General features: G+C 44.8%; 1 protein-coding gene across 3 annotated transcripts; it reads left to right on the top strand.

The window, feature by feature from the left end:
* Positions 1-47,684: 47,684 nt before the first annotated feature.
* INTS6 (integrator complex subunit 6) lies at positions 47,685-139,058 on the top strand. 3 transcript variants are annotated; one of them, XM_040340329.1, is made up of 18 exons: positions 47,710-48,140; positions 48,253-48,330; positions 63,122-63,271; positions 86,182-86,271; positions 88,144-88,327; positions 92,949-93,077; positions 94,938-95,092; positions 95,722-95,874; positions 104,182-104,314; positions 112,722-112,816; positions 112,928-113,038; positions 115,497-115,712; positions 115,800-115,926; positions 117,216-117,358; positions 117,491-117,719; positions 126,949-127,305; positions 129,825-129,918; positions 138,325-139,058. In XM_040340329.1, exons 1-18 carry the CDS (start codon positions 48,030-48,032, stop codon positions 138,416-138,418), a joined length of 2,649 nt encoding a protein of 882 aa, XP_040196263.1. In that variant the 5' UTR covers positions 47,710-48,029; the 3' UTR covers positions 138,419-139,058. The 3 variants fall into 3 exon arrangements, with proteins under 3 accessions (XP_040196265.1, XP_040196263.1, XP_040196264.1); XM_040340330.1 differs by lacking the exon at positions 63,122-63,271; XM_040340331.1 differs by lacking the exons at positions 88,144-88,327; positions 92,949-93,077; positions 94,938-95,092; ... (9 more) ...; positions 129,825-129,918; positions 138,325-139,058 and adding an exon at positions 83,871-83,969 and having other exon boundaries at positions 47,685-48,140; positions 86,182-86,266.
* Positions 139,059-144,179: the final 5,121 nt, after the last annotated feature.

The raw sequence follows: 144,179 nt of genomic DNA, 5'->3' as shown, positions 1-144,179 counted from the left end.
GTACCACATCACCAGACAACAAGGGTGGGTACTGCTCAAGTGTTTAAGAGGATTAGATCTATCCCCTCTAACGACTGAGATGTATTGTAGTTACGACTGCTGGGTCCACCAGAATGGACCCCCAACGTGTTGAATGTAGACCAGGTCATAGTTTACATATTACCTCTGGAGGAACTATTTTGGAGTTCCGTCAATAGATGGGCAACCAGTTTGGAAGAGCTGTCTCAGCCCTCATCTGATGGATTTGTCCTATCCATCTTAGCTTTGACTAACTTTATCCACACAACTGAGATTGTCTTCGTTGGACAGCGAGATTGTCCTTTTCCAATGCCGTTAGGCCTGATGAGTCTATAGTTTTTCTCCTAGAAGAAGGGCTAATTTTATGTCTCTCTTCAACCTTGAATCTCTTTTTAATGTTTGTGGAACTCCAAACACTTTAGTTTGGATCTGCCAGAAGGATGATGATGATGTTCTAACTCAGGTTGCAAAGATACCAACCTTTGTGTAGTGTTGAGGAAGAGACTAGAGACATTTTGCCTGATCATTTCAGCAACAAGGTCATTTATGGTTTGACACTTGGATGTTTGAGATTCTTCTAGACCTACTCTACATACTGTATTTGCCAAAAGGAATACTTATTCCATGTTACTGGGCATATTTAGGATGTCTTGTCCCTCTAAATGGAGAGTGAGATAATGTGTCTCACACTATTTGGAAGACCCCCTGGGGGAAAGAATAACCTGCCTAGGTCTCTCGGAATTGGTTGCTGAAATATGCAACCGTTACTGGATCCCAGAGAGTGAAGATACGAGTTTCAAGTTTCCTTTAATGCCGTCTCTAGGCTTGCTTGTATACAATTCATTCCTTACATTAAGGAACAGAGAATTCCATCCTTTAAATTCTGTAGGTTCTTCTCGTAGCTAATGTACTTGAAGTCTGGTGTAGGCGCTCTGACCTCCATTGGATTTCAAAAACTAATGGTGAGACCTCCACTTCTTGGTCTCCTGTATCTAGATATAACTTGTATGAATTTGGAAGATACCGTTGGCCACGCTGTATGAGGTGTTGAATCTCAGGAAGGAGAATAGGAAGTTCTCGGATCTGAGACTGTACCCATGGGTATCATTGCCTGCAAGCCACAGGGCAATTATTGTTATCACCACCGAACGGCTGCGAATCCGGATAAGGATCCTGAAGACTATTAGGTTTGTTGAATATATACGTATTGGCTAATCTGCCGACCCGGTTGGCTGTCCTTAGTTTCTCTACTTCCACCTCTGGGAAGCCACCCAGGTTACTGTCAGACCAATATCTTGATAGCCTTACTCGTTGCCGATCCCTTGACCGGCTTTTGTTTGAGACTGTCCCTTGTCATCCAACGGCTTTTGTATCTTACGCCATCTGGCCGTAAGTTCTAGAAAACCCTAACCTAACATGCTGGGAGATACCTCTGACAGAAGTTGACTAGTCTTGCATTCCTTCTTGACAGCGAAGATAGGCCTTTCCCATTTTGCTGAGTCTTTTCAGCATAGTTGAGGCTCCCTTTGTTGCGTTTCGGGAAGACTTCAGTCTGCGACCGCAATAACTCTGGCTTTTGGACACCTTGTCCTTCATTGGCATGAATACCCGACGAGTAACAACTTTTGATGACTGGTATGCTGAATAGCTGATACGCTGAAAAATTAGTTAGCTTAGCTACCTCCCCAAGATGGGACTTTTCTCCTCTGTGGAGTCACTGTTTCTAGTGCGGGAAGTAAGTCTTTCTTTACTACAAAACCAGTTAATACCGTTGTCAACCTTGCTTGGGCCCCCTCGGACCACATGGGTTATTACATGCTACTTTATCGCTCTTGCGACTGTGGGATGCAACCAATGGGAAAGAGCCGTTTGTTCAAATGAGATACTTATACTGTTGCTCTCTGAGTGTAACTCTTTTTGTATTTTTTTTTTTTTTCCCCAGAGATTCAGAATTACCTCCCAGTAGGTGATTATTGTGATGAGACTAGTTGGTCTCTCGATGGTGGCTCCTCCCGACTTGATTAGAGTCTGTACTGGGACTTTTCCCAGAACCTGGATGCCATTGCGCCATTCTGTTGTCCAAACAAGACATACCAGAAGTACTTGTGCCCGCAAGTCGGCCCTTACTTGACCCAATATCCCAGGAAATGCCTGGAGATTGTGGAAAGGTCACTGTCTGCAAGTTTAACTTGTAGTGAAGCTACTTGCTGAAACATGGGTATTTCGAAGTGTGTATACATTATACACACACACCCTTGTGAACGACCACAACATACAAAGTATACAAGGCAAATACCGACCTATCATCACACACCTAGGTTGGACTTGATGGACTTGTGTCTATCCTCCACCTTACCCACTATGCAACCATGCAACTTGCTAGGTCTAAAGACCATCTACAGTTTTAGCCTAGGTTTCCAGCATTGCGACATAAAATTGTGCGATTTTACTGTGATTTCTATGCGTCTTGAATCATTTAGCACATAGCAAAGACCTTTGTTCCTTCTAGACAAATCGGAGCCATTGAGTTAAAACCACTTTATGTGATTGACCCCATGCTGGGATGTGCAATGAAGATAGCCCCACCCTTTTAACCCTGGGAAAATTCACTTTAATCTGCTGCCCGGATATAGTCACCAGGATTTGCATGAAAGGGGGCTGACTTATGTAGTAAAGGCCTCCAATCCTGATCCTAGCTAGGCCAACCAATGGGACGTCAGCATAGAGAGATATACTCCACAGCAGAGGTGAAGGCAGCTCTCACTTTATGGAAGCATGACCTGAAGGATGGGTCTTAAAGGTTAACTATGGTATAGGTATTTTATACTTACATGTAGCAACTGCACATGCTTGTACTCTAATGTTTTAGAGGAATATGCTCTATATTCCTCCATGTAAATGTTTGTATTTTAAACCTACGGTTTCCTGCTTGTTTGGGACTATAGATAGGTTCTGTGTGTTAGATTAGACTTTGTATAAGCTCTAATAAAAGGTTTATTATATTGAAGCTTTCACTTCTGGTCAAAATAACTTTTATTTAACACTTATCATATCTTTATGATATTAAATCTTAAAATATAGATTTATTGTCAACACCATCCATGGCGTCATGATAAATGAGCAATCCCTAGAGACCAGATGCCCTCACCCCATATCTTCCTGGATCCTGCTGGGGTGAGGTCTCCCCCATATAGGCATTCATGTCTGCCTGTACAGTGGGGAGCTTCGTCACAGGAGAGGCTTGAACCTGTGTGGCTTGGCCAGAAATGTCCGGCAAGGTGAGGGAAAAGAAAAATTCCTGCTTTCTAGCAGTAGCATAACCGCCTGTAGCAGTGAGGAAAAAAAAGGAGAATACTGCAGGAAGGGAGGAGACCTACTTTTATAGTATAACCGGTCCTGATTGGGCAGGGAGGCAGAGCCCTTCCCATACGTATATGCTGTCATGCTGTGTCAGGAAAATAATTAACATTATACAGGCATACCCCACTTTAAGTACACTCACTTTACATACACTCGCGAGTAAGGACATACCCACAAGTGTATGTAAAGTGCCTTACAAGTACTGTACAGACATTTTTCAGCCGCAATAGAAGGAGCTGAAGCTCAGTGAGCATATCCAGCCCTGTTCCAGTGTGCCCCTGACACCCCCACTACAGCCCCTGAGACCTTAACTACAGCTCCGAACACCCCCACTACGCCCCCTGACCCCCCACTACACCCTATAAGTCAAAAAAGGTATTGTTTCACTTTAAGTACATTTTCGTTTTACATACATGCTCTGGTCCCATTGTGTACTTAAAAGTGGGGTATGCCTGTATTTATTATTAAACTTACTGTCAGGTCACCTGTGGCCAGGTGACAAGTGCACCCTGTAGGGGTCAGGGATGCACCGCAGGGAAGTGAACCCTATAGCCGACTACTGCTGGCAGGGAGGAAGCGTGACCCAAGATCACCCAGGGCGCGGAGTCTAAGACCCAGTTTTGTATTCACCAGAGCCCTTGGTGGTAGGGATGGTCTTGGCCGCAACTGGGTCCAGGTCGCGTTCCCGGGATTCCTCAGGTCACACTCCGCAGGGAGAAGGGGGAAGCAGCCAGCAGAACAAACAGTGGTGATGGACAGGCTGAGGTCAGGGCAACAGGCAGACAAGGATAACCGTGGAACATGCAAATAGTCAGGGGCACAGGCAGACAGGGAAGTCGGGGACAAGCCAAAACGGTACACGGAAGATGATCGTAGCACTCTGCAACCAGGAACTAGCAATACACTGCAGACAGGAACTGAGCATTGGAACACTGTTGAACAGCACTGCAGACCTGTAGAGCAAAGGTTAATATAGGCTTCCTGGGATGGACTAGGGTGGAGCCATACAGGAAGAGGAAGTGATAAGAAGGGAAACCAGAACAGGATCTGCCTCTAATGAAGACATGGAGATCAGGTAGGCAAACAGACATGATGCATATTCATGACACTTACTGAAATATGTTGTGTGTAAATTACCTGTAATATTAAATTCCAATTATTTTGTCACACCAGTCCAGTTAAAAATGTAAACATCAGCCTTTTTTGTAATGCAACGTCTTTCAATTTAATCCCATGTGTGTGTGTCCCCCCTATGCCCACAGTCCCCGCTTATCATCTGTTTCATCAAGACTGCGCTGATTCTCTCAAATGCTGCTTGGACCCGCTTGCTCGTTTTTTTGGCCACCCTTGAAGAACCCCCTGTTTATCTGTGTGTTTTCAAGGTAAAATGTGCAAAAATAAGAAATTGTTATTTGCTTACTGTAATTTTCCTTCTCTTATCTCCATGGCAGCATACATACAGGGGTGTTAAGTCATCTTGAGTGGTGGTCTCAAAACTGCAGCCCGGGGGCCGAATGAGGTTCTTTGCTTGCCTTTATCTAGCCCCTGGGGGTAATATTCCTCCCATTGATATAATACACTATTCTGCCAACTGACACCAACATGGGGCAGCATTTCTCCCACTGACACCAATAATGGCACACTATTCCTCCCTATGATACCAATGATGGAACACTATTCCTCACCCTAATGCCAAATGTGACAATATGTACTCCCACTGACGACAGGAAAATTTTCACTCCAGCTGGCCACAATCCAGCCTGCCTAAAGTCTATAGTACAATAAGCTGGCCCTTTGTTTAGAAAATTTGTAGACCCTTGGTTTTGAGGATCCACATAACTGTGAGTTGAGGAAGTTTCCCTCCCTTTTGCCTGGAAGATCTTGTGACATTTTTTTTTCTTTCAATACATTTTTATTGAAAAGTTTTAAGGAATACAGATAGAAGTATAATATAGGTGTGGTATTATGAATGAGAATTTTGAACAAAGTAGTTTATATTTTGTATAACGTGAAATTTAATAAGAGTTTAATAAAAAAAGAAGTATAATATTGGTGACTTGCAAGTCAGTAGCAGTCGTACATCAATAGAGAAATTATAGCAAATAAAAAGTTTAGCATGTCAAAGAACACATTAATCATGCCATAACAGAGGAACAATGTAGATAAAAGGAAATGTAATCTGTGCGCCTACCTATATACTAGAGAAATAGGCACTGACAGATTAGATGCTTATATATTGAGTTCACTATACAAGAAACAAAGCAATGCATAGGTAGAACTTGTGACATTTTTTTCAAGGCACAATCTACTTCCAGAAACTGGTCCAAGGCAGCACTGTTCAACAAGAAGGCAAAGAGGACCCAGTCTTGACTGACTGTTATGTTCATGGTGGGAGGCCGAAGTGATGATTGGGGTTCCCTTGTGGCTCTGGTCCAAACAACCCTGCATATGGTGACAGGGCGTGCAAGGCACAAAGTAGCATGGGTGCCAGGGATCCAGTCTGTTCATAGTTGCCTGTGGAGATGGTCAGTAGGGACTGTATCCAGGCAGCAGACATACATTTCTGAGGGACCCAGAGGAGCATCTGCAGGTGGCAACCAGTACATCTGTGGTATGATTATGCAGGACAAGACCCATAAGGCAAGTCTGGAAGACAGCAGTGTCTAGGTCAAAGTCAAGCAGAGGTCATGCACAGGTGAGTGAGTAGAAAATAAATATTGTCTGGAGCGGAGCCTAGGTCATACATGGTTCGAATCTCAGCCGGTTCAGCAGAGACTGGCTGAGATTCGAACCATCTACGGGCAGGATGATTGTACCTAAGTCCATTGATCAACTTGGATACAACCAGCATGTTGGATTTTCAGCATGTGATTATTGCCAGCAGCTATAGCCACTAGAAATAATCATTGTGTAATCCCCGGTACCTCCTTTCCCCTGCTTGGAGAACACAATAGCGCCGTCGAGGGATTCCCTCATCAACACTGACTGTGTTGATGGGGAAATCAAGTGATTTTCCTATTATTTTCACATTATCTATGGCCTGCCTAACAGTACAGCTGGAAGCAAGAGGAAGTTCAGAAACCAGGGTCATACACAGTAGATCAAACAGAAGCAAGGTCTTTAAATTAGCCAAGGTCATGATCAGGAGTTAGTAAGAGAGAAGTCCGTGAAAAGCGGAGTCAGTAACAGGTGATCAGAGTAACATAGGATCAGGATTCACAGGAACAAAGATCACGGATTAGTGGAAGATCATCCACCAAATATCAGTCACTATTTCCTTCCTTAAATAGGGTGTTTGGTGCCAGTTCTGGAATCAGAGGTGTTCAACCGCACACCATTGGCTTACGCATATTGCAGTGCAAATGTGTGTGCCCATGTAGGTTACTGGCAGAAGTTCCCCATTTGTATATGAGCACCTCTGTTTTGTTTAGCATCCTGACATTGACATAAAATTGGGAAATGACTATAGATGTGCTTTAAAGTAACCAATGGAGTACGGCTCCATCACAGAACCTGACAACCAAGCAAATTTCTGACTCTTCTGGTGGAAGAGAAGGCACTTAGGAAGAATTTTTTTTTAGGTTAAATATATTTTTATTGTTATTAACATTTTGTAAGAAAAAGAAAAACATAGGAAAATAAAGATAACTCTACGTCACAAATATGGGGCTCCATATGTATCCATAATGACAAATCAATAATCGTATTGTAAAAAAGCATTCTGATGTGTAGAGGAAGCCCCGAAGTTCCCGTAAAAAACAGGTAAGCTTATAATACAAGTGACTTGAGACAAACCAAAATGCTCACAGGGTTTAGAAATGACAATGGGGAGCGCAGGACTCGAGTCCTGTGGGAACGCGTGGGAATGGCGTCCCTGCACTTTTTTCACAGCAGGAACGCCATTCCCTTTGCAGGACTAGAGCAGCCTCGAGCCGAGCCTTCACTAAGCGGCGATGCCCAGCATTGCCGCATAGTGAAGGACTCGACTCGAGTCACTGTCAGAGGCAGGCGAACTGAGCCGAGCAGACACGGAGCTCCGCCTCCAGGCTCCGACCTCGCCTGCCACCTGTGACCTGTCCTTCAGTACGCGGCCGGTTGCTTGTGACATCACGCAGAGTCACACAGCAACGCTAGCCAGCCAGTACCCTGAGGCCAGACAGCCAGCTATGACTAAGCACTAGTTTCAGTGTGAAACACGTCAGCAGTCGGGTTTTATTTTATGTTGCTGTGATTTGTAGTGCTGTCCTTTTTTTAATAAAGGCTAAAAAAAATTCAGAGTGCGGCTCTCCAGAGACAATCTTTGTTCCTGCCAGCCAACCAGCACCCTGAGACCAGCCAGCCAGGCCAGTACCCTGAGACCAGCCAGACCAGTACCCTGAGACCAGCCAGTCAGGCCAGTACCCCGAGACCAGCCAGCCAGGCCAGTACCCTGAGACCGACCAGCCAGTCAGCACCCTGAGACCAGCTAGGCCAGCACCCTGAAACCAGCCAGGCCAGCACTGAGACCAGCCAGGCCAGCGCACAGAGACCAGCCAGGCTAGTACCGTATACCCTGAGGCCAGCCAACCAGTACCCTGAGACCAGCCCGGCCAGCCCCCCCGAGACCAGCCAGGCCAGCACCCTGAGACCAGCCAGGCCAGCACCCTGAGACCAGCCAGCGCCCTGAGCCCAGCACAGCACTGATCGTTGAGTCAAGGATGAGCTAAGTCTTCAACTCAAGTTGAGCAAGTCTTCAGAACTGTAAGTAAATATATAAGGGGAGCTATTACTTGTTTGATGGGGGTAAGGGGGCTGGGTGGTGGGAGGGAGGGGTGGTGGTTGGAGAAGGGGGGAAGGGTGGATGGAGGGGATGAGACACAATGCCATTCATGAGTTAAACTGAAATACAAAATATTTTATCTTTGTGACACTAAAAAATTATTTGCATAATATATTGGAACAGGGTGTATTTGTGTTAGAAATTCCCTGCAAGGGAAAGATCATCACCCATTGTGATGATTATTCTGTTAGTTTGACAAGTTAACTTATTTTGTTTTTGTAAACTGGCACTTTACAATAAATGTTGCACTGTATTTTCTGTGAAATATATATGCATATGAGCGTATAATTTTTATTCTTTTTTGGTGGGGGAATGGATCTTGGGTGGGAGTTTTTTCCCCAGGACTTGACCCCTGGGGGAGTGGATATGTATGTACCCAATTAAGGAGAGAATTAGAAAAGGAAAAAAAGAGGGGAATAAACAGCAGTAAAGAGGGGAGAAAGAAAATGTGGAGACTGAACTTCCCTGGAGTAACTGCAATGTATCCTCATAGGAGAGGAATAACGGCATAATAAATACACAAAGAGAGGATGATAAAAAATACATGGGGGGAGAACGGGGTGTCCTAAACTGCAGAAGATATCTTGCGTAGTGTCCAAAAGGCAGGAAGACAATTTTCAGAGACATACGGTATGTCACAGATAATTGTAAAGCATACGTTCCAGAGGGTGACCAAACGAAAACTAAAAAATTCAAAAGCCTCCTGGGCCAAAAGTTACATTTAGTTATGAGGTGGAGAGAAGAGGAGTTGGATAATGGAAAAGGCCTAATTCATCCAAAAGGACACGTAAGGCACAAGGTATCAGTTTCTGCAGCCTCACTGCATGGGAATGGGAAAAGAAGCCTGGCAAGTTATTGCTATCGGAGGCAAAAAAATAAACAAGTGACCTGAAGGAATATTTCCAGAAGGAAAGTACAAATTGATGTTCAGGAAATTACTGGGCAAACAGCATGACATCATGTTCCCCTGAACTGGAATATACATGGTTCATGGAATATACATGATGTATTCAAGGTTCTTCTGTAATGCCGTAGGGGATGCCCTTTCTTGAGAAGGGTCTGACCTTGTGTCTCTCACCGTTGGTGAATTTTTATAATGCTGCTGTCCAGCTGTTACAGGACTGATTTTATTTCAAATGATGTACAAGCACTTTTAACCGCTTAACGACCGCCGCATGTACATATACGTCTGCAGAATGGCACGGACAGGCAGAACGACGTGCCCGCACGTCGCTGCCTAGACGTGGGTCGGGGGGTCCGATCGGGACCTCCCCCCCCCGGGACATACAGCGGTCGTTAATCATGTGGGAGCGATCCGGGGGCGGCTATTCGTTTCTAGCCACCCCCTCGCGATCGCTCACCGGAGCTGAAGAACGGGGAGAGCTGTATGTAAACACGGCTTCCCCGTGCTTCACTGTGGCGGCTGCATCGATCGTGTCATCCCTTTTATAGGGAGACTCGATCAATGACGTCAGTCCTACAGCCACACCCCCCTACAGTTGTAAACACATACTAGGTGTACCCTAACTCCTACAGCGCCCCCTGTGGTTAACTCCCAAACTGCAACTGTCATTTTCACAATAAACAATGCAATTTAAATGCATTTTTTTGCTGTGAAAATCACAATGGTCCCAAAAATGTGTCAAAATTGTCCGAAGTGTCCGCCATAATGTCGCAGTCACGAAAAAAAATCGCTGATCGCCGCCATTAGTAGTAAAAAAATTTTTTTTTATAAAAATGCAATAAAACTATCCCCTATTTTGTAAAGGCAATACATTTTGCGCAAACCAAACCGATAAACGCTTATTGCGATTTTTTTTTTTTACCAAAAATATGTAGAAGAATACGTATTGGCCTAAACTGAGGAAAAAAATTTTTTTTTATACATTTTTGGGGTATATTTATTATAGAAAAAGGTAAAAAATATTGCATTTTTTTCAAAATTGTCGCTCTATTTTTGTTTATAGCACAAAAAATAAAAACCGCAGAGGTGATCAAATACCACCAAAAGAAAGCTCTATTTGTGGGAAGAAAAGGACGCAAATTTAGTTTCGGTACAACATTGCATGACCGCGCAATTACTAGTTAAAGCAGCGCAGTGCCAAATTGTAAAAACATCTCTGGGCATTTAGCTGCATATTGGTCCGGGGCTTAAGTGGTTAGGGCAAGAAAAGCCACCTCATCTCTAGAACATTTATATAATCATCCTGAAGCTAAAATCATCCTGTGTAAAACATCTCTTCCTGAAAATGACTGTCCAACATCTGCTGCCGGCAGTTTAAAGTGGAACTCCAGGAAAAAAACTTTTTCGTGACTTGTTCTGTACACAAAGGTGTCTAGGTCCAGATTGCTGCTGTGTAAAGTAAAATCTTAATTGTATTTATGCCAGAAGGTACAGCCAGATCTATACTTCTGGCACTGTGGGTATGAAAGCAATGAGAGCTTCAGGTCAGTTCTACCTGCTCACAGGCTGTCTTGCTGCTGGTCAATTATTATTATTTTTACAACCGTAGCTCAGATGCTGTTCTCTCCAGTGTTAATTTTGTCGACTAAAATGACTAAAGTGGACTAAATGAATACTATTTTAGTCGACTAAAATATGACTAAAACTAAAACAATTGAGATGACTAAAATACAACTAAAACTAAAATTACATTTTAGTCAAAAGGCTAAAATGGGACTAAAACTAAAATGCCATTTTTGTCAAAAGACTTAGGGCTCTTTCACACGGGCGGACCGTATGTCCGCTTTTTCATCCATCCGTTTACGGTCCCTATGAGATTGCAGGTGTAATGTCGCGTACACACGATCATTTTTCGGCATGAAAAAAACGTTTTTCCAAAATGTCATTCAAAATGATCGTGTGTGGGCTTCACATCATTTTTCAGGTTCTGAAAAAAATAAAAATAAATCGAATATGACATTTGAGGAGATGGGGGAAATGGTGGCAATATTGAGGAGGGAGGATTATGATGCTAAACATGGCCCATACAAATACCCTAATAAGGTGAAGGCCCAAATAATGAACAAAGTGGTCAAAACTCTGTACCACAAATTAGGGGTGTGCAGATCCAAGGAACAGCTCCGCAAAAGATGGTCTGACATCAAATTGAGGGAGCCAGAGCAATACCAGAAGATTAAAAGAGTCATTAGAAAAAGTAAGTAATTTTCCTGGGTACTCAGATTAGTATTAATATCATGGTGCTGCATGTGCTTTTTCTTTCATGTAGTACAGTTCAAGATGTCAAGTTTCATGTTCATGGGCACAATAATTGGTCTTATGAATCGTTGTTCATTCGCTCACTAATAATTAAATATGATCTTTTTGTCTGATACAGTGTTTTGGAAATTTCATCATGCCTATTTAGACATGGACAAATGTAGTTAACACTGTATCAGACAAAAAGATCGTATTTTATTATTAGTGAGCGAATGAACGATGATTCATACGACCAATTATTGTGCCCGCGAACATGAAACGACATCTTGAACTATTTATGTGAGAAGATTTTTTTTTTTTTTTAGTGTAGATGTGTTCTTAACTATATTTAACTAATCAAACTGAATTCAATATACATTAAGAAGAGTATGCTCAGCAGTTGGTTACACATGTGGACTCAGTAGCATAAGTGTTGGCCACAAGAACAACCTATTTAGGGTGTCACACACAGGTGATCCAGTGGATACTTGGTGTGTTTCCATGTGGGAAACTTGACCAAAAATAGATAAATGTAGCAGCTTTGGTAATGGATACAATCATGTGTTCAGCTTAGAAGTATTGACAAAACAGACAATTGCACCACACTTACTAAAAGAATGATTCATATTCCTCTTTCAGGCCTCAAATCTTTTTGACTCAAGTATCCCTTTTGTTACAATCTCATAGGGCAGTGGTTCTCAACCGCTCTAGTGCCGTGACCCCTTGATAAAATTTCCCAAGTTGTGGGGACCCCTAACAGTAAAATTATTTTTGTAGCGTGGGTTTTCAGTACCCAAGGCAAGACAAGTAATTTAGCGCTCCCTGAATCCCTTCCACTCGTACCGTATTAAAACCCCTTATGGTACATTTGAGGACGTACCCCTCTTTCTCTTTGATCTTCCTTCTTTCCCTTCTCCCCATCCCTCTCTTTAGCTGTCTTTCGCTCCCTTTTTCTTTGTCCCCCCTCTTTTTCTCTCCCTTCCATGTATTCTCTATTTTTATAGGTGGGGTTAATAGGATCAGTGGCAGCACTGGCGGGGAGTTCTGATCAGTCAACTTAGGTGCTCTTGATCAAGATCATCTGCTGATTTGAGAACTGTAGTGGGGACTTTTAATGGCAACTATAATCACAGGTAGTGTTACTCGCTGTGTCTCCGGATTCACGGTGTCTCAGACTTTGTGGTGTCTGGTAGCAGTGACACCTATGTCGAAATCAGGAGACAGGGTCGCCTCCATCCTCTCCCACATTCCTCACATCAGCTGACCTCTAGTCTCTGCCCCCCAGCCATACCGTGAACTGAATGGGCAGATGCAAAGTGGCTGAGGCCCCATACACACCATAGAATCTATCCGCAGATAAATCCCATCAAATGGGTTTCTGCGGATAGATTCTATGGTGTGTACACTCCGTCGGATATTTATCTGCGGATAAATCTCCCCTGGGATGGATTTCCAGCAGATGGATATTTGCTGACATGCTCAACAAATCCATCTGCTGGAATCCATTCCAACGGATGGATCCGCTCGTCTGTACAGACTTACCGGATCCATCCGTCCAAAGGGATTCCCCGCACGCGTCGTAATGATTTGACGCATGCGTGGAATTCCTTATATGACAGCGTCGCGCCCGTCGCCGCGTCATAATAGCGGCGACGGCGCGACACGTCATCGGCAGAGGATTTCAGCGCGGATTTCAATGCGATGGTGTGTACACGCCATCGCATAGAAATCTTCTGAAATCCTCGAGAGGATTTATCCGCGGATACGGTCCGCTGGACCGTATCTGCGGATAAATCCTCTCGTGTGTATGGGGCCTCAGTGGGCGGCCACAGGCTCCAGGAACAGCCCAGGATTTGGTGACCCCTGGCAAATCATCATTTGACCCCCAGGTTGAGAACCATTGTCATAGGGCATCAAAGAGCTTCCAGACAGGAGCCTAGAAACCCCACACCTCCTACCCAAGACCCACCCCCGCGGGATGTGGCAGAAGAAGCGGAGGAAGAAGAAAGTTTCATCACAACAGGTCAGTGTCATACACCACAGCTTCAGGTAATAGATGTAGGCCTGCATATTTATAATACATGGTGTGTTTCCAAATTTCAGGAGCTTTTGTGGCTGGGGACCGCTTTGATTCACACAGCGCCCAGATGCTAATTGGCGAGGTGATGGCCTGTTCTGCTGACATGGGGGACATCAACACAAGTTTGTTGCAGATAAATGAAAAAACAAAAAAGGTGGAACAACGAATAAAATACGTTAATTGATGTTCTTGGGAGGGTTTAAAAAAAAAAAAAAAAGTTAATATTTTATACTTTTAATTTTGTTTGTTGGTAATGTTTTATTTGTATTTTAAAAAATAATGTATTTTTTTAGAATCTGAATTTTTAGTTTTACGTGCTAAAACGCATGAACAATGTCAAACGAAAAAAGTTACATTGTTTATGCGTTTTAACAAGAAAACCCAAAATTGTATATTCTAAAAAAAAAAAGTGCATTCAAAATCAATTTGTTTTTGGAATATTATCAAAATATATATATATATATATATATATATATATATATATATATATATATATATATATATATTACAAAAACAAAATAAAAATATATTTTTGGAATAAAAAAAATAAAGGAAAATTTATATGAAATACTTACCGTAATTTTCCTTTCCTGATGGACTCCATGGCAGCCTACGTGTGGGTTAACCCCGCCTCTCATACCTCATAGGACCCTACTCCCATAAAGCTTTGCTTCCTGGCCATGGACAGTGTTCCGTAATATAGCCTACTCCAGCAAAGGGAGGGAACTCCGGCTGCCATGGAGTCCATCAGGAAAGGAAAATTACGGTAAGTATTTCATATAAATTTTCCTTTTTCCTGACAGACTCCATGGCAGCCTACGTGTGGGAAATGACTAGCCAAACACACCCGGGTGGGCAATTGCTGGTTAAAGAAACAAAATTTTAATCGACATTGTCAACAGATAATATATTCAAACCAAAATTAACCGACGACAAGGAGGCCGGTTCTACGCAATAGTGCGTCATAAATGTATTTAAGGACGACCAAGAGGCCGCTTTGCAAATAACTTCAGGGGAAACATGTCGGGCAGCCGCCCATGATGTAGAGACGCTCCGCGTGGAATGAGCGGTTACCGCTTCAGGAGGAGCCAACCCTTTAGCCTTGTAAGCCCTTTGGATAGCTTGGACGATCCATGCGGCGATGGTTCTGGAGGAAGCACGCATGCCTTTGTTTTTTCCATGGAATGACACAAACAAATGATCAGATTTACGGAAGGACGCTGTGGCTTCCAGATATTGTTTAAGGATTTTGCCGACATCCAGAGGATGAACCATAGAACCCTCAGAAGAATGAAACGTGGGAAGTACAATTTCCTGGTTTTCATGAAAGATTTGACGTGACTTTAGGCTTGGAACCCAGCATTGGAATTAACACTACACGGTCCGGGAAAAAAGTGAGGAACGGTTCTTTGGAGCCTAGAGAGCCAATTTCGGAGACCCTTTTGGCAGATGTTATAGCCACAAGGAAGACAATCTTGAGGGAAAGATCTTTGATAGATTGATTAGTTGAATCTTGATCTCCTGAAAAAAAGTCCAAGACTAATGGGAGATCCCACTTGGAAAATCTTGGTTTTCTTAGAGGTCTTAACCTCATGGCTCCTTTGAAGAATTGACGGACAAGGGAATGTCTGGCCCACGAAATACCTGTGAAGGCAGAGATTGCTGATACTTGGACCCTCAAGGAGCTGACTGATAAGGGTAGGTCAAGCCCAGTTTGGAGGAAGCCCAAAATGTCTTGCACTCTGGGGACTTTGGCTGAACTGTTCATGGAGGAGGTGTAATCCGAGAACTTAGACCATATCCTCTGATAGACTTTGTTGGTGCTCACTTTCCTGGCATTTAGTAATGTAGAGATTGCTTGGCTTGGGCAACCTAGCGCTTCCAATCTTTCCCTCTCAAAAACCAGGCCATCAGGTGCAGATGTGATGGACAAGGGTGAGGGGTCGACCCCTGGAGCAAGAGATCTGGTCTGGATGGGAGCTGAACTGGATCCCGGAAGCTCAACTGAAACAACAGTGGAAACCATGGTCTGTTGGGCCAGTAAGGAATTATTGCGACCACTTCGACTTCCTCCCATCTGAGTCTCGACAGGAACCGGAGAATAACTGGAGTTGGGGGAAAAGCTTCAGGAGGAGCCAACCCTTTAGCCTTGTAAGCCCTTTGGATAGCTTGGACGATCCATGCGGCGATGGTTCTGGAGGAAGCACGCATGCCTTTGTTTTTTCCATGGAATGACACAAACAAATGATCAGATTTACGGAAGGACGCTGTGGCTTCCAGATATTGTTTAAGGATTTTGCCGACATCCAGAGGATGAACCATAGAACCCTCAGAAGAATGAAACGTGGGAAGTACAATTTCCTGGTTTTCATGAAAGATTGACGTGACTTTAGGCTTGGAACCCAGCATTGGAATTAACACTACACGGTCCGGGAAAAAAGTGAGGAACGGTTCTTTGGAGCCTAGAGAGCCAATTTCGGAGACCCTTTTGGCAGATGTTATAGCCACAAGGAAGACAATCTTGAGGGAAAGATCTTTGATAGATTGATTAGTTGAATCTTGATCTCCTGAAAAAAAGTCCAAGACTAATGGGAGATCCCACTTGGAAAATCTTGGTTTTCTTAGAGGTCTTAACCTCATGGCTCCTTTGAAGAATTGACGGACAAGGGAATGTCTGGCCCACGAAATACCTGTGAAGGCAGAGATTGCTGATACTTGGACCCTCAAGGAGCTGACTGATAAGGGTAGGTCAAGCCCAGTTTGGAGGAAGCCCAAAATGTCTTGCACTCTGGGGACTTTGGCTGAACTGTTCATGGAGGAGGTGTAATCCGAGAACTTAGACCATATCCTCTGATAGACTTTGTTGGTGCTCACTTTCCTGGCATTTAGTAATGTAGAGATTGCTTGGCTTGGGCAACCTAGCGCTTCCAATCTTTCCCTCTCAAAAACCAGGCCATCAGGTGCAGATGTGATGGACAAGGGTGAGGGGTCGACCCCTGGAGCAAGAGATCTGGTCTGGATGGGAGCTGAACTGGATCCCGGAAGCTCAACTGAAACAACAGTGGAAACCATGGTCTGTTGGGCCAGTAAGGAATTATTGCGACCACTTCGACTTCCTCCCATCTGAGTCTCGACAGGAACCGGAGAATAACTGGAGTTGGGGGAAAAGCTTCAGGAGGAGCCAACCCTTTAGCCTTGTAAGCCCTTTGGATAGCTTGGACGATCCATGCGGCGATGGTTCTGGAGGAAGCACGCATGCCTTTGTTTTTTCCATGGAATGACACAAACAAATGATCAGATTTACGGAAGGACGCTGTGGCTTCCAGATATTGTTTAAGGATTTTGCCGACATCCAGAGGATGAACCATAGAACCCTCAGAAGAATGAAACGTGGGAAGTACAATTTCCTGGTTTTCATGAAAGATTGACGTGACTTTAGGCTTGGAACCCAGCATTGGAATTAACACTACACGGTCCGGGAAAAAAGTGAGGAACGGTTCTTTGGAGCCTAGAGAGCCAATTTCGGAGACCCTTTTGGCAGATGTTATAGCCACAAGGAAGACAATCTTGAGGGAAAGATCTTTGATAGATTGATTAGTTGAATCTTGATCTCCTGAAAAAAAGTCCAAGACTAATGGGAGATCCCACTTGGAAAATCTTGGTTTTCTTAGAGGTCTTAACCTCATGGCTCCTTTGAAGAATTGACGGACAAGGGAATGTCTGGCCCACGAAATACCTGTGAAGGCAGAGATTGCTGATACTTGGACCCTCAAGGAGCTGACTGATAAGGGTAGGTCAAGCCCAGTTTGGAGGAAGCCCAAAATGTCTTGCACTCTGGGGACTTTGGCTGAACTGTTCATGGAGGAGGTGTAATCCGAGAACTTAGACCATATCCTCTGATAGACTTTGTTGGTGCTCACTTTCCTGGCATTTAGTAATGTAGAGATTGCTTGGCTTGGGCAACCTAGCGCTTCCAATCTTTCCCTCTCAAAAACCAGGCCATCAGGTGCAGATGTGATGGACAAGGGTGAGGGGTCGACCCCTGGAGCAAGAGATCTGGTCTGGATGGGAGCTGAACTGGATCCCGGAAGCTCAACTGAAACAACAGTGGAAACCATGGTCTGTTGGGCCAGTAAGGAATTATTGCGACCACTTCGACTTCCTCCCATCTGAGTCTCGACAGGAACCGGAGAATAACTGGAGTTGGGGGAAAAGCATAGGCTTTGTGGAACATCCATTGATCTGTTAGAGCATCCACCCCGAACGCTTGGGGACAGCGATTTCTTGTGTAAAATTTCTCCAGTTTGTAGTTGCACGGGGATGCAAATAGGTCCACTTCCGGTGTGAATCCTAGTGACAGGATCCAGACGAAAACCTCGCTGTGGAGAGACCACTCGTTGTTGTCGAGTGTCGTCCTCGATAGGAAATCTGCTTGAATATTCTGAGTTCCGGGGAGATAAACTGCTGTTAGATCTGTCAGATGTGTCTGAGCCCATGACATAATCGGCTCCACCTCCCTCAGAAGGGACAGACTGCGAGTGCCACCTTGTCTCTTTATGTAAGACACGGCTGTCGTATTGTCCATCCTCAGAAGGACTGACGACCCCTTTACCAGATGGGTGAAGGCTTGAAGGGCACAGAAGGCTGCACGGAGTTCCAGGATATTGGATACTACCTTTCGAGATGGGAAATCCCACTTCCCTTGGGCTACTTCTTTCAGGCAAAGGGCACCCCAGCCGTTGCTGCTGGCGTCGGATGTAACTGTGATCCAGGAGACAGGGGCTATTGAGAGACAATTGAGGAGATTTTTCCGCAGAAGCCACCAGAGGAGGCTGTCCCTCATTGACTGAGTTATCCGGATTAATTGGTCCTGGGGCCTCGGATCCCATTGTTGGAGAAAACCCCTCTGGAAAGGACGCATTCGCCATTGTGCCCATCTGACCATGGGAGTCGTGGACACCATGGTGCCTATAATTTTGAGACAGAGTGAAGCTTTGAGAAAAGGGGACTCCAATGCAAGACGAACTCTTTCCCGGATGACTGGGATTTTTTCTAAGGGTAGAGAAATTGTACTCTGGATCGTATCGAACTGGGCACCGAGGAAGACTAGAGACTGTGTGGGTTCTAGATGACTCTTTTCCCTGTTCAAAAGCCAGCCGAACTCGGTCAAAGTGAGAATAACTTGAGCCCGATGTATCAATAGCTGTTCCCTGTTCTGTGAAAGTAACAGCAGGTCGTCTAGATAGTGGTGTAGACGGATGCCTTTCATTCTGATTAAGGCCACGACAGCCAGTAAGAGCTTTGAAAACACTCGTTGTAAGCCCGAATGGGAGACACGTGAACTGTAGGTGAACACTGCCCACTGCAAACCGAAGGTATTTCTGAAATTCTGCCGCTATGGGCACGTGGAAGTAGGCATCTTTCAAGTCGATTGACACAAGCCAGTCGCCTGGCAGAATGGTCTGACGAATTGTGAGAAGTGACTCCATCTTGAATTTTTCCTTTTTTATAAAGGTGTTCAAATGCGTCAGGTCTATCACTGGCCTCCAAGAGCCGGACTTCTTCAAAACCATGAACAGAGGTGAGTACATTCCCTGAAATCTTTCTGCCGCTGGCACTTGTATAGCGGCGCCCTGGGACAAGAGAGTGTCTGTGTATGTTAGAAGTATATTTCTCTTTTCTTCTGAGTGAGGCAGAGTTGTGGGGACAAACTGAAGTATAGGAGGGTTGACAAAGGACCAGGTGTGACCTAGGGATACTGTCTTGACCGTCCAAAAGTCTTTTATTGAGGCTGCCCAAACGTGCCGGAATTGCAGAAGCCGAGCTCCAACCCGCTGCGTCTGAGCGATCCCAATATCAAAAGGACTTAGGGGTGTCACGGTTACCCGAAGTTGCCCCTTTTGTGGGTTTTTGACCTGAAGGTTGGTTTCTTCTCCAATTTTTCCTGAACTCTCTTCCCGGCTTGTATCGACGAGCCTCTCTAGCACGATCTTGGTCTTGCCTAGGAAAAAATTTCCTTTGGTTGAAGGGACGACGGTCCTGGGGAAGGAACCCCGATTTACCCCCTGTGGCACGGGAGATAGCGCTGTCAAGTTTGTTCCCGAACAGGGAAGACCCTTGAAAGGGAATACGGCACCATGCCTGTTTAGAGGCTGGGTCGGCTACCCAAGGACGGAGCCATAGGGCGCGTTTAGCTGTAACAGATGAGAGCATGACCCGCGCCACTAGGCGGATAATGTCAAGGGAGGCCTCAACCAGGAAGGCAGCAGCCATTCTTAGTTCGTGAACTGGTAGGTCTCTGACCAGAAGACCAGGCATGTTTGACAGAGTAGAATCTACTTCATCCGTCCAAGTCTCCATTGCCTTGGAGAGGGCTGCAAGGGCCAGTGCTGGTTTACACGCCATACCTGCTGTGATATATATGCGTTTTAAATCTGTATCAATTTTCCTATCCAGAGCATCCTTAAAAGAAACTGTGTCTTCCAAAGGAAGGGTAACATGTTTAACCAGTCTCATTAGAGCGGCGTCTACCAAGGGAGCAGACTCCAGGTGTTTCACTTCTTCTCGTTTAAACGGGTACATCTTTGATACTTTGGAGATTAAAGAATTTTTCCTTTCAGTGGTGGTCCACTCATCAGTAATCATTTCACTGAGTTCACCCAAAAGGGGAAAGCTAGGACGCTCCTTCTTGAGGTGTTTAAAATATTTTCTCTGTTTGTTAGGAGATTCCACCGGGTCTTCCCATTTTAAAGCGACTTTGACTGCCCTTACCAGATTTGGGACTAGAGAAAAGTCAAATCCTGTGGAATTGACAACACTCTCCACCTCACTAAAGGAGGACATACTTGAGGAACGATTGCGCTGAGATGGGCCCGGAACCTCAGAGTCATCCTGTAGAAGGACTGGAGCTGGGACTACAGGTGAGAGAATGTCACCAGTGGGATCAGGTTTATTCAGGGACTCCTGGACCACCTTCCTGACCAGAGCTTCAACTTGTTGGTCACTATCCACCCTTTCTCTTGCAGCACGAGAATAGCAGGGATCACAAAGAGATTTCCCTTCCGGGACCTGGGCCTTGCACCCCCAGCAAGATCTTCTTCCGGAATTGCTGGAATGACGGTGGGAATGGCGGTCAGAAGTGGATCTATATTTTTCCCCATGATGTTTGGAGGGTGACCTGCTCTTTGGTCGCTTAGAGCTTGACCTGGAATGATGGCGATGTGATCTAGTGATATCAATGTCTTCGTGGACTGAGGGCTGATGATCAGACCTAGAAGGGCTGATGGTGAAAAAAGAAATCAGGAAAAAAAACATGATAAAAAAACCCCAAACAGACAGGCAGAGGAAAGAAAATTTCCATCCTACCTGCGGCGTAAGGGTTGGCCACCGGGGGGCGGTGATACATCCATAGTGGTGAGGAATACACTGCAATAACCATTAAGATAACCATAAGAGTAAGGCATAGGCAATACAACAGCAGAGGAAACTGACAGTACACAGGACAGAGTGCCACAGGGCACCTTACCTTGTCCAGTCAAGACCTGTGCCTGGAAATCCAAGGAGCATCTAGGAGTTTCCCCAAAATCAGCTGTCACTGACAGCTTTTTAAAATTGCCGCCCTTGATGATGTCACCGCGCCCCACGCACACGCCACGCGCCTGCGCTGTGTGCGGCGTGACCCTGAATGCCATGTGCGCATGCGCGAACCGGCAAATAGGCGCTACTGTGCATGCGCGAGCCGGAGACTCGCGTGCGCGCGCACACAACCACAAGGAAGCTGAAGGAGGAAGGAGTGGAACGCAGCATGCGTTCCAGAAGCCATTAACCAAAACGGTAAGGCTAAACGGCGCAGACACACAAACACACATAAACAGCTGCCATGTGTAGCAAAAGAAAGACAATACATTACCAATCCATCCGGTCCAGCCTGGGATAGGGAGCAAAGATACATCACCTGGGCATCGTTTGTAGGGGAAAAGGGCCTCCTGCTAATAGCCAGGATGAATGACCAAAGTTGCTTGCCAGCCAATGGCTGGATAATAAGCTCCACCAGGAATCAATTTGTACCGCACACTCCACCCTGCTAATAGCTGGGACTTGTTGGACTTCAGTACACATACTCTCCCATAAATATCACCAGGACTGAACTTTAACATATAAATATATAGGTCCTAGGAGGAGGACAAAAAAGGAACACTGTCCATGGCCAGGAAGCAAAGCTTTATGGGAGTAGGGTCCTATGAGGTATGAGAGGCGGGGTTAACCCACACGTAGGCTGCCATGGAGTCTGTCAGGAAAATACATTTTCACAAAAAAAAAAAATATAAATATAAATGTATATATATATAAAAAAATAACAAAAAAAATTACACATTTAAAATGTGAAACAATAAAAAATGTTTTATACTAAATGTTGCCTAAAAGAACAAATAAATATTTGTGGTGTTTACATGGACAATGATGGGTATTTAGTAAAGGAAAATACACATGGCACTACAGTGGCACTAGGATACATGGCAACATGGCTAGAAAACGGTCGTCTAATCAGAATGAACCAAAAGAACGCACTGAAGAACAGCAAGGCCTCTGAAGAACGACCTGAAAAACAGTAACGAGCGGACAAGAACGCACTGCAAAAACAGATATGAACTGACTACAAGCACTGAAAGACAGATACGAACCCACAAGCACAAACTGAACAGCAGAAAACGATCTTTAAAGCACGAAGACTGAAAAGCGCGAACCGTCTCTCAACAAACTTTTACTAACACGTAGTAACACGAAATCAGCAAAAGCATGGAACTTCACCTTTATAGTACTGTCGTACGTGTTGTACGTCACCGCGCTTTGCTAGAGCATTTTTTTTTCACGATCCTGTGTAGGCAAGGCCGTTTTAATGATCTGGTTAAAAAAAAAACTTCGTTTTTTTTTCTAGAGCCTGAAAAACTTCGTTTTTTACAACCCGAAAAATGATCCTGTGTACGCGGCATCAGACTAAAACTAAGTCAAAATGTTCTGCCAAATTTAACACTGGTTCTCTCATTTTTACTGTAGGAAATCTGTAAATGAGTGGCTACGCTTTACTTTTTCCTGTAGATATTTAAACATGCATTTTTTTCATAGAGTGCAAGGAATTACGGGATTGGAGGAGTGGTGATCGCAAAGTTCATTTGTACCTCCTCCCATTCACAGAATGCCTTTAATCTTGTGAAAAGAATGTAGGACGTTTTATGAATGGAGGTGTACAACAAGTGACCCACTATGATTAGAGGTAAAAGGTGCAACTGTAAGATTCTGTGTCAGAAATTTCAGCCATTACAGTTGTGTCTAGGCTGAATGAGATTTAACTGTTATGATTCAAATAATAGTGTATTAGGATGCTGCTTTTGTATTTAAGCCAAGATAACTATAAATGATAAAAAATACCACCACCAAAATACGATTCAGCATGGCGCCCTAAGACGTCTTTTCATGAAAAAAGCGCCAGACGGAGCATCTTGCTAACACCATCAAGTTCCAGGAAGTGGAAATTATATGCTGGCCAAGTGTTTTTTTATTGGGGTTGCATCGATATCGGTATCAGTGCGGATACCAAGCATTTCGACGAGTAATGGAACTTGTGCGAATTCTCTGATACCTAAAACCGATACGATACAGGCTTGGTTCTTTCAGCTGTCTGCTGGATTCCCCCACTGAGAGCTGAAATGTGAAAAAATAAAAGCAGGCAATTATCGGTTGTTAAGAAGCGGGGCCACCGCATCCTTAACAACCGATGGCTCATTCAGCTGTCAGTGGGGTTCCCCTGTTGACAGCTGAAGTGTAAACGAGTTCAAGGCAATTGGAGCTTTAAAAAAAAAGCAGCTGGGCAATGTGCTGAAACAAAAAGGCAAATAGAAACATTGTTTCTTTTTGTATCTTTCTGTTTTTTCATCTACAGATCAAAGGAATGAACTTCCCTCTGCAGATAAAGTCAGTTTAAGCCTAGGTTCACACTGCTGCGAATTCAAAATCGCGGTAAAATGCGCGATTTTACCGCGATTTTGGCCGCAATTTAATGTAAATCGCGGCCCGAAATCGCAAAAAGTAGTACAGGAACTACTTTTTTAAATCGCAGATGCGGCGTCGCACTGATTAGGACAGTGCCATTGCCGACAATTGCCGCCGATTTGAGATGCGATTTGACATGTCAAATCGCATCTCAAATCGTTCCAAATCGTACCCAGTGTGAACCAGGGCTTAAGAAACCTGTCAAGTGATTGAATGTTCTTGTGTAACCTATAATAACTTTTTTTTGTTTGTAATTTTTTTTACACCTTTAACATATATTTACATGTTTCACATTGAAAAAAGAACAAAAGTAAAAAAATATATATATATGTATATATATATATATATATATATATAAATTTTCAATGCTTTGTACCATTGCTGACAGCTGAAGGGTAAACAAAACAGTTGCAGTAGGTATCAATAATTGGTATCGGCGAGTATTAAAAAAAAGTATCGGTGCATCCCTAGTTTTATCTATGTGAGTGCACTTTAAATACATAATAAACGTTTTTACTAAGCTGTTTTACAGGTACACTATGTGTAGGCTTTTTTTTTTTTTTTTGCCTTACATTAATTATTTGGTACAACATTGCACCCAACCTGGCTGGCGTCCCAGATCTATTGAGGAGTGGCCACACTGGAGACTTGAGGTCCAGAATTAACACCCAAGAAAGCGCTGCATGACTACCTGTAATAGTCATCGACATGTTTCGCCAATTTTGTTTACACAGTTTCTTCAGAAGTATACGCATCAATCTAAATAAAACAGTAAACAATTCATAAGGAATAGCATACTTATAATCAGGGCTGTGGAGTCGGTAGATAAATGTTCCGACTCCTCAGTTTTTTGTACTTCCGACTCCGACTCCCCGACTCCGATGTATTAATATGCGAATGTATTTTATACATTCCTTGAAGGAAAGAAAGGAAACATACATGTCATTACCACAGGACTACTGGCTGGGAAGCCAACAGTCTACTGTATTGAACAGTTTAAGAAAAAGCTATTCTAAGCTATTCTAGCAGAGAGAGGTAGTTGGGCAGAACTTGAAGCTGCTGCCTTCTCCTTTTTGTGTGCTGATCTGCTGCTGAAGATAGGGCAGTGGGAAGATCCAGGAAGGGGCATTTATTATAAAACATGATTTCCCTAGTAGAATCCTATAGTCATGTTTAAAGTTTAAGCTACCAATCAGTTTACAAGTTTTTATAGCCTTAGCTGAATGACAGCAGTTTTTCCAATGGTTTACAGCTTCAGTCTTGAACTATTGACCCTCCATTCCCTTCACTTATACAAGTGTCTCTAGTCCTGCAAAAAAACATATTTACTTAATCCCTTATTAGTGAGAGGCTAGGTTACCCATGGGCGCTGCGTTCCCTATAACAGCAGAACACAACACTATGGAAAGTATAAGTATTGCAGCTCCTAATTGTGCGGTGCGTGCCATATAGTGAAGCACATGAAAAGCATGCTTCTTCACGGTCACTTAACGTGTTCGTTTCGCGGTTACGTGAGGCACTGCATGCATTGGTCTTTATTCTTACAGTAGAGAAGTCATTAATTATAACTTTTTGTGAATTGGGACATTTAAACTTGCTTTTTTTTTTAATTCCAATCTAAATTTAGTAGGAGTTCGGAGTCGGTGCATTGTTTTCCGACTCCGACTCCTGGTACCCAAAATTTCCTCCGACTCCACAGCCCTGCTTATAATAATATATTATATTATCTGGTTGTCCAGACCATTGTTGTATGGGTGTCAACTACCAAAGATATTACAGACAATACACAATTTAACAGTTATGTAACAATAATTATAATGAATAATGACTATGAAGTTGCTAATATCGAGTTGGATGAACAATGCAGTAAAATGTTTTATTTGCCTTTTTTCATTTATGTATAAAATAATTAAATAATTTTGTATGTATTATGTTAAAAAGTTTGATCATGCATAAAAAGTATATTATTCCTTATGCGTATATTCCTGAAGAAAATTGGCGAAACATGTTGAGCGGAAGCATCAATTTTCACATGAAATGTGATATATGTGGTTGTTGAATCAATTAATTTTATCAGATGAATTTTAATGATGTAAAATAAATGTTTTTTTTTTTTTTTTTTAACATATTTGTGTCTACTTGCACCTTTAAAGTCCCCCATTTTAGTTGTAATTCTTTGTATTCAATACTGGGTTGTTGTGCTAAAAATAATTCCTTCTCCGTTTAGAACTGAATAGTAGTAAGGTTTAGGAGTGTGTCTTTGGGAATGTTTGACCATTATTCGAGAAGTGCATTTGTGAGGTCAGGCACTGATGTTGGATGAGAAGGCCTGGCTCACAGTCTCCAAAGGTGTTCTATCGGGTTGAGGTCAGGACAGTCAAGTTCCTCCACCCCAAACTTGCTCATCCATGTGTTTATGGACCTTGCTTTGTGCACTGGTGCGCAGTCATGTTGGAACAGAAAGGGGCCATCCCCAAACTGTGGTACGCGGACACCTTAAAGCGGGGGTTCCGCGGGAATGTGTTTTTTTTATATTGTTCTTGCGCTCTTACCTTAGGCAATCTGCTACACTCGTGTGCTAACCTTCTAGCCGCCAGCATCGTCTAGGTCCCGGAAAAGATATTTTATAAAAATGACAGATGGACGTTTCCATCTTCATTGTGGGCACTCTGAAGCCCACCAGGATAAACTTCCGGGATACGGCTGGGTTCTAGAGAATCCTCTCCTGGGCAGCGTCACGCTGTGATCCCAGAATTCATTGCAGCGATCGCAGCCGAAGCAACACGCCCACTCCCGTAGGACTCAAACCAGGAAGTGCCTGGTTCAGAAGGCTGAATATAAGGTATGGAAGCCGTTTTAATTTTTTTGGACAGCGAACTGTTAAAAGATACAGTCAGCCCTTTTGTTTAAGGCTGACTTGCAAATTAGGTTGAACCTCCACTTTAAGAGTTCCCCTCACAGGAACTAGGGGGCCAAGCCCAACCCCTGAAAAGCAACCCCACACCATAATCCCCATCCACCAAATGATTTGGACCAGTGCAGAAAGCAAGGTCCATAAAGACATGGATGAGTGAGTTTGGGGTAAAGGAACTTGACTTGCTATGACGGTCCCGAGCCAACAGACAGTCAATCGGAGCCCATGATACATAGCGGGGGGGGGGGGGGGAATATGTGGAAGCATTCGGGCAGCAGCCTAGGCGCCAGGATGCAATTTATTGTTGCCATGGTAACCTGGCACCTGGGATTTGTAGAGTCCTGTTGTAAAGTGTTATTGAATGAATGAAAAACTTATATAGCGCGGCACATGCGAACTAAATCGCCTCTGGGCGCTTGTTGTTCCTGTCTCTTTTGACATCAAAAGAGATGAGTTTTGATCTTTCTCCTAAACGCTAAGTAATTTTCCTCCAACCGAATGCTGGTTGGTAAAGCGTTCCATAGTCTGGGACCCTAAAGCGCAAATCTTCTTTCTTCTTTGGACTTGAATTTGGCTTTGGGTATCTGGAGCAGATTTTGGTTGGTGGATCGCAGAACGCGATTGGAGTTGTGAGCTTTTATCTTTTCGCATAGATATTGCGGAGCCTTCCCATGGATGCACTTATGCGTCAGACAGAGTGCTTTAAAAGCAATTCTGTCTTTTACTGGCAACCAATGAAGGGTTCTCAGCGAAGGTGAGATTGATTCCCAGGGTTTTTTCCCAGTCACAAGTCTGGCAGCCGTATTCTGAACGACTTGCAGACGGGAGATTTGGTACTTTGGGAGTCCGAGGTAAAGGGCATTTGCATAGTCCAGTCTGGAATTTACGATTGTTCCCACCACGACTGCTACGTCTTCTTTAGGAATAAATGGAATAAGTCTGCGTAGTAGGCGCAGCAGATGGTGCGCTCCGCTGACTACTGACCCTATTTGTGCGTCTATTGTCATGTAGGTGTCGAAAATGACCCCGAGACTTTTGACTTTGGAGCTAGGGGTGATGCTTTGGCCCAGAATGGGCGGGGGTGTCCAGGTAGTTGCTAGTTGATTCTTACGACTGGCGTGAAACAGAAGAAATTCTGTTTTTGAACTGTTGAGTTTAAGATAACTCTTTGTCATCCAGTTTTCTATCAAAGAGAGACATTTCTCTAAACTGAGATGATGATCCTTTTTGTTGCAGATGCGAAAATACAGTTGCGTGTCGTCTGCATATGAGTGATAAAGCAGTTTTTGGCTACTAATGATTTCAAAGAGAGGGCGAAGATAGATGTTGAACAGCTCCGGTGACAGAGGCGATCCCTGAGGGACTCCGCATGACACCGTGCGTTTTTCAGAAGTGAAAGGTCCCAATTTCACTGTTTGTGATCGGTTTTCCAGAAAGGAGGAGAACCATGATAAATCACCTTCTGCGACTCTGGCTACCTCAGCCAGCCGAGTCAGTAACAGTTTGTGGTCTACCGTGTCAAAAGCTGCGGTTAGGTCCAACAGAACTAGAAGACAGGATTCTCCTTCGTCTGCGGCCTCGAGGGCGTCATCCCATATTTTGAGCAATGCTGTTTCTGTCCCGTGTCCGGGGCGGAAACCCGATTGAAATGGATCAAGTAGATTGTGGGTATCCAGATGCTGGATAGAATATTTGAATGGGTTATGACATATGTAACAGTTTATAAATCCTTTGTATTATTTCAAGAAAAAAAATACTATCTTGTATTTTGCTTATATTTCAGCAATAAATGACTTGGTCATGAAGAGTGGTAAATCTTTCGGAGGTTACAGTGGGGATCGAAAGTTTGGGCACCCCAGGTAAAAATGTGTATTATTGTGCATAACGAAGCCAAGGAAAGATGGAAAAATCTCCAAAAGGCATCAAATTACAGATTAGACATTCTTATAATATGTCAAAAAAAGTTAGATTTTATTTCCATCATTTACACTTTCAAAATGACAGAAAACAAAAAATTGGCATCTGCAAAAGTTTGGGCACCCTGCAAAGTTAATATCTTGTACTGCCCCCTTTGGCAAGTATCACAGCTTGTAAACGCTTTTTGTAGCCAGCCAAGAGTCTTTCAATTCTTCCTGTTCCCCCTCAGTAAGCTGTTCTGGCTGACTAACCCCCAGCCAGATGATGGGGGCAAGCTTACTGAGGAGAAACAGGAAGTGAGAAATTCAGACAAAGAAAAAAAACATTTAGAAGGGAAATCGAAGGAAAGGGTAAGTGAACCAACAATGCACTAGCTTAAAGGAACCTATTTAAAAAATAAAAAACGAACCTTTACAACCCCTTTATAATTTGTAAAGACTGTTCACTTAACCTCCGAAAAAGATTTACCACCCTTCATGACCAGGCCATTTTTTGCGATACGGCACTGCATTACTTTAACTGACAATTGCGTGGCCATGCAACGCTGTACCCAAAGAAAATGTATGGCCTTTATTTCCCCCCAAAAAATTTGCACTATAACCCCAAAACTACTTTCTGCTATAAAACATATCCAATAAATGAAAAAAAAAATCGAATTTCTTCAGAAAATTTAGGCCAATATTTATGCTGCTACATATTTTTGGCAACAAAAAAATCTCAAGAAGCGTTTATTGATTGGTTCGTGCAAAAGGTATAGCTGCTATAAACTATGGGATATATTTATTTATTTTGGATATATTTATGTTTTACTAGTAATGGCGGTGATACGCGACTTATAGCGGTGGACATTCTGACACTTTTAGGGGACCAGTGAGGCCTCGTACAGATGAGGGGTTATCCGCTGGAAACGGTCCGCCGAACCGTTTCGAGCGGATATTCCTCCTCCGGATTTTGATCCGATGGCTTGTACACACCATCGGATCAAAATCCGCGTGGAAAACATCCGCGGTCACGTGTCGCGCCGTCGCCGCGACGATGACGCGGCGACGCTGGAAGGTAAACACTTCCACGCATGCGTTGAATCATTACGACGCATGCAAGGGATGGGAGCGGACGGCCTGATCCGGTGAGTCTGTACAGACGACCGGATCAGTCCGCTGGACTGGATCCCAGCGGATAGATTTTGTAGCATGCTACAAAATTTTTATCCGCTGGGAATCCGTCGGCTGGATTTTTATCCGCTGAAAATTGTCCGTTCGGGCCTACACACGACCAATTCTATCCGCTGGAACTGATCCACGGATCAATCCCAGCGGATAGATCCTCTCGTCTGTACGGGTCCTGACACTTATACAGTGATCAGTGCTTAAGATATGCACTGTCACTGTACTATGAACACTGGCAGGGAAGGGGGTTAACATCAGGGAGGATCAAAGGGTTAACCGTGTACTTGTGTTTTACTATACTGTGTAAGGTTCTTTTACTAGGGGAAGAGATTTTATTCCCAGTTTTGCAGGGACACAAATTCTATCCCTTTCCTCCTGTCAGAGCGGCGATCTGCCTTGTTAACATAGGCAGATCACATTCTGGGTCTTTACCTGATGATTGGCTAGTGCCAGAGGACATCGAGTACCCTGCATCTGCCGATCGGATTCTGCTGTGTGTAATCACAGTGGAAGAGAGCCCTCAGTGCCGCACATGTGACCCGAAAATGACGTTATTTATATGTACGTGATCCAGGGCAGAGTCGCTGCCCTGCAGCAGTAAAACTGCGTTTTAAGAGATCCTGTCTTCTTGATTTTTAATGTAAGTTAAAGACATAGCAGTGCCAGTACCTCCTGCCAGGATTTTGGCCTGCAAAGCACCTCTTTCACAAAAAGAACACCGATCACTGCTGGGCACCATCTTGTAGCCGACATCAGTGGCCTCAGCTGACCCTTATTTGACTCTTATGAAAATCTGTAGCAGAATCTCACGCATGGCCGAATGCACATACATCTAGACCTTGTTGTTCTGTATTGACATCTCATCGTGTTAGCAAACAGGCAGAACAGGGATTAAAAGGATTTCGAAGAATGGCTGAGAACAGGGATGATGTGAGCACCAGAAAACATTTACAGAAGAAAAGAGCAGAGAGTGAATGTAAAATACAGCCGTGAAAGAGAGACTTCTGCCGCTCAGTGCACCTTCTATTTAAATAGGCCAATCTGTGTCCTGCGCAGAAATCTGGATGCTGATCCCGGGGGCACTCCAGGACACTGCCTTTGTGCTTTTAACACAGTGAGGTGCAGGAAGCAGACAGACAGGGCAATGGCATTGACTGGGGGGGGGGGGGGGGGGGGGCAAGCCAAGGGGAGCCAAAGCGATCTAAGAACTAACCTCGGAAGTGATGACTTCAAACTCAGTGACATGACAGCTATGTAAAAATCACAGTGACCGAATGCATTTTCTCTCATCTGCACCCCTCCCCCCTCACACAATAGCAGATAGTTCTTTACAGTGGTATTAAATTCAAAACCAAAAATCCAATATATTGCAGCTTACCAATCATTATGGCTTTTCTTTATACTTTTTTCCATTATGGCAATCATTATTACTTTTCTCTTTTTAGGCTTTACCCCTCTGTTTCCACCTGGTGATCTGGCCAATAGCACACTAAACACACACTGTAATTTGCATTGTTCTTTTATTTCTGTATGTGAATGATGGCACTGTAATTGTTTCAATAGAAAAAACATCCAAGTACCTTTTTCCTAATCGATATACAGCTGTCGCATGACCCAGATCTTTCCCAGCCTGTCTGCAGGGAAACATAGGCAGGAGGAGCTTCTAGTCCTCTTTTGCTGGTCACAAAATAAAAAATAAATAAAAAGTAAAAATAAATATTTAATACCAATAAACTGTCTTAACCACTTCCAGCCTGGCGCATTGTCAAATGACGGCCGCAGGAACCTTTTGTCCCTCCTATGACGTCCTGGGATTCCCTACAGTGTGGCGAGTCGCCGCGTGTGCCTGGTGGCCGCGATTGCCCGTCACAGAACAGGGACGTGGATCTCTGTGTGTAAACACGTCCTGTCAGGGAGAGGAGACCAATGGTGTGTCCCTTGTACACAGGGACAGCGATCGGTCACCTCCCCCCACAGTTAGAATCACTCCCTAGGGAACACATTTAACCCCTTGATTGCCCCCTAGTGTTAACCCCTTCCCTGCCAGTCAAATTGATACAGTAATCAGTGCATATTTATTGCACCGTTCGCTGTATAAATGTGAATGGTCCCAAAATAGTGTCAAAAGTGTCCGATATGTCCGCCGCAATATCGCGATCCTGATAAAAATCAAAGATTACCACTGTAACGGTCACCACCGTTTACGACCTTCCATCCCATCCAAGACAGCTTATCGACACTCCACAATCAGGCAAACGAACACGACCCATAAGAATTCCCCCCAGACACGAGACACACAGCTCTGTGCTTCTGGTTTCAAATGTAATGATACTTTAATGGTTTCTTCTCAGCTTTTTTATACAGTACAAGGCATTAAAGCAACAATGAGATCTCCACCCCCCTAATCACACACTAAGGCTAATTACTAAACATTCCTTAATTAACAGCATAACAAACAAAACACCTTCACACACTGAGTTCCCTAGGCAGACGTTTCGTCTCCGCATACAGCTTGACACCTATTCACACCTCTGAGCATCAACAGGCTGTAGACAGTGCTATCACACATAAACAGTATTTAGCATGCATAATTAGAGTTCTGGGAGCAGACCTGGGTTAACACCTTTACACAAGGACAATAGAATGTCTTCCAGGCCCTGACTCAATTAGCATGTCACTAGTCAGGGCTAATCATAGAATGAGTCACTATTGACTGGTTGGGCCAACATCTTGCAGTATCTCAAAATCCTGCAATACGAACTATCAGTGATGTCAAATCTCATGTAATACATGAATTATGATTCACTTGCCACCCCATGCCCAAAAGGCACAGGGTAGACTCAGACCCAAGAGTTATCAGTGACGCTGACACAGGAGTATCCCCCATCCTCACAAAGTCTCTGGGTGTCCCGGGTCATTCCGTTACAACCGGCATTACTAGTAAAAAAAAAAAATGCCATAATTCTATTCCCTATTTTGTAGACGCTATAACCTTTGCGCAATCCAATCAATATACGCTTATTGCGATTTTTTTTAACAAAAATATGTAGAAGAATGCATATCGGCCTAAACTGAGGGAAAAAAATATTAAAAAAAAAAATTGGGATATTTATTACAGCAAAAAGTAATAAATATTGCATTTTCTTTTTAAAAATTCGCATTTTTTGTTTATAGCACAAAAAATAAAAACCGCAGAGGTGATCAAATACCACCATACCAAAAGAAGGCTCTATTTGTGGGGGAAAAAATTATCAAAATTAATTTGGGTACGTCACATGACCGCACAATTCTCATTCAAAGTGTGACAGCGCTGAAAATTGGCCTGGGCAGGAAGGGGGTGAAAATGCCCGGTATGGAAGTGGTTAAAGCAGAGTTCCACCCAAAAATGGAACTTTCGCTTTAAGTGATGGTGACCCCCTGACATGCCACATTTGGCATATGATTTTTTTTGGGGGTGGTGGCTGATTTCCTTTTTTTAGAGGCATCCATCCAGCTCCCATTTCCTTCCGGGGCTCTGCGGCGCTGGAAGGAAGTTGACCTCTCTCCATGCAATCTGCTGGAACACGTCACAGGTTCCAGAAGATTGTCGGGCCAATCACAGCGCACATGTGCAGTGCATGCTTGGTTATGTAGCCACACCTGGGCGCCCACAGTCAGAATGCTGGCGCCGCGGAGAGGAGGGGGGAGAAGAGCTGGGTTCTGTTCGCCCGCATCGCGGGACGGTGAGTGTCTGATTATTAAAAGATGCTGACTTTATATGGGTGGAACTCTGCTTTAAATTGTCATAAAAAAATATATATTTGAAATAAAATGTTTATTATTTTTTTGCAATACCATGGTGTAGGCTGATTTCTGCCAGTGTCATGCCCCTCCAGTCTGTGTCTTAGAATAATTGCAGGACATACATGGCTCGAATTCAGAACAAATTTACTTTTAAAAATTTGAAATTTTGTGCGTTTTGTAATCCAATCGTGCCACCGTTGATTTCAAAATTCGACCAACCAAGCCTTCGATTTCACCTCATGTTGCTACAAAAAATAAATTTTGTGTCAGGAATCTCCTTTTCCTTCCAGGTCACAGCTCATGTCCTTTTTGTTTAGATTTTTATCGCACCATTCTACCATCATTAATTAGAAATTTGTTCATTTTTCAAAAAATTTCCAGCATGCTTGATCACTCAAATTAGATAGCAGCACGAAAATCGTCCTTTGCTGCAGCCCACTAATGGTGCGAAATTCAAGCAAAAATTCTTAGTTACAAATTTCAAAAGAAAATTTGTGGCCAGCTTAAGAGGGAGGTGAAGCCTCCATCAATATATGTAATATCCCACCCCCATAGTGTTAAGCTGGTTAATGGGCATGGAGGAGGAGGGGGAGAGTGGGCTGCCATTTACCACTGTGTATACGCCCACATGTGTGACTCTATAGTCACATGGGCTGCTCAGATGTGATAGGGAGGAAATTATCTGCATAGACACTCACTGAAAATTGAGCATGTGCAGAGTTGCACACACTACTCTGCAAAGTAGGGAGAGATATAGAACAGCAGGATCAACCAGTTTTATTTTTTTGCAGAATACAAAAAAACAATTCTCATAGGCCCAGATTCTGAAAGGGCTTACGACGGCGCAACGCCATCGTAAGTCCTAATCTGGGCCGTCGTATCCATGCGACCGATTCTTAGAATCAGTTACGCATAGATATGTGCCATGATTAAGCACTAGCTCAGTGCGAAACGCGTCGGCTATCTACCTGTTCCTTTGTTGCACCTTGTGAAGTGATGTACTTGCTGTGTTTTTTTGAATAAAAGACAACCGTTTGGAGTGCGGCTATCCATCCTCTTTCTTCGTATCTTATACGCATAGATATCCATTAGATCTGACAGGCGTAAGGCTCTTACGCTGTCAGATCTTAAATGCATTTTTTTTTTTCGCCGCTAGGTGTCGCCTCCGTCGTTTTCCCCGTCGTCTATGCAAATTAGCTATTTACGCGAAATTCCCGAACGTACGCGCGGTCGACGCAGTGAAGTTACGACATTTCCGTATCTTTTGCGGCGCGTAAAGTTGCCCCTGCTATATGAGGGGCAACCAATGTTAAGTATGGCCGTCGTTCCCGCGTCGAAATTTAAAAATGTACCTCGTATGCGTAAGTCGTACGTGAATGGCGCTGGACGCCATTTACGTTAACGTCGAAGCCAATGAAGTCCTTGTGACGTCATTTCGCCCAATGCACGTCAGGAAATTTTAGGGACGGCGCATGCGCAGTACGTTCGGCGCGGGAACGCGCCTAATTTAAATGATCCACGCCCCCTACCCGGATCATTTGAATTAGGCGGGCTTGCGCCGGGGGATTTACGCTACGCCGCCGCAACTTTACAGGCAAGTGCTTTGTGAATCAAGCACTTGCCCGTAACACTTGCGGCGGCGTAACGTAAATGAGATACGTTACGCCGCCGCATTTTTTTATGCAAATCTACCAGAATCTGCCCCATAGTGTTGATTTACTAAAACTGGAGAGTGCAAATTCTGGTGCAGCTCTGCATAGAAACCAATCAGCTTCCATTTATTTTTTTCATTTGTCAAAGCTTTATTGAACAAACTGAAGTTAGAAGCTGATTGGCTACCATGCACAGCTGTACCAGATTTTTCACTCCAGTTTTAGTAAATCAACCCCATAGTGACTAAGTATGAACAGCATGTAGATGTAATACAGCATTCATTGATAGTTTTCTATGATGTGGGTTTCATTAAAGCGGTTGTATACCCTCATGGTATACTTGCACCTACATGGTTAAGGAGATATTTGCAAAAAAGTGGGCGCATGCGTGCTGTAGACAACGGCGCAGGCACACTGAGCGCGGTGGCTCTTCAATGGGAGCCTGCTGGAAAGTGCGCATGCGCAGGGATCGTGCCGATTCACGCGCATGCGAGGGAGTGATGTCATCGCCGCTCCGGTCACAGTGCAGGAGCGGCGATACCCGGAAGTCACTGCGGGTGTCATGTCGACGACGGAGGACGTGTCCGAGGACCACTGCAGTGGCTTCGATCTAAGGTAAGTATTTGATAATGAGCTAGTATGCTAGTCATACTAGCTCATTATGCTTTTGCCTTGAAGGTTTTTTATTTTTAAGGGTATACTTAAACACCTTTAAGCTGGCCATACGTGGTTCAGTTTTCTTTTCGTTCAGCCAGTAGGCTGAAGAAAAACACTGAATTTATTCCCCCATCCAAACTTTCGATGTGGATGGATAAACCTTCCTCGCTGCACTATTGTATTCTGACAGTTTGGTGACAGGACAACTTGTTCTCATTCTCTTTTTTATTGGCAGATCACCAGGTGAAAAAAAAAAAAGAAAGCCAAAAAAAGTAAACAAATATGGCCATCACATCAAAGAATTAACCACTTCCATACTGGGCACTTAAAAACCCTCCTGACCAGACCAATTTTCAGCTTTCAGCGCTCTCACACTTTGAATGACAATTACTCAGTCATGCAACACTGTACCCAAATGATTTTTTTTGTCCTTTTTCCCCACACAAATAGAGCTTTCTTTTGGTGGTATTTGATCACCTCTGCGGTTTTTATTTTTTGCGCTATTAATGAAAAAAGACCAAAAATTTGGGAAAAAAAAGATTTTTTCTTAGTTTCTGTGATAAAATTTAGCAAATTATTAATTTTTCTTCATAAATTTTGGCCCCAATTTATACTGCTACATGTCTTTGATAAAAATAACCCAAAGTTTTTGGAAATTATTTGGTCTGTGTGAAAGTTTTAGAGTCTACAAGCTATAGTGCAAATCATAAAAAATTATCACATCTGATCACACCTGATGTACTGAAGGCCTATCTAATTTCTTGAGACCCTAACAAGCCAGGAAAGTACAAATGCCCACAGATGGCACTGATGAGGCGGCACAGATGGCACTGAGGCGGCACAGATGAGATGGGTACTGATGTGCACCAATGAGGCCTGTGTACTGATGCGGCAGCACAGGTGGGCACTAATGAAGCGGCACAGATGGCACTGAGATGGGTACTGATTGACTGCGGCACAGGTGGGCACTGATGGGGTGGCACAGGTGGGCACTGATTGCAGATGTGCACTGAGGTGGCAGATGGGCACGGTGGTACTGGTGGGCACGGTGGTACTGGTGGGCACTGTGGTACTGGGGGGCACAGGTGGTCCTGGGGGACACTGTGGTACTGGGGGGCACAGGTGGTCCTGGGGGACACTGTGGTACTGGGGGGCACAGGTGGTCCTGGGGGACACTGTGGTACTGGGGGGCACAGGTGGTCCTGGGGGACACTGTGGTACTGGGGCACTGATTTGTCACTTTTATTTTTTTTTTCAAATCGCTCGTTCTCCGTTTGCTCTCCCCTCCTCACACGCGGTGTCTGTGTGAGGAGGGGAGAGTCGGCAATGAGAGATGATCTCATATGTTTACATAGGTTGAGCACCCATGCTATAAAGGCACAGTTAACCTTTAAGAAAAAAAATATTATGCATATATTTTTGCAGGAAAAAAGATGCATTTATTATTTGCAAAGCATTGCAGGACGCAACGTCAGGCTCCACACTCTTCCTCCAGTTCCCTGCCCCTACGGGCTGTCAGTTGGGGAGCTGAAGGACGTGTCAATGAACAAGGTGTTCACTAGGGATGTCCCGATTCCGATACTAGTATCGGTACCGATACCAAGCATTTCCCAGAGTACTTGTACTCGGGGTAAATGCTCCGATGCCTCACCCGATATCTGGGCTCCATGTGCTGCCTTCTCCCCCCCCCCTGTGCTCCCTTCTCCCCCCCCCCGCCGTGCTCCGTGTGCCGCCTTCTCCTCCCCCCCGTGCTGTCTTCTCCTTCTTCCCCCCCGCCGTGCTGCCTTCTCCTCCCCCCGTGCTCCGTGTGCTGCCTTCTCCTTCTTCCCCCCCGTGCTCCGTGTGCTGCCTTCACCCTCCCCCCGCCGTGCTCCGTGTGCTGCCTTCTCCTCCCCCCCCTGGCTCCATGTGCTGCCTTCTCCTCCCCCCCTGTGCTCCGTGTCTTGCCTTCTCCCCCCCTGCCGTGCTCCGTGTGCTGCCTTCTCCTCCCCCCGTGTGCTGCCTTCTCCCCCCCCTGCTCCGTGTGCTGCCTTCTCCTCCCCGTGCTCCGTGTGCTGCCTTCTCCTCCCCGTGCTCCGTGTGCTGCCTTCTCCTTCTTCCCCCCCCCCGCCATGCTTCATGTGCTGCCTTCTCCTCCCCCCCTGTGCTCCGTGTCTTGCCTTCTCCCCCCCCCTGCCGTGCTCCGTGTGCTGCCTTCTCCTCCCCCCGTGTGCTGCCTTCTCCCCCCCCTGCTCCGTGTGCTGCCTTCTCCTCCCCGTGCTCCGTGTGCTGCCTTCTCCTTCTTCCCCCCCCCGCCATGCTCCATGTGCTGCCTTCTCCCCCCCCCCCCCAGCGTTCCGTGTGCTGCCCCCTCCGTGCCGTCTTCTCCCTAATTATGGCTCCTACCTTTTCCGAATGGACAGAGTCAGTGATCACTGACTCTGTCCATTCACATAACTGAGCATCGTAACCTGTGTTTACGATGCTTCAGTTTGTGAATGGAGAGGAGCTTCTCTCCATTCATTTTAACTGAGGCTGCAGAGAAAGGGACTGGGAAATATGTGTCCTTAGTCCCTTTCTCAGTCTCAAAGAGATGTCAGAGGTCTGTTAAGACCCCTGACATCTCACCAAAGACCCCCAACAGGGCTGATAAAAAAAAATTGCAATAAAAAAAATAAAAATACAAAAAATGTAAATGGTAATAATAATAAAAAAACAAAAAAACAAACACACACTGATAATCCACCCCCCCCCCCCCAAAAAAAAAGTAAAATAAAATTGTAAAAAAAAATAAAAATACTGCCACTGTCACATGACATTAAAAAAAGTATCGGTATTCGGTATCGGCGAGTACTTGGAAAAAAGTATCAGTACTTGTACTCGGTCTCAAAAAAGTGGTATCGGGACAACCCTAGTGTGCACCGATTACTGCACTTGTGTTACATTGATAAGTACTATCTCTAAATGAACTAGGCATCTGTGTTGGCAGAGCCTCACCAAATTTAAAGGAGACGGCAAGAAAGAGGGAGCCCTGCACGCTGTCAGGGGGTGTGGGGAGCTCAGGGGGCATAGGTGCTTTGCAAAGTTTTCTTTACACAGGTGCAAGGTGGATTTAGCCACTACTTCCAGATTTCTCCTCTAGGTGAGGACAACGTAACGGTCACACACCCCCACCCCTTTCTGGGATGTCTACCTCGCAGGAGGCAGTGTTTCCTTCAGGGACAAAATGTTGCGGTGTAGGTGCAGCTGCGCATGCACAAAAAGGAGTTGGCAGCACAAGGACTACTTCATCTGCAAAGAAAACAACAGTGGACTCCATGAACTGGTAAATGTGTCTTTTTTTTTTTTATCAGACGGGACAACTTTGTTTACACCGATAGCAGAGTTTACTTCCTCTCTGAAAATTGTTTTGCAGTGGCGGTGGAATGGCAGTTTGCTCAGGGGGCAATACTGCACCACATCTCAGAAGGCATCAACCGAGATGAGCCTCTATCCCAATCGATGCCTTCTGAGAGGAAACACGTCAGTTTGCAGCTAGCAACGTGACGTCAACACGCACGGACCATTCTGCAGGCGACCATTATGCCCGATCCTAATGTCTTTGATGTAGGTGCATTTTCTTATACAATAAATTACTTGTTATACATTAATGCACCATGAGCCTCTTCCATTATTTTTCATACATGATGTGAGATAAGATCAAGGAGAAACACGAGCCTGGATTCATTTCCTGAAGCTGGCTGACCATCTGCCTTCAGAGGTCGCTTATACATACACACATACGATCTCTTGGTGGGATCATTAGATTTGGTAAGCTGCCAATCTTATGCACTAAGCACAGGGGTGATGTGGAATATTTAATTCGCACCACCAGTACTTTATTGGATCTGCATGCGGGAAGATGGAATTACATTTCCGTGCAAATATATGAACTGTGAGGCATTGAACTACTTTTTTACACACTTGGTTTTTACTAGCAGGCTTTTCACCAATCTACATGACCATTTTAAATGTTTTCATTTTATTCTAATAATTGTTTTAGATATTTGAATATCATCTTTGATATTTTGCACACACAAGCTATTGTTTACACGTAATGTTCGCCACGCACATATTGCCTGATGAAGGGTCCCTGCGTGGCTCAGAAATGTTGCTTTATATTTATCATGTGCCCACGGAATAAAGCTTTGGACCCTTTTGAGGAATCCTTGGTGTGCTGATGACATTTCTTCATTTTACAAGATATTGTTGTCACGCTTTAACCACTTGACCACTGGGCACTTAAACCCCCTTCCTAACCAGACCAATTCTCAGCTTTCGGTGCTCTCACAATTTCAGCCCTGGTTCACACTGGGTACGATTTGAGATGCGATTTGACATGTCAAATCGCATCTCAAATCGGCGGCAATTGACGGCAATGGCACTGTCCTAATCAGTGCGACGCCGCATCTGCGATTTCAAAAAGTAGTTCCTGTACTACTTTTTGCGATTTCGGGCCGCGATTTACATTAAATTGCGGCCGAAATCGCGCATTTTACCGCGATTTTGAATTCGCAGCAGTGTGAACCTAGGCTGAATGACAATTTCTCAGTCATACAACATTGTGCCCATCTGAAATTGTTGTCCTTTTTTTCCCACAAATAGAGCTTTCTTTTGGTGGTATTTAATCACCTCTGGGTTTCTTGTTTCTGTCATATTAGCAGGTATTGCGGAGTATTGGAGAGTATTTCAGAGTATGGGTGGTATTGCAGAGTATTGGGTGGTATTTCAGAGTATTGGGTGGTATTTCAGAGTATGGGGGGTATTTCAGAGTATGGGGGGTATTGGTGTTATTGCAGAGTATTGCGCAGGGATGGATGGCTGGATCTGTGACTGCATTTGTCACAGATCCAGTCCACAGCAGCTGCTGCCGCTTCCGTTCTCTCCCCTCACACTGTACCGATCGGTACAGAGAGGAGAGGGAGGAACCGGCGTCATTAAATGACGCCGGTTTGTTTACAAGTGATCGCTCCGTCATTTGACCGCGATCTGTGATGCGCCGGGTCTTCTAGACCCGGCGCTCACAGATGATTCCAGGAGCGCGCCAGAGGAGGATTCTGGGAGGACGTCCTCCCAGAACAACTCCACCGCGCTGTAGACGTCTTTTGTCTATGGCGCGGTGGCAAAGAGGTTAATCAAAAACGTAGCAGAATATGTTTTGGCCACACTTTATGAAGAATTTTTTTATTAGATAAGTTTTATAGCAGAAAGTAAAAAATATATATCGTTTTCAAAATGTTTGGCCTTTTTTCTATTGCAAAAAATAAAAGCCCCAAAAGCCCTATTTGTGTGAAAAAAATGTTTGTTTTTTTTGATACGGCACTGCATTGCTTTAACTGACAATTGTGCGGTCATGTGACACTGTACCCAAACAAAATTGACGTCCTTTTTCCCCACAAATAGAGCTTTCTTTTGGTAGTATTTGGTCACCTCTGCGGTTTTTATTTTTTGTGCTATAAACAAAAACAAACAATTTAAAAGAAAAAAACATTTTTTTTTTACTTTCTGCTTTAATAACATATCCAAAATTCTTTTTTTGAGATGTGTGTGTATATATATATATATATATATATTATATATACACACAAATGTATTCATCAGTTTAGGCAAATATATATTCTATGGTTTGCGCATCTACAAACTACGGCATAGATTTAGGGACTTTTATATATTTTTTAAGTTTTTACAGGTAATGGCAGCGATCTGCGGTTTTCAACGGGACTGCGACATTGCAGTGGACAAATCTGACCCCAAATGATACTTTTTGGGGAACAGTGACATTATTACATTGATCGGTGCGCTGATCAATGTAAAAATGACACTGGCAGAGAAGGGGTTAACACTAGGGGGCGCTCAAGGGGTTAAGTGTTCCCTCAGTGTGTTCCAACTGTAGGGGCAGGGGTGGGCTGTGTGGAACATAACAGATAGCTGTTCCCGATCACTGAGAACAGATCTGAGATGCCCTCTGTCAGAATGGGGATCCGCCTTGTTTACAATAGCCTTTGTATACAGTGATCGGGGGGCGTGCTACCACAGCTAGCGCCCGCGATCTAACATGTACGTCAGTTTTGCACAGGAGAGCTGACCTTCCTCAGTAGAAGTATGGCGGCTGGTCAGCAAGTGGTTAAACTTCTCCCAGATGTACTATACTGGTATTCTAACGTGGCAACGGGATCCGTTTAAGAAGATTTTCACCGCTCCAGGTGAGCCCTATAGACAATCAGGGACGGTCGGATTACCAAGGTGCTGGCAATGCACGTAGCAGTAGCAATAGGAGGAAGGAGATGGACAGCCGCACTCCGAAATAACCTTTCAAAAAAGTTGTCTTTTATTTTCAAGCAGGAACATGCATAATCACCACAACCATAAACCAGGACAGCCGACAAGTTTCGCACTCTTGCTAGTGCTTAATCATGGCTGACATGATCTGTTTAAGCCAGTGGTGTCAAACCCAGTTTTATCATGGGCCGCATCGGCAGTATGGTTGCCCACAAAAGACCGGTTGTATCTGGGATGAGCTACGTACAGAGTTCATGAGTGTGTTACATACAGAATACAATGTTTAGGGGTGCACTATGCACAGTTTTTATGCCCCAACCTCCCCCACAAAACATCCTTGCATTTTTCTCCTACCTAGCGCGGCTCTACTACCTGCGTATTTGGAGCTAGTACCTCCCTGTGTAGATAGCTCTGCCTCACCTTGCAGGGAGTTCATTCTCTCATTCTGGAGATCTGTCCCCACTGTGAGTGCGTGCAGGAATCTGTCAGGCCCGGTACACACGATAGAACATGTCCGATGAAAACGGTCCGTTTTCATCGGACGTGTCCGCTGGGAGATTTTGGTCTGATGGCTGTACACACCATCAAACCGAAATCCCCACGGACAGACAGCGCAGTGACGCCGCCACGTCACCAAACCAGGAAGTAAAATACTTCCACGCATGAGTCGAATCATTTTGACGCATGCAGGAGATTTCTGTCCGCTGGTTAGGTGTACTAACCAGCAGACATGTCGGACGGACAGGTTTCCAGCAGATAAGTTTTAAAGCATGCTTTAAAACTTTTTTCTGCTGGAAACCTGTCTGCTAGGCTGTACATACGGTCGGATCTGTCCGCTGAAACTGGTCTGCGACATGTTCGATCGTGTGTACAGGGCCTCAGATCTGGGAGCCGCAGAGGGCGTCTGTGTTTACAAAGGAATGCGGGGAGCAGAGGAAGAGAGCCAGAGGTGGAGGGAATGGAGTTCCACCTGCAAAACTGGATGCGAGGTCCACACAAGGCCTGGGGGCCACATTCAGCCTGCGGGCCTTTAGCTAGATTCAGGTAGTTTGCCGCAACTTTAAGGCGGCGTAGCGTATTTTCGCTACACCGCCTTAAGTCAGAGAGGCAAGTACTGTATTCTCAAAGTACTTGCCTCCTAACTTACGGCGGCGTATCGTAAATGCGATGGGCGCAAGCGCGCCTAATTCAAAATAGACTGAGGGGGCGTGTTTTATGATAATATGCTTTGACCTGACGTGATTGACGTTTTTTTAGGAACGGCGCATGCGCCGTCCGCCTACATTTCCCAGTGTGCATTGCGGCAACGTACGCAGCACGGGCCTATTGATTTCGACGTGGACGTAAATCCCTATTCTCTTTGAGAATACACTTAAACTTAGGTCGGCGTAGATTCCGAGTTAGGTCTAACTCTATGTGAATTTTGCTACTTGTGTTTGACATATGTGGTTTAATCCAATAACTGAATTGACAGAACAAGCACTTTATAGGGTGTCTTTACTGGACAAGTAGCTCCTTGAACAATACACATATTCCATCTTGTAGAGCCGTCATGGGGACCTGATTAACACAGGTTCATGTATGGCACAGCATGCATGGGAAGCATATAGAGCTGTACACTCATTTATCATACAGATGTCTACTTGCTGCGGATAGTTGTCAGAGCTGGGCTGAGGTCTGCAGTTGTAAACCCCTCAAGAGGAAAAACTGTCACATAAGCACAGAACCTCTACTCTTATACAGGGTTTTATTTTATAAAATATAATCAGCCTTCAGATGGACAAAAAAAAAAAAAAAAAAAAAGAAAGAAAAACACCTGCATTACTATTGTTGATAGAATTTTTGCACTACATGAGGATCTATCTGTTCCATGTGAGAGTTTACAGCTGCCAGCAAGTTTTTCTTCAGCGGATACACGACTGTTAAAGTTCCCTAGTAAACATGACCTCAGACATGGGTGGGGTTTGATGTCCTCTCCCACGTCTGCTGTCACTGCCTATTCAGCAATAGCTTGCACATTAATAACTCCTCATTTCTTTATGCTGCATTATGAAAACACGGCCTGTTAAGGAGCACTGACTCTCTCGATGGATGTCTGCGATAACCAAACAAATCATTTTGTGTGGAAATCATAAGACGGTGGTCACCCGCAGCTTCCAGAAGTGGACGGAGATGTGTGCCTGGAAATGTGGCATCCGAAACTCGCAGGAAGCAAACTAGATAAACTTGAAATTAACCATCGCACTGCCAGTGCTGGCTTGTCTTTGTCTGAACAACACCGATATGGAGAGATACAAGCGAGCGCACAACGCATATACTGAAATTTCTGGTTCCGTATCAGCAAAGGTGACCTGACCTACAAGTCCTAGAACGCCCTACTAGGGGCGGGTGTCACCCCAGGCCTGCTGCTCAAACAGCTTGGAGACTCTGGCTGCATTCCAGCTGTTAACACACTACAGGTCCCATCATGCCTTGGCTGTACATGACATGTGACTACAGCATTGCTGATCTCTTCAGCCCTAGTTGCAGTTAACCCCCCCCCCCTACTGTAATGGAGAACATATCCAAGCTGGAAGATGGCACCTAGGCATTGTACCGAGTCCTTTCCAGCCCACATCCCCTGATCTGGCTGGTGTGGTACTACAAATGTCACCGTGACCCATCTGCTGCCATATAAATCAGATTAGAGCTGCAGGACAGCTACACACTTCTTCCGGCCAGAGAGAAGGTACACATCCCTACCCTGTACTGACACTTCTCTTCCAGATATGATGGGGCCCTGGCTGCCAAGCCCTTATAGGGCCCACAGTCACCAAGTTCTAAAGGGGCCCCCGACTGTCCAAGACTAAAGCTGGTTATACATAGATCATAATCCCTCCAGTTCAGGAGACTGGCCTAATTTCCATCCATGTTTGGTCAGAGTTTGTACAGAAGTTGATCTACTGTAGGACTTCTGTACAACCAGTGTTGGATTTTCTCTGCTCGATCAGCACTGCAGGCTATAGCCAGCAGCACTCAGTGTATTCTGATGGTGGGGAAGTCTCCCAGCTGTCAGAATACCATAGCCCAGTGGGGAGGATTGCCACATTGATGTTGTGTACAGGGAAAGGGAGTCCATTTTTTTCATTCAACCTGGGCTGCCTTTAGCGGAACTAAAGGGATCCTTAGGGCTAGTAGATGTAAAGAGGAAAGGATCGCCGCTACTCCTGGCCAACCCAGGTGAATAAATGAGTGGCCTCAGCCTGAGTGGTGGAGACGTGTAGGCTGAAGCCCCTCCTTATTTATTCACCTGAGCTGCTTGGGAGTAGCGACGATCCTTACCTCTTCACATTTACTAGCCCTCCGGATTGGTATCAGGATAAGCCTGCACCCCATGTTCTGGGACACATGGATATACTTTCACCTCTACTCGGCACCAACAGGTCGCAGTGATAAAAAGGGATCCTTACCTTTCCTCCATCTGTCCCTCGCCTGCATCCTCTTCTGCGTGCTGGTCTTCAACCATCTTCATTGGCCGGCGCAGGATGACGTCACTCTTGCACATGAGCCACTCATCCTGGCATACAGGGATCAGCCCGGCGCTGTAAGCTGAGCAGATCAGTTTCCATGCCAGAGGAGATCGCAGCGGGAAGGTAGATAGGTGCATATTACTGCAGAAGGGACATTGTATGTCTCTAATGCCATAATCACCTGCCTGCCCTTACCAAGACTTCAGTTCCACTTTAAGAGGCCTCGGCTGCCTACATCTGAAGTGAACCCCGTTCACCAAATCTAAAAGGACCCCCAAATCTTAAGCTAGGCTCACATATGTTCCTGGGCTGCACACAAAATGTCTTGCCCTTTAGCAGATGCATGCGGAGGCCATAAATTCTTAATGCCCCCCTGCATCAGAAAACGGCAAGGATTTGCTAAACCACATGGTGCAGTTTCATGCTTTTTTTCTGCATGTGCCCACACAAACCGAGACTAAAGGGACCCCTGCTGCCCAAACCTTAAAGGGTCCTAGTTATAACTAAAAAGTCTTTACTAACCAAACCTTAAAAAGCCCCACTTATGCAAAGCTTAGGGGCCCCTGCTGCTCAAACCTTGAAGGATCCCAGTCATATATAAAGGGCTCCTGCTGCTAAAATCTTAAAGGGCCCCAGCTGCCCAAACCTCAAAAGGCCCTAGTAATCCAAAGGGCCCCGACTGCCCAAATCTTAAAGGGCCTCAGGTATAGCTAAAGGGTCTTTGCTAAGAAACCCTTAAAGGGCCCCACTTATCCAAAGCTAAAGAGCGCCTGTTGCCAAAACCTTGAAGGGTCCCAGTTATATATAAAGGGCTCCTGCTGCTCAAACCTTAAAGGGCCCTCAGGTACCCAAATCTTAAAGGGCTCCCGGCTATCCAAAGGCCCGACTGCCCAATTCATAAAGAGCCCCAGGTATAGCTAAAGGGTCTTTGCTAACCAAATCTAAAGGGCTCCTGCTACTCAACCCTTAAAGGGCCCCAGCTATCCAAATCTAAAGGGCTCCTGCTGCTCAACCCTCAAAAGGCCCCAGCTATCCAAATCTAAAGTGCACCGGGGGCCAGAATCTTCAAGGGCCCAGTTATCCAAAGTGCCGTGTCTGCCCAAACCTTAAAGGGCTTTGGCTGCTCAAGCCTTAGAGGGCCCTGGCTGTTCAAACCTTAAAAGGGCCACAGGTATCAAAAGGGCCCGACTGCCCAAATCTTAAAGAGCCCCAGGTATAGCTAAAGGGTCTTTGCTAACCAAATCAAAAGTGCACCGGGGGCCAGAATCTTCGAGGGCCCAGTTATCCAAAGGGCACTGACTGTCCAAACATTAAAGGGCCAATTACATCTAAAGGGGTCTTGCTGCTCAAGCATTAGAGGGCCCTGGCTGTTCAAACCTTAAAGGGCCCCAGTTATCCAAAAGGCCCCGACTGCACAAACCTTAAAAGGGCACATTAAATCTAAAGGGCCCCCGCTGGACACATTTTATAGGGCCCCAGTTATTAAAATCTAAAGAGCCCTGGCTGCCCAAACCTTACAGGGCCAATTATATCGAAAGGGCCCCAGTTATCCAAAGGGCTCCTGCTGTTCAAACCATAAAGGGCCCCAGTTATCAAAATCTAAAGGGATCTTCGATGCCAATACTGGAAAGGGCCCCCGATTGCCCAGATGTGAGGGCCCCTGGTCATTATATAAACAGGAGGCAAGCCTGAGCCCCATGCCAGGGTCTGCCATTACACATCACTCTATAGACCCCCCCCAGTTGTGATGGAGGACACACACGAGGCTCCCTGGTGACCTCTCTCTTCTTCATACTGGGAGGCCATGGCCGGCCCATAGGACTCAGGCTCCCGCAGTCAAGGACACGGCGGACGGTACGGAGGGGAGACTCGTGCGCGCACACCGTCTGGGTGACTCAGAGCCGCTCTACCAGCACGGAACGTCCTCCACCTCCGCCGCTCCACCGACGACTAAAAGAAAATTCACCGACGACGACGCCCGTTATAGACAAGGAGAGAGGAGGGAAAAAAAATAAGTCCGCGTCCACGCTAGAGTCCCTCCCCTTCCAAGCCACCACGTCTCCTCCCCTTCCTAGCCGCGCGCTTTAACACCTCCCTCTCCAACAGGGGCGCGCCAATCGCCTCAGCCACTCATAGCGGACCTGGTCGCGACACGGTTACGCGCACCCCCTCCCTCCCGAACAAATGAGCGGCGGGCTCGGGCTCGGTGACGTGACGCGCCTGACGTAAGAGGCCCTTTTTACTAGGAACCCGCCGAGGCCCCTCCCGCCCGCCTTAAAAAGCCGCGAGTGCGAAAGGAAGCGCTCAGTAGAGGGAGACAGAGGCTGCGAGAGGGGGAAGTAGTGCTGAACTCATTCAAACTTCTGTCACATCCACCGAGGGAAGGGAAGAAGGGAACCGGGCGGGGGGTTATAAACAAGGCCAGTCCGGCCTACAAACAGCACACTGAGCCCCGGGGCCTCCCTGTACAGAGACATATGACCGGCCACCCCCGATAAACACCACACGGCTGTCACACAAAGAGGAGAATGGGGCACATAGGCTGAGAGTGTCAGGCCTCCCCCCTCCTCCATCCTCTCCCCTCCTCCTCCTCCTCAGTACCGGCACCACTATGCCCATCTTACTCTTCCTCCTAGACACGTCCGCGTCCATGAACCAGCGCACCTACCTGGGCACTACCTACCTGGACATAGCTAAGGGCGCTGTAGAGACGTTTATGAAGGTATAGTACCGGAACACAGCGCCCCCACAGGACCGGGGAAGAAGTGCAGCTCACTCACTGTCTTCTTATGTGTACTCATCACCCCCCCTCTCCCTCTTCTCTGTCCCCTCAGCTCCGGTCTCGGGATCCCGCCAGCAGAGGAGACAGGTACATGCTGGTCACCCTGGAGGAGCCCCCGTATGGCATCAAGGTATGATAACCGCACACACCGACAGGGACATGGGAGGGAGGAGAGGGGGGATCCTACATGGATCAGGCCCTGGAGGACTGCACATGGACCACAGTCCTCCCAACTTCTGCAACAGCTGGCACCGATCACTCCTCATCCTAGTACAGCTGGCACTGCATGGAGGGGCCCTTTAATCACACGCTGTGTAGGGGAGGGTTAGACACCCTGTCAGGTCTTATCACGTCTGGGGGTGTCTGTAGGGGGGAGGGTTAGACCCTGTCAGGTCTTATCACGTCTGGGGGTGTCTGTAGGGTTAGACCTCTGTCAGATCTTAACATCTGGGGGTGTCTGTAGGGGGAGGCTTAGACCCCCCCCCCCCCGTCAGGTCTTATCACCGTCCATGGGGGCAGCAGACCTCTAGGGCCAGGTCACCCCCTGGGACGTATGCGTTCCCGCACATTTTTTGCACGTTCTGTTTGGACAGCCTGTTCATTTCAATGAGCAGCTGATGAACGCGCAAAAAAAAAGTACAGCCAACGCGACTTGTGAATTGCACCTGTGGCACCAAGCACTTTGGCAGCAAAGGTGCATTTTGGGTGCCGTTGGCAAGTATTTGTGTCCACGCGCATCCAAGGACCCTTTCACACAATTGGGCCGATTAGATCTGCCTGTCGGATTTTTGTTCGGCTCCTCTATTCTCCTGTATAGAGCGGCAGATGTGTCCATTGACATCCGCCGACGTCCGATCCTATCCAATAAAAGCAGACAGATGGGGGGTGTTAACGGACGTGTCGATTGACACCCTCCGACATCCAATCAAATAAAAATGGACGGATGGGGATCGTTCCTGAGTAAGGATGAGCTCCGGGGTGTTCGCATAGAACACGCGCAGAGCCCGCCAGGAAGTGTGCACCACGCTGCGCTAGTCACAGGCAGGGAGACATTTCCCGATCTCTGCCGCTGAGCATCGGGACAATGTCTCCCTGGCTGTGATTAGTGCAGCGTGGTGCACACTTCCTGGCGGGCTCTGCACGTGTACTATGCGAACACGCTGGAGCTCATCCTTATTCCTGAGCTGTCGGGCCCGATTAGACCCTCCAGTCTCCTCTATGGTGTGGCGGATGTGTCCGTTAACACCCACTGACATCCATTCGTAACCAATAAATATAGTTGGGTATCCACTCCCCATCTGTCACTCAGATGGCAGTCTGGTGTAAACAGGCAGGCGGTCTGTTTATATCCGACCACCCATAGAGAAGAGCTCACTGTGTCTGCTCTGCATAAGCTGGCAGGCCCGATAGGACCCTCCATACTTCTCTATAGTGCAGCGGATGTATACATTGACACCTGCCTACATCCGTTCCTATCCGATAAAAACAGACAGATGGAGATAAGTCCCCTCTATAGAGCAGCGGGTGTTACTGTACATTAGAGATGGGCTCGGGCATGTTAGGGATCCTAGTCCTTGCCCACCTGCCTGACCCCCCCCCCAGGACCTGACACTGCTAATTACAGACAGTGAGATGTTTCCTGGTCCTTCTACACAGGCCAGGAAATGTCTCCCTGCCTGGGATTAGCCGTGTTCAGTGTTGGCTTCCTGGCGTTTAAAGGGGAGTTTGGTTAGGACTACGATCCCAGACTTGTGTCCATTGACACCCACCGACATCCAATCAACTAAAAATATACAGTTGGGGATCTGTTCCCCCATCTGTCGATTGGATCGGGAGTTCCGTTTACATCTAACCGCCAGCAGAGGAGAGCAGGCTGTGTCTACTCTGCGTAAGCGGAGAGGGCATGGACCAATTGTCTGCTGGATCAGTTGACAGATTCCCTGCAGAGCTGGTGGGCATGATGGGACCCTCCATTCTTCTTTATAGAGCAGAAGATGTATCCATTGATGCCCACTGACATCTGATCAGATAAAAACAGACAGATGGGGATCCAGTCTCCTCTATGGAGGAGCAGATGTTAACGGACGTGTCCATTGATGCCTGCCAACATCCAATCTGATCAGATTAAAAACAAATGGGGATCCGTTCCCCATCTGTTGCTCGGATGGCAGGCAGGTGTAAAGCCAGATCAGTGGACATGTTCTCTGCTGAGCTAGCGGGCCCGATTGGACCCTCCATTCTCCTCAATAGAGCGGTGGACGTGTCCGTTTACACCCGCCGACATCAAATCATAACCAATAAAAATGGTTCGGGATCCGTTCCCCACCCAGATGGCAGTCAGGTGTAAACGGACTAGGGCCGAAACAACTAATTGATTAATCTAGTGTTCCCCAACCTTTTTGACCCCGGGGACCTGCTGCGTGGACGAAAATTGTGCCAAGGCGGGGGTTGGGGTTGGCACGCGGGGGGTAAACGATTTTTCGCAGGCAATTTGTCAGCGCATTATTTCTATTATTACATTGTAGTAATAAATGAAATAGTTCAACTCGCTATAATGCAGAATCCATGGAAGCCCTGAGCGTGTCACTTGCCACGTTGCCTGTCACCAGATGCGGAATGTCACTTGCCACATCACCTGCCACGGATTCGCAGGGTTCTCGCATTGCAGCAGTGTGAACCGCCCCTTATTAAAAGTCCCAGTATAAAAGTATTATCTAAGCCCCAGTATAAAAATATTATTCATGTCCCAGTACAAAAATATTATTAACCACTTAAGGACCACCCCATGTACATATACGTCCACAATATGGCACGTACAGGCACATGGGCGTATAGGTACGTCCTCCCCTATTAGCGGGTGGGGGGTCTGATCGGGACCCCCCCCGCTACATGCGGAGGTCGGGTCCGCTCGGGGAGCGATCCGGGACCACGGCGCGGCTATTTGTTTATAGCCGCTCCGTCGCGATCGCTCCCCGGAGCTGAAGAACGAGGAGAGCCGTGTGTAAACACGGCTTCCCCGTCCTTCACTATGGCGGCGCATCGATCGCGTCATTCCCTTTATAGGGAAGACACGATCGATGACGTCATTCCTACAGCCACACCCCCAAACAGTTGTAAACACATACTAGGTGCACCCTAACTCCTACAGCGCCACCTGTGGTTAACTCCCAAACTGCAACTGTCATTTTCACAATAAAGAATGCAATTTAAATGCATTTTTTGCTGTGAAAATGACAATGGTCCCAAAAATGTGTCAAAATTGTCCGAAGTGTCCGCCATAATGTCGCAGTCACGAAAAAAATTGCTGATCGCCGCCATTAGTAGTAAAAAAAAAATAAAAAATAAAAATGCAATAAAACTATCCCCTATTTTGTAAACACTATAAATTTTGCGCAAACCAATCGATAAACGCTTATTGCGATTTTTTTTACTAAAAATAGGTAGAAGAATACGTATCGGCCTAAACTGAGGAAAAAAAATGTTTTTATATATGTTTTTGGGGGATATTTATTACAGCAAAAAGTAAAAAATATTGCTTTTTTTTCAAAATTGTCGCTCTATTTTTGTTTATAGCGCAAAAACTAAAAACCGCAGATGTGATCAAATACCACCAAAAGAAAGCTCTATTTGTGGGGAAAAAAGGACGCCAATTTTGTTTGGGAGCCACGTCGCACGACCGCGCAATTGTCTGTTAAAGCGACGCAGTCCCGAACTGTAAAAACACCTTGGGTCTTTAGGCTGCATATTGGTCCGGGGCTTAAGTGGTTAAGGGACGGTTCACACTGCTGCGGTGCAGGAACCCTGCAAATCCACTGCGGGTTCCCGCATCGCAGGTTTTCCGGCGGCAGTTCACATTGCCCTATGCGAACTGCTGGGAGTGTCAGTTAAAAGTTAACACCCCCAAATCAGTTCGCATATCACAGTGCGATCTGCAAATTTGGACAGGAATCGGATCGCATGGGTGTTCACACCCATGCGATCCGTTTCTGCTACGGACAAAAAAAAAGGGTCCTGTGCGCGTTTGATATGAATTCATCCATACAATTTGCATGGCTAAAATCGCATCGCACAGAGATCGCATGTGACGTGCACTGCGGTGCAAATCACATCCGAACTCTGACATCGCTGCAGTGTGAACCAGCCCTAAATGTCCCAGTTTAAAAATGATTAAATGTCCCAGTATAAAAAAAATGATTAAATGTCCCAGTATAAAAAAAATTATTAAATGTCCCAGTATAAAAAAATGATTAAATGTCCCAGTATAAAAAAAATTATTAAATGTCCCAGTATAAAAAAATAAAATAAATGTGCCAGTATTAAACAATATAAAAGTCCCTCAGCAGTGCCCACTGTACTTACAGTCTCAGCGCGGGAATGTGAGGGGGAGCCGTTTGCGGGAATGCATAGAGCGGGTGGGCGGAGAGATGACGTAATTCTCTCTCTCTCTGCTTTCATCGGGCGGCTGCGCCAGGACTCTGTGTAGCGTAGCCTTGCACGTATGTAGGGCGGGACAGCGGCGCGCCTCTGCGCAGCTGAATTTCCAATGGATATAGTGGCGGTACGGCCCGCCAATGTGTCCTGTGCGTTGCGGCCCGGCTGGAGAGCTGCGGACCGGGGGTTGACGACCCATGGATTTATCGACAACTAATCGATTATGAAATTAATCGATTACAATTTTCATAATCGATTAATCGGCCAGTAACATAATGGGGTTAAAAAAAAAAGGCAAGGACTTTTTAACGCAAAATGGTGCGATTTTGTTTTTTTTGTTCAATATACTTCAATGGAGAAGCTGCAGAAAAGCATGTAATGTGTTTTTGCAGCAATTTGTGTTTTGTAATCTGCCCAACAACAAAATTGGCCCTAAAAAATGCAATTTTTTTTTTAAAGGCTATTATCCGATTAATCGAAACAATAATCGGCCAACTAATCGATTATGATAATAATAATCGTTAGTTGCAGCCCTAAAACGGACAGGCGGTCTGTTTACATCAGATTTTCCATACAGGAGAGCGCACTGCGTCTGTGTCCGCTTACCATAAGCAGAGCAGACACGGACCTGTCATCCACCGGATCAGCAGATAGTTTCCCCGCTAAGCAGACAGACCCCCCAGTCTCCCCTTTAGAGCAGGTGTCAACAAATGTGTCCGTTGACATCCGCCAACATCCAACCTGTTTCTATGCGCTAAAAACAGACTGATAGTGGGATCCATTTGCCATTCCTCGATTGGATCAGATGGCAGTCGGTGTAAATGGACAGACGGTCTGTTTACATTCAAACGCCCAGAGAGGAGAGTGGGCTGTCTCTGCCCTGCATGAGCTGACAAGAGCCAACCATCTGCCTGCTCAGCGGGTATCGGTAAACAGATTCCCCACTGAGCAGGCAGACTCCCGACTTGTGTGTAAGGGGCCTAACGAGGGCAGCACGTTTCCTGCACCGCATGTGGTGTGAGGGCAGCTTTACATTGATCCGCTATGTTTTGGCCGCAGCGCACTGTACCTGCAGTCTTGGTGCAGGTTGGTTGCACTTCGTCATAAACTTCAGTTATATCCCGCGGTTTTGGTGCACGTTTCTGAAAGCGCATCAAAATTCCTGCAAAATGCACCAAAATCGCAGGACGCAATAAAGTCTGACAAAAAGCAAACAAGACTGCAAGTACACTGCGTTGCAACTAAAGGGCAACGGGGACCATGTGAAAGCACCCCAAATGAACAGTAAGGCTTGGTTTACACCTATGCAGTTTGGTTTTGGTGGGTTGTGTTTTTTGCACATGCTTTTGCATTTTTATGTTTTTTTTTTTACCAGTTTGTTGGGCAGATTAAAAACTGCAAATGGCAGCAAAAATGCGCTACATGCTTTTCTGCAGCTTCTCATTTAAGTCTTTTGAACCAAAAGCACACCGTTTAGCATTTTGAAATTTCCCTGACACTTGCCATAAACGCAGCAACTGAAAAAAAGCATAGATGTGAACATGTCCCATAGGAAACCATGTTGGGTTGACTGTAGTGCATTTCTGCCAAAAAGCGCCTAAAAGCATGTTTAAACCGAGCCTTAGGCTTGGTTCATACTTTTGTGGGCGATTGTTGCTGTGGGATCGTGCTTGTTCCTTCAACAAACCGCAGGGAACAACGCACTGCTGCTCAGGAAATGTGTGGGGGTACCAGTAATCCTAATTGCACCCCCATGCAGTAGGAACTGCACCACGCTATGTGCTTTCCCTAGAGATGCGTTTTCGGTGGAGCAAAAAGTAATGGGAAAACTGCATATATGTAAACCAAGCCTAAAAAATCATCAGAAGCAGAGGTGTGCTGGAGGTGGTAATGCCAGCATTATTTTTTAGTTTTTAAAAACATAGTTTTCTGATACCAAGTGTCAATTTGTATAAGAATACAGCATTTGTATTTGGTTGTAGTACAGTCCCATTGACTTCACTGGTAGGTGTTTGGCAACTGGTACCTCCTGCCAAACATGTCTTGCCGAGTGTGGTTTGCTACACTATGGAGCATTACAGACGCAGCAGCATGTGCAGACCTGAGCAGTCACCCATGTAACACATGTATTCAGCGGCAAAATGGTGGGCTCAAATGCCCATACGCTGCACTTATGTTTCGCTAGAAGGGGTCAGTGTTTTCTGAGCGTGTGCCCAGCACAGAGACCGAGCTGTGTAAAGCTGGATACACATTAGAAGAAGTTCTTCGTTCAACCCAACAAGCTGCTTTTAGTAGGGGGATCTCTCCTGCTGTGCCTTGTGTTCCAACGGGGCACTGCACCCCTGGCAGAACACACTGCCAGTGCTGATCAAATGCTGGTTTTCCAGCATGCTTGTTTGATAGACCAGCTTCTTAAGACCAGCTACCATAGAACAAACAGCTGTGCACACTGGCCAGTAAAACATGGATCTACTGACTTTTTACTTCCCCTTTGCCATCTCTGTGAAAGGATCCTATGGCATAGTTTATACTTGTGGTTGGGCGGTGCTAGAAGCAAACGGTTGTGCCATGTTCTTACTGCCCGTTAACCACACTCACTAATGCAGTCATAGTGTATGCATACAGTGTTGCAAAGCATTGCAGCATGGTAAAGAACATCTCCCCTCTTCTGTTCAGTGCTGCCAGCCAAGCACAACCCATTTAGTGGAATGGGGCAGCACTACAACCAACCCACAACAGTGAACAATCCACCATGGATCTTCAAAGGGTTACCGCAAATATAAGCAAGCCCTTAGATTTCATCTTGCTTCCTGTTTTGGTGACGGATCACGATAGGACAATGCTGGATTCCTTGCGCATGTGCGCACCACCCAGCAGACAAGGTAAAAGGGGGATAAAAGCAAAATTATCCATCATTTCCTGTGTGAGAAGGCTAAAGTTCATCTCGAACATACATTTTTTTTATTTTATTTTTATTGCTTTGTTGCCATTGGAGGGTTTCTTTTACTTCCCTTCTGGTGAAAAGAAGTGTCACCAGGATGAGAAGTAAGAGGAAAACCCCAACAAAATCCCAGATAGAAAAAAGACCTGACAGGTATTCTAACTCTTCTCCCTTCATCTCAAGCTAGAGAAATACAATTTGGGCTTGTACATACATGGTAGTTGACATTTACACTGACTTGTAGAATGATATATACAATGCCCTGCTACCTAGGATTGACCATACTGTGGGTATGTGATCACTTGTATGAGTGCAGTAGAAAAAGTATGGTAATGGTGTTCACACTGCTGATAGGGTGGACACACATGCAACGTGGTCTGATGAGCAACGCACACATTCAACGTGATCTGATGAGCAACGCACACACATATACATGCAACGTGATCTGATGAGCAATGCACACATATACATGCAAGGTAGTCTGACGAGCAATGCACACATGCAATGTTATCTGATGAGCAACGTATACATGCAACGTGATCCGACGAGCAACGCACACATATACATGTAAGGTGGTCTGATGACTAGCACATGAATATGTGTGAACACTTGTCTTCTCAGGGGTTTGGGGGTGATGGCAATTGGAACAGCATTTCTGACTTGTTTTATGCTCCCCAACCACCTACATTTCTGCAAAAATTGGTAGCTGTGCATTTTCTAGGCCTTTAGATGTGACATCGCCTGATATGGAGACTGTCGTCTAATGCTTATCCCCAGTAGGAAATAGATGTCCAGCCAAAACTTTTTCTTAGTTTTGGATCCAGTAGGGAATGATTGGAACCTCTGTCAGATTTTTACTGCTATTCAAGCCTCCTATAGAGAGATTTCCCCTATTGTTTGTTTTCAACAGACAGAAAGTGAGTGGAGATCTGCAACAGATGCCAATGAAAAGTTAACAGCAATTTTTAGTCTTGACGCAGGTTAATGTATCGCACAATGCGTAGAGTGACTGGACCCTTAAGCCGGCCATAGACTGAGCAATGGTTGCAGGAAAGAAAATCTCTTGATTCCCCCATCAACATGGAATCCCTCCCATTGTGTTCTCTCGGTGGGAGAACGCTGATTACTGCTAGGGGCTATAATTGCATGTAAAATCAGACTTGCTGGCGGTTTATCGATTGCTCAACTTGGCTACATTCAGCCTGCCCATACGTGGTTCGAACCTCAGCCGGTCCCTGCCGAACTGGCTGAGATTCGAACCGTCTATGTTTGGCTTTACTAATAGGAAATCTCTGCAAAAGAGCCTAGTTAGCAGCTTTAAACAAGAAGGTGTTCTAATTTTCATCCAATATTAAAACTTAAATATTGTGCCTGGACTTTCACTTTGAGTGCCGGTCATAACTAAGATTGGGAAGAATATGAATTCTTGATCTAAAAAGTTCAAAAGTGGGCAGGCCTGCCCATGGCCAGGTATACATTAACCCCCTAGATTCTCTCTAATTCTGTTGTCTGATCCTGACTCTTCTGTTAGAAAGTCACTAGAGGTCACCTCAGCCTGACATTTGTTGTACCTTTGTGGACTACCTGACCTCACACACACATTGTGTACTGTCTTCTAAATATGCATAATGGTTTCAAATATCATAGCCCTGTAGTTTACATTCCTTTAGAGCTCTTTCACACTGGAAACGCCTATAGCGGAGCGTTAAAATAGCGGTAAAACACTGTGTTTTTACCGTGTTTTCATTTCAATGGTGGGGGTGTTTTTGAAGCGTTTTATGAGCGTTTTAATGGCGCTATTTTTACCGCGAAAACGCAGCAAACATGCACCAGTGTGAAAGGGCTCGTAAGGGGGTTGTTTTGCTTTGCACACTCCCATGCTTGGAGACTGAGAGAAGAGGCAAGTGTCAGTCTTAATCACTTAGGACCCGGACCAAAATGCAGGTAAAGGACCCGGCCAGTTTTTGCGATTTGGCACTGCGTTGGTTTAACTGACAATTGCGCGGTCGTGCGACATGGCTCCCAAACAAAATTGGCGTACTTTTTTTCCCACAAATAGAGATTTCTTTTGGTGGTATTTGATCACCTCTGCGGTTTTTATATTTTGCGCTATAAACAAAAATAAAGCGACAATTTTGAAAAAAATTCAATATTTTTTACTTTTTGCTATAATAAATATCCCCCAAAAATATATAGAAATACTTTATAGTATAGTATTATAGCGTTTTTTTCCTCAGTTTAGGCCAATACGTATTCTACCTATTTTTGGTATAAAAAAAAAATCGCTATAAGCGTTTATCGATTGGTTTGCGCAAAATTTATAGCATTTACAAAATAGGGGATAGTTTTATTGCATTTTTTATTATTTTTTTTTTTTTTACGACTAATGGCGGCGATCAGCGTGTTTTTTTGTTTTTTTTCGTGACTGCGACATTATGGTGGACACATCGGACAATTTTGACACATTTTTGGGACCATTTTCATATAAAAATGCATTGTTTACTGTGAAAATGACAATTGCAGTTTGGGAGTTAACCACTAGGGGACGCTGAAGGGGTTAAGTGTGACCTCATGTGTTTCTTCCTGTAGGGGCGGGGCTGGACGTGTGACTTCATTGATCGCCTTTCCCTAAATCAGGGGACAGACGATCAATGACACTGCCACAGTTTTCACACAGCTCTCCCCGTTCTTCAGCTCCGGGGACCGATCGCGGGACTCCGGCGGCGATCGGGTCAGCGGATCCCGCGGCTGCGGTCACGGAGCTTCGGACCGAGGCGTGTGCCGTGACCCACAGCTGGGCACTTAGAGGACGTACAGGTACATGCTTGTGCCCAGCCATGCCATTCTGCCAACGTATATATGTGCAGGAGGCGGTCCTTAAGTGGTTAAGGAGTCCTCTTATTCCACGGCTTAGTCGGAGGAGTGTTAAAACGGTGGAACATTTAGAGTAGATTTATACCCTAAGTATGGTATTTAGCATGCTAATGCACTTTGAACCGTTTAACAACTTCCATTATTATTTTTTTGTAATATATTTTATTTCACCTTTTTACAACCTTTGTTGTATGACAGTGCTGCTGATCTCCTGCAGACTCTTTGCTGACACCTGCTGTCTTCACATGCACTCCAGCGATGGCTACATGGCATTTCTCAGGGCGGGATTCTTGATGACGACAACAGAGGACCCTACCCATGGAATGTGTGTTGAAACAGCAAGATGTAGTCTACATGGAAAGCAAATGTAACCGAGTGGTAATGCAGAAAAGCATAATAGGGAGACAGGGGAAGAGCATTGTCACCTTATAACAGGAAGGGCTTGACACATGTTTCTTCATGGCTAAATCACCAGGTGTTTTAAATAAAGCTCCAGGTTTTAAAATTGAAAATTCTTTTTAAAACGTCAAACTTCTTTGTGATGGTGGATTTGGCAGACATGGCAAAGTAAAACTAAAGCTAGTCAGACACTGCTCAATATTTCTCATTCAGCTTGTGGGCTGAGCTGTAGAAAATCCGTTAATTTCCCCATCCACACAAGACAGTGTCAGTGGAAGAATCTCCACTGCCAGCTATTGTATTCAGACAGCCGCAGTACCCGTGGCTGTATGAAGATCTGTAACTGCGTCTCATTTTCCACCCAGCTCTATCAATATTTAAAGCAATTTTTGTTGAGCTAGGTCAAACTTTCTAAACAAAGGGCCAGTGTACTGTCTTTCGGGCTTTAGGGGTGCCAGACTGTGACGTGTGAGAGTAGAAAAATACCCTGGTGTCAGTGGGAGAAAATAATGACCCCTTCTTGGTGTCAGTGGAAGGAATGGTGCCCCAAGGGCCACACATGGCCCCCGGGCCGCAGTTTGCAGACCACTGAGCTAGGTGGGGCCACCCATGGCTCAAATTTTAACTGGTTTAGCAGGAATCGGCCAAAATCAGAGCTGTCTGTGGTCTGTCTAATTCAGCCAGGTGCACAGATTAGGGTTTATGGCTTATAAAGGAGATGGCAGGTATCTTGGGTCTTTGGTTATCAAAGACCATCACTTTTAAAAATGTTAGTTTTAAGTGGTAATCCCCTTTTCTTTTTTTTTCTTTTTTTCATGGCAATACATAAGTATTGATTTTTAGCACCGTACAGTCAACCGTTGTTTCCTACACAATGTTAAAAAACACTTACATTTTTGTCATTAATCAGCCACATGTTCTGGCCTCCTGTGTCCACTCATACCACCATTACTAGTTACCAGAATAAATGCATTGGGGCTGTATATCCCATCATACCTGGCACCAGCACACACACTTTCCCCACCATGGGAAGAATATACATGGTCGACAGACCTCCTAGATCAGGGATAAGCAATTGGCGAACCTCCAGCTGTTGCCAAACTACAAGTCCCATCATGCCTCTGCCTCTGGGTGTCATACTTGATGCTGTCAGAGTCTCGCTATGCCTCATGGGACTTGTAGTTTGGCAACAGCTGGAGGTCCGCTAATTGCATATCCCTTTCCTAGATGCTTGTAGCTGGTGCAAAATGACTGGAGTTACTGTACAGCCCCACTAAGTTCATGTACAGTCTTTGCCAGCACATCCATGCCTGACATGAGGAGCGCAGGCGGGGGAAATCCAGAAGAGGAGGATCCGGATTGCTCTGTGGAATTCTATTCCACAGAGCAGGTAAGTATAACATGTTTGTTATTTTAAATATACCCGTATATACTTTACAACAACTTTCAAGTGTCTTAAGGTTCATTTAAAAAAATAAAATGGCAAACATGTCATACTTGCCTGCTCTGTGCAGTGGTTTTTAACAGAGCAGCCCAAAGCCTCCTCTTTTCAGGTCCCTGCCAGTGCTTCTGGCTCCTCCCCTTCAGCCAGTTCCCCCCCAATAGCGAGTCACTGTTGTATGTTTGCGGCTGAGCCCCGCTCTGTGTCCTTAAGATACTCAGAGCCGTGCCTTGGCCCCACCCCCCACTCTCTCCTCATTGGCTCACTGGTGGTAATTTGCAGGAGCCAATGGCTCCCACAGCTGTCTCAGCCAATGAGGAATGAGAGGCCTGGGAGAATCTGAACTCCTGTGCACATCTCTGGATCAAGAGGGAGCTCAGGTATTTGGGGGTGGTCACGGCACACAGAAGGTTTTTTACCTTTTATGCATTAAATGCACAAAGGTAGAAAACCTTGAACCTTTAAAACCACTTTAAGGCAAAGTACATTTTCTGCAAGTATAGAGAAATACCTAACTGACCTTGTCAGATTTTCAGTGTCTTCATAACTTCCTGAGCACTTGAAGAGGAACTAAACTGTAAAATGAAAAACAAAACTATTCAAGCAGGCATTTACTTTATTACAGAAGAGAAATGCTATATGAAACTTCTGTAATAACACAAACCCATCTGCTTGTTCAGTCTTATTCTGAATGTACACTGAACTGCATGTGGCACTGATCTTCCTCCTTCACCTTCCTCTGTTGTGAAAGAAAGGCCCGGCTTTCAAATGTACTGTTTAATCGCTGTGATTGGCCATCAGTGATCACAAGGCCGAAAGCCACTCTGGCTTTGTGGCTTTAGATTTTTGCTGTCTAATGACAGTGGGACCATAAAAAAACGTGCACATACTGGGCATACACAACAGTAAACACAGACATTTTTTAGTACAATGGCTGATTGCAGGGTGGTTAAGGTACACTATATTTTCAAAAGTATTGAGACTCCTGCCTTTACACGCACATGAACTTCAATGGCCTCCCAGTCTTAGTCCATAGGGTTCAATATTGAGTTGGCCCTCCCTTTGCAGCTATAACGGCTTCAACTCTTCAGGGAAAGCTGTCCGCAAGGTTTAGGAGTGTGCCTTTGGGAATGTTTGACCATTCTTCCAGAAGTGCATTTGTGAGGTCAGGCACTAATGTGGATGAGAAGGCCTGGCTCAGTCTCCGCTCTAATTCATCCCAAAGGTGTTCTATCGGGTTGAGGGCAGGACTCCGTGCAGGCCAGTCAAGTTTCTCCACCCCAAACTCGCTCATCCATGTCTTTATGGGCCTTGCTTTGTGCACTGGTGCGCAGTCATGTTTGAACAGGAAGGGTCAATCCCCAAACTGCTCCCACAAAGCTGAGAGCATGAAATTGTCCAAAATATCTTGGTATGCTGATGCCTTAAGAGTTCCCGTCACTGGAACTAAGGGGCCAAGCCCAACCCCTGAAAAACAACCCCACACCATAATCTCCTCCACCAAATTTCGAACAGTGCACAAAGCAAGGTCTATAAAGACATGGAGGAACTTGACTGGCTTACAGAGTCCTGACCTCAACCTGATATTAAACCCACTGGACCAAGACTGGGATGGCAATAAAGTTCATGTAAAGGTAAGCATCACAATAGTTTTTGTGATGGTTTATTTATAAAATGCTTTATTTTTATAAGTTATGCAATGGATTTGAGGATAGCTTGCAACAATCGGGTCATCTAGGTATGCCCTTGCAAACGAGAACACCCTGCAAGCGCTTGAAGTATTTTATTTGCCTGCAGCGATTGTGCAACATATTGGAAAATTTATGACTCATAAATGAGCAGAAAGAAATGCTTGAGCTACACTTAATATGCTGCTTGAGCTGACAAAGTCCTGTCATGATGGGCTCAGGCAGATTTAATCAGTATAGTTACCTGTATATGGCCAACATTGCTGGCTTTTGGCTTTTCTTTCCAGCATGTTCTGTGGCTTGATGGGCCGCCTTTATGGCGGTAGTGACAATTTGAAGAGTCAGGCTGTCCATATATTATACAATTTTCTTGTTCAGTTTCTTTTAGATTTACCTTCAACTATGTGGTGCAAGGGCCTGCCTGGTTGGATACAAATTGCAAGTGTTTAGGTTTGACCTCATATAGTAGTACCTTGGATTACATGCATAATTTGTTCCAGAAGCATGCGTTTAATCCAAAGCACTCGTATATCAAAGCAAATCAATGGAAACTCAGATAATTTTGTTCCAGTGTCACTGCTAGTGTATGCAGTACCGCATGTGGCCAGTGGGAAACACTCGGGAACTGAGCGACTCTGCTGCCCCCTACTTCTGGCTAAATGCGGTACTGCACACCTCCAGAGGCATGAATCCTGCTAGTCTTGTGATACGAGTTGGGATTAAAAAAAAAAAAAAAGCTTGTATTGCGAAAAGCTTGTAAACGGCGTTACTCGCAATCCAAGGTTTTACTGTATACGGTGTTGGTAAATCGAAAGGAAAATTGTATGTTTGGCCAGCCTTAATTGTTTTAGAGCATATTTATTGTCGATGTTACTTGTTGGGCCCCCTAATCATGACTGCAGCGGTCAATGTCTGGAGAAGTTGGTCACTCGATGAAAATGAGAGAACCCCATTTAGCAGTCTACCTCTTCAAACAGCACTCTTTGATCCGCTACTATTGGATTAATACAAGTAATACTAGACCCTTACATCCGCTTACCATCGCAATGAACTATTGATTTATTTATAGGTTAAAGTATTCTTTGTTTAGACATGCAAATACTCTCAGGAATTTGAAGAATCCATATTTCTATCTTTATTTTTACAGGTTGGTTGGAAAGAGAATCATGCTACCTTTATGAACGAGCTGAAAAATCTTCAAGCTGTGGGACTCACTACACTTGGTCAAGCCCTAAGGACAGCATTTGATTTGTTAAATTTAAATAGATTAGTAACTGGCATAGACAACTATGGACAGGTAGGTTCAAATGTTAAAGGAAACGGCTTCCCCGGCTCCTTCAATTTTTATTTTTTTTCCCCCCCCAATTGAAGTGTTGCTAGAAGGCAAGCGTGACTGATCTTCTGTTCATTTCTGGTGAGGTGAATAGAGAGAACTGGTCACTCCCTATTACTGGCTCATAGGCAGGTGTGGAAAGGTTATCTGGTTTGCACGGTATACCTGAATGATCCTTCATTCACCTGATCTAATCCCCCATGAGGTGCCTGTTTTATGAACCACGAGATTCCTGTATTAAAGTAATGATGTTCAGTGAAGTTTATACAAGTTGCCCTAAAGAGTAAAAGGTGGGCACCAAGAGGTCCATTCATCTGCCTTTCCTCTTCCTTGGTACCCTGAGAGCCTTCAATTTTAAGCGGCACAATATGCATTTATTAGTTCAAGAGGCTGTGTTCTTCTGCAACCTCACCCCTACCTGAAATCTGTACTTCTCCGTTGGTCAAGAATGCAAACTGTATTGAGGGATATGGGGTAAGGGGGCTAAAGCACTGGCTTTAGAGCATGTACACCACCATTTATACATTGAGTCCTATTTTCTGGGACTCCCAGGCTGTGTCAGCAATTATTTGGGTCAACTTTTAGGCATTTAGTCTAGCTTTAATCTATCCTTATTTTATTTAAAAGGAATAGGACATCTTTTGTATGTCCTTGGATTCCTTTATTTGAAAGGAATCTAAGAAAAGAAACATGGATGCTGCCATTGCGGACTTGTTGTTTTTTAAAGGTGCAAGCTCTAGGGCTATCATCCTCACCTTGGCTTCACAAGCTGGTGAGTGTCTAACCTTGGACAGACATGGGGCCAGTGACGCCTGCTTCCATTTTCCTGGCTATGAATTCAGGTTTAGGACGATGGTTCTAGAATCTACACTTTTTAAATCAAAGATAAACTACTGTTGGTAAACATGTGCTCTTGCTTGAATGTGATATAAAAGTATATAGTACACCTACCTCCTACTGTGCTGTCCTCCAGTGGTGACTGTTCTGGAACCCTCAATGTGAAGAACTGTCACCAGCACACCAACGATTCCTCAAACGGGTCCAAAGCTTTAATTTGTGGTGATGTGGTACACACAAAGGCAGGGTTTCAGAGCCACACAGGAGCCCTTTGTCGGGCAAGTACATATTTGTCTAAGTAGCCGCCTTTACCTTATATGAGGATTTTTATTCTCCGCTATAGGGTTATACTTTTTTATGTTAAGTGACTGTTATGACAACAACACTATCAATTAGTGAGAGGGCTTGAGTATTTAAAGACTTTTTATACCCTCTGTTTTTATTTTATTGGTCTGACAAAGGGGCTCTGCGTGGCTACGCAACGTTGCCCTTTGTATGTACCATAAGACCACGAAATAAAGCTTTGGACCCGTTTTTAAAAAGTCCTTGGTGTGCTGGTGATTTTTTTTTTTTTTTTTTTTAGCATTGAGTGTCTACAGTTTCTAGCCAGTGATCACGGCAGCACCCACCAGTACAGCCATCTTCAGAAAAGTGTGCATTGGGAATATTGCGATTGGTCTTATTGTTTTTTGTTAGGAGCCTGTAAAGCATTGCACTTGTGATCAGCAGATTGTGGATGTAATGCCATGGTCCTGTGACTGTATGTGTATCTGTCTGCTAATACCAATGCAGACAGTTGCACTGTGACAGGAAGCTCAATGAACTACCATGGTGCGCAACAGCACTGGTAGTTCATTGCGACTTGAAAGCCAACAGCTGCAAAGGCTGCCGGACCTTGACGTTTTCCAATTCACAAAATACTGTTTATCTGCATTTTTTTTCAGATTGACAGCCAGTGGGGGAAAAAGATCCCCCTGCTAGCTGTCAAAAGGGGGGGGGGGGGCAGTACAGGGGGCCTGAATATGGGTGTAACATGTTACAAACGGTGAACTTATTCTTTAAAATTTGACAATCTGCTCCTTTTCCCACTCTTTCGTAAACTTAAAAAAAAAAAAGTTGTGCTTAGAGATTCATTTTAAAGGGTATGTCAGGTAAAATATAAAGTCATTGGCAGTGCATGCATATTTCCCTGTGTCTTGCCCCTTTAAAGACCTTGAAAGTACAGAAAAATATCTGCTGATCTACCAGCAAAAATACCATCAGCTCCTAATTTCTAACTTCCTCTTGTGAGCTGACAACCCAGCATTTTCATTGACTGGGTGGTGTCATCCCTGATTCCCTCCCCATTTCACAATTTGACTCCTTGAGATAATAGAGGAAGTATGCACAGACCAGCTCTGAATTTATGAAATAATCAACTGTTTTTTTTTTTTTTTTCACCTACTAACAGATATAACAAACATTTTACAGACCTAAAGTAAGCACATGGCAACTAGCATGCTTCTATATTTTTAGATAGGCCTCTGATTGCAAACAGAGTTGTCCTGTTACTCTGGAGGCCCCATTCACATCTCACAATTCGGGTTTGCGGGCAGAATCTCTGCAATTGCAAATCATGGCAGGACACGCTTTTGAGTTATTTATTGGCCCTTCAAATATAATGATTTTTCTGCGATCGCATCAAAACATGAGTTTGAAAAACACGCTATGCTAGTCGCCCAAAAAGGAGCATGTGCTGCTTTTCATGCGTCGAAAGGGCATAGAGCTGCCCTATGTGCAACACACAAAATCACGTGCAACTCTGTTGTTCTTGCTGCGTGACAGTATGAATGCTGAGGGTAGGCCTAGATATGTCCGTGATGTGGCAGCTGCACGAATGAGGTGGTCCACTATTGAGCAAGAACAGATGCTGTTCGGATAGGCACATGACAACATACTACAGTAAATATCAAATCCTTTTTTTTTTTGCTCAACTGGGAATGTTTGGAAACCATGGATTTTAGATTGTCATTAGTTTTACTTTGATGCTCATTTTCTGTGCAATCCTTATACACAGTGTGGGCAACCTTCCTTCCTGTTTAGCCAGGTTTTACATAACATTTTTTAACTGACACGCATCCTCAATCTAAACACATCAGCATGCCTAGAGCACAGACAAATGTAAGAGGTTTAATAAAACCTTTTGGGATGGTGTGGAACAGTGTGTGACCAATTACAAATTCGTAATCTCAGCTAAGGGTTAATGTTTGTTTGCCCTTAACTAAGATGGCTGATTCATTACTTCCTGTTAGACGGTGACTCATCTATAATCTGATTAACTGGAACTCCTCTGCCGTACTCTTCTGTCATAATAGCCCTTTCTCATATACAAGGACACGTTTAACGCTTTAGGATTTCTTTACTTGAGGTGTTTGAATCTCTAGCTTTATATGGTGTGCATTAAAGTAGTCAATCATGTTTCACACGTCCACAGATTTTAATAGGTCCAGTGTGCTGTATATTTGTTTAGCACCATGCTAAGTTTTTAAAGGCATATTAACCCTAATATTTAGATTACCATTATGTATACTTTGTAATAACACAATGACATCGGGGTGCAACTTCTCATTGCAATACAAAGCTTGAATTTTTTACATTTTTGTTCCCACCAAGAATAACATGCAGTGTGCTCAGTTTAAAACATCCGATTGCACTAAGGAACCCTACTACAATCTGAACCATGCCATGTGCTTCTGTAGGATTGCTCAATAGGTTGGCTGTGCGTAGGGACAATCTCTCCCTCAGACCATATTTTGGCTATTTGCTGTGTTTGTAATGGTGAATAAATTCACATGCACGTTTTGAAAGGCCTGGGAGTTAAAACATAGAACAGACTTCGGAGAACTTGTACAGAATATGTGCAGTCCTGAGGAAAGAAGGGAATGGGGAAACATGACTGAAACTTTTATATACAGAAAGGCATGGTTTACAATTGCTTTGCTCTCTGAAGAGTGATTTGTGTTCGGATAGCTCCTCAGAGAGCATTTGACAGGTGGTGAAGAGGCGTATCTCCCAACTGCCTGCTTTAACTCCTACATTCTGGACTACAGCACTTGAATGGGTCACGTTTGGTAGGCGATAGTGCCCACCGACCATAATGGGATATAATCCCTGCTGCCGTCGGTGTACTCTCCCTGGCCACTGCCTTCCCAACTAAAGGAGAAGCAGTTTAGGAGCATTAAAAACAGAGCTTAACTGCAGATTTTACTGCCCCGCAAGTGTAATCGAGCTCTTAGAGCTTATTTACACTTGCTTCGACACACAGTAAAGCACCTACCGCTTCAACATGCTTTTTTGATGTGTTTTTGGTGCTTCGATGATTCTTCAGTGGTGCTTTAAAGCGGATGTGCCAGTATAAAAAAAATATTAAAAGCCAGCAGCTACAAATACTGCAGCTGCTGACTTTTATTATTAGGACACTTACCTGTCCTGGAGTCCAGCGCCGACCGCAGCAGAGGACGAGCGATCGCTCGTCTCTCTGCTGCTCCCCCCGCCATCCTCAGTGAGGGAACCAGGAAGTGAAGCGCTCCGGCTTCACTACCCGGTTTCCCTACGGCGCATGCGCGAGTCGCGCTGCGCCCGCCGATTGGCTCACACGCTGTGTGCTGGGAGCCGAGTGTTCCCAGCACACAACTGGCGACAGACGGGAAGTCAGAAAAACCTGTCTTTTGCCTGTAGCGTGTGGCCGGAAGTGGGTGCAAATACCTGTGACACCAGAAGGGGGGGGCGGGTGCCGATCAGAGTTCCACTTTAGGGTGGAGCTCCGCTTTAATGAAGCTTGGCAAATGCTGTGTGTGATTTCAGATTTATTTTAATGGGGCCCGGTAGAATTTCAGCTCAGTAGTACCCAAATCGGCAGATCCCCAGCTCGTTGGCACCCTTGTTCAGCAGCTCACCCTCCTCCAGCTCTGCTGATGCCCCACTCTTTCTGGTCCCCACTCACCCCCCGCTATATTGCTGCGCACCACATGTGACATTGCTTGTTTCTCCTGCTCTGGTACCCCAGCTCTGCCACTCAATCCTCTCTCTCCGGTCCCTGCTCACCTTCCGCTATAGTGTTCCCATGTTGCACGCCACGTGTGCCATCTGCTAGTTACTTCGCTCCAGTCTGGACCCCAATCGCCTTCCTGCTGCTTCACGCTGCACACTAGATGTGACGTCTTCCCCAGACACTCCCAGATTATATACACATGAATCAGAAGTGACTGCTGATGACGTCCTGTTGGTTCGCTTGTTTGTTTCCCATCCTGGGATATCTCATACCTGCAATACCTCCAAAACAAAGTGAATCTAACTCTTAAAAACTACAGGTGCTGTTAGTGAGCTTTGCCATGGACTTCTATGGAGGCTTTGGAGATGCTTTGAAGCACCATGAAAGCGACATGGGGTATAATTTTTGAAGCAAACACAACGTGGGAACTATTTTATTTAGTGACGGGGGGCTTTGATTGACATTCAGAGCCCTTTAAAAAAGCGTGTCCAATGCCACATTTTGAAGTAAGTGTAAACAGCCCTAAGGGTGTAAGGCAAGATTAAGGAAGACGGTGGTTTTAATATGAAGCCAAGATCAAGAACTCTGGAAAATAATCTTAAACTAGCAGAAGACGAGTTCAAAACTAATAGAAAGTATTTTACTAAATGGACCTCTTGAGTTTTTTTTATTTTTATTCTGCCGTCTGCCTTTTATGCTTTTATAAAGATTTCACCCCAATGCTGCAAAGGCAGACCACTGACTTTTGCTGGTCCTGTAAGTGTTTGTACTTTGTATAACCTGTGAGAATCCATCCTTTTGAAAGTAGATGGCTAACTTTTGGCAATTTTCTTGCATGTAGGTGAGGCCCAAGCAGAGAAGGTTTATTGACTTCACTCAGTAGTTCTAAGCCTAGGAAATGAGGCCGGATCACCCTAAATGTTTCAAGTGGCCCACTGTATCTGTCAGACAAATAGTTTGGTTTAGGTTTTCATAGGATAAAGCAGGGTTTGACAAATTTGCTTGGAATCCAGGAGCCAGCTGAAAAAGTTAGGAGCCAGAAAACGCACCCCGTCCCGACAAGCTTGCGCGCAGAAGCGAACACATACGTGAGCAGCCCCCGCATATGTAAACGGTGTTCAAACCACACATGTGAGGTATCGCCGCGATTGGTAGAGCGAGAGCAATAATTCTAGCCCTAGACCTCCTCTGTAACTCAAAACATGCAACCTGTAGATTTTTTTTAAACGTCGCCTATGAAGATTTTAAAGGGTAAAAGTTTGTCGGCATTCCACGAGTGGACGCAATTTTGAAGCGTGACATGTTGGGTATGAATTTACTCGGCGTAACATTATCTTTCATAATATTAAAAAAAAATGGGGATAACTTTACTGTTTTTTATTTTTTTATTAAAAAAAGTGTAATTTTTTCCCAAAAAAGTGCGCTTGTAAGACCGCTGCGCAAATACGGCGTAAAAGAAAGTATTGCAATGATCGCCATTTTATTCTCTAGGGTGTTAGGATAAAAAATATATATAATTTTTGGGGGTTCTAATTAGAGGGAAGGAGATGGCAGTGAAAATAGTGAAAAATAACATTAGAATTGCTGTTTAAAGCGGGGGTTCACCCTTAGAGGGCACTTTTTCCCCTTAGATGGATGCTCGTTTTTTCTAGGGGAATCGGCTAGTTGTTTTAAAATATGTGCAGTACTTACCCGTTTACGAGATGCATCCTCTCCGTCGCTTCCGGGTATGGGCTTCGGGAATGGGCGTTCCTTCTTGATTGACAGTCTTCCGAGAGGCTTCCGACGGTCGCATCCATCGCGTCACGATTTTCCGAAAGAAGCCGAACGTCGGTGCGCAGGCGCAGTATAGAGCCGCACCGACGTTCGGCTTCTTTCGGCTACGAGTGACGCGATGGATGCGACCGTCGGAAGCCTCTCGTAAGAATGTCAATCAAGAAGGAACGCCCGCTCCCGAAGACCCATACCCGGAAGCGACGGAAGAAGATGCAGCTCGAAAACGGGTAAGTACTGCTCATATTTTAATACAAATAGCCGATTCCCCTAGACCGAACGAGCAGGAATCTAAGGGGAGAAATTTTTTTTTTTAACAAATGGGTGAACTCCTGCTTTAACTTGTAATGCTTTTTTTTTTTTTTTTTTTAATTCTTTATTTTGTTAACAGCAATCCTAACAACATTAAGCACTAATACACAGTCACATGTCAATATTTCAAATTACAGTTTACATCCACTTCTCTGATTATTACATTCTTTACACCTATCCTCTTTACCACTGGTTATCCCTTAATTCTGAACAGCTCAACTATCACTCTATATTATTAGCACAAAAACATTTTACCTTCTGTCCGACTGAGCCCCCCCCATTCTCAGCCACACCCTTCTTATCCTATGCTGTTTAAATATAAATAAAAACAAAAGCAGAGAGAAAAGAAAAGAAAAGGGAAAAAAAAAACAACAAGCAAAAAAAAAAAAAAAAAACACCCTCCCCCTCCCCCTGAGGTCTTATATTCCTCATATGGTGACCATACTTCCTGATATTTCCCTTCCTGTTCTTTTAATATCATAGTCAGGTTTTCCATTTGTTGAATCTCCGTTATTCTCCCTATCCATTGCATTTTTGTTGGAGCTACTGTACTTTTCCAAAGACTCGGGATGCATGCTTTTGCTGCCGTAAGTAAATGTCTCACCAAAGAATTTTTGTATTTTTCATTGGATAACGGGGTGTCATGCAAAAGGAACACTGACGGTTTTTCTACAAGAGCCACATCTGTGATTTTTTTTACTGTTTCAGCCACCATCTTCCAAAAATCTCGCACTCCAGAACACTCCCAAAAAATATGTAAAATGGTACCTTCTGCATTTTGACACCGCCAGCATTGATTAGACACTTGAGGAAACATCTTATTCAATACTGCCGGAGTTCTATACCACCTGGTTAAGATCTTGTACCCTCCCTCCTGATATTTAGTTGCCATCGAGGCTTTATGGGTAAATAGCAGTATTTTCTTTTTCTGTAGCTCCGAGAAAGTCATTCCTAGGTCCCTCTCCCATGCTTTTAAAAAAGCCAATTCTTGTGGAGCTCCTAGATCTACCACCATCGCGTACATAGCAGAAAGTAAGTGCCTCATAGGCTCTCCCTTTAAACATATCTTTTCAAAGTCAGATAACATTCGTAATTCTGCCATATGTTGCGTGGCTACCCGTATATATGCTTTGAGTTGTATTAACCTGAAACTGTCCAAGTTTTCCGAGAACTCATTTTCGATCTCCTCCCGAGTCATTACATAATTATTCCTTGAAAAATGAACCATCCTACTAATTCCCCTCTGCCTTACCTCTTTGAACCGTTGGTCTACCAATCCTGGCTCAAAACTTGGTGTCCCCAAAATTGGGGTCATAGGACTTGGGTGTACCGACATCTTTGTTTTCTTGAATACTTTTTTACTGACCTGGATTGTAGCTCCTATCGTGGGATGTCCCTTCACCTCCTTTGGTATCACCCCCTCCTCTATCCACACTATTCCCTCCAAGGGTATATCAGTTATATTTTGCTCCATCTGTATCCATGGTTTTTCCTTATCCGCTATACACCATTCTACCACTCTCATTAAATGTGCTGCTACATAGTAGCTTTCCGGGTCCGGAAGTCCCACCCCTCCTCTTTCTTTAGGTAGAGTCAGCACCGTTCTGCGTACTCTCTGGGTTTTCCCTGCCCAGATAAATCTCACAAACCTAGAACTGATATCTCTCAAAAATCCGGCCGGTAACTTAATGGGTAGAGTCTGGAATAGGTATAACAATCTGGGCATCACATTCATTTTAATGATATTTATTCTTCCAAACCACGTGAATACCTCTTTATCCCACCTTACAAAGTCCAATTTTATTTGCCGGATTAAGGGTGCAAAATTGAGTTCGAAAACTTGGCTCAGCTTGTTTGGTATTTTGGTCCCTAAATAACTTATGTATGAATCCGTCCACCTAAATCCAAAATTCCCCACTAATTGCTGTTTCAGTTTCTCGCTCAGTTCCACACCCATTGCCTCGGACTTGCTATAATTTACTTTAAAATTAGATAGCTCTCCGTATTTGCGTAATTCTTGTAGCAATACTGGTAGAGATATTCCTGGCGAAGTTATAAAAAATAGCAAGTCGTCCGCATAGGCCGCTACTTTATGTTCTCTTCCTTTTGTTACCAAACCCCTAACATCTGTATTAGCCCGAATTGTCCTCAACAATGGTTCTACCGTAAGAACAAATATGATAGGGGAGAGTGGACATCCCTGCCGTGTCCCATTACTAATTGAAAAAGGTTTAGACATCATATCATTTACTTTGACTCTTGCCCTAGGGCATGTATATAAACTCTTAATCCAATTTAGCATCCCCTCTCTCAACCCTATATGTTGCAACACCACTCTCAGGAATGTCCAGTCTACCCTATCAAATGCCTTTTCAGCATCGGCAGATATAATCACTAACGGCTTCTTTTGAACATGCGCTGTATGAATCGCTCCTACTACCCTTTGGGTATTCTCCCTCCCCTCTCTACCAGGAGTAAACCCCACCTGATCTGGGTGTATGATTGCTGGAATATATCCTAATAATCTGTTGGCCAAGATTTTTGTCAGGATCTTAAGGTCAACGTTCAATAGTGAAATTGGCCGATAACTGGCACAATTAGTTGGATCTTTGCCCTCCTTAGGGAGTAGTGTAATATGAGCCATCAATGTCTCTTCTCGCATCTCCTGCCCTTCCCTTATTGAATTAAAGGCCGTCAAAAATTTTGATGCCAATTTCTCCGAGAACGTCTTATAATAAAGCAGTGTATACCCGTCGGGACCAGGCGCTTTACCTGGCTTCATTACTTGTATGGCTTCTAAAAATTCCTCCATAGTAATTGGCCCATCAATCCCTCCTGCTTCCTCTTCCGACAGCCCGGGCAGCCCTGATGCCTCTACATACTCTTTTGCCTGATGTTCTCGGTTAGACATCCTTACTACTTCCTGTTGCCCTTCTATTTTATACAATTTGGTATAATACTCTCTGAATACTTCTGCTATATCCTTAGTAGATTTCACCAAAATGTCTCCCTGTGTTTTTATCTGTTCAATATGGTTCCTAGTCCGAGTTTCTCTTAAGGCGTTTGCCAGCATTCTACTAGGTTTATTTCCGTATTCATAATACGCCCGTCTACATCGTGTTAGTTTTGCTTTAGCTCTATCCATCAATAACCCATTTAATTCCTCTCGTAGCCTCATAAGTTTTTCTTCTACTTGCTGGGTTTGTGATTTCTTATGTGCCAGTTCTAATACCCCAATCTCTTTCAACAATGTCTCCATTTTAGCACCTAAAACACGTTTCCTATGGGCCCCTAATGCTATCAACATACCTCTGATATAGCATTTGTGAGCTTCCCAACTACATAATGGTGATATTTCTTCTGACTCATTGATAGTAAAAAAAAACCTCTAGTTCCTGCTTAATTTTGTGTTCATACTCGGGTTCCCTTATGAGTGTCTCATTCATCCTCCAATTCCATTCCTTCGGACTTGCCTCGCCCAATTCCATAGTACAACTCATTGGAGCATGATCTGACAATGTGAATGGGCCTATTGAGGCTTCCACTATGCATGTTATTGCATTCTGAGATGTAAAAATATAGTCGATTCTAGTATACGTTTTGTGATTTGCAGAAAAAAAAGTATAATCTCTCTCATACGCGTTTAACTTTCTCCAGGTATCTATCATCTGTAAGTCTTGCAATAATCTTTTCGCCCTCCGAAGTTTGGAATAGGACAAGTGAGACACTCCCTTTGAGACATCTAAGGTGGGATCCAATGCAATATTCAGATCCCCACCCAGTATGACAATTCCCTCTTTGTTTTGGTGAACCAAATCCATATATGTTTCTAGAGCAGTTATTTGATCCTCATTAGGTAAGTACATATTGACCAGAGTGACCTTTTGTTCATACAAGACTCCATTTATAATAAGAAGGCGCCCTGACTCATCTTGAGTTATCTTAGATTCTTTCCATGGCACCTGGTTAGACATCATAATTGCTACACCGTTAGCTTTTGATGTTTGGGATGCGCTATGATACACGATTGGGAACCTACGGTTCCCTAGTCTAGGAATTTTGTCATTTCTAAAATGTGTCTCTTGTAGAAAAATAATTTGAGATTTTAATCTACCTAACTCCGCCAATAATCTAGTACGTTTTTCCGGACTATTTAGCCCTTTCACATTGTACGAAGTAAAGATACACTTCGTCATCTTTCCTACCCTAATTTCTCCCCAGACGGCCCTGTGGAGGGATAAGGGATAAGACCGGACCCCAGGGAGATAAAAAAAAATTAAAAAGAAAAAGAAGAAAAAAAAAAAAAAACTAAATAAATAAATAAATATTACAAGTTCCTTAGGGTCTGGTTAGATCCTCCAGTACCCTGCGTGTTATACTCTCAAGGCAGTTGTAGGCACTATGCCCTGGCAACTCTGCCTACTACTTGCCTACTATAAGAAACCTCAAAAAAAAAAAAAAAAAAGGCACAAACAAGAAAAAGAGAGAAAAAAAAAAAAAAATCTTAAACGTCTCCGACTTCCCTCCACTTGGAGGAGAGACGTTGAAATAGGGGGGAATAAATAAACACAGCAGCGATCTGAGCCTTCCTATCCACCCCTTGCACCCACTTTTTACCCGCTTCTTATTACCTTAACATCACCTTTTGATCCCTTCCCTTGAGCCCCCTTCACTCCCACTGCTTATTCCCAACAATGCTGTTTGAAAGATATGACCGTTAAACTTAGACTCTTACGGAACCCCAAAAAATAAAAATAAAAAAATAAATAAAAAAGGAACCCCTAACCCTGCTATCCTTCCTGCCACCTTGGGGGTGTCCCTTACTAGTAGTACCTTTTAAGAGTAGCCCCTCCTCTCCCAGGGGAAGCTAAAAAAAATAAAAATAAAAACACCTTAATATGCCTCCCTTTTACTCCCCTTATTCCCCCCTCTCCCTCCCCCCCCCCCTCCCCCCCTTTATCTTAACTAAATTCCTCCCCTCTTTATATTAATAATTCCCCCCCTTCATCAAGTGTTACCCTTCCTTTATAGCCTAGTGCTCTAGTGATCCAAAAAACCTGTGTACTACCCCTTACAACCTACCCCCCCTCCCCCCTATTACCAGTCCTTTACCCAAAAAAAAAAAAAAAAAAAAACAGGTACCCCTATACCAACATTGATATTTATATATACCAACTCCCCTACCATTCATACACATAACTCATAACACAAGTATAACCTCAGTGCTAACATAATATCAGCTCAACCCTGCCGATATATACACACACATATTACTTACAATATTCTGGGACCCCTATTGTCCGTGAAAACATTATCTGTGAAAAATATTGTGCATTCCCCCCCCCCTCCATACCCCCCCAAACATAAAAAAAAATGAATATACCCCAAGACATATACACCCTCACAATCACCCCTACTCCCCTCCCCCCAGGATCTAGGGGCAACACTCTACTATGAATTGTTCCACTGTAACTACTTATGTACCATGCTATTATATGTTACCCATACCAAGAAGGAAAAACTACCCCAGCAGTTGATCCTGCCCCCTATAGACCCACCCCCAATATCACAAAAAAAAAAAAAAAAAAACAGAGAGTACATTTCCAGTACTTCACAACTTGTAATGCTTAACTTGTAATACCAACGGCCACCACCAGATGGCGCTAGCTCACATCTGGTGGTAATAACTTGTAATACCAACGGCTCACCACCAGATGGTGCCACCTTCCAAGCCAAGTCGCCAGGATGCTATTTCTAGTCGCCCTGGCGACCGGGATTTGTCGAGCCCTGGGATAAAGTATTGTTTAAAGAGGAAACCAAATTTCTTTAGTTCTCCTAAAAATAAAACGTGGCTTCTGTGTATAGAAATTCTTTATTGATTCAGGTTTCATGAATTGCTTCTACTATGTAGGCATAGTGACTGGAGGAGAGCTAGATATACACATGGGTGCCAAAAGATGATTGTCGCCTGTTCTAGCTGCTTTCACATGGACTGGGTGACAAGCTTGGGCAGGTTCAGACAATTATTGCAAACAAGTTAGAATATCTTGTCTTTGTTTCTCCCATTATTACCCTGAGCTTGGACTGTCTGCGATGTGAGCATGTGGAATTTTCTTTCTTTTCCCAGCACCGATAATGTTTACTGCATGTGTCATAGACCTATCAAATATTAAACAGGAAAAAACCCTCTTAACCTGACTCCTAAAGGAAACCTGTCGTCACATCCTGTGTAATCTAAAGGCCTATTCTCATCTGTCTGGTCTGTTTTGTGGTGTGTAATACGCCTTCATGTGTGTTGCATTACACACACGTGTGTGTGTATATATATATATATATATATATATATATATATATATATATATATAGTTTGTGTGATAGATATATCTATATATCTATCACACTATATATATATATATATATATATATATATATATATATATATATATATATATATATATATATATATATATATATATATATATATATATATATATATATATATATATATATATATATATATATATATATATATATATATATATATATATATATATATATATATATATAAATATAAATCTGTCGTATATTGATTGGTTTGCGGAAAAGTTATAGCGCCTACAAAATAGGGGATAGATTCATATTTTTTTTTTTTTTACTAGTAATGGTGGCGTTCTGCGATTTTTGTTAGGCCTGCGATATTGCAGCAGACATATCGGACACTTTTGGGTTCTGAAAACTTGCTTATAGCATCACCGGGTCTTCTGATGAAACACCCTGATATTTTACCAAAACCGGAAAGTGCAAAATTTGGTGCAGCTGTGCATAGAAAACAATCGGCTTCCAGTCTTGTTTTTCGTGTTTTGTCAAAGTGGGTATATACCCAGTGAAGTGAACGGCCTCCGATGATACAGAGATGAAACAAATCTCCCTACATAAGTTTTACATGTATATCTGCTGTCTTGACAATCTCGAGTTGAAAGCTAGTTGGCTATCATGCACAGCTGAGACAGATTTTGCACTCTTCTTTATTGGTAAATGAACCCCCCCCCCCCCCCCGTGTCTGTAAGACATTGTTACTGTTGTATTAATACTATATTTAGGGTTCATGCATGCTAGGCGGCTAAAAAAAAGTGCCTGGCAGAAAAAGCGGCATAAAGATATGCTTATAGTGGCATTTATTTTTTGCTGTATGTGACGCTTTTCTCTCAAGACACAACACAAATTGAGATTTGATTTACTCCCCATTCTTCTATTACCGTATATACTCGAGTATAAGCTGACCTGAATATAAGCCTAGGGTGTCCATCTGCATGTCTCGCTGTGCCCATGACTAGACTTACGTTTAACATGGGAGTAAATAGAAGGTGTGCCCGGTTTGAAATATCTGTGCTCCCCGGCCGTATGTCCCCCAGACAGCAAACTTTACACACTTGTAGAGGATAACTGTGTGCCAAGTTTTGGGTCCAGGGGACCTACAGCCAGCCGGTACCGGGTCCTCAAATTACCGTTTTACATGGGAGTCTATGGAAGGGGTGCCCGACTTTGAAAAATTGGTGCTCCCCAGCCGTAGGTCCCCTGGACAACAAACTTTGCACACTTATAGAGGAAGAGTGGGGCTATATGTGTGCCAGGGGACCTACGGCTGGTACCGGGACCCCAAAGTCCGAGAGACCAGGCGCAAAAAGGTGACTCGAGTATAAGCTGAGGGGGGCATTTTCAGCACAAAAAAGTGCTGAAAAACTCGACTTATACTCGAGTATATACGGTAGTAGTAAAAAAAAAAAAAGCAAACTATGTTGGTTACAATTGACATTTAAACTACAGTATTCCCATTTTTGTTTTGTCACTTCATCTTCAGAAAATGTGCAAAATTGGGGAAAATGCATCTTTGCTTTGCAATGCTTTGTATCAGAATTGGCTTTTTAGTGTCATAAGCTGTACTACTTGCAAAGTAAAAATGTTTGTTTTTTTACTTGCAGGAAATGCATTAATGTAAAAACATTTAGGCCTCATTCACACTTGGCGGACTCCGTCGCTACGGAGTCCGCCTGCTCCCGTCGGCTCAGCGGGAGATCAGTCCGCAGATCTCCGCTGACATCCGACGCTCCATAGGAATGCATGGAGCGGCCTTTCAGGTCAGTGACAGGCGGACCCGAAAAGGCCCGTAGTGTGAATGAGGCCTTAGTGTTTAGAACCACTTTAAAATGTAGTAGGTGTTGGCCTTTTCTTTTTTTTTTTTTTTTGCTTCAACTGCTTGGCCCCAGGAAATCATGTATTGTAAATATTTATTCATCCATTCACTGTAGCTGATCCGTTTCTGTAATTCTTCTCACTGACTCCCATTTGTAAACTGTCACTTCATGGATTTGTTAATAGAGCTTGTGAAGTGTGCGTGTGTTCCCTTCCAGATCACCTGCCAGCACCCTGAAGGCCAAAGTGTGTGGGCAACACTGGTTATGGCATTTTGCTGGGGGCGTGGCCTGGTCAGAGTCCAGGCTGAGGTTGCCACTCCATTCATTGCAGCAGGACACCGTAGATTTGCGGCTTCCAGAGGGTCACCCTTCCTTTCTTCAACCTATAGCATTTTGGTTGCCGTGCTTAATTTTTGTTTCCCTATGGCTTGCTTTTGGTCACTTCTTGTTTACTTTCTGCTTCCATTTAGAAATGGTGGTTTTGAAAAAGCACGAATTCCGTGTGGAATGCGTCAACCCTGTACCCCCTGCCAATCCGTGTTTGGTTGTTTTTTAAACTATTTCTGTACTATTGAATAAAGCCAAAATTGCATCGCATGAGTGTGCAGCCGTCAGACTTTTTGATTTATCCAGTTAAAAATGTAGTCACCACGTCCCATTGGAAGCTTTAGGGGTGGATGGAAAGGGTGCAGATTTGATCACTGGGCTTCACTTGTTGTGAAAGTATTGACTGCGGAGTGGCTGTAGCTCTTAATGTATCTAGCACTCATCATATGGATTATGAACCTTTAAATTTTAAAGATGCTGACTTATGTGGGGTTTATTTTTTATTTTTTTTATCTACCCCCAACAATAAGGAAAACTGGAGGAGAGTGCTTCTGTTTCCCAGTCTCTATTACATAGATGTTAATCCTGTTGCTTTCCCCAGGTGACCTTTTCAGTAAGATGGTAAAAGCTTTCTAAGAGATTCTTCCGTCTTCTCCGAGTCAGATTTTAACCTGTGGGCTGATGAGAAGTGTTGCATGACCTGGATTCTCATTCATGTAGGAAGACTACCATTCTGCTGACTTTAAAAATCCCCTCCAGGAAACCTTTGGAAAGCTTTGTGTTCACCACCAGCTTCACTTGTAAACCAGACCTTGCATTAGTATGCATTATTAAGGCCCTTAACGTCTACCTTGATCAACTACACTGTGACTTTTGGGAGTGTGCGCCAAGAAAATATCTTGATGTAGTTTAGAGGACATGTGACGTTGATATTTATTTTATTTCAGATACTTGTATAGTGCTGTCAGTTTACACAGCGCTGTACATTGACATCAGTCCCTACCTTCAAGGAGCTTACAATCTAAGGTCCCCAACTCGCATTCGTAAACATACTAGGGCCAAATAACCTACCAGCATGTCTTAGGAGTGTGGAAGGAAACCGGATTACCCGGAGGAAACCCACGCAAGCACAGGGAGAACATGCAAACTCTAGGCAGGTAGTGTCGTTGTTGGGATGCGACCCTTTTGCTGCTAGGCGAAAGTGCTATCCACTACACCACTGTCTAGCCTTCAGTATGCTGCCTGAAGAGTATTATGACCAAAGCCTTGGCTTAAAGGTAAACAACCTGCAGGTTCTTCTCTGTCTAAAGTTGACCTTGAAATATATATAAATAATTAAGAATGATATATCTCACACGTACGTTCAAGTCAAACCAGGACTTTTGAGTTTATGTTAAACAGAACACATTTCAAGGCGTGCATTTTATTTTTGACCTACTCCCCAGCTACATTCATACTTATCTCAGCATTTATTGCCTGGAAATCTTTGGCATAGAAAGATTTGTCAGTACACCTGCACCATCCTAGGACAGCCTGCTTCATTTCGTCATCAGCTCTGAAATTCTGACCTCCGAGGTTCTTTCAGGGGTCCAAACAAGTGGAAATAACTTGGAGCGAGGTCCTGGCTGTAAGGGGATGTGACAATTCTTCTCAGTCGAGTTGCTGTAATGTGAACGTAGTGTGGCGAGCATTACAAGCTCGTTGGTTGTCCTGGAGAAACAGGACGCCTTTGGCAATCAAACCAGGCTGGGTTTTTCCTGCAGCAGTGTATGCATATCACTCAGAATATGGCCGTTATCACTGTTGATAGTGGCACCATGGGGATGAAAATCTACATGAATAACTCCACATTTGTCCCAGAAAGCACTTGCCATCACTTTACCTGCAAACACAATTTTTTCCCCCAAAAAATTTTTGGTAGGGGGTGAGCCTGTGTTGGAGCCATGCATGCACAAACGTTGTCTGCCATCTTGATTAATGGTCACTGGACTGGCCCACGTGTGCGGTCTATCAGTAATGGGACATATTTTCCACTTACTACTGCGTGTAGTACTGCCACGCTAGCATTCCCTTTTTATATCTGTAAATGTTGAAGTCCCGGTTTGACTGTCTATCAATCCAGATAATGTCGGTTGCCTTTTTTTTTTCATACTGATACTTTTGCTTCAATCAGTCAGACTAAACTCCTGATCTTTAAGTATGAGAATCAACATGACAGCCAAAAAAGTAGCATATTTCAGAGGCGATTACTGGTAGCATACGTAGTTCCCTTTTAGGAGACTATAAGATGAACCCATCGCCTAACGGGAGTCTGTGCTCATTTTTGCCCACCAAACACTCGTCCGAACTCAAGGAAACTACAGTCCCTTTTTTTTCTTCCCAGCCCCCCCCCCCCCCTTTTAACCAATATTCTGAAATGCTGTGAGTCATAATATCTGTTCTTGCTTTCTGCTTTACCAACAGTGTGAGAACACTGATCATCCTAATGTTCTGACCCCCCTATGTTTTTAGCTATCACAATTACTGGGTCTCTGCAGTTTACCTTCATATTTGTTCTACATAGTTGGGTTCTCTTCAGCCATACAGTACAGTAGCTGTGCAGATGGCTTGGGTGATCTTCCCACTTATGAAAGAATATGGTTCTTTGCTGTCTTAACTTGGGCCTTGTTTGTAAGGGCAAGTCTTTTTGGCTACTTCTAAAACTCAATATTTTGGACTCTTGTGCCCCAGCTGAACAATTCCTGATTGTTGACCATCCAGACATTGAATGTGCCTGCCCATCACCTAGTCTCTTGTGGTGTCAGGGAAGCATATTTACACATTAGAATTTGTAGGTGATCTGGCAGTATGTAGTTGCCTTTTAGGGGGGATGCAACCTGAGCCCTGGTTCACACTGGTGCAATTTGACATGTCAAATCGCGGCAAAGGCACAGTCCTAATCGGTGCAACGCTGCATTTGTGGTGCTGCACTGATTTCAAAAAGTAGCTTCTGTACTTTTTGCGATTTTCGGCGCGTGATTTACATTCTGAAATCGGGAGTGAAATTGTGCGAGTTCAGCTGAAATCGCACAGCTTCAATCCCGCAGCCCAGCGTGAACCTGGGCTTAATGTGAGGCTGGGAATCTTTTCATGCTTTGTGCCATTTTTCTATTAATGTACAGACAATCCAGTGGCACATGTCAATCAAGCAGGAGTGTATAGGGGCTGTATTGCAATAGATGGCACACATGATCCTGATGGGGAGCAAAGATTAAAGTTGTTGTAAACCCTTACATATACTCCATGAAGTGACTGGCCTTAGGTGATGGAGATTAAACCAATCCTACTACAAATGTACATGCTTACCTGCAATATTCTCTTCACTGCATCCATTCAAATTCAAAAATCTATAAAGCTGCTCTGAGCCCTTAGAAAAAATGGGTCAGGGAGCTGATATTGCACTCTGCAGATTTCAATGAGACCTCTGACAGAAATCACACACGCGCACACACACACCTGAGGCTGTCAATCACAGGCTCTGTGCTGGTGCTTCCCCTCCTGTCACCTTTTTTTCTTTGTCAAAAAAACTTGTCAAGTGACTCCAGCTGATAACAGGAACAAATCGGCAGCCAGAAATTGCTCTTAATTGAGACAAGTACACACTATAAAAGGGTATGTTTGGTTCTTATTTCATGTTTGAGGCTTACAATCACTTTAAGATCACTGTTTTAGTGATGAGCAATAGCTGAATCCATGAAATATCTTGCTTTAGACACTGTTATCCTGTTCTTCAGAAAATATTGACTAAATGTCCAGACATTTGGACACCCAAATGGTTACTCTAGTGCAGTGTTTCTCAATTCCAGTCCTCGGGCCCCCCCAACAGGTCAGGTTTTCAGGATTTCCATTATTTTGCACAGGTGATTTGATCAGTTTCACTGCCTTAGTAATCACCACAGCCTTTTCAACTGAGGGAAATCCTGAAAAGCTGACATGTTGGAGGGCCTGAGGACTGGAATTGAGAAACACTGCTCTAGTGGTAAGTATTTTATAACTTCTGATGTTCTCTTATGACATAGATTCTCATCAATATATGTAAATCCAGTGTAAAATGGCTATCAATACAGATCTACAGTGGCTTTGTGGTCTTTCTAATATGTTTACCAGTCAAGGTAATTTCCTCTTTGACCTGTAGGTGTCACTGTTGCAATACTGCATTTAGACATCTAGCTGCAGAAACCACTGTGCAACGTTAGGACTGCTAGGATTCCTAGGCCTTCGGTGCTGCCGTATTAATCAAATTTTAAAGTGTACATAAAGTTTAAACTTTTTCAAAAGCCATTATTCTCGGCTATCGTTGTCAAGTAGCCGCATCCAGGGCTGCCTAAATGGCCAAACAATGACTGCGTCTGATTGGATGAAGTCACTGTTCAGCCAGCAATTTTCCACACCGGCCCTTTTGAGTTTAGAGCTGGATGGTGCTGACACGGTCACCCACATTGGCTGCAGTTCAAGCTGTGTACAGCCAGCTTTAGTTTTGGATAGAGTGAGGAAGATTTAGAATCCTTTTCTGTTTGTGTGTGTGTGTGTGTGTGTTTTTATTATACGGTGTATGTATGTGTATATAATATATATATATATATATATATATTTTCTGGGGCACCTTTCGTGCTGTCCAGATTTACCAGAAATGAAGTGGGGAGCACTCTCTTCCGATAACAGAAATAAGCAGACTGTTTCCATCTGTATTCCCGCTTGCAGATTTTTCTTCACTTCCTGTCTGGTAAAACTATTGTCACTGACGCAGGACAAAGTGAGGGTAACTCTTTCTAATGGAGCCACTGATGCAAAAACCAGACAGGAGTGGCTTGACACATGCCTTACATTGATCTTTATGTATTTTACTTATAGAATTGTAAAACGGATACTATTAACTTGAAGCTAAAGCATTGATCTGGTTGCGTGCCATTATGTGTCATTTTTAAATGTCATTTATTTTTCTTTTGAAGGGTGAAAGGCAAAGTGCTTGAAAATCAAGTTGATTATTTATTACATTGTCATGTGATTTATGATAAAATGATCAAAACAGGCAACCTGTTGTCTGTCTTCCTAGGTGGTTTTTCCCACAGTGTGCCCTGCCTGCAGTGGACAGTGCATGCTGGAAGTTATAGATTGAAAGCACCTTGGGAATTCCTGGTTGCATCAAACACAGGTGCTTAAAACATTCATTTAATTTTCCGCTGTGATAAACAGGTGTTTGTCTTTCATACCTGAAGCTTTGGGGGCATATTTATAAAGCAGCAAATGTGACTTTTCACCAAACATTCACTGATGTTGAATCAACCCCTCTCATTTGAAACCTAGGCACCTGGAAGATTGATCTTTATTGAGTATTTGAATGTTGAATTCACTACTATTTATATTTTCTTGTAGCTTAACAATCTGGGGGGGGGGGGGGGGGGGGAGCCATCCTCCTCCAAATGCCTCATATTGATTGTTTCACAATATCCCTTTCACCTCTGATTTGTGTGGCAGGGGGAGAGTTCCCTATCTATTTCTATGCCGAGTTGATGACAGCTCTGCACATAAGTCTCTTACTACCATTTCCCATCGATAAATGCAATCAATGTGCTGCCTTGCTTGTCTGCCATTGCCCTAATACTGTCACTTTTTATAATTGTTCCAAGTTTTTGCATTTAGTTTCAACAAAATTAACTCAAGCCAGCAGGGGGCAGTTTAGGCTCCTTTTTACTTGTTTACCTGACTGTTCTTAAAGCGGAACTAAACCCATCGCTTTACCCATTTTTTTTTCTCCCCACAACCAGTACATTCAAGGCATTCCATGAATAATTGTTTCTGTTATCAAATGGCTTGTTTTAAAACTGGGCATCACCATATAAACTGCAGATCGGAGGCTAAGATGACACAGTTCTTGGCTGTATGGATAGGGGGGTTTAGTTCTGCTTTAACTACTTTGCTTGTTTACAACACTCTATAATCTTAGATTCGCACCAACTGAATGAAACAGGCACATGGAGCCATTCACGTTAATCCCTGTCCAACAAAGGCACTCCCAATCTAGCTCCTCCAGTTTTTATATATATATATATACACACACACACACAGCACTGTGCAAAAGTTTAAGGCAGGTGTGAAGAAATGCTGTAAATTAAGAATGCTTTAAAAAAATGTATATTAGTGGTTTATATAAATTTACACAATGCACAGTGAGTGAACAGAAGACCTTTCTAAATCCAACATTTGGTGCGACTACCCTTTGGCTTCAAACCAGCATCAATTCTTATACTTTCACAAAGTACACTTGCACAAAGTCAGGGATTTTTTAGGCTTGGGTCAGGTGTATAATTGAAGGATAAGTTCATCTTTTAAAAAAAAAAAAAATGCAGGTCAAAAAAATGCGCGTTTCCTTTTTTTCCAGGATCCTGGAAAGCATTGCACCAGTTATTGGCGGTTTGCTGATGCCATGCATGTCCTGCAGACTTTCAGTGTGAGCTGCCCGCCCGTGCATCACACTCATAGGAAGAATCAAACTATTACAGCGCTCAACATCAATGTGGTTCATTGAAATCTACAAGCCGACAGCCACAAAGGCTGTCATAGTTGCAGTCCATTCACAGATCATTCCCATATGTTTAGGTTGTGGCAGTGAGTTGGGGGGGATTTGAAATATTTGACTGTTGCAGAAGGCAGTTTGAAGGGATAGGGAGAAATACAATGAGTGTCTGCAGACAACAGTGAATCACGGTGGAGGTTCCTTGCAAGTTTGGGGGTTCATTTCTGCAAATGGAGTTTTGGTCAGGCTCAATGGTGTCCTCAATGCTGAATACAGGCAGATATTTAGCCATCAGGCCTTTACAATCTGTGAGGTGTGTGATTAGCCCCCAAATGTAATCTGCAGTAGGATAATGACCCCAAACATACAGCCAATTAAGAACCATCTTCAGTGTAAAGATGAACAAGGAGTCCTGGAAGTGATGGTCTGGCCTCCACAGACCCCTGATCACAACATCGACTGTCTGAGATTACATGGAGACAGGATTTGAGGCAGCCTACATCCACAGAAGATCTATGGTTAGTTCTCCAAGATGTTGGCACAATCTACCTGTTGAGTTCCTTTTAAAACTGTGCAAGTGTACCTAGAAGAATTGAAGCTGGTTTGAAGGTAAAGGGCAGTCGCACCGAATTTTGATTTTTCTTCTGTTCATTTACTTTTTCTTTTTGGCAATTGATGAAAATAAACTAACACTTCTAATTCTGAAAGCATTCTTGATTTACATTTTTCACACCTGTATAAAACCCATGCAGATACAGGGAAGAACATTCAGGCCTTTAAATACTGGAAAACCCTTACCGATAACTGAATTCAGGACCTTATTTAACCTAATTGTATTATTTCCCCACAGGGAAGAAATCCTTTCTTCTTGGAGCCTGCTATCATAATTGCAATAACAGATGGAAGTAAACTTACGACAAACAGTGGTGTTCAGGAGGAAGTATGTACATCTTTTCCTTTCTACGTTAAATGCCTTTTTGTTGTGTGACTCTTGTTTTGGTCTTCTAGTTGTGAAAGCGCTGTAGTTTATAAAAATTGCCACAATGAGAAATTGTATTGCCTGTAGTAATAAGCAAGAGGTTTGCTGGGCTCATCTAGACAAAAGGCACTGCGGTTTTGACAGCTTTCTGTAGCATTACATTCACTGAATAGTATATGCTGCCCTACATAAAGTAACTTGACCACCGCTCCTGTAGCTAGACATGTAAGAGAAGGGTGTTCGATTTACTTGAAATAAATACATTTGGTTTATAAAGTCTATAGCCAAAATGTTTGACTACAGTTTTGGGTTCTGCTAACATCTTCTAGACTCTTTAGCACCAGACAATGCACAGTCTAATTTTGTAATAGAATGGCATGGCTTGCATTCTTAAAGCATAACTAAAGGCAATTTTTTTTTTTTTTAGTTTTGGATAGAGTGGAGAGGAATTGGAAAACCTGTCAGTTTTTATTGCTGTATGTGCCCCCATTAACCACTCTGGCGGTAATCCAGAGTCTGGCTCTGGATGGAGATCCCGTACCATGAGCGGTATCCCCAAGCCAGACCTAGGATCGCATCGCAGTATCCAGGCGGAGATTACTTGCCTTGTCCCCTGGATCCTGCAATGTCTCCCCGCTGTGTGAGTAAGCTGTCTCCTCGCTCGATTCACACAGTGCCCGTGTGCCGCCGAGCTCTGTTCCCTGCGATGTTACGACGCACAGGGGTAAAGATCGGCGCCAAATTCAAAAAAATAAAAACAATACACATACAGTAATCTTAGATTATAGTAGTGTATGACATAAATACACACCCCTTGTCCCTAGTGGTCTGCCCAGTGACCTGCATGCACTTTTATATAATAGACTGTTCTTTCTACCTGGAAACTAGATTGTCCATAGCAACCAAAAAGTGTCCCTGTATCTCAAAAGTGGTTTTAGACCAGCTAGAATACGGCTATAATTAGAATCACTTGCAGAATTGAGCAATGGTGATTTGTGGGGAAATTCGTCATCTAACACTGAAAGTAAAATTTTTTATTATGATTATATCATTTGTTATAATTTTTATTCTATTATTTATGATTTTGTGTTTCAAACTTTATCATACCCGGGATGTCTACTAGACTCTTGTTTGGACAGATTTAAGTGAGTTATTCTTAAGAATTACAGGTCTACAATATAAAACGCCAAATTTCCATGCAAAACAATTGTACCGCTTTTAGCATCTAAAATCTAAAATAATCATACCGCCAGGGAGCATAAGGAGATTCATCCTCTTTGTCCTGTTTAGCATTATTAAAATCCCAAATTTGGGTTGTCCCCAGAAAATTAATGGAGGAGAAATCTTCCATTGGGGACACTAGTTCTGCTGACCTGGGAGTCCCCAAAGTATTACTTTAATTTGCAGGGATTTCCTCCCACTTCCTGTTTTGGCTATGGGACAGGAAGTGAAGAGACATCTCCACAATGGGACACAGGTGGCGGAAAAAAATCTGATGGGTTATAACCCTTCCTTACCCAAAATGAAAAAAGTTTTGCCTACATTTCTACTTTATATTGTTATAGGTTAACGTGTTTTGTGAATACAAGGACAGCACAAGGGCTCTTATGGGAATGGTGGTTGTTTCCATGTTATATAGTAGGATTGGGTTGAACAGTCTATTGTTGGCTTAGAAAAGATAAAGTATTTGAGATTCTGCTGTTTGCAGATTTTTTCTTATACATTGTACTATTTTGTAACCAGGAAATCCTAAAAAAATGCCTTGTGTATGAAAGTTCATTGCAGCCTTTCTGACTATCGACATTTATTTCTAACTATGTTTATTTCTCTTAGCTCCACCTGCCTTTAATGTCTCCATTACCTGGAAGCGAGTTAACAAAAGAGCCATTTCGGTGGGATCAGAGACTTTTTGCCTTAGTCCTTCGAATACCTGGCGCAACATCTGTTGAACAAGAACAGGTGACCTCTGTCCAGCTGGATGACTCTTCAATCACTCCTATGTGTGATGTCACTGGAGGTTAGTATCTCCCCTCTGGAGTAAAACTTGATTTGACCTCTTAATACTTGGGCATAACTGACTTGTTCAATAAATTCATTCAAGTTCTGATGGCAACTTACCATTTTGGATTTTTCTGTCCCAGTGGTAATCGTTCTGTAGGACTAATAGAGAGGTCTCATACCCTCAATGTGATCAGACAGCAGAAATAAAATGGAAGTGAAATATCTGCTCTCCACTCTAAAAGAAACAATGTTTTGATTTTAAAGAGGAACTGCAGTCTGCTCACATAATTTGTAAAAACATCTTTGCCATTCTGAAGCTTCCCTCCAACCACTGCATATATGTGTGTGTGTGTGTGTGTGTGTGTGTGTGTGTGTGTGTGTGTGTGTGTATACACACACACTGTGATTCTGTACTTGCCAAATATGCTGCAGAAATCTCCTTTCACAAAGTCTGGCTGCATCCATTTTAACTGTGGGCAGCTGAAGCTGCTGCCTGTTCACTTCCTTTACAGACACAAAGGGGCACACCTTCAGCCCCACCCCCCCCCTCCCCCCCCCCCCCCCCGGTTTCCTAGCAAACTCTCACGAGAAAGAGCTGTGCATGTCGTAAGCCTAGGCTCTTTACCAGGCAAACAGGATGTAAAAAGCAGAAGATTTAACGGATGGAAAGATAAATGACTCATGTTCTGCTTTTAAGGTGTTCACCAGATACGGTGGGACTGCACTGGATGGTTATTCCAGCACAATCCCATGCCAAAATGCCTTGTTTCCTGTGTGCCCGATTCGCACCACTGTGTTGCAGTGTGCAGGCACAATGTACTACTATTTTATTTTTTCAGATATCCATGGTGAATATAGATTGCGGTTCCATGTCAGATGGTGATTGCATTTATGGTGTCAAGGATGTCTAAAAATAAGGAATGAGGCGAAGAATTTTCAGAAAGTGTTAGGAAGAAGAATGGAATAGGAGATGAACTGCTTGCAGCGGGGAAGGGAAAGTAAGAAAGGGGGAGTCCCTTCATAGGGATGAGTGCTATTCGTAGATTAGGACAGGAGCCTTGTTTGTAGGTTGAGCTCTTTAAATTGCAGTTCTAATCTAGTTTTTTTATCACCAAAGGCAGATCAGGCAATCCGTACTATAGCAAGGCTTTAGCTTGGCTTTGTTTCATCCAATTGTGAAAACTCTGAAAAAGCATGTAACACAATGGGGTTGATTTACTAAAACAGTTTAAAAAAGGCGCAGTTCGTTTAAAAATCTTTGTAGCTCTGCATAGAAACCATTCAGCTTCCAGGTTTGTATTTTGTCAAAGCTTAATTGAACAAGCTGAAGTTAGAAGCTGATTGGCTACCCCAATTTGTCATTTCTGTTTTCTTTATGAACCTAGTTTGGTAGATGTACTTTCTGACAAAACTGCATTTTCTTTCTGCCGAAATTTTTAATTTCTCTTCTGTTCATGGACAGACACAGCAGCATTTGACCTTAGGGTATTATCCTTCCTTTCAGGAGATTGACAAGGCAGAAAACAGCACTTTAAGTGTTAAAAACACTTCTCACAGTACAGTACCTCCCAGGGGGCAGGTCCCCCGGTAACATCCCTCTCTCTGCATCATGCAGCCCCAGTTTTTTTCTGCCTAGCGTAAGGAGATGACATGGCTCTTCTGGGCCCACGTGCTCTGGAGATTTTTTTTTTCTCTTTCTTCCCTGCATTTTTGGATCCTGGGATCTACTGCCAACTGGGTGACAGGCTGGATCCTCGATCCTTGTAGTCCCCCCCCCCCATGTTCGGCCATCGAGCGTGTGCCGGCCTTTAGCTACGTGCTGGGCCGTCCACGACATGCCCCGTTGCTCCAGGGGTGGCCGGTGAGCTATACGCTCCAGTGCACACATATGACCGGTCTCTATGTCCATGTCAGAAACATGTCCGCTGGAAGCCTGTCCGTCGGACATGTCCGATGATTAGTACGACTCATCGGACATGTCCGCGTCATCGTCACCGCGCTGTCTGTCCGCGGGGATTTTGGTTTGATGGCGTGTACAACCATCAGACCAATATCTGCTAGCAGACATGTCCGATGAAAACGGTCCGCGGACTGTTTTCATCGGACATGTCCGCTCGTCTGTACGAGGCCTTAGAGAAGATCTTCTGTCACAGGGTCCTATCTTTCACCCTGCTTTACAGTCGCTGGCTTTAACGGCGTGGCTGTTGAGAGCCAGGTGCTGAAGGATCGAGGCCTGTCGGACTCAGTGATTTCTACCATACTACGTGCGCGGAAGTCTACTCGTACGTGGAAGGCTTACAACTCATTGTGTGAGGAGATGAATTGGCACCCCCGTACATACGTGATGTCCCGGATTCTGCTGTTCTTGCAGCGTGGAGTGGATCAGGCTCTCGCCTTAAATACGGTTAAGGGTCAGATTTCGGCCTTGGCTGTTTCCTGTTTACTTTCAGCGACCATTGGCGGCGGACTCCCTGGTGCGTACGTTTGTGCAGGGGGTTCGGCATGTGGCCCCTCCTGTGCGTCCTCCACTGCCTCCATGGGACTTGAATTTAGTCCACTCGGTGCTTCAAGAGTCTCCGTTTGAGGACATTCGAAAGATTCCTTTGTTGACTCTGTCCCAGAAGGTGTTTTTTCTAGTGGCAATTACTTCGGTCAGACGGGTTTCTGAACTAGCGGCCTTGTCTTGCAAGGCTCCATTCTTGGTAATCCACAAGGATAAGGTGGTGCTGCGGCCGCAGCTGTCATTCCTTCCAAAGGTTGTTTCGGCTTTTTACATTGAGGACAATGTTTTGCCATCCTTATGTCCTCGGCTGAAGAACCCGAAGGAGGCCATGTTGCATTCCTTGGATGTGGTTCGGGCCCTACGGGTGTACTTGTCTGCTACGGCTCAGTTTCGAAAGTCGGATTCACTGTTTGTGTCGATGACTGGTCCTAAGAAAGGTCTGGCGGTCTTGTCGGCTAACATTTCTAGGTGGATCAGACAGGTCGTGCTCCAGGCCTATGCCCTAAAGGGGCGGGTGCCTCCCTTTCCGGTTACGGCGCATTCGACCAGGGCGATTGGTGCCTCTTGGGCTTTCCGCCATCAAGCGTCTGTTTTACAGGTGTGTAAGGCAGCGACCTGGTCGTCACATTTTCAAAATTTTACAAGGTGGATGCGAGTGCATCTTCGGATGCCTCCTTTGGCCGAAAGGTTTTACAGGCGGCTGTTTAAGGTTTAAGTTCCTCCGTTGAGGAGCTCTGGTTTGTTTGGGGTGAAGTTTGGTTTGCTGTGTTTTTCCCCACCCCTCGAAATTTTTTGACACTGCTTGGGAACGTCCCTAAGGTCAATGCTGCTGTGTCTGTCCATGAACGGAAGAGAAAATTGATTTTTGTACTCACCGTAAAATCCATTTCTCTGAGTTCATGGATGGACACGGCACCCACCCCTCCTTTGTTTGTACTGCTTGTTTACAAACTGGGGCCTGCATGATGCAGAGAGAGGGATGTACCCAGGGGACCCGCCCCCTGGGAGGTACTGTGAGAAGTGTTTTTAACACTTAACCACTTAAGGACCGGACCAATATGCTGCCTAAAGACCCAAGGTGTTTTTACAGTTCGAGACTGCGTCGCTTTAACAGACAATTGCGCGGTCGTGCGACGTGGCTCCCAAACTAAATTGGCGTTTTTTTTTTCCAACAAATAGAGCTTTCTTTTGGTGGTATTTGATCACATCTGCAGTTTTTAGTTTTTGCACTATAAACAAAAATAGAGCGACCAATTTTGAAAAAAATGCAATTATTTTTACTTTTTGCTATAATAAATATCCCCCAAACACATATATAAAAAAAAAAAATTCCTCAGTTTAGGCCGATACGTATTCTACCTATTTTTGGTAAAAAAAATCGCAATAATCGTTTATCGGTTGGTTTGCGCAAAATTTAGAGCGTTTACAAAATAGGGGATAGTTTTATTGCATTTTTATTTTTTTTTCTACTAATGGCGGCGATCAGCGGTTTTTTTTTTTTTTTTTTTTTTTATTTTTTTCGTGACTGCGAAATTATGGCGGACACTTCAGACAATTTTGACACATTTTTGGGACCATTGTCATTTTCACAGCAAAAAATGCATTTAAATTGCATTCTTTATTGTGAAAATGACAGTTGCAGTTTGGGAGTTAAACACAGGGGGCGCTGTAACATTTAGGGTTCACTGTGTGTGTGTATTTACAACTGTAGGGGGGTGTGGCTGTAGGACTGACAACATCGATCGAGTCTCCCTAATAAAAGGTATCACTCGATCGAAACGAATAGCCGCGCCGTCGTCCCGGATCGCTCCCCGAGGCTTACCGACCGCCGCATGTACCGGGGGGGGGGGGGGGGGGGTCCCGATCGGACCCACGTCAAGCAGAGCACGTACAGGTACGTACATGTGCCTGTCCGTGCCATTCTGCTGACGTATATGTACATGAGGAGGTCGGCAAGTGGTTAAAGTGCTGTTTTCTGCCTAGTCAATCTCCTGAAAGGAAGGATAATACCCTAAGGTCAATTGCTGCTGTGTCCGTCCATGAACTCAAAGAAATGGATTTTACGGTGAGTACAAAAATCCTATTTTTAATACTCTTGCTTAATTTAAATTTTTAATTTCCTTTTTTTTTCTAGGTCGCTCATACGGGGTGTTCTCACAGCGAATGTTGAATCAGTGTTTGGAGTCATTGGCACAAAAAGTTAAAAGTGGTGTGGTGATAAACTTTGAAAAATCTGGACCCGATCCTTCACTTACTGATTCAGGTAATCATTTAGTGATTATTTTGTTAAACAAGACCTTCCCTACCAGCTCTTGCTTCCCATACAATATTGGCAGTAATATATTTAGGATAAGTTCACCTTTTAGGTAACATGTTGCACACCCATGTTTAGGGTGTGACATATTACTGAGTAGTCCCCGCACCTCCTCCTCCCAAGTCCCTGTTGTGACAGCAGGTCGGATCTTCTCACCACACCTGCTGTAACAATAAAGAATACTCAACCATGCACCACTCTGCCCAGCCAGCCACATCGTTCATTCAGAGTTCTGTGAATGGGAGAGCTGGAACTACCGTCAACCATTGCAGTTGGCTTGTAGTTCTCAATGAACTACCAGGGTGCTAATGAGCGCTCTAGGTAGTTCATTGATCATTCTTGTCCTTCAGTAACTGCCTGCCCATACCTTACTATACTGACAGGGGATTTTTTTTAAAAAAAATCACCTTTTTTTTTTTTTTTTTAAATATGCATCTTTTTGCAAAAGAAAAAGTGAATTGTGTGTGTTTTGTTTTTTTTTTTTTTTCTTTTTTTAACAAAGGTTAACTTGGGCTCCATGCACACTGAAGCTAAAAAAAAGCTATAAAAAAACGCTAGTAGCTTTGCAGGGAGCCTTTCAAAGTTTTTAGCGTTTTTGCAATAGCTTTAATCAGCGTTTTTCAGTGTAGCTTTTATTTTTCTTGTCGATGGATAAAAAAATGCTGGCGCCGGCGGTTTTGAGCGTTTTGCGTTTTTTTTTTTTTTTTTGCGTTTTTCTCACCAAAAAACGCCTCTTTGAACGCAAATTTCTGGGATTCAGAAAAAAACAATAAACTCCAAAGCTCATTAACACTAAAAAACGCCCAGGTGTGCATGTTTATGGGCTTTAAAAAAAAAAAAGAAGCCAAAACGCCAATAAACTGCAGTTTATCAGCTTCAGTGTGCATGGAACCTTATTCTTTAGTTTCTGCTTTTAAAGCTTTGCATGTTTTTCTTTTGTCCATACACCCCCACACAATTTTAATATTTTAAAAATATATATTTTTTTCTTAAAGCACTTCCCTCCCCGCGAGCTAGCGCAACAGTTATACGGAAGTCGCGCCCGCATATGAAAACGGTGTTTAAATCACACATGTGAGGTATCGCCACGATCATCGGAGCGAGAGCAATAATTCTAGCACTAGACCTCCTCTGTAACTCTAACCTGGTAACCGTAAAAAAAAAGTTTAAAGCGTCGCCTATGGAGTTTTTTAGGTACCGTAGTTTGTTGCCATTCCACGAGTGCGTGTAATTAGAAAGCGTAACTTGTTTGGTATCTATTGACTCGGCGTAACATTATCTTTCACATTACACAAAAAAATTCGGCTAACTTTCCTTTTTCATTTTTTTTAAAATTCATGAAACTTAATTTTTCCCAAAAAGTTGCGTTTAAAACACCGCCGCACAAATACCGTCCGAAATAAAATAACAATCGCCATTAGATTCTCTGCTAAAAAAATATATATAATGTTTGGGGGTTCTAAAAAGCACACGTTTTTCCTGCAAAACGCACCGGTCCTGCTGCGGAGATGTGAACCGGCTTCATAGAGAGCCAGTCACATTCTCCTTCTATGGAGAGACCTGCATCCAATTTGCATAGGTGTGATCCCCGCCTTAATGTTTAGCTTAGTGATGTACTTATGAAATTTTACTATGACAGCGAGCTTGTGTTTGTGGCATTTTCTAATGTTAAGAGAAACCTATAGATTTCCTTTGCCCTACCTAATGGTTTGGGTGCACAGGTTCACTGATCTGGTAAACAGGCATGTATTATAGTTGTTGCAGAATGTGGTAATTACTTCTCATTTAAAGTTGTTTATCTTTTTATAGATGGAATTACAGATAACATCAAAGCAGTTGGAGTCCAGCCTTGGCACAGCTGTCGAAAATTAATTTATGTTAAACCAAATCCTAAAACTGGCGTACCTCTTGGTCATTGGCCTTTACCAGAATCCTTCTGGCCAGATCAGAATTCTCCAACACTAGTAAGTATAGGAGTCTGTGTACTGTGCAGTGATCTAGATGGGTGTCTTTTACCCAAACCAACCAATATTTAGAGGAAGTAAACTTTTTCTTGCAGATATTTATCTCTAAGTAGTGTAAATATCTCCTAAACATGTACCGTTTAGTAGATATTTAAATTGCGTGCAGCGAGTGACATCACTGGTGCATGCATTCTGAAGGAACAGCCACGGGTGCCGTTCCTTCCGAGCCCTGTGCCGTGAACGGCGGCTCCTGCACGCAGTCACGGGAGTGACGTTATTATGACTCCGGCCACTCGAGGCACCAGAGCCTGCGAACCCGCAAGAAACTGGGGAAAAATGTCAGCCGTCTCTGCAGCGTGCAGGCGCTGCTGGAAGGCTTAGTTCTAAGGTGAGTATTTCATAATGAGCTAGCTAAATTATGTATTTTTCTTACAGGTTTTTTTTTTTTTTTTGAGTTTACAACCTTTGTAATGTCTTGCACCTTGCATATAGCATTTTGTTGTATCTGCAGAGAATATTTTTTCTGGTGCAAATTGGAAAATGAAAATGCTCTTAAGTATAGGCCTATCCCAACTTTTCACTTCACTTCACTATCATATGGGTAACATATTTACTATCTCTTGCAACAGCCCCCACGATCCTCACATCCCGTTGTGAAGTTTTCCTGCACGAATTCTGAACCGATGGTCATAGATAAGCTACCATTTGACAAGTATGAGTTGGAGCCATCGCCACTGACGCAGTATATATTGGAAAGAAAATCTCCACATACGTGTTGGCCCGTGAGTTTTATTCCTTATTTGTTGCAACAAATGTTAATATTTCTAACCACAGTGTTTAATTTTGCCTTTTTTTTTTATTTTATTTTTATTTATTTTTTTACAGTTTTCCAATTAAAAAATGTTATTGGGATTGATTTCTATTTTTTTATTGAATATAGGAAAAAGTTAAATTTGCCCCTAGTTTAACAAATCCGGACAGTGACGTTAAAAACATATCTGTGGGTTGGCTTAACACTCTTGCACTGCCCAGTCAATTAAATGACTTCTGCTTGCAGTCTGTGACTGGCACCCATGGCATTATGTATAGATTTGAGGCTGTGTGGCTCATGATCAGCCAGGCTGCATTGGTTCGGTCAGCTGACGGGTATATCTGTTCCTTGTCAGATTGGCACTGCGTGACCTTTTCAGTGCTCTGAGTGGCTTGCATTTTGGCAAGTACCACAGTTTCGTGGTTTTATGTTAACTTGGCTCTGTTAAACTAGGGTATTCCATTAAGAATGAATTTTATTTTGGTGTTCTGTATATCCAGTAGTATTACTTCAGTTTATGGGTAGAGGCTCTTGAGGAACTCCATTTTCAAGGTCTCTTCCTCACTAGAATGTTATGTAAAATTTTTATGTAAATGTGTACAAGTTATTTTGAGGCTACGTTTAAGTTTTGCACCAGGTTACTTCTTGCACCCGTATTTAGGATATAACATGGTGCAAATCCAATTCACTGATCATGGGTGCAATATTTTGCAGGCTCCCAAGAGGAAAAAAAAATATGCACCCTTTTCCTGCAAAAATACACTAGTCAGTCATAACAGTTTGACCTACCTAATATCAAATGGATGCCACTCAACAGGCATGGACACCACTAGACCTCTGAAGGTATTTGGCACCAAGCCGCCAGTAACCAATCTTTTAAAAGAGAAGTTCACTTTTTGGGGAAAAATAATAAAGGCACATTTTTGCAGGTAAAAAAATTGGCTTTTGTTTTTTTTCAGCCTGTAAAGCATTGCACTAGTGATCTGCGGATCACTGATGCCATGCAGGTCTACAGCAGATCTGCCAGTGTATCTGCATGCCCCTCCATTCCATATGGGTAAGCAGATAGTCTGACAGGAAGCATGAATGCACTACCACTATACGCAAAGGCTGTAGTTTTCTTTGCCCACAGCCCTGTTAACCAGTAATACAGGCGGATCCCTGCATAGCTATGTGTTTTTAAAATTGTGACAGCTAGCAGGGAGGGAGAAGAACCCTGCTAGCTGTCTCAGCAGGCATTGTGGGTGTTGCAGGGGCCAGTCCATTCGTAGCACGTTACACCTTGAATATGGGTGCAACATGTTACGAAAGGTGAACTTGTTCTTTAAGTCCTGGATTGGACCTCCATGGATTAGACTTGTTTTTCCAGCACATCCCACAGATGCTTAATTGAATTGAGATCTGGAAATCTATGTTGGCCGAGAAAACACCTTGACCAGTGTTCTTCAAACCATTTGTCAACCATTTTTGCAGTGTGGCAGAATACAATATCCTGCTGAAAGACGCCACTGCCATCAGTTTCCATGATGGTCTGTACGTGGTCACCAACAAGGTTTATGTAGATGCATGTCAAGTAGCATCCACATAAATGACAGGACCCAAGGTTTCCCAGTTGAACATTGCCCAAAGCATCATACTGCCTCCACTGGCTTTCCTTCTTCCCATACTGCATCCTAGTGCCATCTCTTCCCAATGTAAGCAATGCACCCAGCCATTCACATGATGTAAAATAAATCATGATTCATTAAACCAGGCCACTTTCTTTCATTGCGCTGTGGTCCAGTTCTGATGCTCACATTCCTATTGTAGGCACTTTTGGCTGTGGGTCAACATTGGTCTAGCCAATAAAATTTGGCCCTTGTCAAAGCCACTAAAATCCTTACAATTGCCCATTTTTCTCCTTCTTTTTTTTTTTTTTTTTTTTTATATAAAGTGATACTATAGGTTCGATTTTAAAAGAAATAACAAACATGTAATACTTGCCTCCACTGTGCAGTTCATTTTGCACAGAGTGGCCCCGAACGTCCTCTTCTGGGGTCCCACGGCAGCTCTCTCTGCTCCTCACCACATTACATAACCCCTTCTGGAAAGCGCTCTCCCAAGGGGGTTACCTTACAGGCGCGCTCCCATGTCCAGGATTCGGCGTCCGTAGCCGGCAATTATAGGACTTGGTGCCGCCCATCATTGGATTTGATTGACAGCAGCTGAAGCCAATTGCTGCGCTGCCATCAATCCAATGAAGAGCCAAGGACCCGTGGAGGAAGCGACGGCGGAATCGTGCCCACGGAAATTCGGGGCTCAGGTAAGTAAAACGGGGGGGCTGGACACTGCAAGGTGTTTTTCTCTTCCGTTCATGGACGGACACCGCAGCATTGACCTTGGGGTTATATATCCTTCCTTTCAGGAGAGACTTGGGCAGAAAAAACAGCACTTCAAGTGTTAAAACACTTCTTGCAGTACAGCACCTCCCAGGGGGCGGGTCCCCTGGGTACATCCCACTCTCTGCATCATGCAGCCCCAGTTTTTTTCTGCCTAACGTTAGGAGAAGACATGGTTCCTCTGGGCCCATGTGCTCTGGAGGTTTTTAGGCGATTTTTTTCGCTTTTATTTTATTTTTCCTGCATTTTTTTGGATCCTGGGATCTACAATCAACTGCCGACTGGGTGACAGGCTGGATCCTCGATCCTTGTAGTTCCCCCATGTTCGGCCATCGAGCGTGTGCCGGCCTTTAGCTATGCGCTGGGCCGTCCACGACATTCCCCGTTGCTCCAGGGGTGGCCGGTGAGCGATATGCTCCAGGGCACACATATGACCGGTCTCTATGGCCATGTTACAGTGTGCCGGGCCGACAGCCATGCCGCAAGCGGACGTTGGTTCTGTCTGGAATGCCTCAGCCGGTGGTCGCAGGATGTGTAAGTAGTATCCCCTTACCTTGGCACGGTGGTTCGGCTGGTGCATTTCTGGGGAGGTCGATCGAGGGTCCGCCCTGCTTTCCTCTCTCCCCCCTTCCCCGTTTTCTGGGTGGCGGCTGTGAGGTGGGGGGTCCGCCTGGGGGGGCTCCGTTACTACCGGGGGGCTGTGCTGCTGTGGGATGCTATTTTTATTATTCTTATGGTGCCGTGTGTGCTGGGGGGGGGGGGGGCCTGCAGGGTCTGCTGCTTTTACTATGTTCTGCTGTGTTGTAAAAACACGTGTGTGGCCGCCATTTTACCGGTGACGTGGTTCTATTGTATCGGCGGCCATTTTCTTGTAGCCCGCATGCTGTTTTTCTGCATGTCGGCGGCCATCTTGGAAAAGTTTTGGCCTCTAGTGACTAGAATAACGGTGCCAAAGCTCGCAGCACACTTCCTGAGGGATGGCACAGCACAGGCAGCGTCCTCAGCTTTTCAGCAGCACTACAGCCTGGTCGGTTGATGAGTCCCCTGCTCTCTGTTGTGGCCGGGAGGGTGGCCTGTGGGTCCTGCCTTGCAGTACAAGGGCGGCATATACGGTGGGTCAGCATGGCGTCCGAACTGGAGGCTTCTACCCCAAGCATGCCAAAGTTAACCCTTAGTGCCCCTGTTCCTGCGCCCTCATTGGATGCTATGACGGCAGTCCTTGAGGCGTTTGTTGCCAGGATTGAAGCGGCGAGTGGCCAGAAGGGGGGTAAAAAGCGCCCCCTCCCTCCGCCTTCTTCTGGGGATGTCTGACATGGAATCAGGCCCCGCTTCTGTGTCTGGCCCTGGTTCCGTCATGTCAGATGATGCAGGCTTAGCCCACACGGACAGTGAGGATGACTCTGCTTCAGGGTCGGCGCATGATTAGGAATTTGTTGGAGCTCTTGTCACTGCGGTGCGGGATACTCAAAAACTTGAGCATTTGGCGGAGGCATCAGACATGCCGGTCCCTTTTGGGTTCCGCAAGCCACCCCGCTCCGCGAAAGTGTTTCCTTGTGTTTCATATCTGGAAAAATTGTTGTACAAGGAATGGATCGACCGCAGAAAGTTTTTGCTGTTCCAAAATACTTTGCGGCCCATTTATCCTTTTTGAGGAGGGCTTTTAACAAAAGTGGATCTCTCCTCCGTCAGTGGACCCCCCTGTGTCCAGACTGAACAAGGCTACCACGTTACCTGTGGCAGGGCCTCCCACCTTTAAGAACCCCGCATATAGGAGAACTGAGGCTGTGGCCCGCTCCATGTTCACAGTGGTGGGGTCGGCAGTGAGATCGGTTTTAGCCGGGGCTCTGGTGTCGCAGACACTTACCGAACGGGCAAAGTTCTTGCTGCAGGAGGCGCAGAAAGCTTCTGAGACCTGTGTGGACCTGGCCGACCAGTTGGTGCAGGGCCTAAAGTTTGTCTGTGAGTCGGCCCTGGATACGCTCCCCTTGCTCTCCAGGGCCTCCGCGGTGGTGCTACGCCGCCTCGTGTGGCTGAAGTGTTGGTCTGCGGACCAGTCTTCTAAAAAGGCCTTGGTGGACTTAGCCTTTAAGGGTGAACGGCTTTTTGGGGCGTCCCTGGATGACATAAAGGATGCCACAGGCAGTAAGAGCACTCTACTCCCCCAATCTGGGAAGGGTAAGGAGGCTCGCCGTAAGTAAGGGCCCTCCTTTACTACCCCCAAGTGTTTTTTTTCGCCCGCCAAGTGCGTCGGGAAAACGTTTTCAGGGTGCTAAGGCGCCCACTGAAGGGCAAAAACGCCCCTGGTACCCCATGCCCAACAAGCCTGCCTCTGCATGAAGGTCTGCCCCCACCCACATCTCGGGTGGGGGGCCGACTTCGCGGCTCAGTGGAGGTCTCTTCTTTCCGACCGTTGGGTTTACAAAGTAGTTTCCTCGGGGTACAATATAGATTTTCTCTCTTGCCCACCAAACAGATTTTTTCCCTCCGGATCGCCGGAAGGATCTGTCAGGGGCTGTCCAGGATCTGCTGGTCAGGGGAGTGGATGTACCGGTTCCCTCAACGGAACGGTTTCAGGGGTTTTACTCCAATCTGTTTGTAGTCCCCAAGAAAGAGGGGGTTCGTCCAATTCTGGACCTAAAGGCCCTCAATTGTTTTGTCAAAGTGCAAAAATTCAGGATGGCGTCGATTCGCTCAGTAGTAGCAGCGCTCCATCAGGGGGATTTCCTAGCATCCTTGGATATCAAGGATGCGTACCTGCATATCCCCATATGCGCAAAACACCAGAAATTCCTGTGTTTTGCGGTCGGAGAGGACCACTTTTAATTTGTGGCCCTCCCGTTCGGCCTGGCATCGGCACCACAGGTTTTCACCAAGGTGCTCGCCCCGATTCTGGCCCTGCTGAGGCAGTGTGGGATCGCTATCGTAGGATACCTGGACGACCTTCTTTTGAGAGCTTCTTCAAGCTCAGAATTAGAGGACGTGTCTATCACCTGTCAGGCCCTCCGAGAATTCGGTTGGCTATTGAATACCCATAAGTCGGCACTGGTACCGTCTCAGCGGCTAGGATACCTGGGGTTAGTCCTGGACTCCTCAGGTGAGTTTTCCTCCCAACGGAACAACTACAGACACTACAGTCTGCATTGCAGCGGTTGACGACCCAAAAATGGGCGTCGTTTTGCTTTTGCATGAGAGTGCTGGGTCTGATGGTGGCCTCTTTCGAGGCAGTGCCGTATGCTCAATTTCACACTCGAGTGTTGCAAAAAGAGATTCTGTCACGTTGGGACAAGCTCCCTTAGTCTCTGGATTACCAGATTCGGATGAGTCGACTGGTCAAGTCCTCCCTAGTGTGGTGGCTGACATCTCTGGTACTTCGGGCCAGAAAATCGTTTCTGCCGTGCCATTGGACAGTGGTCACGACGGATGCCGGCCTCTCCGGCTGGGGGGGGGGGGTGTCTGGGGTGTCCAGTCAGCCCAGGGGCGCTGGATTCAGTAGGAGTCCCGACTACCAATCAATGTACTGGAGCTCCGAGCGATCAAGTTGTGTCTCTCCAAGTGGTCTCTGGGTCTACAGGACCGACCGGTCAGGATCCAGTCCGACAATGCCACGGCCGTGGCGTACGTCAATCATCAGGGGGGCACACGGAGCTCGGCTGCAGCAACGGAAGTCGCGCACATCCTCCGGTGGGCCGAAAGGTACGTCCCGGCTCTGTCGGCCGTGTACATTCCGTGCGTGCTGAACTGGCAAGCCGACTACCTAAGTCGCCAAACACTAGACCAAGGAGAATGGTCGCTACACCCGGAGGTGTTTCAGAGTCTATGCCAAAGATGGGGCATTCCAGATGTGGACCTTCTGGCGTCCGTCTCAATCGGAAGGTGTCACGGTTCGTGGCCAGGTCAAGGGATCCGTGGGCGGACGCGTTGGTAGCACCATGGGGTCACTATCGCCTAATCTACGCCTTCCCTCCTCTGAAGCTTCTTCCTCGCCTGCTGCGCAGAGTGGAAGCCGAGGGAATACCAACAATCCTGATCACTCCGGATTGGCCGCGCCGCCCCTGGTACGCGGCCTGGTGTGTCTGGTGGCAGACGTCCCTTGGCGTCTACCCCTGAGAGAAGATCTTCTGTCGCAGGGTCCGATCTTTCACCCTGCTTTACAGTCGCTGGCTTTAACGGCGTGGCCGTTGAGAGCCAGGTGCTGAAGGATCGAGGCCTGTCGGGCTCGGTGGTGTCTACCATGCTGCGAGCACGGAAGTCTACTTCACGAAAGATTTACCATCGTACGTGGAAAGCCTACATCTCTATGTGTGAAGAGATGAAATGGCATCCCCGTACATACGCGATGTCCCGGATTCTGCTGTTCTTACAGCGTGGAGTGGATCAGGCTCTCGCCTTAACTGTACTTAAGAGTCAGATTTCGGCTCTAGCTGTCTCATTTCAGCGACCCTTGGCGGCGCACTCCTTGGTGCGTACGTTTGTGCAGGGGGTTCGGCATGTGGCCCCTCCTGTGCGCCCTCCACTGCCTCCATGGGACTTGAATTTAGTCCTTTCGGTGCTTCAAGAGGCTCCGTTTGAGGACATTTGGAAGATTCCCTTGTTGACTCTGTCCCAGAAGGTGTTTTTTCTGGTGGCAATTACCTCGGTCAGACGGGTATCTGAACTGGCGGCCTTGTCTTGCAAGGCTCCTTACTTGGTTATCCATAAGGATAAGGTGGTTCTGCGGCCGCAGCCGTCATTCCTTCCAAAGGTTGTTTCGGCTTTTCACATTAATGAGGACATTGTTTTTCCATTCTTATGTCCTCGGCCGAAAAACCCGAAGGAGGCCACTTTGCATTCCTTGGACGTGGTTCGGGCCCTACGGGTGTACTTGTCTGCTACGGCTCCGTTTCGGAAGTCGGACTCACTGTTCGTGTCGGTGACTGGTCCTAAGAAAGGTCTGGCGGTCTAGTCGGCCACCATTTCTAGGTGGATCAGGCAGGTCGTGTTCCAGGCTTATGCCCTAAAGGGGCGGGCGCCTCCCTTTCAGGTTACGGCGCATTCAACCAGGGCGATTGGTGCCTCTTGGGCTTTCCGCCATCAAGCGTCTGTTTTACAGGTGTGTAAGGCAGCGACCTGGTCGTCAATCCACACATTTTCAAAATTTTACAATGTGGATGCGAGTGCATCTTCGGATGCCTCCTTTGGCCGCAAGGTTTTACGGCGGCAGTTTAAGGTTGAAGTTCCTCCGTTGAGGAACTCTGGTTTGTTTGGGGTGAAGCTTGGTTTGCTGTGTTTTTCCCACCCCTTGAAATTTTTTGACACTGCTTGGGGACGTCCCTAAGGTCAATGCTGCTGTGTCCGTCCATGAACGGAAGAGAAAATAGGATTTTTGTACTCGCCGTAAAATCCATTTCTCTGAGTTCATTCACGGACACAGCAACCACCCCTCCTTTGTTTGTACTGCTTGTTTACGAACTGGGGCTGCATGATGCAGAGAGAGGGGTGTACCCGGGGGACCCACCCCCTGGGAGGTGCTGTACTGCAAGAAGTGTTTTAACACTTGAAGTGCTGTTTTTCTGCCTAAGTCTCTCCTGAAAGGAAGGATATATAACCCTAACGTCAATGCTGCTGTGTCCGTCCATGAACTCGGAGAAATGGATTTTACGGTGAGTACAAAAATCCTATTTTTCACCTTCATGCATAGAATGCATTATGGTGAAAAAAACAAAGGTTTACAACCCTTTTTAAGGGACAACTGACAAGGTGAACTGAGCCTTTAAAGCTTCCTGCTATTCACCAATGCGTAGAATAGGTGAGGTTTGGGTGTTTTCTGTGGCAAGCAGACTCTGATGAAAGTGTTTGAGAACTGATGATGCAGGCAGCTCGATGACCCTTATTTTTGTTTGTGTTTTTTTTTTATCAACCAGGTATTTGTAGCAAACAGTGCCAAGTACAGTGAACTTGGCCATCCTTTTGGCTACTTGAAAGCTAGCACTGCCCTGAATTGTGTCAATTTGTTTGTGATGCCTTATAACTACCCTGTTCTTCTCCCTTTATTAGGTAAGTTTCAAGACCTGTTTAAATACTGTGATTGATTGAAGGGGGTGGGATAGCTGCACCATGAATAGTTCAAACTCCACCTTAAAGTGACACTAGATGTATGTCCTTTATTTTCCACAATGATCCAAACTTGTCCACTGCTTAATGGCGCTGTAATCTATTTTTTTTTTTTTTTTATTAAAACGTTTATTTCCCCAAAAAATGAAAACTTCCAATGCAGACGTTATTTTGTTCAGTACAGTCGTTTTTCATGTTACCCACGTAGGTGATAGATGGAAGTCTCTAGTCGATTTATAAAGACTTGCATTGTAGCAATACAGTAGATCTTTTGGGATACCAATATATTTGCAATTATGTAGTCTATTTTAAATAACATTTTTTTACTGTGTTTCTGCCTCCTTATAACTATCCCTCATTGAGCTCCCGAACCTTTCCCTTTTCACTTCCTTTTTGTGGGAACGAGCTGTGCACATTAGATGCAGTCATGTGTCCTGCGCTTTGCACCTACAAATCCCATAGTCCATCTTGGTAGTGAGCAGGAGAGGGTGGCCACACACCTACATATTGTAGGACCATAGAGAATGAACATGGCCACCCTCTAACAGTAAGTCCGATCACAGCACCAAAAGCTGAACCTTATAGTTCTTCTTCTTTTTTTTTTTGTTCTTCTTATACCGAGTTTAGTGTAACTTTAATTGCAGGCAATAAAGTACACCTGTGCTGAGATATACAGTCAGGTCCATAAATATTGGGACATCGACACAATTCTAATATTTTTGTCTCTATACACCACCACACTGGATTTGAAATGAAACGAACAAGATGTGCCTTATCTACAGACTTGCAGCTTTAATTTGAGAGTATTTACATCCAAAATTAGGTGAACGGTGTAGGAATTACAACAGTTTGTATATGTGCATCCCACTTTTTAAGGGACCAAAAGTAATGGGACAGATTAACAAACATAAATCAAACTCACTTTTTAATACTTGGTTGCAAATCCTTTGCAGTCAATTACAGCCTGAAGTGTGGAACACATAGACATCACCAGACGCTGGTTTTTATCTTTGGTGATGCTTTGCCAGGCCTCTACTGCAACTGTCTTCAGTTCCTGCTTGTTCTTGGGGCATTTTCCTTTCAGTTTTGTCTTCAGCAAGTGAAATACATGCTCAATCGGATTTAGGTCAGGTGATTGACTTGGCAATTGCATAACATTCTACTTCTTTCCCTTAAACTCTTTGGTTGCTTTCGCAGTATGCTTTGGGTCATTGTCCATCTGCACTGTGAAGCGCCATCCAATGAGTTCTGAAGCATTTGGCTGAATATGAGCAGATATTGCCCTAAACACTTCAGAATTCATCCTGCTTTTGTCAGCAGTCACATCAATAAATACAAGAGAACCAGTTCCATTGGCAGCCACACATGCCCACGCCATGACACTACCACCATCATGCTTCACTGTTGAGGTGGTATGCTTTGGATCATGAGCAGTTCCTTTCCTTCTCCATACTCTTCGCTTCCCATCACTCTGGTACAAGTTGATCTTGGTCTCATCTGTCCATAGGATGATGTTCCAGAACTGTGAAGGCTTTTTTAGATGTTTGGCAAACTCTAATCTGGCCTTCCTGTTTTTTGAAGCTCACCAATGGTTTACATCTTGTGGTGAACTTTCTGTTTTCACTCTGGTGAAGTCTTCTCTTGATTGTTGACTTTGACGCACATACACCTACCTCCTGGAGCGTGTTCTTGATTTGGCCAACTGTTGTGAAGGGTGTTTTCTTCACCAGGGAAAGAATTCTTCGGTCATCCACCACAGTTTTTTTCCGTGGTCTTCTGGGTCTTTTGGTGTTGCTGAGCTCACTGGTGCGTTCTTTCTTTTTAAGGATGTTCCAAACGGTTGATTTGGCCACACCTAATGTTTTTGCTATCTTTTTGATGTGTTTTTTTTTTTTTTTCAGCCTAATGATGGCTTGCTTCACTGACAGTGACAGCTCTTTGGATCTCATATTGAGAGTTGACGGCAACAGATTCCAAATGCAAATGGCACACTTGAAATTAACTCTGGACCTTTTATCTGCTCCTTATAAATGGGATAATGAGGGAATAACACACACATGGCCATGGAACAGCTGAGCACTCAATTGTCCCATTTCTTTTGGTCCCTTAAAAAGTGGGAGGCACATATACAAACTGTTGTAATTCCTACACCGTTCACCTGATTTGTATGTAAATACCCTCAAATTAAGGCCCCGTTCACACCTAGGCGTATATACGCCTGTAGTGTGAACGCCGCTGCCGCCCCGACACGCCAGAGGGATGCTTTAGCATTGCCCTCTATGGAGATGGTTCACATCTCCACGCCTGACGCCTGAAAAAAGGTCCCGGACCTTTTTTTCAGGCGTCTTTCGGCGTTCGGCTTGGAGATGTGAACCATCTCCACAGAGGGGGTCACAGGCTGCATTCACAATCGCGGCGACAAAACGCCACTATTTGCCGCCGCAATTCGCGGGACAAAACGCCGCGATTCAGTACGCTATAGTGTGAATGCAGCCTAAAGCTGAAAGTTTGCAGTTAAAGGACATCTTCTTTGATTCATTTGAAATCCATTGTGGTGGTTTATAGAACCAAAAAGATTACAATTGTGTCGATGTCCCAATATTTATGGACCCGACCAGGGGAGGGCTGGCAGCCTTAGGCCTGGGGGGCAAGTCCAGTCAAGTGGCCCCCTGCACATCACATAGCCCCCTGCACCTCTGGACCCCTTTACATCACATAGCCCCCTGCACCTCTGGACCCCTTTACATCACATAGCCCCCTGCACCCCTTTACATCACATAGCCCCCTGCACCTCTGGACCCCTTTACATCACATAGCCCCCTGCACCTCTGGACCCCTTTACATCACATAGCCCCCTGCACCCCTTTACATTACACAGAACCCTGCACCTCTGGACCCCTTTACATCACATAGCCCCCTGCACCTCTGGACCCCTTTACATCACATAGCCCCCTGCACCTCTGGACCCCTTTACATCACATAGCCCCCTGCACCTCTGGACCCCTTTACATCACATAGCCCCCTGCACCACTTTACATTACACAGCACCCTGCACCTCTTTACATTACACAGCACCCTGCATCACTGCACCCCTTTTACATTACACAGCACCCTGCACCTCTGGACCCCTTTACATTACACAGCCCCCTGCATCACTGGACCCCTTTACATTACACAGCCCCTGCACCACTAGAGCCCTTTACATCACAAAGCCCCCTGCACCTCTGGACCCTTTTACACTACACAGCCCTCTGCACCCCTTTACATTACACAGCCCTCTGCATCACTGGACCCCTTTACATCACATAGCCCCCTGCTCCTCTGGACCCCTTTACATTACACAGCACCCTGCACCTCTGGACCCCTTTACATTACACAGCACCCTGCACCTCTGGACCCCTTTACATTACACAGCACTCTGGACCCCTTTACATTACACAGCACCCTGCACCTCTGGACCTCTTTACATTACACAGCCCCCTGCATCACTGGACCCCTTTAAAATTACACAGAACCCTACATCATTGCACCCCTTTACATTACACAGCACCCTGCACCTCTGGACCCCTTTACATTACACAGCCCCCTGCATCACTGGACCCCTTTACATCTCAAAGCCCCCTGCACCCTTTTACATTACACAGCACCCTGCATCACTGCACCCCTTTTACATTACACAGCCCCCTGCACCTCTGGACCCCTTTACATTACACAGCCCCCACAGCTCTGGACCCCTTTACATTACACAGCCCCCACAGCTCTGGACCCCCTGCATGTTACACAGACCCCCTTCAGTTCACACCCCCTTCAGTGCAGACACCCCCCCTTTAGTGAAATCCCCCCCCCTCAGTGCAACCCCCCCTTAGTGAAAACACTCCTAGTGCAAACCCCCCCCCCCCTTAGTATAAGGTGACCAGATTTTTAAAATAAAAACCGGGGACATATATATATATATATATATATATATATTTTTTTTTTAATCGGCAAATGGTAAACTATTTTATAAGCATATATTCCTCAATTGATATATGCATTGTATGTGCTATGTGTTTATGGAATGATTTATGATTTTATATATATATATATATATATATATATATATATATATATATATATATATATATATATATATATATATATATATATACACACACACGTTATTTCTCACATTTCATCCATGAGATAAATAAAAGATAACCACTGGCCCAGCATATTGGTGGTCAGTGTGCCTCCTGTATGCTGGTGCTACATGCAGGAGGATGCTACGTACAGAGTGCAGGGCTCAGGAGGATGCTACGTACAGAGTGCAGGGCTCAGGAGGATGCTACGTACAGAGTGCAGGGCTCAGGAGGATGCTACGTACAGAGTGCAGGGCTCAGGAGGATGCTACGTACAGAGTGCAGAACTCAGGAGGATGCTACGTACAGAGTGCAGAACTCAGGAGGATGCTACGTACAGAGTGCAGAACTCAGGAGGATGCTACGTACAGAGTGCAGAACTCAGGAGGATGCTACGTACAGAGTGCAGAACTCAGGAGGATGCTACCTACAGAGTGCAGGGCTCAGGAGGATGCTACATACAGAGTGCAGAACTCAGGAGGATGCTACGTACAGAGTGCAGAACTCAGGAGGATGCTACGTACAGAGTGCAGGGCTCAGGAGGATGCTACGTACAGAGTGCAGGGCTCAGGAGGATGCTATGTACAGAGTGCTTTGCTCAGGAGTATGCTATGTACAGAGTGCTTTGCTCAGGAGGATGCTACGTACAGAGTGCAGGGCTCAGGAGGATGCTACGTACAGAGTGCAGGGCTCAGGAGGATGCTACGTACAGAGTGGAGGGCTCAGGAGGATGCTACGTACAGAGTGGAGGGCTCAGGAGGATGCTACGTACAGAGTGGAGGGCTCAGGAGGATGCTACGTACAGAGTGGAGGGCTCAGGAGGATGCTACGTACAGAGTGGAGGGCTCAGGAGGATGCTACGTACAGAGTGGAGGGCTCAGGAGGATGCTACGTACAGAGTGGAGGGCTCAGGAGGATGCTACGTACAGAGTGGAGGGCTCAGGAGGATGCTACGTACAGAGTGGAGGGCTCAGGAGGATGCTACGTACAGAGTGGAGGGCTCAGGAGGATGCTACGTACAGAGTGGAGGGCTCAGGAGGATGCTACGTACAGAGTGGAGGGCTCAGGAGGATGCTACGTACAGAGTGGAGGGCTCAGGAGGATGCTACGTACAGAGTGGAGGGCTCAGGAGGATGCTACGTACAGAGTGGAGGGCTCAGGAGGATGCTACGTACAGAGTGGAGGGCTCAGGAGGATGCTACGTACAGAGTGGAGGGCTCAGGAGGATGCTACGTACAGAGTGGAGGGCTCAGGAGGATGCTACGTACAGAGTGGAGGGCTCAGGAGGATGCTACGTACAGAGTGGAGGGCTCAGGAGGATGCTACGTACAGAGTGGAGGGCTCAGGAGGATGCTACGTACAGAGTGGAGGGCTCAGGAGGATGCTACGTACAGAGTGGAGGGCTCAGGAGGATGCTACGTACAGAGTGGAGGGCTCAGGAGGATGCTACGTACAGAGTGGAGGGCTCAGGAGGATGCTACGTACAGAGTGGAGGGCTCAGGAGGATGCTACGTACAGAGTGGAGGGCTCAGGAGGATGCTACGTACAGAGTGGAGGGCTCAGGAGGATGCTACGTACAGAGTGGAGGGCTCAGGAGGATGCTACGTACAGAGTGGAGGGCTCAGGAGGATGCTACGTACAGAGTGGAGGGCTCAGGAGGATGCTACGTACAGAGTGGAGGGCTCAGAAGGATGCTACGTACAGAGTGGAGGGCTCAGGAGGATGCTACGTACAGAGTGGAGGGCTCAGGAGGATGCTACGTACAGAGTGGAGGGCTCAGGAGGATGCTACATACAGAGTGCACTGTTCAGGAAGGCACCCTCGCCCCTATCCTGAAACTATCCCCCTGTGTGCTGAGAGAAGAGAAGCTGCTGGGTGCACAGGGGGATTAGGTCTGCTGGAGGGGGGTGGGAGAGTTGAATCCTGGACAAGGAGAAGGATCATGGCTGATCCCATAGAGAGATTGGTTTTGGAGATTGCGAGCCCCCCCCCCCCAAACACACACACAGATTAATGCTTATTAAATATCCATTTAAAAAATTGTTTTAACAATTGAAATGTAGTGAAATGGGCTCACAGTGGTGTGATGTGGGATACCCTGCGAATCCTGTGCGGGTTCCCGCATCACACCTGAATCACAGATGGTTCACACTGACATCTGCGAACCACTGCGGGTGTCAATAGAAAACTAATGACACCCCCTGATTGGTTTGCAGGTTGCAGTGTGAACTATAAAATGGTACAGGAATCGGATTGCATTGGGTGTCAACACCCATGTGATCCGATTCCAGTGTGGACACAAAAAAAATAGTCCTGCACCATTCTGGTGTAAATGTGATGGGATTTCAGCCATACAATTGCACAGACATCGCATGTAATGTGCATGGCAATGCGGTGCGGATCACATGCGATGTCTGTGATTGCACAAGTGTGAATGTGAAATTATGGATACAATTGGACTAGCGCTCAGACTCCATTAAGAATCCTATAATGACAGATCTAAGCTATAGGTGATAGAAAATGACACATTAACCAGATCAGTCAGTAAAGGGTTACATAGTGGTGTCTGGGCAGTCTGATAGAGATTTGTAGAGGGGGATGGAGTGTGTAAGGGGGTGATGATAGTGTAGAGGGGGGAGTAGAAGTTACATTGGATAGGGGGATGGGAGATTTATAGCAGAATTGAGGGGGAAAGGAGACTAGAAGGGAGAGTGAGGAGTTACACTCGATAAGATAGAAGACCTGAATGTAGGTGACAGAATGGGAGAGGGGGGGGGGGGAATACACAGCCTGGGGGCAGTGAGTTGGAGGAACAATCCACTATGGGGCAGAGAAGGAGAGTACAGGGGTGACTGCATTGAGACTGTCCTGGGCACAAGTGAGGGAGAATGTGAGCAAGACGACAAGTATCTAGAAGGAGGAGGGGTCACAAACTTATGGAGGTTGATGGAAGATCATGCAGGGGAGGAGAGCTGATATCACAGCACTGCTAAAGACTGGCATGTCATCATTACATTCACAGTCAGACTCAGACATCACACGGCACCTTACTTTACTTTTAGTTCAGCTGTGTGCAGTCTCTCTGACTCGGTCTCCTCTCTGCAGCCAGCCCACGATGTATGGCGCCTGCCCTGATCCTCCCCTGACGTTCCACATGACCTGGCTTCCTACAACTCCCACAATGCAGTGCGGCAGCAGCCAGCCAGCCAATCGGCGGCCGCCACTGCCGAGTTTTGAAGAAAAAAAAAAAAAAACAGCGCTGCAGACCGCGGCCCTTTTAAATATAATGTGAGCGGCCTGGGGGGCAATGTCCTCTTTTCCACCTGGGCCAGTCCGCCCCTGGACCCGACTGTACCTATTGGTAGTTCAGAAGAGTTAACTGGACTTGTTCTGTAATGCTGAAGACATTTGACCCTAGGTCACACCTGTGCGATTTGTCATGTGATTTTAAAGTTCCTAATCACATGACAAGTCTCATCCCATTGCCGGCAGTGGAACCATTCAAATTTGCCACTACTCATGTCGCAGTGACTTCCTGCACTACTGTTTTTCCGATTTTCATTGCAACTTGCATAGACTTCTGATAAACTAAACGAAAGTGGCACGCCACAATGAAATCGGAGGTGTGAATTGCACTGATCTGCAGCTTTGAAATCGTGCTAAAGTTGCTTGATTTCAAAGCCCCACCAGTGTGATCTGCTCTTGGCTTCTCCAAGCTGCCACTTCAGTTCTGGTTTTTAGGAAGATACCCCAGCCTCCCGTTCTTGGACAACAATGGTGATTGAATTGGTGTTTTTGCTACTTGTGTGGATATAACTGCAGAGGTATATTGCTGACGCTCGTTAGAATGGAAGCGGTTTGGAGAAGCTAAGAAATATCTCCAACATTGCAGAACAATTTCAGTTAATGTAAATACCTACTATTAGATTTACCAAGATGTGGGTAAATGAGAGCCTTCAGACACATTGCATGGAGGTCAATATGTAGGCTGCCCACCTCTCTGAAGAAGCAAACTGCCTTGTAGACATGCTGAGCCTCCAGCTTCATTAAACTTTCCTAGAGCAGATCTGTCGTGGCATGTGGCAGTGAATGTTTTAAAACCAGCAACAGCCAGATAATTGTATTTTATTTTTTTCCTACATATTTGTACCCACTGCAGATTTAGTTAAATAAAACAAAATTAACGTAAACTCAAAAAAAATGTCCTACGAATTTTTTTTTTTTTATTTCAGACGACTTGTTTAAACTACACAAGGCTAAACCATCTTTAAAGTGGAGACAACTTTTTGAAAACTACTTGAAATCCATGCCACCATACTATATGGGAGTAAGTGTTTTGTTTGTAAACTGGCTATTTAAGTCACGGTTTACAAGAAATATTTTTAAGCTTGTTGCTTGTCCTTGTTTTGATGCCGAGTCTCTTCTTTGTATTTTTCAGCCTCTAAGGAAAGCCCTAAGCATGATGGGTGCTCCAAACCTCATTTCAGAAAACATGGAATATGGATTAAGCTACAGCATTGTCTCCTACCTCAAAAAACTTGGCCTACAGGTACGGGGCATGATGTTACTTTTTGCCTTGTCACTATCACTGCTGATCAGTTACTGAGGGCCCAATGACGGGCGCCAGGATGCTGAATGAATGCTATTTTGTGTGTTGACCTAGTTGGCTGGATAAAGGGTACTACAAATCTGATCCAGTGCCTTGCTTAGCAGACTGTTGCTGGCATCCAGGAAATATATAAATGCTGCACTGAACTATATTGAAAAATGGCTGGCAAAAATAGTTGAGTCGTCGTGTCCTCGTCCTCATCTTTCTGCTGTTCTCTTTAGCTCCGTTCTTCCCATGAAGCTGCTGCCAGATCCTGTTCGCTGCTGTCTCTCTTTTTTAATACAGAAGCCTGGCTTCTGTATTTGAAAGTGACAGTTTCTCTGTGTGGCTGCAATGAAAACCTTTCCTCCCCGCGCTTCCCAGGTGCAGTACCAGAAAGGGGAGGGGGTGCAGGCGCCAATGACTGTCCCCACTAGCGTCCAGTATCCAGGCTTTTACCTGCGCCCGCTGCATCATCTCTCATCTCCCTGCTGCTCTGTTTAACCGAGCCGAGGAAGCTTCCACAATGCTCCATCATCTCTTGTGACCTACAATAAGGAGGAGGAAGTACTTTCCCAAGCCGCGCTGTCTGTGGTTACAGGAAATTTGAGGTGGGGGGGGGGGGGGGGTTGTATTAAAAATATATATATTATTGTAGCATTTATACAGGTTATGCGACAGTGTTTGTGATGGCAGACGAATAGGATTTACACTGTATAAAGGGAATTCAATCCTGTCAAGGATGGGGATGGGAGAACTCTGTACGGGGGGGGGGGGGGAGATTTTGTGGGAAAAGTGAGTCATTTTTGTTTATGGTTGCACAACCCTGAACACACCGCTTTGTGTGTGGCGCACCCCTGGTATTTATTGTCTCTTTAGGACCCTGTATTTGGCCAAACCCACAATTTTCTGCAGCGAGCTCTCACCACTATATAATTTTTGCATCAGTCCCTGCTCTCATGGAGCATACAATCTAAGGTCCCTATGTCACGTTCATACATACACATAATAGGGCTGAGTGTGGAAGGAAACTGGTGTTTTTGGAGGAAACCGACACAGGGAAAACATGCAAACTCCAGGCAGGTATTGCCATGTATGGGATTTGAACAGATGGCCTTGGTGCTGCCCTAAAATTACTGTCTGACTGTGAAAGACCTCTTCCACTCACGGTTACTGATCTGTGTTGGTTCCTTGTAAGACTCTTGCCAAGCAGCTTCATGGTACTGCTGTTTTTCAGAAGTTTGGATTTAGTTGACTGGGTGCAGCCCGTCCTTAAAAACATGTTTTGTTTTAAGTGCGTTTCTGAAGCCAGCCTGTACCTTCGCAGTGTAGCTCTTGGCAACAAGGAGTAATTTCTGAGGCTTGGATACATTGTCGAAAGTTGCCAAGTAACTTAAATGGGGATGACCCTGAAGTTGCTGAGAGGATGACTGGTGGTGACTGCTAATAGTCTCAGGTTCTCGTCAGTTGTCTGGTTTGCTATCTTCTTGTATGACTGACACTGAAAAAATCTGTCTTGTTCTGCAAGGTGCTGGCTGCTTGAGGTCCCAGAGAGTAGAGAATAAGCACTTGCATATTTCAATATAGACCACATTCTAAGGGTTTTCCACTGTCGTGTATATAAAGTTTCCTTATTGGCAACCTGACCCATTTTTATACTTTTTTTTTTTGCCCCTCGAGGGGTAAGTGGGTTCCATTCCCATATAAAGAAGTTCAGAAGAATGCTGTTGTATTATATTAAGGCGGTAGTAAAATCTTTTTTTTTTTTTTTTTTTCTTCTTACACCTTCTATTCCCTTCTTAGCGTTTTGATTTACTTGTGTGTTTCTGGCACTTTTTAAAGCATTTCTGCAGCTTTTTAGAAGTGTACTACAAGCGTTTTACAACTTCAGGTGGTGCTTTTTTAGCCAATAGAAAGCACGAGAGGGAGAAGAAATTAGGGGCGGAGAGCTGCTATTTGAACAAATAACAAACGTCAAAACACTTGTAAGACGCTCAAGTTAGGCGTTTCTATTGAAGTCTATAGGGCCAAAAATGCATATAATCTGCCAAAAAGAAGCTCATGTACTTTTTGAGAAACAGGTGTTTTTCTTCAGGCGACAGAATGCTCATGTGAAGGGGAACCATTAAAATTAATGGGATTTGGCTTGAGTGTTTTTAGAGCTTCAAGATGAAATTCGCTCAGGTGTGAATGGGGGGGGGGGGTTGTGTAAGTCTTATGAGGTTTACCTGTAGATGCAGTAAATATCTAATAACAGTGCCCAGTTAAGGGGTCATTTAGATGTGTAGCAGCCGTTTGATGTTACCACAATTTTTTTTTTTTTTTTTTTTTTTTTTTTTTTTTTACGTTGTTTACTACGAAGTCCAGCCGCAATAAATGGTGACAATTTCATGGAAACTTTTTTTTTTTTTTTTTGTAGGCCAAAATGGAATACGATCGAGTTATAAGCTCTATCGGAAAAAAATGTCCACAGGAAACCGGCATCAAAGTAAGAAATGGCAAAACTCTACCTTCACTGGCTGCCAGGAAGGATTTTAAAGAACTGTTGCAGGAAATTACAGGTGAAGTCCCACAGAGGCAGCCTGATGTAAATGTGAAGGAGTTTTCTGGTTTCCAGATAGCCCTGCTGAATAAGGTTTGTATGAACTTGTAAGGATTTGTGTGTAGTTAATTTCTTCCTTCCTGTTCTGGGGTAACTCTAACTCACTTTTACATTGTGCAGGATCTGAAACCACAGACTTTTAGAAATGCCTATGACATATCTAGAAGCAGTCTCCTAGATCACCTGACCAGAATGAGGACAAATCTTCTCAAATCAAATCGCAAGTTCTTCAGCGTGCAAGACGAAGGTAAGCAATTTGCTGTGTGCTGTTGGACATGGGCTAGTTATGTAGAATGAGTTTTTTATTTTATTTGTGGTGCTGCTAGTCATGAAACTCGCTTTGCAATAATTGACATTTGCAAATCCTATTAAACATACAAAGGGTGCTTTGCCAGGTTACGTCATTAAGGCCAAGTTGATCTTTTGTAAAAAATTAAATACATTTACATTTTTGCAGATAAAGTGCATTTTTTATTTTTTTTAAATTGCATCCTGTAAAGCATTGCACCCGCAGGTGCACTGACTGGCTTCTGCAGAGTCTCAGTAAGCTGTCTGCCCACATCTCCAATCAAGGTAGGCAGACACTGAATGGCAGGAAAAATCAATGAACTTGCGAGAGCGATTACCAGCATCTTAGTTCATTGAGAAACTACAAGCCATCAGCTGCAATGGTTGACAGCACTTGTAGCGGATAAGGGGGACGTGTATCCGACTTCTAGGACATATTTTTATTTATTTTTTTACCTTAATGCAGGGAATGCAATGTAACTGTAAAAAATGTCTTGACTTTAGAACCAGTCTTGGTTTAAAAAAATGAAAAAAATTGCAATATAAAAAATGGCCAAGGGGAGAAGGGAAATAAAATAGTTGATTAGAACTTGTTTGAGGTAAATTAATGGTTAATAAGTGGTTATATAAGAACATATATTAAAGTGTTTTTTATTTTGTCGGGTTGAAATGCAGGGTACATAACACATGCCCTGTTTACTTTAAGTTTTTTTTAAGGCTTGTACGTCATGCCAATTGTCCACAAATGTAGCTTCCTTTGCTCTTCTGTACAAGTCAAGGCATGCTCTTATATGCAGTTAACCTATAATGTCAAAAATCCACTATTTGTCTAACTTAAATGGATAATTGCTTGGTTTTATCTGCATTACCTTTTTGCTGTGAAAATAATAATCTATGGCGTTCATTATTTAGAGTGTGTGTTTTTGATTAGTGGGTGCAGCAACTGATAAGTGTATTCTAACAGCTGTGGTTACCACTGTCAAATTTTAATGCCCTGGCGGGGGGGGATTCCTCCATCTGCCTCGTTTGCGTGGATGGAGATATCTGTTCTTTTTCTTGTTCAGCCCTCTGTATGAAAAAGGAAACAAACCCTGTATGGCCAGCTTTACTTTTGCTAGTTGTAGGCCTTTATTTCTTGGATTTCATTTGTCCACATTTAGAGGCCTAACTCTTAACTCCTGTAAATGGCCGCTTTTTTTTTTCTGCCCCCTTTTTTCTCTCATCTTAACTTCCTTGTTAACTCTACAGATCACTTGCATAGCGTACCCATAGTGCAAATGGGAAATTATCAGGAATATCTAAGAAACATCCCTTCACCCTTAAGAGAGCTGGATGCTGACCAGCCGAAAAGACTACACACATTTGGAAATCCTTTTAAACTGGACAAAAAGGTAACGGTCAAACGGTATACTTTATAGCAACACAACACGCCTGTTACAATACCCCGATATAACATCTGGGGATAAATTGCTGTGACTGTTTTTTTATTTTGATTGTGGTCATTGTGTTTAATCTTTCCCCAGGGTATGATGATTGATGAAGCAGATGAATTTGTGTCTGGACATCAAAGCAAGCACAAGCGCCCAGGAGAGCCCAGCATGACTGGCATCCCAAAGAGGAGGCGATGTATGTCACCTCTGCTAAGAAGCCGGCCTGCGTCTCCTGTTGTAAACAATCACATAGGAGGAAAAAGTCCCCCATCTGTCACACAAGTTTCATCGGATTTACCGAAAACAGAAGATGAACATAAACGTATGTATTAATGCTTACATTTAAGCGGTGGTAAACCCACAGAAAAAAATTAAAATTTGCCACCCCTCAGTTTAAAGTCCTAATATACTAGTATGCACCGCATACTAGCACATTGTGACAAACTTCCCTGTACATGGAGCCCTCCAATGCAGCGCTGCCATCTTCTCCCGTACTGCCTTCCGGGTTTGTAGCCTTTTTTTTAATAATGCTTATTGCCTGCCTGTAACACTAGTTTCAGATCTGTTTTGTCTAAACTAACTAAAGTTATGACTTTGCTTACTGTATTTCTACTGGCCAGTTATCCAGAAAGCATTGCATCGTATCCAGACAAGCCAGTACCTAGCATTTTCAAAAGATCAGCAGTGGTAGCACACATATCTTAGTACAGGTTTCCTTTTAATTGCTGTAGTAATGGCAAATTGCATACAGTTGTGCTTATAAGTTTACATACCCTGACATAATTTATGATTTCTTGGCCATTTTTCAGAGAATATGTATGATGACACCAAATTTCTTTCACTCATGTGTTTGACTGAAGACATTTATTATCAATCAACTGTTTACTTTTGAAATCATAGAGGCAACAGAAACTACCCAAATGACCCTGATCAAAAGTTTACATACCCTGGTGATTTTGGCCTGATAACATGCACACAAGTTGACACAAAGGGGTTTGGATGGATATTAAAGATAACCATCCTCACCTGTGATCTGTTTGCTTGAAATTAATGTGTGTGTGTGTGTGTATAAAAGGTCAGTGAGTTTCTGGACTCCTGATAGACCCTTGCATCTTTCATCCAGTGCTACACTGATGTTTCTGGATTCTGAGTCATGGGGAAAGCAAAATAATTATCAAAGGATCTGCAGGAAAAGGTAATTGAACTGTATAAAACAGGAAATGGATATAAAATCATATCCGAGGAATTGAGAATGCCAATCAGCAGTGTTCAACTCTAATCAAGAAGTGGAAAATGAGGGGTTCTGTTGAAACCAAACCATGGTCAGGTAGACCAACCAAAATTTCAGACACAACTGCCAGGAAAATTGTTCAGCACACAAAGAAAAACTCACAAATAACTTGGTGGTGTGGCTGTTTCAAGATGCACAATAAGGAGACACTTGAAGAAAGATGGGCTGCATGATCAAGTCGCCAGAAGAAAACCATTACTACACAAATGCCACAAAGTATCCCGCTTACAATACGCCAAACAGCACAGAGACAAGCCTCAAACCTTCTGCCACAGTCATTTGGAGTGATGAGACCAAAATTTAGCTTTTTGGCCACAACCATAAAAGCTACATTTGGAGAGGAGTCAACAAGGTCTATGATGAAAGGTCCACCATTCCTACTGCGAAACACGGAGATGGATCGCTGATGTTTTGGCAATGTGTGAGCTACAAAGGCACAGGAAATTTAGTCAAAATTGATTGCAAGATGAATGCAGTATGTGATCAAAAAATACATGCATGCATGCATTCATCAGCCAGGAAGCTGCACATGGGTCGTACTTGGACATTCCAACATGGCAATGATCCAAAACACAAGGCCAAGTCGACCTGTCATTGGCTGCAGCAGAATAAAGTGAAGGTTCTGGAGTGGCCATCTCTGTTTCCTGACCTCAATATCATGGAGCCACTCTGAGAAGATCTCAAACATGCAGTTCATGCAAGACAGCCCAAGAATTTACAGAACTGGAGTTTTTTTTGCCAGGAGAAATGGGCAGCTTTACCAGCTGAGAAGATCAAGAGCCTCATTCACAAATACCAGAAAAGACTTCAAGCCATCATTGATGTTAAAGGGGGCAATACACGGTATTAAGAACTGGGGTAAACATTTGATCAGCGTCACTTAGGTAGTTTCTGTTGCCATTATTATTTAAAGAGTAAACATTTGATAAATGGCGTCAGCCAAACACTAACCATGAGTGAATTTTTTGTTCATATTCTCAGAAAAATGGCCAAGAAATCATAGTCTGCCAGGGTATGTAAACTTATGAGTACCACTTTCCCTTGCATCTCTTCTGGTGTCAGAGTAAGTAGTTGAAGGTCAACTGTATTTCTCTTCCGTTCAGGGACGGACACAGCAGCATTGACCTTAGGGTTATATATCCTTCCTTTCAGGAGAGATTTGGGCAGAAAAAACAGCACTTCAAGTGTTAAAACACTTCTTTCAGTACAGCACCTCCCAGGGACCGGGTCCCCCAGGTACATCCCACTCTCTGCATCATGCAGCCCCAGTTTTTTTCTGCCCAACGTTGGAAGACATGGCTCCTCTGGGCCCATGTGCTCTGGAGGTTTTTAGGCGATTTTTTTTTTTCCCTTTTTATTTTATTTTTCCTGAATTTTTTTTTTTTTGGGTTCCTGGGATCTACAATCAACTGCCGACTGGCTGACAGGCTGGATCCTCGATCCTTGTAGTCCCCCCATGTTCGGCCATCGAGCGTGTGCCGGCCTTTAGCTATGCGCTGGGCCGTCCACGACATTCCCCGTTGCTCCAGGGGTGGCCGGCGAGCGATATGCTCCAGGGCACACATATGACCGGTCTTCATGGCCGTGTCACAGTATGCTGGACCGACAGCCATGCCGTAAGCGGACGTTGGTTCTGTCTGGAATTCCTCCAGCCGGTGTTCGCAGGATGGGTAAGTAGTATCCCCTTGCCTTGGCTTGGTTGTTCGGCTGGTGCATTCCTGGGGAGGTCGATCGAGGGTCCGCCCTGCTTTCCTCTCTTCCTTCCTCTCCCTCCCCCGCTTTCTGGGTGGCAGCCGTAAGGTGGGGGGTCCCTGGGGGGGCTCCGTTACTACCGGGGGGCTGCGCTGCTGTGGGATGCTATTTTTCCTGTCATGTATGATGCTGTGTATGCTGGGGGGGGCCTGCAGGGTCTGGTGCTTTTTCCGGTGTTCTGCTGTGTTTGTCACTGTAATTTTAAAACGCGTGTATGGCCGCCATTTTTCCGGTGACGCGCCTCTATTGACTCGGCGGCCATTTTCTTGTAGCCCGCATGCTGTTTTTTTTCTGCATGTCGGCGGCCATCTTGGAAAAGTTTTGGCCTCTAGTGACCAGAATAACGGCGCCAAAAGCTCTCAGCACACTTCCTGAGGGACGGCACAGCACGGGCAGCGTTCTCGGCTTCTCAGCAGCACTACAGCCTGGTCGGGTGGTGAGTCCTCTGGGGGGTCCCCTACTCTGTTGCAGCCGGGAGGGTGGCCTGTGGGTCCTGCCTTGCAGTACAAGGGCGGCATATACGGTGGGTCAGCATGGCGTCCGAACCGGAGGCTTCTACCCCAAGCATGCCAGAGTTAACCCTTAGTGCCCCTGTTCCTGCGGCCTCAGTGGATGCTATGATGGCAGTCCTTGAGGCGTTTGTTGCCAGGATTGAAGCGGCGAGTGGCCAGAAGGGGGGTAAAAAGCGCCCCCTCCCTACGCCTTCTTCTGGGGATGTCTGACACTGAATCAGTCCCTGCTTCTGCGTCTGGCCCTGGTTCCGTCGTATCAGATGATGCAGGCTTAGCCCACACGGACAGTGAGGATGACTCCGCTTCAGGGTCAGCGCATGATAAGGAATTTGTTGGAGCTCTTATCACTGCAGTGCGGGATACTCAGAAACTTGAGGATTTGGCGGAGGCATCAGACATACCGGTCCCTTTTGGGTTCCGCAAGCCACCCCGCACCGCAAAAGTGTTTCCTTGTGTTTCATATCTGGACAAATTGTTGTACAAGGAATGGGATCGCCCGCAGAAAGTTTTTGCTGTTCCAAAATACTTTGCGGTCCGTTTAAACTTTTGAGGAGGACTTTTTAAAAAAGTGGATCTCTCCTCCGTCAGTGGACCCCCCTGTGTTCAGACTGAACAAGGCTACCACGTTACCTGTGGAAGGGGCTCCCGCTTTTAAGGACCCCGCAGATGGGAGAACTGAGGCTATGGCCAGCTCCATGTTCACAGTGGAGGGGTCAGGGTGGGACCGGTCTTGGCCGGGGCTCTAGTGTCAGACACTTACCGAACGGGCAAAGTCCTTGCTGCAGGAGCTGGAGGCGCAGAATGCTTCTGAGACCTGTGTGAACCTGGCCGACCAGTTGGTGCAGGGCCTAAAGTTTGTCTGTGAGTCGGCCCTGGATACGCTCCCCTTGCTCTCCAGGGACTCCGCCTACGTGGTGGTGGTACGCCGCCTTGTGTGGCTGAAGTGTTGGTTTGCGGACCAGTCTTTTAAAAAGGCCTTTGTGGATTTACCCTTTAAGGGTGAACGGCTTTTTGTTGCGTCCCTGGATGACATCATAAAGGATGCCACAGGCGGTAAGAGCACTCTGCTCCCGCAATCTGGAAAGGGTAAGGAGCCTCGCCGTAAGCAAGGGCCCTCCTTTACTACCCCCAAGCGTTTTTTTCGCCCCGCGGCAGGAAAATGTTTTCAGGGTGCTAAGGCGCCCGCTGAAGGGCAAAAGCGCCCCTACTACCGCAAGCCCGACAAGCCTGCCTCTGCATGAAGGTCTGCCCCTGCCCGCATCTCGGGTGGGGGGCCGACTTCGCGGCTCGGTAGAGGTCTCTTCTTTCTGACCGTTGGGTTTGCGAAGTAGTTTCCTCGGGGTACAAGATAGTTAGTTTCTCTCCTGCCCACCAAACAGATTTTTTCCCTCCGGATCGCAGGAAGGATCTGTCAGGGGCTGTCCAGGATCTGCTGGTCAAGGGAGTGGTTGTACCGGTTCCCCTTAACGGAACGGTTTCCGGGGTTTTACTCCAATCTGTTTGTAGTTCAAGAAAGAAGGGTTTCGTCCAAATCTGGACCTCAAGGCCCTCAATTGTTTTGTCAAAGTGCAAAAATTCAGGATGGAGTCGATTCGCTCAGTAGTAGCAGCACAACATCAGGGGGATTTCCTGGCGTACCTGCATATCCCCATATGCGCATAACACCAGAGATTTTTGCGTCGGAGAGGACCACTTTCAATTTGTGGCCCTCCCGTTCGGCCTGGCCTCGGCACCACGGGTTTTCACCAAGGTGCTCGCTCCGATTCTGACCCTGCTGAGGCAGCGTGGGATCGCTATGGTAGGATACCTGAACAAGCTTCTTCTGAGAGCTTCTTCAAGCTCAGAGTTAGAGGACGTGTCTATCACCTGTCAGACCCTCCTGGTACCATCTCAGCGGCTGGAATACCTGGGGTTAGTCCTGGACTCCTCAGAGGCGAGAGTTTTCCTCCCAAGTGAAAAACTACAAACACTGCAGTCTGCGGTGTAGCGGTTGACGACCCAGAAATGGGCGTCGCTTCGCTTTTGCATGAGAGTGCTGGGTCTGATGGTGGCCTCTTTCGAGGCAGTGCCTTATGCCCAATTTCACACTCGAGTGTTGCAAAAAGAGATTCTGTCACGTTGGGACAAGCTCCTTTCGTCTCTGGATTACCAGATTCGGGTGAGTCGACTGGTCAAGTCCTCCCTAGTGTGGTGGCTGACATCTCCGGTACTTCAGGCCGGAAAATCGTTTCTGCCGTGCCATTGGACAGTGGTCACGACGGATGCCAGCCTCTTCGGCTGGGGGGAGTGTCTGGGGTGTCCAGTCAGCCCAGGGACGCTGGACTCAGGAGGAGTCCCGCCTACCAATCAATGTACTGGAGCTCCGAGCGATCAAGTTGTGTCTCTCCAAGTGGTCTCTGGGTCTACAGGACCAACCGATCAGGATCCAGTCCGTATGTCAATCATCAGGGGGGCACACGGAGCTCGGCTGCAGCGACGGAAGTTAGCGCACATCCTCCAGTGGGCCGAAAAGTACGTTCCGGCTCTGTCGGCCATGTACATTCCGGGGGTACTGAACTGGCAAGCCGACTACCTAAGTCGCCAATCGCTAGACCAAGGAGAATGGTCGCTACACCCGGAGGTGTTTCAGAGTCTGTGCCAAAGATGGGGCACTCCAGACGTGGACCTTCTGGTGTCCCGTGTCAATCGGAAGGTGTCACGGTTCGTGGCCAGGTCAAGAGATCCATGGGCGGACGCGTCAGACGCGTTGGTAGCACCATGGTGTCACTATCGCCTAATCTACGCCTTCCCTCCTCTGAAGCTTCCACTCTGCACAGCAGGCGAGGAAGAAGCCGAGGGGATACCACCGAGCGGATTAGCCGTGTTGTCCCTGGTACGCGGACATGGTGCGTCTGGTGGCAGACGTCCCTTGGCGTCTACCCCTGAGAGAAGATCTTCTGTCGCAGGGTCCAATCTTTCACCCTGCTTTACAGTCACTGTCTTTAACGGCGTGACTGTTGAGAGCCAGGTGCTGAAGGATCGAGGCCTGTCGGGCTCGGTGGTCTCTACTATGCTACGAGCACTGAAGTCTACTTCACAAAAGATTTACCATTGTACGTGGAAGGCCTACATCTCTGTGTGAAGAGATGAAATGGCACCCCTGTGCATATGTGATGTCCCGGATTCTGCTGTTCTTACAGAGTGGAGTGGATCAGGCGCTCGCCTTAAATACGGTAAAGGGTCAGATTCCGGCTCTAGCTGTCTACTTTCAGCGACCCTTGGTGGCGCACTCCCTGGTGCGTACGTTTGTGCAGGGGGTTCGGCATGTGGCCCCTCCTGTGCGTCCTCCACTGCCTCCATGGGACTTGAATTTATTCCACTCGGTGCTTCAAGAGGCTCCGTTTGAGGACATTCGGAAGATTCCCTTGTTGACTCTGTCCCAGAAGGTGGTTTTTCTGGTGGCAATTACCTTGGTCAGACGGGTTTCTAAACTTGCCTGACAGAGATCCTGTGTGACTTCGAAACGTTGCTTTTTTTTTTTTTGTGATGGTTTCTCTGTAATAAATTTTTTGGAATTTTTTTTTTTAACGATCCTCGGTGTGCTGGCGAATATATTTACAGGGTTTCTGAACTGGCGGCCTTGTCTTGCAAGGCTCCTTACTTGGTCATCCATAAGGATAAGGTGGTGCTGCGGCCGCAGCCGTCGTTCCTTCCAAAGGTTGTTTCGGCTTTTCACATTAATGAGGACATTGTTTTGCCATCCTTATGTCCTCGGCCGAAAAACCCGAAGGAGGCCACTTTGCATTCCTTGGACGTGGTGCGGGCCCTACGGGTGTACTTCTCTACTACGGCTCAGTTTCGGAAGTCTGACTCACTGTTCGTGTCGGTGGCTGGTCCTAAGAAAGGTCTGGCGGTCTCGTCGGCCACCATTTCTAGGTGGATCAGACAGGTCGTGCTCCAGGCTTATGCCCTAAAGGGGCGGGCGCCTCCCTTTCAGGTTACGGCGCATTTGACCAGGGCTATTGGTGCCTCTTGGGCTTTCCGCCATCAAGCGTCTGTTTTACAGGTGTGTAAGGCAGCGACCTGGTCGTCAATCCCCACCTTCTCAAAATTTTACAAGGTGGATGTGAGTGCATCTTCGGATGCCTCCTTTGGCCGCAAGGTTTTACAGGCGGCAGTTTAAGGTTGAAGTTCCTCCGTTGAGGAACTCTGGTTTGTTTGGGGTGAAGCTTGGTTTGCTGTGTTTTTTTTTCCCACCCCTCGAAATTATTTGACACTGCTTGGGGACGTCCCCAAGGTCAATGCTGCTGTGTCCGTCCATGAACGGAAGAGAAAATAGGATTTTTGTACTCACCGTAAAATCCATTTCTGAGTTCATGGACGGACACAGCACCCACCCCTCCTTTGTTTGTACTGCTTGTTTACAAACTGGGGCTGCATGATGCAGAGAGTGGGATGTACCCGGAGGACCCGCTCCCTGGGAGGCGCTGTACTGCAAGAAGTGTTTTAACACTTGAAGTTCTTTTTTTTCTGCCTAAGTCTCTCCTGAAAGGAAGGATATATAACCCTAAGGTCAATGCTGCTGTGTCAGTCCATGAACTCAGAGAAATGGATTTTACGGTGAGTACAAAAATCATATTTTTCTAGCAGATTGGAAAGTCCCTTACATTGCCCAGTTAGTAGTTAGGTGTCACCAGTGGAAAGCGATGCATAAAACTCACCCTACTCAAATTTAATTGAGGGCAACTATACCCTTTTTTTTTTTTTTTTTCAGTTGTTCCAGCCTAGCAAAATACAAACTGCTTCAGGCTCCGTTTTATACTGTAGTATGCCCATTTATTAACCCTCCTTCTCCCCACCTCCATCCCTCCTCTGAGCCATCACCTATAGAACCTCCTATACCCTCCACTCCCATCCTATCTGAAGTCAAAGAGAATGCAACCAATCCGGGACCCACAGCTTAATATATCCGGTGTACCCCTATTAGTGTAGGCCTGTCATTCCATTAATGTCTCATTTACTTGGGAACGCCACTCCTCAAATATTGGTACACTGGGGGACATCCAGCTATTGGCTTACGGGCTATGAATAACAATCTACCAATTGTGATTAACACGTCCCTTGAATATAGCCCTTTTTTCAGATACCCTAATAAACAGGTTTTCGGTTCCATGTGTGAGTATTTATTATAAGCCCCATAAAATTGTGGACAGCACCTCTCACCAATATCTACCCAGTTTGGGACATTTCCACAGCATATGGATCAGGTCTGCCTGAGATTGCCCACACCGAGGACACTCTGATTTTAAACAGTGCTTAAACCTTTCCTCAGAACAAACTAAACATGCATAATTTTTATACAGGTTTTTGGCAATCTGACTTTTTAGGATTGCCAATGCGCTAGTCCCTCCCTCCTCTAATACCTTTGGGCCTTTTCTTTGGGTGTCATTCTTACATATGTTCCATCCTCTGCCCTCAACGCCATAAGCCGTACATTTTGAGATAATTTTTCCAGATCTGGGTATACTCCACTGGTGGGTGGGATTTCTCCCCTCCATATTCAACTGCACTCCATGAAACCCCTAAAAAAGCTCAAAGTGCGAAAAGTGTTGGAATACTGCACCCTCTTCTTGATGTCCTTTTGTTATCCATAATTATGTACATTACTACCTATAATATTGCGTGATCTATGAGGGGAGGTACTCTTTTGTTAGGAATTTTATATTTTACAAATTTTAATGAACTTTATTGACTTTTATACAAAAAACATTTTTGGGTTCTGAGAAAACGTTTTCAGCATCGCTTAAAATCCCATTTATCTTTTGGTTCATTTTTTTATTCATTTGGTAGGGATGTGTGGTGCTGAGTAATTTAACTGGACCCATTATTTTTTTTTAAATTTTTTTTTAAATCCTGTATGATGCAATCCACAAAATATATAAGCTAGCCCCATATCTTACCTAAAATAGCCACTTTGGTTTTTTATTAGTAATGTATGAATTGGTTTTCTGTTCCAGATCCTGTTATTACTAACAATTTGACTGCTGCAGTTGAAAACCATGTCGAGGACCAACTTGCCCCAGATCTGTTCATGGATACCTCAGAGCAGTTTGAGACTTTGTCGCAGGTTTCCTTGAACTCTCTGGATAGTGGAGACGATTCCGCTGACTATGGAGACTCCGATGGATTTACTAATAAAACAGAGGAGTTTATTGAAAATCCAAAACAGTCGGAGAGTTTGGGCAACTGCTTTGGAAATGACAGAACAGCACTTTCGCTCAAGATGAGGCGGTTGCGACCTTGCCGGAGTCACGAGGAAGTCAACACAGAGCTGAAAATTAGAATAATGAAAGAGATTAGGAAGCCAGGGAGGAGTAAGTATAAGCGCAATCAATCTTTTTCTTTTTCTTTTTCTTTTTCTTTTTCTTCTTCTTCATCAGTACAGTGAGTTGGCTAATGGCTTAATAGCCATTAGCCAACTCACTGTACTGATGTACTCAGTCTAGTAAAACAGTAACACTGTAATTACCATTTTTGCCACTGTAATAATAGTCATAGCTCTAATCAGTGGGAAAAATGGCTATACACACAGTGTTACTGTTTACTAGTGTGGGGGCAATGTTGGCTATGACTATTAGTGGGAAAAATGGCAATTACAGTGTTACTGTTTTACTAGTGTGGGGGCAGTGTTGGCTATGGCTATTAATAGACATAGCCAACATTGCCCCCACACTAGTAAAACAGTAACACTGTAATTGCCATTTTTCCCACTGTAATGGTCCCAAAATTGTCTGATGTGTCCGCCATAATGTCGCGGTCACGAACAAAATCGCTGATCGCCGCCATTAGTAGTAAAAAAAAATATATATATTAATAAAAATGTAAAAAGACAAAACTTTTGTCTTGTGTGTTTTTTTTTTTTTACTGATCCGATCTGTGACTCCTGATCCGAGGATCGATCCGATCCGTGATTTTTTTGATCAGTTGCACCCCTACTTAAAACTGCACGGCCATGCGCTGTCCAAATTGTGGCAGCAGGTGCAGGGAGAAGGTCCACACCCGCTGTCACAATGGGTGTAAAATGTAACCCGTTATGAAAGGTGAACCTATCCTTTAACCAACGACATTGCGAAAGTTGGCCAGGGCATTAAAGGCATTCAGGCTTCAGTGACTTGTGGTCATGAAAGGGTTAAACCTTGATCCTGTTCAAAAAGGCATTTCTAAAATGCAGCCTACAAAAGTGGCTTCCTTCTTGGTTAAAGTGGAACGCTCCCAACCACATTGATGATTTTTAATCCTCATGCTGCTAGCTTTAGTAAACACATAGGAAAGTATATTTAACCACTTAAGGACCACCTCCTGCACATTTATGTCGGCAGACTGGCACGGCTGGGCACAAGCACGTACAGATACGTCCTCTTTAAGTGCCCAGCCGTGGGTCGCGGGCGCACGCCCGCTGGAGTCCCCAGAGCTGAAGAACGGGGAGAGCGGTGTGTAAACACAGCTTCCCCGTTCTTCACTGTGGCGCCGTTATCGATCCTGTGTTCTCTAATATAGGGAAACACAATCAATGACGTCACACCTACAGCCACACCCTCCTACAGTTAGTGACACAGATGAGGTCACACGTAACCCCTTCAGCGCCCCCCTTGTGGTTAACTCCCAAACTGCAATTGTCATTTTCACAGTAAACAATGGATTTTTAATGCATTTTTTGCTGTGAAAATGACAATGGTCCCAAAAATTTGTCAGAAGTGTCCGCCATAATGTCGCAGTCACGAAAAAAATCGCTGATTGCCGCCATTAGTAGTAAAAAATTTTTTTAATAAAAATGCAATAAAACTATCCCCTATTTGGTTTGCGCATAATTTATAGCGTTTACAAATCGATTAACTCTAATTGTGATTTTTTTAATTTTATTTTTTTTTACACCAAAAATAGGTAGAAGAATACGTATCGGCCTAAACTAAGGAAAACTATATATATATATTTTTTTTATGTTTTTGGGGGATATTCATTATAGCAAAAAGTAAAAAATATTGAATTTTTTCGAAATTGTCGCTCTATTTTTGTTTATAGCGCAAAAAATAAAAACCGCAGAGGTGATCAAATACTACCAAAGAAAGCTCTATTTGTGGGAAAAAAAGGACGCCAATTTTGTTTGGGAGCCACGTCACACGACCGCGCAATTGTCAGTTAAAGCGACGCAGTGACGAATCGCAAAAATTGTCCGGGTCCTTTACCTGCCTAAAGGTCCGGGTCTTAAGTGGTTAATTGGAAAGTATAGGAAAGTATATTTACTACATTTCTTCAAACGCTTCCTGGTTTCTTGTTCAGGCAAATTGTCGTCATACGTCCCTGGAGTCTTCAGGAGAGGAGGAGGGGGTTTCTCAGCTAACTGCATACTCCTGCATGCAAGCTTGAGCTGAGGGCAGATGGATTCAAGGAAGTAAATGCTACATGAATCATTTGCTCTTGCTCAAAATTGCCACAGCCAGAAATGCCATTGAAGTGATTTTCAAAGTGATGGCTCAACAAAATAAAGCATGGAGACTTGAATGGATGGGGGCGTTTGCTTTGAATACTAAAAATTAATTGAATAGCGTTTTCAGTTTTGTGGTGCGCAGATGCAGTGAAGATCCGCTTTAAATGGTAAAATTGGTACAATTGCTCCATTTAAAGCCGCACACAATTTAGGAAAAATATATACAGAAAAGGAAATGACCTTGATTCATTTTTGTAATTCACAATTTTTTTTATATTCTCTTCCACAATCTAAAATGTTAATTTGAAACATGATTTTAAAAAGTAAGCCTTACTTTATTGTGCAACCACTGTATTGCATTAATGCACACAAGCTGGCAGGGTATAATTGTGTTTTCTTTGTTTTTAGAGTATGAGCCTATCTTTGCTTTGCTACAAGAAGTAGAAGGCAGTCTACAAACACGGCTTTTCTTCTTGCAAACTGTCATCAAAGAGGCAGCAAGGTAGGATGTCGTTCATTTTTCAGAATTAAATATGCTAGCTATGTATATCACGAGTATCAGTCAAATTATGTAATTATACCAGTGTTAATTTTGGCAGCAAATTTCGATTTAGTTTTAGTCTTAGGACTAAAATGGCATTTTAGTTGTAGTCCCATCTTGGTCTTCTGCAATTGTTTTAGTCATATTTAGTCGACTAAATCTCCAGTACATTTTAGTCATCTAAAATCTAATGGGTGTAATTCAATTGTAATGCATTTAGTTAACATTTCTCTACAATTTCCAAACTCCTTATATACTGCTGGAGTGAAAAATCTAATATGTTATTTATGGTATTGAGGTATGAACATGCACTCCAGATCAGTGTTAATTTTAAAGTCAAATTTAAATTTAGTTTTCGTTTTAGTCTTTTGACTAATATGCCATTTTAGTCATCTCATTTGTTTTAGTCATATTTTAGTCTACTAAAATAGTGTTCATTTAGTCGACTAAAATGTTTTGTTTCTTTTAGGCGACTACACAAGATTAAATTGTTGGAGGATGTTCAGATTGTAGTTGTATAGATGTTTAGTAATTTTTGTCTGCTTTTTTTGTTGGGGGGGGGAGAATCAAACTTTAATAGTTTACTTGGTCACCCACAGGCTTCTGTATCTCCAGTAGTGAGATCTCACTAGCTGTATCACACGCTAAAATCAAGCGTTATTCCTCTTGCTGCAGGAGAGTAGTCGGGCTCTGTCTGCTATATTCCTGGTAATGTAAAATTTAAATGCGAAACTGATAGTTTAAAGCGGAGGTTCACCCTAAAAAACATGTATATACCATTACATTCAGCATACTTCCGACATGTACAGTATACTGTTTTTTTTTTTTGCTGTACATACCGTCTTATTCTTTTCCACCCGGGTTCTCACTCCCTCGGGGAGTAGGCGTTCCTATGAAGAGGCGTAGTGTCATCTAGGACTTAGCCCAGATGATTGACGTGCGGATAAGGGGGGTCACGCGTTCCGAAAATAGCCAAGATGAGAGTTGGCTCTATACGGCGCCTGCACACAGACAAGGAGCCGTGTAGAGCTGACTGCGCAGGCGCCGTATATAGCCGACTCCAAGTTCGGCTATTTTCGGAACGCGTGACACGCCTTATCCGCAAGTCAATCATCTGGGCTAAGTCCCAGATGACACTACTTCTCTTCATAGGAACACCTACTCCCCGTGGGAGTGAGAACCCAGAAGGCGGGTGGAAAAGAACAATAAGACGGTATGTACAGCGGGAAAAAAAAAACAGCAAACTGTACATGTTGGAAGTATGCTGAATGTAATGGTATATAAATGTTTTAGGGCAGGGGTGCCCAACCAGTGGCCCGCGGAGCCCTCTGATGTGGCCCGCAACCTCCTGCTTTGGGATGGAATAAAATAGAATAGAATGCTGTCATTATCTGTTCTGCAGTGGTTACTGGGCTGCTTTCAAATCGATCCACAGGTTCAGAGAAGTGCAACTGAGGGTTACCTGCATGGAGCCATAGACTTCTATTACCTGCGAGTTTGGTGTGCTGAGAGTAGTGTGGACTTTATAGAGCCGAGTGGACTGCCACCCCCCCGCTCTGCTCATTGTGGCCCGTGACCAGTTACCAATTTGCTTAAGTGGCCCTTTAAGTCACTGTGTAATGGCGTCGGCTGCCAGGGAGTCAGCGGTTCAGAAACAAAGATCATCCAACAGAGTCTCGATAAATAATATGAAGACAAAGGCTGATTAGGCCCAGGAATATCAGTTTTATTAGGGTGGACTGGTCAGCCATCGTCAAACCCAGTAGTTTTTACCTATGACTAGCACAGGGGTAGGCAACCGGGGGCCCTCCAGCTTTTGTGGAACTACATTTCCCACAAGGCATTGCAAGGCTGGCAGTTACAATTACTCCCAGAGGCATGCTGGGACTGGAGGGCCCCAGGTTGCCTACCCCTGGACTAGCACATTTGGTCTTTTAGTCCTGCTGCTGTGCGTAAACCCACACTCCTTCACAAAACACCAACACTTCCTGGAAGTACTAAAGGGCGCCAGCCCCCGTCATGATGATGTGCCTGTATTGTATGCAAGTTTGATGTCCTGATCAAACTGTGTCCATACTTACATTCCAGCATGCCTGGTAGCTGCTTCTACCAGACACCCCTAAATGATGGAGGAAGTAACACTATTCACTTCAGCTCTAAATGTGTTCTAAAATAACTGAGGATCTAAAGCAGGGGTCCTCAAACTATGGCCCTTCAGTTGTTCAGGAACTACAATTCCCATCATGCCTAGTCATGTCGGTGAATGTCAGTCTTGCAATGCCTCATGGGAGTGTAGTTCCGCAACAGCTGGAGGGCCGTAGTTTGAAGATCCCTGATCTAAAACCTCGCGCACACACTGCCAGTTTTTCTCGTTCAGGTCGGAGCTGATGTACTAACAATTCAACGCAAAACCCACCTCCAACTGAACACTCCTGTCAGCGGTCTCCGCCATAGGCTGAGAACGCTGATCGGGAATCCGATCGGCAGACCTTTATCGGTCATGCCCCCTGGCTACACAACGGCCGAATGTTGGCAGGTTTCTATTGAACTGGCCTATGACGTCTGACATTCGGCCTGTGCGTGCGGGGCTTTAGTGTAAATATTGCCTTTCTGGCAAAAAAAACAGCTGGATTGTGACAATGCAGGAGCAGAGGCTGCAAACTTATTGGGCTAATATGGATAATGCCGTATAGATGCATATTTATGACGTTCCCATAAAGTAAAATAAGTCGCAGAACATTAAATCATGTGTTTTGAGATTTAGTTCTCGTTTGTGTCCAAGAATTGGTAGGCAGAACCAGACTGCTTTTATACTAAACACATATTATATATTAATAACACACACAATATATATTTTACACACACACTCCCTTTAAGAGAGTGCTCCTAATCTCAGCTTGTTGCCTGTGTAAGACACCTGTCCATAGAAGCAATCAATCAGATTCCATTCTTTCCACTATGGCCAAGACCAAATATCTGTCCAAGGATGTCAGGGACAAGATTTTAGACCTACACAAGGCTGGAATGGGCTACAAGACCATCGCCAAGCAGCTTGGTGAGAGGGTGACAACGGTGCGATTATTTGCAAATGAAAGAAACACAAAATAACTGTCGCTCTCCCTCGGTCTGGGGCTCCAAGATCTTGCCTCGTGGAGTTTCAATGATGATGAGAATGGTGCACAATCGGCCCAGAACTACACAGGAGAATCTAGTCAATCTCAACAATTGGTAACGCACTACGCCGTGAAAGAATGAAATCCTGCAGAGCCTGCAAGGTCCTCCTGCTCAAGAAAGCACATGTACAGGCCTGTCTGAAGATTGCTAATGAACATCTATATGATGCAGAACAGAACTGGGTGAATGTGTTGTGGTCAGATGAGACTGAAATCTAACTCTTTGGCCTCAACTCAACGTGTTTGGAGGAGGAATGCTGCCGATGACCCCCACCGATAAACATGGAGGTGGTAACCTTATGCTTTTGGGGTGTTTTTCTGCTAAGGTCATTGACAATGACCCAAAAGACTGGCTCAAAAATAAGCTCATTATAAGCCCCTGGGTAACCCCTCCCCCCCCCCCCCCCCACGGTCGGTGCAGCAAGGAGGGTGGACTTGAGTGTTTTCACTTAGTCCCCGAGGGCTGTCTTCCCCAAACATGCCAGAGGCAACAACCGGTGCCCCTGCACCTGCAGTTCCCATGGGTACACTGTCGGCAGTCCTGGAGTCATTTGTTGCCAGGGTGGAAGTAGATTTGGGCCTGGCTGCGGCTCGGGACCCCCGTTCTGGTATGTCAGAGGATGCGGACCAGGACCTCCCTGGTGAGGAGGACCCCTCGTCCAGGTCGGCGCAAGACGGGGCACTTGTGAGTGCACCTATTGATACTGTGAGTGACTCTCTCAACCTGGAGGATACAGCTGTGACTTCCACAGAGGGGTCTGTCTCTTTCGGGTCACACAAATCGAACCGCTCTGTAAAAGTTTTTCCTTATGTTACTTTCTTTGATAAGATCATAGATAAGGAATGGTTACGCCCGCAGAAGTCCTTTGTGGTCCCTCAGCGCATGGTGGTCCGTTATCCTTTTGAAAAAAATGGTCCTCTCCTCCGGTCGTGGACCCCCCCGGTCTCTCGGCTAAATAAAGTAACCACTCTCCTGGTAAAAGGGATCCCTGCCTAAAAGGACTCTTCTGATAGGTTACCGGTTACCCATTCCATGTTCACCATGCTGGGGTCTGCGTTGCGGCCTATCTTGGCTGCGACTTTGGTGTCTCAGACACTTACTGAATGGGCAAAGATTTTGTGCCCGACAGTGGAGGAGCATCGGCTCCCCCCTGAGTTTGTGAGGCTGGCCGACCAGTTGGTACAGGACCTTGTGTATGTTTGTGATGCCACTCTGGATGCGACTCCCTTATTCTCCAGAGCCTCTGTATCGGCGGTGGTATTACGCTGCCTGATTTGGCTGAAATGCTGGTCCGCTGACCAAGCTGCCAAGAAAGCTTTGGCTGATTTACCCTTCAAGGGTGGGAGGTTTTTTGGTGCCTCGCTGGATGACATTATTAAGGATGTCACTGGAGGTAAGAGCACTCTTCTCCCTCAGTCCACCAAGGGGAAGGAGCCACGCCGTAAGCAGTGGCCCTCCTATTCCGCACAGAAGCGGTATTTTTGTCAGTCGGGGTCAGCAGGCATATCCACCCAGACTGACAAAGGTCCAGCTGGGGGATAGAATCCCTGGGTACGCAAGCCAAACAAGCCTGCTACCGCATGAAGTTTTGCCCCCGCCCGACTCAAGGGTGGGGGGACGGCTTTGTAGCTCGGTGGACCTCCCTGCTCTCCGACCAGTGTGTCTGCGAGGTGGTCACTTCGGGGTACAAGATCGAGTTTCTTGTCCGCCAAACAGATTCTTTCCCTCCCCCTTCCTCTTCTTTCCGGCTCGTCGGTCTGTCTTAATGGGAGCAGTACAAGACCTGCTCAGGTTCGGGGTAATTTTACCTGTGCAACTGGAGGAAAGGTTTCGGGGATTCTATTCAAATCTGTTGTCCCAAAGAAGGGAGGGTGTCAGTCCAATCTTGGACCTCAAGGCCCTCAGTGCCTTTGGGAGGGTGCGAAAGTTCAGCATAGAATTTATTCATTCGGTGGTTGCTGCACTTCTGGCGTCCCTGGACATCAAGGACACATACTTGCATGTCCCCATCTGCACCAGGCATCTGAGGTTTCTGCACTTTGCGATCGGCGAAGACCACTATCAATTTGTGGCTCTTCCCTTTTTGGCCTAGTGTCGGCACCAAGAGTTTTCACCAAGGTGCTTGCCCCGATTCTGGCTTTGCTGAGAAAGCGAGGCATTGCTGTCATGGGCTATTTAGACTATCTCCTTCTGAGAGCTGCTTCTGGCTCAGAACTAGAGGACGACGTGTCTATAGCCAGTCAGACCCTCCAGGAATTTGGTTGCTGAACAATCAGAAGTCGGTCTTGGTACCTAGGATTAATTTTGGATGACTCGGAGGCGAAGGTCTTCCTTCCTTCCTTCCTTTTGGAGAAGTTGCGGACACTCCAGTCGGCGGTGAAATTGTTGGCATCCCGCAAATTGTCGTGTCTCCATTTTTTTTTTTTTTTGCATGCGCGTTCTGGGCCTCATGGTAGCCTCCTTCGAGGCAGTACCGTATGCCCAATTCCACACTCAATTCTTGCAGAAGGCGATCCTGTCCAAAAGGAACAGATCTCCATTGTCTCTGGGTCATCGGGGTCAGATACGTCACCTGGTCAGGGCTTCCTTGAGTTGGTGGCTGAGATCCCCGGCTCTTCAGTCCAGGAAGTCATTCCTTCCCTTCCATTGGAATGTGATCACGACGGACGCCAGCCTCACAGGCTCACAGCGCCACGGCAGTGGCTTATGTCCGCCATCAGGGGGGAACACGGAGTTCGGCTGCAGCGTCGGAGGTCGCTCACATCCTGCGATGGGAGGAAAGGAGCGTGCCGGTTCTGTCAGCCGTTTGCCTGCCATTTTTTATACGCCCGGAATGTAGACTACCTAAGTCGCCAGATGCTGGATCAAGGGGAATGGTTGTTGCATCCGAAGGTTTTTCAACTCCTTTGCCGGAGGTGGGGCACGCCGGACATGGATCTCCTGGCTTCTCGACTCAATCGCGAGGTGTCGAGGTTCGTGGCCAGGTCCAGAGATCCCTGGCACCAAGGGGTCAATATCGGCACAATTATGCCTCCCCTCCCCCACTGAAGTTGCTTCCTCATCTGCTCCGAGTAAAGACCGTGGGTATTCCGGTGATTCTCATCGCTCCAGATTGGCACGACGTCCCTGGTACGCCGACCTCGTGCGCCTGGTAACGGATGCAATATGACGGCTACCAATGCAGGAGGACCTTCTGTCTCAAGGTCCCATACTTTATCCTGCTTTAGTTTCTGGCTTTAACGGCATGGCTATTGAAAGCCAGGTACTAAGGGACCGAGGTCTGTCGGATTCGGTCATTTCAACCATGCTGAGGGCACGGAAATCATCTTCCCGGAAGATCTACCATTGCATGTGGAAGGCCTACATCTCTATATGCGAGGAGATGTTGTGGTGTCCACGGGCATATTCGGTTTCCAGGGTCCTGCTGTTTTTACAGCGTGGAGTGGATCAGAAACTTGCCTTAAGTACATTAAGGGTCAGATTTCAGCCTTGGCGGTTTTCTTTCAACGTCCCTTGGCGGCCCATTCACTAGTGGGTACATTTTGTGCAGGGGGTTCGACATGTGATTTCCCCCAATTAGACCACCGCTTCCTCCATGGGATTTGAATCTGGTGCTCTCGGCAGGAACCTCCTTTTGAGAACATCAGAGAAATTCCTCTTGACACTCTCAGAAGGTGGCCTTTCTAGTGGCGCCATTACGTATGTCGGAGGTGTTTCTGAGTTGGCGGTCTTGTCTTGCGCGTCTCCATACTTGGTCCTCCGTAAGGATAAAGCAGTTCTACGCCCGCAACCTTCCTTTCTTCCCAAGGTAGTTTCAGCTTTTCACCTGAATGAGGACATTGTTCTTCCTTCCTCGTGTCCTCGACCATCGCATCCCAGAGACTGCGCTACATACTTTGGACGTGGTACATGCTCTACAGGTGTGCCTGTCTGCTATGGCTTCCGTCCCGGAGGTCAGACTCACTGTTTGTGGTGGTGTCTGGTCCGCAGAAGGACCTGGCGGTCTTGTCGGCCACCATTTCTAGGTGGATCAGGCAGACCGATAGCCAGGCTTATGCCCTAAAGGGGCGGGCGCCTCCCTTTCAGGTTACGGCGCATTTGACCAGGGCGATTGGTGCCTCCTGGGCTTTCCAACATCAAGCATCTGTCTCACAGGTGTGTAAAGCGGCGATCTGGTTGTCTGTTCACACTTTCTCAAAGTTTTACAAGGTTGATGTGAGTGCATCTTCGGATGCTTCCTTTGGCTGCAAGGTTTTGCAGGCGGCTGTTTGAGGCTGCAACTCCTCTGTTGAGGAGCTCTGTTTTTGTTTGGGGTGAAGTTAAGTCTTCTTTTGATTACTGTTCCCACCTCTCGTTTTTCTGACACTGCTTGGGGACATCCCACATGTCAAGATTTAAGGCGCTGTGTCTGTCCATGGACGATAAGAGAAAATAGGTTTTATTGTACTCACCGTAAAATCCTTCTCTCTGTCGTCCATGGACGGACACAGCACCCACCCCTCCTCTTTAAGTTTGTACTGCTTTTTGACGAATTGAGCTGGAGGGACCGCCCACTAGACGGGGCTGTTCAACTCTGTTAAAGTTACATGTTTTAAGATAACATGTTCTGCCTAGTCCTCTCCTATGAATAGGAACATAACCCACATGTCAAGATTTAAGGAGCTGTGTCCATCCATGGACGACAGAGAAAAGGATTTTACGATGAGTACAAAAAATCCTATTTTTCCCCTCACTGTGCGTGTGTAGAATTGGCTAGGAAACTAGTACAAATCACTAAGACAGTTTGTCAGATGGGAATGAGAAATTCTTGAAATTTAATGTTGCGTCTCTAATAGCACAAGTCATCCCCATCCCTGACTTCTTTCCCCCTCCCCTCCCTTATTTCATCTTCTTGCAATTTCTACTTTTTACTTTCTCACGAAAAAGGAGCCGGGGCAGCTCTATGCCTATCTTGGTAGCTCATATTACTTTAAGAAAAAAATGCAAACTGTGGTATATTTTAAATTGGTGCCTGCCTAAGATTCATGTACTTCAGAAAATTGTATATATACATACTGAACATGGCATAAGCATGTAACTGGATGTCTTTATGTTTCTACATTTTGAATGTAATGTTTTGAATGTAATGTTTTGGTTCTGCCCTTAATGTTTTACTTTTTTTTTTTTTCTTTTTTTTTTCCCCTCTATCTTTAGGTTTAAAAAGCGGATGTTGATAGAGCAGTTGGAAAATTTTCTAGAAGAGATTCACAGAAGATCAAACCAGTTGAACCACTTCAGCGACTGTTAAATGAGCCAAAGGAAAACCCTTGTATGCTGGTGGGCACAAGGTGTGAACGGTGGTGGTTGCCACATTTTTCTATACCATCTTTGCAATGACTTATTGTACCCTAATATGCTTCCATTTTTTTCTTCTATGGAAAATTATGCCTTTATATGGAGTAACGGAAAGTTTTTAGAAGTTCCCAGCGGTCACTGACCAGCTATGCTGATCTTTCTCAGGTTCCACAGCTGACTCTTAGCCCTCACATTCACGTTTACTCACTGGCTAGGATAAATTATTTTTTTTGCCAAAATCTGATTGGACTTCTAAAGGTTGTTCCACCTTTAGAGAAGTTCAATCAGGTTTTTACCAAAAAAAGTTTTGCCAAAACTTTCCATTGCTAAAACTGGTTTTGGCAATGGAAGTGTGAACACTCTGCATTCAACATGTATGCTGGACAGGAGACCTTTTAAATGCAGTCCCAGGTTTGTAATTAAAACATAGCTAGGCAGAAGCACATATGTTGAAACAAGGTAATATTTTGTATATAATTATTTTGAATATATTGTAAGTTGTACAGTTGTATTTTGAAAACTATTTAAACAGAGGCACTTTTGTTATTCCATCAATAAAAAAAATCTCTATTTTAATATTTTTGCAAAATCTATATTATGTATTGTATTTTCTGGATGAGAACTACTTCTTCAGTGTCATTTTGTTACTCGGCATTTAAATCAGCACTGATATCGGTTTCCGGTGAGCTGACCTTGCCTGCATCAGGACATGGAACAGAGTTTTAAAGCAGATACACCATAAGAAAACTACATGTCTTTTCTGGCCTTTTAATGACCATGCTACTTAGCCATACTTTCTTGGTTGATCCCTGACATTGATCAAGTATGAAGCCTGTGACTTGTCAAAGGAAACGTTTAATGTGAAGTAGACATTGTCTCTGGGGCCCTGGCTCTGAAAATACTGGTCTATTGGTGGCCTCTGTCGCCACCCTTGGCTATACAGCAAAGTCTGTTACTAAGATTGCATAGCAGTTCTTGGTCAGTGACTCAAATAAGTATTCACAGCCAGGAAGCTATAGCTTTCAGAAGGTGCTATACAATAAAAAAAATATTTTAATGACCTCTTACTACTAAAGAGCCACCACAAATACACTTAGCCATTAAATCTCTAATGCTGCCCCATAAATACTGTTGGGGTGTGAAAGATAACCAGTTAATATAATTTTTTAGGTTCTGTAAAATAGATTTTGTAGGCCTTATGTAGGGTTCTAGGCAGCACTATCCATTTTCTGCTTGTCTGGCAAAGCCGACCTGCATTAATAGATGTAAACCTAGAGACTGGTGGTCTCAAGTTCAACAGGCTTGGATTCTATGCTATAAATGCATACCAGCAGTCCAGCAGCTGATTGCACCACTAGCTGAATCAATCGAGTTTGTTATGCATGGATGTTCTGTCTGGGAGCTATTCAGCAGATCTAGTGTTAGGTTTACATCTACTTTAAATTTAAGCATTACGATGTAAATTTAAATCCATTTCATATAAGCTTTAACACATTGATGTATATTCAAAGGGACATTAAACCTTTAGTTTTTTTTTATTAAAATAACAAACATGTTATACTTTACCTGTTCTAGGCAATGGTTTTGCACAGAGCATCCCCGATCTTCCTTTTTCTGGAGTTCCCCACTGGCACTCCAGACTTCTCCTCCGCCACTGCCCCCCCCCCTCCCCCACTTTGCATTGGGTCACCCATGCGTGCTTGCTCCCGATCTACCCTGTCTGTATATTGGCACAGACCTGGCAGCTTGGCACCACCCCTTGCTCCCTTGTCACAGCATTGCACGGTGATCTCGTGCATGTTGCTGGGTCAGGTAAGAATAGGGGGGGGGGGGGGATCTCCTGCAGCACAGAAGGTTTTTACCTTTTTTAATGTATAGATTGCAAAAAGGTAAAAAAAAAAACCTGAGACTTCATAACCACTTTAGGTCCTTTTTTTGGGGGGGTTTTAAATTTGAAACTTGGCTATCTTTTTTTTCATGAAAGTAGTTTATATTGGCACTTCCTGTATAGAGTGACAATGTGTATGAGTACCTAGCTGAAAATGCAAAAATTAGTAGTATTTTGTAGAACTGAGTGCACCATCATTTACTCTTTGAGCTTTTTTGACCAGGATCACCAATGATGACAATTAAAATATTTTAGTGTTTTGTGCCAGCCTTGCTGCAGGCTATTAAATGTCAGAAGGACATAATGAAGTACAATCAAGGAAACCCATGACCTGTATGGTGCAGTCTTATCAACAGATAAACTCATTTGAGTCCTTCCTGTAACACAGTTTTACTTTGTTTTTATCCTGCTGTTTGGTTTTCAACATCATTCACCAGTGCACAAAGAAAGGTTCATAAAGACATGGATGAGCAAGTTTGGGGTGGAGGAAATTGACTGGCCTGCACAGAGCCTTGACCTTAGCCTGATTGAACACCTATGGGATAAATTGGAGCAGAGACTTTGAGTCAGGCCTTCTCATCCACATGTACAGTGCCTGTACTCACAAATGCACGTCTGGAGAATGGTAAAATAGACACACTCCTAAACATTGTGGCCAGCCTTCCCAGAAGAGCTGAGGCTGTAATAACTGCAAAGGGTGGGCTAACCCAATATTAAACCCTATGAAACTAAGACTGGGATGTCATTAAAGGTAGGTGTCCCAATACTTTTGGTAATGGTGTACATGTGAAGGAATCTTTGCCACATACTAGTCAAATACTTTTTAAGTATTAAAGAGCTACAGTGAGTGAAAGTATTTGATCCCCTGCTGATTTTGTACGTTTGCCCACTGGCCAAGAAATGTCTTAGAAATTGGTCTATAATTTTAATGGTAGGTATATTTTAACAGTAAGACACAACAACAACAAAAAAAATCCAGAAAACCGCATTTAAAAAAAGTTATAAATTGATTTGCATTTTGAGTGAAATAAATATTTGACCCCCTATCATTCGGCAAGCTTTCTGGATCCCCAGGTGTCTTCTATACAAGTAACCAAAGGGAGTTCTCCTAATCTCAGCTTGTTACCTGTATAAAAGTCACCTGTCCATAGAAGCAATCAATCAGATTCCAATCTCTCCGCTATGGCCAAGATCAGGGACAAGATTATAGACCTACACAAGGCTGGGATGGGCTACAAGACCAACGCCAAGCAGCTTGGTGAGGATGACAACAGTTGGTGCTAATATTTTCAAATGGAAGAAACTCATAACTGTCAATCTCCCTCGGTCTGGGGCTCCATGCAAGATCTCATCTCATGGAGTTTCAATGATCACAAGAACCGTGAGGAATTCGGCCCAGAGCTACACGGGAGAATCTTGTCTAAGGTCCCGGCAGCTGCCTTGGGATCATTGTCACCAAGAAAACAATTGGTAACGCACTACGCTGTGAAGGACTGAAATCCTGCAGCACCCACAAAGTCCTCCTGCTCAAGAAAGCACATGCACAGGCCCATCTGAAGTTGGCTAATGAACATCTGAATGATTCAGAGGAGAGCTGGGTGAAAGTCTTGTGGTCAGATGAGACCAAAATCAAACTTTGTCATCAACTCAACCTTGCTGTTTTTTATGAGGAGGAATGTTGCCTTTGACCCCAAGAACACCATCCCCACTGACAAGGAAGTGCAAACATTTATGCTTCTGGGTGTTTTTTTGCTAAGGGGACAGGACAAATTCCCTGCATCAAAGGGATGATGGACAGGGCCATGTCCCGTCAAATCTTGGGTGAGAACTTTCTTCCCTCAGCCATTGAAAATGGGTCGTGGATGGGTATTTCAGCATGACAATGACCCAAAACGCAGCAACAAAGGAGTGGCTCAAAAAGTACGCTAAAGTCCTGGAGTGGCCTAGTTGGTCCTCCAGACCCTTTTCCATAGAAAATATGTGGAGGGAGCTGAAGGTTCGAGTTACCAAACGTCAGCCTCCAAACCTTAATGACTTGAAGAGGAGTGGGACAAAATCCCTCCTGAGATGTGTGCAAACATCAAGGGTTTTGCCACTGTTATGTTTTGCAAAGGGATAAAATAATTCACTCATTAAAATGCAAATCCATTTACCGTATATGCTCTTTCAGCCCTTTTTAAAAAAAAATTTTTTAAAGGTTGAAAATTCCCTTCCTCGGCTTATACTCGAGTCGGTGTACCTAAAATTATTAACAGGCTGCGGGCGTCTATTGTTTAAAAGTCGCCGTCTCCTCCTGGTCCTTTCCGTGATGGGCGGAACTGTGTCTGCTGAGAAACTCCTATCGCGAACGTTCTCATATCCTCCGACTCGGTTTCCCAGCAGACACTGTTCAGTGTTCCGCCAATCACGGACGTGTTTTCATCCTCGGACAAGAGGACGTCCGTGATTGGCAGAACACTGAACAGGGTCTGCTGGGAATCTGAGGATGAGAGAATGTCCGTGATAGGCGGAACGGTCTGCTGAGAAACACCTATAACGGAAGGGACCAGGAGGAGACTGACTTTTCAACAATGAATAGGCGCCCGCAGCCTGTCAATTTTGGGCACGGTGAGGCGTGCAAATGGTCATTGTTGACACTCTTTTCCGCTTACAGTAGCTGCTGCATTCTAACCCCAGTCAATACGTTTTTTCCAGTTTTTTTTTTGTGGTAAAATTAGGTACCTCGGCTTATACTCGAGTATATATGGCATAACTTTTTTGAAATGCGTATTTTGGATATTTTTGTACTGTCTCTCTCACTGTTAATTTAAACCTACCATTAAAATTATAGACTGATCCCCTGCTGATTTTATACCTTTGCCCGCTGGCACAGAAATGATCAAATACTTTGTCCCTTGCTGTAGCCCTTTAAAAGTTCATAACATTGGAGAAGGTGCATGGACTTCCTGATAATGTGGTTACTGTGATAATGTGAGCAAAAGCCCGCTCCCGATCTTTAACCAGAACTAAAACTCTAGCCAAATAATCCACCATCTTAGCTTCTGTTTGCGCTGCAGTTGCCATGATGCTACACATGATCAGTTATGATGCCTGTGAGTACAGAAGATATGGATCGTGTGTTTCTGTGAAGCACCTCTCCCCCACAGTTAGTACGCACTCCCCAGGAACATATTTAACCCTTTGATCACCTATGTTAACCCCTTCCCTGCCAGTGTTTGTACCGTGACCAGTGCAGATATTTTGGCTCTGATCACTGTATTTGTGTCATTGGTCCCCAAAAAAGTGTCAGGTGTCCGATTTTTGTCTGCTGCAGTCCTGCTATAAATCGCTAATTGCCGCTATTACTAGTATAAAAATCCCATAGTTTGGTTTGCGCAAAAGTTATAGCATCTACAATCAATATACACATATTGGGATTTCTTCCCCCCCCCCTTTTTTTTCCCCCAAGATTGTCAGTCCTTCTTTGTTTACAGGGCAAAAAATGTAAAACTGCACAGGTAATCAAATACCACCAAAAGAAAATTTGTGTCGGTGGGGGCTGGAGGACATCAATTTTATTTGGGTACAGCATCGCATGACCGTGCAATTTCAGTTAAAGCAGAAAATGACCTGGTCGGAGGGGGGTTAAGCCTTCCGGAGCTTAAGTGGTTAAACCAATGGGTTTAGTTCTGTTTTAAAACGGTGACCCGAGAGCTGTCGGTGACGGGGTTAGGGAAGTGGAGCAAGCGTTCTTCCAAAACAGGACAGTGATGCCTGCTGTACATACATGTACTAATTCTGAAGTAATGCCCACCAGTGTGCTGTCACACTGATTTATATTGCTGGA

The sequence above is a fragment of the Rana temporaria genome, chromosome 2 (genome assembly GCF_905171775.1).
Source record: "Rana temporaria chromosome 2, aRanTem1.1, whole genome shotgun sequence".
Taxonomy (NCBI): Eukaryota; Metazoa; Chordata; class Amphibia; order Anura; family Ranidae; genus Rana; species Rana temporaria.
This window is presented reverse-complemented; position numbering and strand designations above follow the sequence as displayed.

Coding starts and splice junctions, on each gene's coding strand:
- INTS6 (XM_040340329.1), top strand. CDS start 48,030: ATGCCCATCTTACTCTTCCTCCTAGACACGTCCGCGTCCATGAACCAG. Junction 48,141..48,252: donor CTGTAGAGACGTTTATGAAG/GTATAGTACCGG, acceptor CTGTCCCCTCAG/CTCCGGTCTCGGGATCCCGC. Junction 117,359..117,490: donor CTTTTAAACTGGACAAAAAG/GTAACGGTCAAA, acceptor ATCTTTCCCCAG/GGTATGATGATTGATGAAGC.